This window comes from Mauremys reevesii, linkage group 6 (genome assembly GCF_016161935.1).
Source record: "Mauremys reevesii isolate NIE-2019 linkage group 6, ASM1616193v1, whole genome shotgun sequence".
In the NCBI taxonomy this organism is placed as follows: Eukaryota; Metazoa; Chordata; order Testudines; family Geoemydidae; genus Mauremys; species Mauremys reevesii.
In genome coordinates, this window is record NC_052628.1 from 92,865,657 (window position 1) to 93,009,835 (window position 144,179).

Genomic DNA, 144,179 nt, shown 5'->3' on the forward strand with positions numbered 1-144,179 from the left:
CAAACAGATGGAGCATAGACCATCCCCTCACCATACTCAATTGATGCACCCACAATATGGGGTAGTATTAGATTCTCATCACCTACGAGGCACCAAAGTGATGGTTTTAGCCAAGACTGCCCTTTTTCCATCCACATTTGATGAACACGGTGAAATGGTTTCTCTCAGATGTAGACTGGATTATAGTAACACACACCTTTGTTATCTGCAATGCACTCCTCTGGGACTACACATCGTAACTTTGAAAGGATTAATATTCCTCCATAATCAGGGCTAGACTGTGACATTTAGCCACTGCCTTCATAGGGGGAAGACTTCTTTCAGGACCTAGCCAAAGACCCACCCCGGTAACACTCAATCTGAAGAGGCCACGTCCCTTTGGAATTTGCCATTATGATGATGATCCAAACCCTGCATAGAATATCAAACTGTTCATTTTCTCATAGCTTTTCTTTGGTCCTTGTCAGTATATTATCTGAGTGATTCACACACAACAATCAATTTATTTTCACAACAACCCTGTGGTGAGGGAGTATTATCCCCATTTTACAGATGGAGAACTGAGGTACAGAGATATTCAGGTCAAAAGTGTTCACTAATTTTAGTGCTCAACCTGAGACACCTAGGACCTGATTTATCTGAGTACTTAGCATTTTTATAGCACTACATATGTTCAGAACTCCCATTTTCTTTCTCCTTGAGCACCATCTGTCTTGATTTAGAGAGTATTCCTGTGGGGAAAAAAGGTAGTCTGTGATCATATAATTGAAGGCTTTATCATAATGCATATACACAAGAAGGGCAAATTACGGTTGAATAGGCACTCTTAAATCGGGCATTTACTAACTTTTGAATGGTTGACTTGGCAACTTCAACATTCTTTTAATGTAGATTTTTTAAAATGATTTTCCTAGCAAACTCAAAAGCAGAAATTCCATCTTGCTGAAGCATATTAACTCTATAGATGGTTCAACAGCAGAGTTAGAATATTTAGATACACGGTGCAGCCCTCTGCCACTTGAGGTAATGGAGTAACTGACAGAAGTAGTAGGTTTTCATCCTACGTGAACCAGTCATTAGAGTATATGAGGGATATGTTTAGTCAGTGAGTTTCGCAACTCTTTGCTGACAATAGTGGAATGTTGGAAATATTCAGCTTCAGGTTCTGGAGAGGAATGTTACCTAGGAGTATAGACCCTTCTTTCCCTGCCTTCTTCCTCTGCCCCATCCATAAAATGAAGTCCCTGCATCCTGTCTCTTCCCTCCCCCTCACCTCCTTCCAAGGCCCTATTTCCCTCAACTGCATTTTGTGTCCATTTGATCTCCTGTTCCTCACTCCTCTGAATTCCAGTAAGGCAGCTATCTCCTTCTTTTGGGTACCTGCAAAGTATGGGGGGATTGAGAGGAAAGAACAAACAGTCTCCCTGCTTTCAGTGCCTGTGCACAGCACTACTGTTGCCCCTGGTTGCTGGGAAAGTCCTGCTCAGCTCCTGTAGCTGTGGGTTGGGAGCATGCCCAGAACAGATGACTGGAGAATTTAGCTGCCCAACTCGAACAAGTTTCTACTGAGAATATGCTAAATTGATTTTCTGAGAGGCTAATGATTTGGCTAAATCTGGGTACATTTTCATGGTGACAGCAAAAGGTAAATCCCTGATACCCTGAACTTAGAACGATCTCCTGCCAAAATTAAGTCCCTGCTCCAAATCAAGGAGACATGATAGCCACTCAGTTAAATAATTATACGATTGTTTTAACATGGGTAAAACAAGGTATATTTTACTAATCTCATTCTGAGAAATGGCCAAACCATTCTTGCTGAAATGTTAACATATCAGCCTTAGGCAGACAGTTGACATGAAAAATTTCAGCCCAAATGCTTGAAGCTTGATAAAAGATATATGCAACTGAAAAAGGATGTTATAATAGAAAAGTGATAGGCAACTTTAGCCATAGGCAACACACCCAGCTTTGATTATAATATAAATGTGATGACCCCTTACCTGTAAAGCATACAGTTTTGGAAAGGGCTTCTAGATTGACATGTAGATTAATAGCCCTGAAAAAAAAAACATTCAAAATGGGAGTTAATCCATTCGTCAGTGCTGGTTATGCTTTGAAATTCCATGTTGTCAATATGAGCATTTTCACTGCAAAAGTCTCTTTCATACTCAATACCAGAGTGTCCTAGTAATAAATAAACTATTTCAAACATGGTTAGAAGATGGATGGTTTCCCTTTAAAAATGCTGTTGCAGTAAATTAAATGGAAAAATTAAATGCTAATGAAAAGAAAAACAAATGACACTTGATTTGATGCTTAACATTTCTGTCAGAGGAAGAGATGATTCAATTAATGTGCTTTATTAAATGATGTAAAATGCAGTTGGGCTTGTATATTGGGAATGCACTAGGAAGATGTGCACTGCATAAGCACAAAGATTTAAGGATAGAGGTTAGATTATCTTTCTGCCAAAGTAATACATTAGTGATCAAAGTTGACATTGACAGCTATGGGAAAGAGATAATGTACCTAGATATCTTACAGCAAGAGAAGTGAGCTCTCTTCCACTTTCTTCTGTCCATTTCTGCTGAAAGGCATTGATAGTCTTTTCCCCTGTTGTTAAATTTGCCAGTAGAAATAAATTCCAAACATAGACACTGCTGTCTACAGTTAGGGAATGCTCCATTCATTCTGTATCTTTTCATTCATTGTAGGTTTACCATTAGCCAGAGCACTAATCTACTATCAGGTGTAATTCCTACAGGATTTCTTTGGTTAGGCTGGTCATTGAATTTGAAAGTGGGAAATTAGACTGGAGGAAATCAGTCGCACAAATACAAGTGCATCTCTTGGCAGCACCTTTATACAATATCAGAATAGAAAGTGATGGCTAAGGAATTTGACAAGCAGGGTATAATTACAACTAAGGTAATCAAGCCAGCATCCACAGTGAAAGGAAGAGGAAACATACATGCTTGTGTATATATATGCATTTAGATATATAATGCGCACACACACACACACACACACACACATGTATGTATGTATATATATAAAAAATCATAATTTTTGAAAACTGCAATATTTTCTTTTCAGTACAACACATGAAGCACTACCACAGGCGTGTTCATTTTTACTTGTGCTTGTTATAAGTAGGGATGGGTACACTCATTTTACTTAATTTTGGAAACAATTTAAATATCATGGGTTCAAAAGTTTGATTTAAACACAGATGGTTTTGAATTTTGTTTAAGATAATAATGAAAAAGAGACGGATGAAAAGAATCAATGAAGCTAAGGGAAGGCAGAGTAAAAAAAAATTGGGGAATATTAAAAAAAAGGAACAGTGAGAAGTAATGTTTTTGGAAGAATTAGATAACATAAAATATATACTTTTCCTCTTGTAAAATCCTTTTGGTACTTCTTGGTTTATTGTAAGTATCCCAAAATGCCTCGCTGTGTGGCAACACAGATTAGCCTGGACTGTAATGAGACTTCAAAATATGACATCACAGCTTTTTAAAAGACTCAGTGCAATGCGTGATATCTTTGATCTCAAGCAGTAGTGCATTTTAGGGTTATTTTCGGTGAATCAGGAAGTAGAAAATAGTTTTCACTATGAAGAAAAATAAAATAAATTTAAAACTGTTTTCTGTGTTGAATGTTATTCAACAACTGGATAGCAGAGACACTTAGCACAGAAGTCTGTGCCTAACTCTGTTTTCATTTTTGATTTACTCTTCACTTTTAAACATCTCTGTTGACGACATTACAAATGGTACTCTACTCTAGTAACAGGTGTCACAATTTCAGGGTAACTGCATCTTTCCCCGCCACGTGGTTCATTCCAGAAGTGCCCATCCAGGTCTCAGGTCTTCAGTGGTCAACTGTGTCTGGGCAGGGACACTTGTCTCACTCCTTCCTGACTAGGGGTTTTAAGGCTGCACAGCTCTCTGCCTTACACTGTGATATCCCCACAAGCCTAACAGCCAGCACCCATACATTGCTTTCTCTCCAAGGCTTCTGAACATTGTATTGTCAGCAGTTACAAGTTACGACACAGCTCTTTCTAAGCAAGCACAATCATTCTTAAGGTAAAAGCATTACAGAAAAAAAACATAAAAAAGCAATAAAGAAATGTAAACACACACTGAACATACCAGGAGTCACTATCTTATGGCCTTAGTATCCCAAAATAATTCCAATCCTTCTACAAATTTACTGTAGGTAAATTAGACTTTCCTGTATGAAGGTATTTTCCTAACTTAACAGGGGGCTGCTGGAAAAACAAGCAGGAAAGCAACACAATGGCTAGGGATAAGCAGCCTCCCAACAAACACTTGAGAGGCAATTCCAAGACAATAGCCTATCTCCAGGTTCCAGCCTGAAGTTACACTGTTTTGTCAAGGCTGGGAGCTTAGAGATCAAAGGGACACTAAATGATTAAAAGGACTTTCTGGAAAGAGAGGAAGGGGAAGTGGCACATACTGTTCCTGCTGAGAACAGACTGAGATACACCAAAGATACAGTTCCTGTGGGAGTGTCTGAAAGCAACTGAAGCCTTTCCCGGGTGCCTCAGAAATGGTAGTAAGCTTTAAGGAGAGACAAGCAATAGTATAGAGTATTTATTGTTTTAAGGTCAGTTTTATCTAAAATACTTTTTTTCTAAATAAACAATACTTTGCTTTAAGAAGGCTGTCTGGTGACTGGATAGTACTGGGTCCTGAAATGGAGGTACTGAAAGTAAGTGAGGCCTGCTGAGTAATCACTCTTAGCATCTGGGTACTGCAGCCCAAGGCATGGTCAAGACTGTGATTCCATCCCAACAGAGGTTGAGGCCTGAAAGCAAGTGCACTAGAAGAGACAACAGGCGTAAGACATGAAGTTAGCCATTTAGTAGAGGCACACACATATTTGAACAAGCACCCTTCCATGGGCAAACATCTATGTCCAGACCCAAAATTACTAAAAATAAGCATAGCTCCTTTGGTGTCATAGTTACTAGAGCGACTGCAGATACCATCACCAATGGCTTTCTAGTCTAGTCTAGTTTATATGGAGTTTTACATGGTGCTCATCACCATAGTATAAGAGTGCCTTCCTGTACTGCATTAAGCAATGTGACTACATATCTGTCACATGTTTGTTTTCTCATCCTCACCTCAAGGGATGAAGCATGTGCAGTGAAGTGTCTTGTTTTGGTAGGGTGTTTTGAGTTTTCAGGGGAAATTTTTTTAAATATAAATATCCATGTTGCTATATATTTATGTTAGAGAAGGCAAGGTAAAAAAAAAAGTGCTTTGCCTTTGCAATGCAAGGTGGGGAGCTTTGTGATAGCCCTCAGTTTCTGCAGGAGTTCATTCCGTAGTCTCGAGGAAGTTCGGTCTCCCGCACAGATAAACTTTACCGTTAATGTAGATAATTCTGTTGTGCCCAAGGAGTGAAGTTATTGACTATCGTCTTTATCCTGAAGCTTTAGGTGGTCTTTTAGATGTCCCGGGTCCAGGACATGGAGTGACTTGGAGGTAAGGACTGAGACCTTGAACTTGATTTGAAATTCTTATGAGAAGCCAGGATAGAGAGTGCAGGACGGGTCTGGTATCCTTGTGCTCATGGTATCCTGTGTTCCTGAGGAGAGGTGCTGCAATGTCCTATGATAGTTTGAGTTTTCTAAGCACTGAAGGCTTCATGCCCACTTATGTTGCATAACTGTTGAAATATCTAGAAATATCACACATAAATCACTGCATTGTTTGAGTTAGCAATAAAGTTAGCTGCAATATATTTCTGCTTAGATTTCATATACTGTGAAGAAAGCTGGGAGAGGTTGTCCCATATTGTTCCATATAAATACCAGATGATCTGTGTGAAATATGAATGTATCACAACCACAATAACAGAAAAAGCTGCAACTGCTTAAGCACTCCCCTTTCCTTTTGGATATGTGATAAATGTTCTCCTCTAGAAAAGAGACCCTGGAAGATTGCTCGGAATGTCCCTGAAGAATAACCTTTAGAGATTGGTGTAAGTGGCCACTAGGTGCCGCAATTATACCACAGATGGACTTGTCAACCTATATTTATCTAGCAGGTAAAAAATGTATGATACTGAAGAAGGTAGTTTGTATACGAACCTTTCAAAAAGCTCATGACATTGATCCATTCACTTATAAACCTAAAGTTATCATGTTATGTTGCAAAATGGAAATGATACATATAGTATTTACTGGGGAGTGTATAGATAATAACTCTGTTCTGTGTTTTGTAGATTGCATTATTTAACATTTAGCTACTTCCCTTCTCCACCATTATGAGAGAATGTGAAGATGGAAGTTAGCAATGCAACAGCTTGATTCTATCGCGTAGTTCTCTTATTCTGAATTATTTTCAGAAGCATGTGCTTTTAAAGTATTAGAACAGAAGACTTTTTAAAGAGACTTGACTGACATAGCTAAAAAAAGATAGACATATAAATGACAGCTTAATATAAACTACTTGTGCTATCTTTTTATTGTAAAACAAAGTCTAAAAGAACAAATGAAACCCTCAAGGTAACAGGTGAAACTTTTTAATGGATTAGCAAGAATTAAAGAAGATTCTTTGTCCACGAAAATAACATAATTACTACTTCCACCACACTGTAAGATATGTTATAAATTTAGCTTGCCCTCCCCCCAAGCAAAAAGAAAATAAACTGATTTTATTTTGTGAACAGTAGAGAGAAGCTAATGAAAGCTAATGATGATTTTCACCATTGCAGTCTCTCAGGAGTGTATTTTCAAAATAAGTTAGTCAAATATTGCAACAGGAAGTGAGAATTGAGAACTTCTCCAGTAGAGCTCAGGCTCATGTGAAAGCACCCCCAGAACAAATACAATTAAAAATGATAGGATAACCTTGACAGTGGTGCAGTCCAATTTGCACCCCAGTCAGTTGTTATTGTTAGGTGAGGATTTTTTTAACCCTTTTCTTTTCATCACTGTGCTTCTCAGAAGAGTTTGAAGCTAACAATTCTTGATGGATGGTAGTAACTTCCCTTTCCAACAGCCACATTCTTCATGTAGAAACAACATGCTTTGTTTAAGGAGGTTGAAGTGCAAATGAAGAAATGCTATTCCCAGACAATGCTGAGCCTGCAACTCTAAACTGCAATATTGAGCTTTCTCTAGTACAGTGTAGACAGAAATCCTTTTTTTGTTTTTAAACTGAAAGTTTGCATCCATTAGCTTCAAGGTTCGTAATTAGTGTTTGGGCCAAACAAAGAGACAATATGATGTCATGTCTAGACAACATGTAAATTAATATGAAAGCAATTGAGTTACAAATTCTATACTAATACAAATTAATCTGAATTAAGTTTAATCCACAGTTATTAACTGATTAAATGTGGCTGTTGGTAGCTACAGGGTGCTGACTTCCATCTGTGATTATTAGGGGCACAGCTTAATCACTGATTCTGTACTGAAAAATATTTAAAGCAAATGTCATATACACTGACTGTTCATGCTTGTTCACTGAATGGAACATCTACGGATGCAAATCTGAAATCTACATTTTTAAGATATGTAGAAAGCTTTTCTTGAATTTCATAATTAGCTTTTGGTTAGAGGGCTGCTTAGGTCTTCTTGTGTTGACTGGCTCATTTGCCATCCTCCTTTTGAGATGCATATATCTGTGCTAGAGAAATTCTCTGCTGTTGTGAACATTCAAAAATAGTAACATAAAATCCATATCTTTCCATTTATTATTGTTATTCAAAATACATGAAACCTGTTGCCAGAAATAAGCAGGTATGTGTGTGACATAGATCCCACTCAGCTAAAGCTGCTTACATTTCAGAGCTGGATATTCACTAATGTAAACAACACACTGACAGACTTGTCCACTAAAATTATGAAAATGTTGATAGTAGCTGACAGAGCAAAATATATTCAGCCATGATTTTTTTAAAATATATATATATTGGCAGAAAAATAAAATTTTCCTTTCCCAAGCCACATAATATTAATAATATTTACTATTCCTGGTAGGTTTTTAGTCCAAATAATAAATAGAATTAAAGTTTTTTGAAAATTGAAAATAAAGATATAGACCTTGGTTTTCTTGCATATAGATAATTCCCGTGATATACCAACAAGCCCAAACTGCTAACAACTACCAGATTGGGGTTTTGTTGTTTTTTTTTAAAGCCACTAAAAATGTTATGGAAAGTATTCTATCCTCCCTTTTTGTCTGTGAACAGCTAACTAACTCATAAGAAAACTCTCAACGTTTTTTCAAAGCTTTGGAATCTATTATGAATCTATCAGATAGTAGATATAGCTGATAATTACATACTATGTGATATCAAAACCAGGGTCATTGTATTGTATAGACTCTTTAATAGACAACCTACTCATTGCCATAATAACAGAAGCTGTCATGACCGTGGTCTGTGCCTAGCATGAAGCCCTAAACAATTCTGACAAGCTGCAGCTCATTAAGGGACAGTCATTTTGTTGAAATGTCTATCAGCTCTCAGGGATGTACCAAGATGAATAGACCCAAAACAATAGCCCCATTTGTTAGAGCAGTAGCTTCTCTAATACATGATGAGACAATCAAGCCAAGCTGCCTTCAGCACAAAGACATAATTAATCAAATGGACAAATGGTTCAAAAATTGCTCTAGTACATTCTGTAGTGGACAGAGGTTTCCATGGAAACATTGGCGTTTGCATCACACTTAATGACCATTCTGTACAATGAAGTTAAAAAAAAAAAAAGCATGGAAAAAAAAAGTCTAAATAAATAAATAAAGAGCAAGTGGTAGCTTTAAGGAAGATGCTTCGGGCATAGCTCCCTGATACCAGAGAAATTAATGACTGCATTTCCATAGATTCATAGATTTTAATGCTAGCCTGCACTCCTGCACAATGCAGGGCAAAGAACTTCATCTAGTAAACTCTGCATCAAGCTCATATCTTCTGTTTGAGCTAGGTCATATCTTTCAGAAAGACATCCAGTCTTATAGACTTTAAGGTCATGGAATCACCATCATTTGAAGTTTTTAAATCATATCCCTTGGAATTTGTTTCAAGTGGTTAATTATAGTCACTGTTAAAAATTGGTACCTTATTTCTAGTCTGAATATTCCCAGCATTAGCTTGCAACCATTGGATTTTGTTATGCTTAACTCTTGCTCTAATCCCTAGGCATGACTGCCCACGTCCTGACCTCTGACATGGCTAATCTGCTTACAGCCACTGTAGATGAGAGTCCTGCAGTGTTCCTCAAATGATTCCAAATTAAAATGTAAGGAAATAGAAACTCTTGACTGTGGAGAATTCCAGTGTTTAGTGAATGTTTACCCCAAATTTTTCAGAGCTATTCACTAAAGTTGGGCACCCAACTTGAGATACCTGCATATGTTTCTGCCTCCACACTACAGTTGGGTCATTCTTTATGATTTAACCTGGCTGATATACATTTAATTTTCTGGATAATTTTCCCAATGTTTTCCTTTTTCACTTCCTCTTCTGTCAACGAGCCCAATTTGTGGCAGCTTATCCTTCAGCGGGACTTGGCTCCTACTTTAGCTCATCACAACTACAAATAGCTGTTACCACAACCCTCAGAGGCTGTGCGTGTTGTCTCCATGATACTCCCAGTCCCTTGTGGTCTCTGGAACTTGGGACCTGAATCTCCATGATCCTATTGATTTCATGATGCAATATTAGGTTCCAACTGAGTATTAGGTACTAGTATGAACAAAAGAAGCACAAGGGTTGGTCAGGTAGATTTTGTATGGAATATCGTAAGCACTGAGCTCTCTGAATGGAAATAAAGACTATAAGTTGTAAGGGTGCTGTTGTTTGTGTTATGGCAACAAAAGTATGTCCACTGGGGAGGAAAAACGATACAACACTTCTTGGGCCAAACCCTGAAGTCCTTAGTCAATACATCCCTGCCCATTATTGAAGTTGTTATCTGAAATCATAACCAGATTTTGATGTTAATCTGCACTCATGGAACTCTTTCTAGAATTAAATAAATGTATGCTTGCTTTTAGTTAACTAGAATCACTGCAAATTCATCTTTATTAGGAGGAGGCCTCTACTACTTAGTTTACTTTAGTGACTTCAACTTCACGGGACTGTCTCATCTCAGTGTGTGCCAAATGGAAATCACACACAAATTCTCCTGGACTGAGATAATATAGCCTTACCAGGGCTAGGATTTTCTTTCAAATAAATGACAAAATTGGACATTCTCTTCCTCTGTCTTTTCAAAGAGCTCTCATAAAGGCTGATTCAATTTTTTTAAAATGGTCTAGATTTCTGCTTTGCAGAAGCCAGGTATCTGAAAATAAACTGTCTGAAGCATCTATATATTTTTATAACACACAAAATGTGTGTGCGTATGCATGTGTAAATTATATATGCAATAATGCACTGAAGGTTCATTATTTAACCTGGATTATTACTTTTGCTCTCCAGTCATCATATTTTTGTATGCTTAGTTAGGTGGTATTCTTTAATAGGACTATTTTTCACTTTCTTTCAAGTGAAGAAAACAGTATACTGCTCTGAGTAGTCAAAATTCAGCAATCTCTGCCTACATATTTAACTTTGAACTACCTTTCACCCTTCCCTTGCAGAAGTCCTTATTTATCATGTCTTTATCATGTCCCATGTCAGCCATTACAATTTCATCTTTTATGGTCTTCCTAATTCCCTGCTCACTAAACTTCAGGGGGTCCAGAATTCTGTGACCAGACTACTCCTACGCTCCAGGAGATCTGACATTCTCACCCCCATCCTTCATCACCTGGACTGGATTTTTATTCATTTCAGAAGCCAATTCAAAATTGTCCTCCTGCTTCAAAACTCTCTATGAATTTACTGCACCCTACTACACTTCTCTGACCTCTTCTCCTGCCAACTCTCTCCATTCTTCTAATCTTGATCTCCTTTTTTGTATTTTGTCTGTGACTCTCCATAGTTGTGTGTCACCCTTTTTCTTGTGCCTCCACATCTATCTGGAAGTATCTTATTTGGAGTCACTACCTTTCTTCAAAATTCATCTCAAATCCTCCGCAGTCTGGCTTTCTGATCACTTTTTCTGGTCATTTATTCCTCAGGCCAACGAAAGACTGATCTGTAAATGAAGCAACCTCCTTAGTTCCTGGTTGGAGGGAATATCTTAATGTGACCCTAACAACATCCCAATGCAAGAGGGCAAGGGACTCATGGTATCTAGTAGGGAGTTTAAGCTTCACCCCAATTCATTAATATTATAACCTGTATCTGATATGTGTCATGTAAGGTATCATTGGAAAACTAATAACACACTGATCATTAATATTATTGTGTGGTGTATGTGTGGTAAATACCAAAGAGACCATACAAATATGAAGTAAATATGGAACTAAAATGTGTTTTCCTGACAAGCCTGGGGAGTGGGTAAACCCTTTTTCTCTCAAAGGATAGGCTGATGCCTCCAGCCAGGTGTCATCAGAGTTGATTAGCAATCACATCAAGTGACCGTTCATTTGCATTGGAGAGGACTAGAACAGATCCATTTTCATTTTAGCTAACACCAGTGGGGGAAGAAACCAGCCTGGGACTTCATTCACCAACAGAATCCATGTCTCTTTCCTCACTATTTGAATGAACTTTACTTTGGGGAGGGAAGGTGGGTGGGATCTTCAGGAGAATCCATTTCAAAGCTTCACTGGACTATAAGGGAGACAGACAAAGAACTGCAAGTTATCTTTCACCTAAGAACACAAAAGAACTGAGCACTTTGGTTTTTGTGAAAGATCCTGACCAAAAGGGTGGTCAGCCATCTTGCTGGAAGATTATGTGGTAAGAATCTTACCTTGAACCAGGATTGTAGTTTTGTTAAGTGTTAGTCTCTAGAAAGTGTTCTTCACTTTTACTTGCTTTCCCAATGATCCCTGTATCCTTCATTGGGATGACTAGCATTTTACTGTTTCAATCTGACATCTCTCCATTCATCCCAGTACATTGTTAGCTTGCTCTCACTATTCAGTCAAAGCTCTTAGCTCACAGTGTATTATCCTATATACAGTTCTGTGGAGTATTTTGAGATATTTTCCATGCAAATATTTACAAAAAAATCCAATAAAACATTCCACAGCTTTCTCTCTTTCTCTGGCTATATTTCCTTGGTGATAAATAGATTGGGAGAAAAAATCTTTTAAACCTTTTAATTGTGACAGTATCTTGTTACATTTACTCACTCAATAAAACACTTATCTCATAAACTGTATAGAAAGGGAGAGTGAAAAAGTTTCTACAGAATCTAAGTCAGAGAAAGTAGGGAAATCTGTGCTGGAAAATGGAAAACATTGTAGGTAACCCTGGAAAAATGTCAATACAAATTAAATGCAAAAATGGAATATTTTCAGAAACTAAAAGGCTCTGATCTGGATGCAAAATCTTCAGGCCTGGTCTACTTAGTATAGCTATGTCAGTTAAGAGTGTATAAAAATAAATAAAAAATCAATCTCTGACCCACCTAGCTATGCTACCAAAAGCCCTAGAGTAGGTGCAGATATACCTGCAAAAAGTCCTTTTGCTGGCATAGCTAATTTTGTGGTGGGAATTGGTATAAACTGTGCAGGTAAAAACACCTTTTTGCTAGTATATTCTTGACTCCTTCAGAAGGGGTTGTTGGTATAGGTCTACTGGAAAATCCTTTATACTTTAGACCAGGCCTTAATATGAAACTTGTCCCATTCAGGGGCGGCTCCAGGCACCAGCACGCCAAGCGCGTGCCTGGGGCGGCAAGCCACTGGGGGCGCTCTGCCAGTTGCCGTGAGGGTGGTAGGCAGGTTGCTTTCGGCGGCATGCCTGCGGAGGGTCCACTGGTCCCGTGGCTTCGGCGGACCTCCTGCAGGCGTGCCTGCCGTGCTTGGGGCGGCAAAATACCTAGAGCCACCCCGGTCCCATTAACATCAATGTGAATGCTTACCTGCTTAAAATATTTTGCTAGATCAGTACCTTTAAGCCACTTATATATATATATATATATATATATATATATATATATTTGAAGTATATATAATTTTCTGGTAGTGGTATGGAGCATTATAGTAATGGGACTATTCAAATGCTTAAATTTATGCACATGCTTAAGTGGTTTACAGAGCTAAGACCATGGAGAACTGAGAGTTTCAATCACAATGATTTTTTTAAGGTTTTTTTTTAAGAAAGTGATTTTTTTTATAGGTAACCTTCAAATAGTCTGTAAAGTATTGTACAATTGTGCTGTAGCTCTGACATGTTTTCCCCTGTCTTTCACTGCACCTCTTTTTCAATAACTCAATACCTTTGGCATTTAATAGAATTTAAATGTATTAACAACAAGCATTACCTGTAGGCCATAAATAATGTTGTTTATTATATTAGGTGTTTAAAATTAGAGAAAGTCAAACACTTCCAAATTTTTAATATTTCTACAAAACATTTTTGCAATTTTTAAAAAATATTTTCATGAAAAATATGCTTGCTGTTTTTTGACCAGTTTATGGAAGGGTGGTAATTTTTCAAAATTTCTGTGAAAAAAATATAAAATAGCATGTTTCTTGTGAACATTTATATGGGTTTTTTAACTAACTTTATTTAAAATATGACACCTGGGAACTGGGATTTAATTATGAATATGTGCTGCTAATTTGGCATGATTTTGACTTCATTTGCTTTATTATCCTCTTAGCCTCTTACTGCCTGTGCTTGAATAGGGTAAAAAAAAAAAAAAAAGTGGTGATATTCCCAGTAAAAGGGATGGCAGCTCTATCTTTTTCTTCATCCTTAACTTCCAGTCCCCCCCAGCATATTTTACCTTTGTTCAGCTGAAGGCACTGGAAAAAATGAAGGGCATAACATAATATAAGAACATAAGAAAGGCCGTACCGGGTCAGACCAAAGGTCCATCTAGCCCAGTATCTGTCTACCGACAGTGGCCAATGCCAGGTGCCCCTGAGGGAGTGAACCTAACAGGCAATGATCAAGTGATCTCTCTCCTGCCATCCATCTCCATCCTCTGACGAACAGAGGCTAGGGACACCATTCTTACCCATCCTGGCTAATAGCCATTTATGGACTTAGCCACCATGAATTTATCCAGTCCCCTTTTAAACATTGTTATAGTCCTAGCCTTCACAACCTCCTCAGGTAAGGAGTTCCACAAGTTGACTGTGAGCTGCGTGAAGAAGAACTTCCTTTTATTTGTTTTAAACCTGCTGCCTACTAATTTCATTTGGTGACCCCTAGTTCTTGTATTATGGGAATAAGTAAATAACTTTTCCTTATCCACTTTCTCAACATCACTCATGATTTTATATACCTCTATCATGTCCCCCCTTAGTCTTCTCTTTTCCAAACTGAAGAGTCCTAGCCTCTTTAATCTTTCCTCATATGGGACCCTCTCTAAACCCCTAATCATTTTAGTTGCTCTTTTCTGAACCTTTTCTAGTGCTAGAATATCTTTTTTGAGGTGAGGAGACCACATCTGTACACAGTATTCGAGATGTGGGCATACCATGGATTTATATAAGGGCAATAATATAGTCTCAGTCTTATTCTCTATCCCCTTTTTAATGATTCCTAACATCCTGTTTGCTTTTTTGACCACCTCTGCACACTGCGTGGACATCTTTAGAGAACTATCCACGATAACTCCAAGATCTTTTTCCTGACTCGTTGTAGCTAAATTAGCCCCCATCATGTTGTATGTATAGTTGGGGTTATTTTTTCCAATGTGCATTACTTTACATTTATCCACATTAAATTTCATTTGCCATTTTGTTGCCCAATCACTTAGTTTTGTGAGATCTTTTTGAAGTTCTTCACAATCTGCTTTGGTCTTAACTATCTTGAGTAGTTTAGTATCATCTGCAAACTTTGCCACCTCACTGTTTACCCCTTTCTCCAGATCATTTATGAATAAATTGAATAGATTGCATAACTCCATGCTCCCCAATTTATAACTCAAACATGACCCAATAGGGTGTGGAATCTGAATTGTAAGTAATAGAAGATATAATGCTTCGTGGATTAATCCATGCAGAAACAATTAAAATTGCAAGTTTCTGCTTATGGAGCACCTTGTGGGTGGGATTGCTGCATGTGCAAGCCAAATTCAATACTGGTTCACCGATGTTGGTTTGTTAGTAAGGACCCCCACAAAAAGAATCTGTCATATAGAAGGTAGAAAGTAAAGAGGCAAATGCTATGGTGGGTCTAAAGGGATAAGAGAAGGCATGCAGCTCCTGGTGGGGTTGAGAAATGCTGCGTTTAAATTGGTAGTTTTCTCAGAGCCCTTGAAGGATGAGGGTGGTGTGGAAGCAGATAAAGAAGGGCAGCATTAAGGAACCATGTAAGTGGATACAGTCCTCTTTCTCTTTTGTGTATATATTTTTTAATCTCCAGCCTTTAAATCATGTTTGGTGATATGAAGCTTCACAACCTTATCAACAATAAACAGTGAACAAATGTAAAAAAAAATGTCTGCAATGATTATGCCATTGGTCACTTTTAGATTGTTGTAAAGTATAGAGTACTTGAGGCATCATGCTGGTGTACAGAGGGCTTAAGCTAATAAGCATAGAGGATGCATAGGATCAAAATGCTATCCTAGTAGGCAAAAACTCTTCCTTTTGAAGACAAAAAAGTGTCTAAGCCCAACAATTTTAGTAGCCCTCACTATGCCTTTTCTAAAGCATGGGTTAAAATATATGGCGCTGGATAAAGGAGGGCTTTGCAGATATACTTTTCTGAATCAAGAAAGTCACTATCAAACCACAAGTTAAATAACTGAAGAAATTTTGAAACAGCTAAAAGATGATGCAGTCATGAGAAATAAGTAATATGGACTGAACTTTGCTGTGGTAAAAGCTGGTGAAACTCCTATTGAATGGCATACTCCTATTAACCTCAGGGATTTTACACAGCTTTTTCCAGGTCTTATTTTGGTTTTATGTGTTCATAAATTCATGCTTGACAAAACAGATGGATTTAATGATAATGTTACTGTTACAGGGTCACTGGCCCCTTTAAGAGAGAGTGGTGGCCAGTGTGCCTGTGACTGCATATCTGCTGCCCAGTTGGGCATAAAGAAAGGCACCTGGGCCTTATAAAGGTAAATTGATGCAACTAGGTGGGGGAAACGTTCAGCTGGAGCTGCTGGAAAAGGCTCAGGAAAGAAACAGTTAGGGAAGCTCCTGTCTGAAAGTACAGGCCTAGGAAGAGTAACTTTGTAACAGGGCGTCTATATCCTGGGAAACTCCCCCAAATCTGGTAATTTTTGAGTAAAATATTTTGAATGGAAATTCCTAGTTTCCCAAGTTGAAATATTTTACTCACAAATTCCCAGGTTTTGGGAAATTTCCCAGGATATAGAAAAAAAAATAAAATATATGGAGATAATAATAGGAAATATACCAATCTTCTAGAACTAGAAGGGACCTTGAAAGGTCATTGAGTTCAGCCCCGTGTCTTCACTAGCAGGACCAATTTTTGGCCCAGATCCCTAAGTGGCCCTCTCAAAGATTGAACTCATAACCCTAGGTTTAGCAGGCCAATGCTCAAACCACTGAGCTATCCCTCCCTCAAAAGCACTGTAAAAACCTTCATCTGGGAATTTTTCACCAGATTTGGGACATTTTTAGCACTAGGTTGGGAAAAGTTGGCATCACGATATAGAAGCACTGCTTTGTAACTCCTCTGATCTCAAGGGGAGAAGGTGAATCAGCAGAGCCTAGAAAGGGCCAACAATTGTGCCTAGTGAAGAGGCTAGTAGCCAAGCAGACCTTAGGGAGGAGGTGCTGAGCTGAGTGGGGTGAGTAGGAAGAGACATTACTTGGGGTTGACTTGATGTTAATAAACCAGACCCCAAGAAGGGCTGTGTTACTAACTATAGAGAAGCCTCTGTGGTGTTACTGAGGAGCCTGAATAAATGGGAAACTGAGACAGACCTCTGCTGAGCCGCATGTGAGCGATGGGGTTATACAGGGCAGGTGTGTCCTTGGCATACAATATTGCACTTAACTTTTTGTGGTAAAATATTTGATAGAGGGCCACACAATGCTAAGTGGAAAATGTAACTCAAATTGGTTTGAATATGAACTGTCACATGGACTGAAAACTGTCTGCAGATTATAAGAAAGGCAATACCCAAAGCTGTATTTTTGTCATGGGTAAGACAGGAATCATGGCTTTTAACTCCCCCCCACACCTCCAATATCCATGACTCTGGACATTTTGGGCTATCGGTTTTGTGCATCAGTGAATGTGCTAATAAACAGATAACTGGAGGCGCTCAGTGATCTAGATTTGACAAAATAAGCATGATCCAAACCCCACTAAAGTCAATGGAAAGCTGCCTTCACACCCTGAATGCCTGGCCTATGGAAGAAGCGAAGAGAGAGATCTCGCCTCTAAACTGGACTGATTTGTTCTCCTAGTTTTGTCTGAATTCCAGAGGGTGGTCCCTGCAGTGGTAGGGCTGAATTAGCACTAGAATGGCAGTTTGAAATTATTTTTAAATGATTAGTTATATCGTTTTTAATACCATTTATATGGAAAAAATGAAGGATGTTTTGATGAATGAAGCATATCATAACTTCTGCTATTTTTGCTATCAATTAAGACTATTTGGGGGGGTCTTTGTTTTTTGGTGGCCATGACTTGTCAGAATATATTTATACAATTTATTAGACGTGGTAACAATGAAGAAGAGTGATATTTAGGAAACACTTATTTTATTATTATCTCTCTCTCTTTTTTTTAAAAACAAAAGCACCAATTCTAACATTCTCACTGCAGGTGTGTTACATCACTGTTGGGGCCACGGTTTTAGTTAGTACTATTAATGTTATTTGACAAAGGTAAATGATAGCACTACACATAGACACTGACTCCATGGGTGCTCAGGGGCTCAAGCACCCATGCAGAACAAATAGGGGGTGCTCAGCACCCATGGGGCTGGCCAGGGCTGCAGCTCTGGTGGTCTTAGGGCTAGCTGCCAATCAGCTATTCAGTGGCTGGCCCTATGCTCCCAGCAGCTCTTCAGTGGCTTCCCTGCTGGTCAGCTGTTGAGTGGGACTGCCTGCCACTCACTCTTCTTTCCCCCCTCCCCCACTCACTGCCCTTAAGGCAGGAGGGGGCAGAAAGTAGCAAGCAGTGGGTTGGAGGTGCTCAGGAGAGGGAGTATTGGGGGAGGGAGTGGGAGCAGGAAGAGGTGGAGTAGGGGCAGGGCCTTGGGAGAGGTGGTGGAGTGTGTGTAGGGCACCCACCAGAAAAACAAAGTCAGTGCCTATGGTGCCATGGAAAACATATATACAAAGAAACCTGTAACCCTGTCAAACTTGCTGGATTTTGTTACAAATTTGAAATTCTATCCAAATTCATATAGACTTTGAATTTTTTAGACTGAAGTGGGGCCCAATTTTAAGTAAATGTGGGCCAGCTTAGTTTGTTCACACAGTGCTAAATTCATGATTTTTGCATGTTTGAAATGTAAACCAAGGAAAACTCTGCAATTAACATTTTCCTTCCCCCTCCCCACACTGGCCAACCTTCAGGTTTTTAGTTAAACTGAGCTAGAGATCATACTAGTGTTATGCATCCTTGTTAGTCTATTAAAAATGCAACTTCCCTATTGCAAGTTCAGTTCAACAGTTATCACTATGATGGCATTTGCATTATAAGGGTATAATGCAAACCCCATCACTCAGAAAAGCCCATATTCAAGGACCCCACCCCCACAACAGAGTGTAGTTCAGGGTCAGATTCAGGTTTGCTCTATGTTGTTGTTAACTAAACCATATCTCCAGCTTTGCCAACACCTACATATGTAACTATTTATGTCTTTAAACGTTCCCGGTGTGACAGACTAGAGTCAAGCCTGGATTAAGACAATGGAGGGCTCTATGCACACCACAGTGTGGATTTCCCCCTGCCACAGATGTGCCCTGCTGTGGTAGTTTCAGGAGACCTTTACTCCCAGAGGCAAAGGTGTGAGATCCCCTTATTGACTTGATAAGAGCAGTATAGGTCTCCAGTCTTGCCCTCATCCTGAGAGGCAGGATTGTCAGTAGGGGAATCATTTACCGCACCAGTGAGGAGGCATATTCATGGATGTGTAGGCTGGGCTTTCTTCACTCATCTTCTGTCCAGAGCCCTCTGGAGGAGTGTGGTTGGCTAGTCCTCTCACAGCAGTGGGTCTTGGAGTTAATGCTCGATTTAAGTGATTGGAACAGGTCACATCTCTTAGAGCTGCTGTTTTAGGCAGTCAACAAACCCAAGGTGTGTTTATGCTGGAAGTGAAGGTGTGATTGTAGTACAGATAGGCATATCTATGGCAGCTTTAGTCTAACTAGCATAGGTAACATTAGTACTGTAGACATAGTGGTGCAGGCTTTGGCACAGACTAACAAACACAGTACATACCCAATGAGCTTGTACCTTGGATGCTATCTTTGTGCTGAAACCTGCGCTGTCTACGCTGCTATTGTTACTCATGCTAGTTAGACTAAAGCTAGGATAAATATGCCTACCTGTATTACACTCACATTATCAGCTGCAGTGTAGACATAGCCTCTGGCAGAGGTCATTGCCTCCATTACACATTTTCAAGCTTTTCTTCATAACCTGTAGGCTAGAAATCTACTCTTTAAAAAAAAAAAAAGAGAGAGAGAGAGAGATGAGATTCTGACTTCATCACATGACTCCAGCACCTGGGCTTTGAACACCAACCTATCACAGACTTGCCTTAGTCAAGCCCTGACTATAGGAACTCATATGGCATGACAGGAAGGATGGGATTTGGGTGTCACTATGAAATTTTTTACTTCTCTTTCCAAGGTAAACTTTTTCTGCATTGCTATCTTGTCTGCCTGGGTTTGACTGCCATATAAATGACTTAGAGTGTGTGTTTAATATCTGTCTATAAATGATTTTCAAGTGTATTTTACCTTTCATGCCATAATAGTTTGATAGTTCTTAATTGTTTTGAATAAATACTGTGGTTTTTAGTGTTGAACTATTTTCACATATCTTGTCTCTGTGAATGCATTAAACTCCAACCAGTGAGTGCTTTCTGTCTATATAAATGTCAGCTATTTGTAGCTTGAATGTCAAGGCTGAAACTCTCTGAATTTATTAGTACAATGGAGCTGAAGGGGGAATGAAACAGTTTTTTATGTAACCAGAAGAACTGTTATATAGCAGGTACATGGAATAAGTGTTTGATTTTGATTTTCTGCGTGATTAACTCTTTTTGTGATCTAAGTGATTAGCAGCCCAATACTACTCCCAAAAAAGTAGTCAGTTCTAAATGTTTTGGGAACAGTATACTAACCTGAGCAGGGCAAGGACCTTCCTTTAAAAGTGTGTTCTTCTCTTGCATTCAACTCTGACAACCCCCCTGCCGCCATCACATCACATCACCCAGGATAATGATCTATCATAGCATTCAACATCATTTGGCTTCAAGTTAGATGGGAAACAAGTTATGGGACTATACATTCACGACTGACCACTTGTAAAAATGTGCATGCAATCACTGTACTCACAAAAAGCTGGTTCTAGGGCTGCATTTTAAATAGTAATTGGGTGCCTTGTTATCCAATTTGGTCACACAAACTACCTACCACTATGTTGCCCCCATATAAAGGTTTATATATAATGTCCATTGCCTCCAACTATAATTATTACTTCAGGTTCTTCATCTCCATGACAATCTGTCCTATTAACTCACAGTTCCAAGGTATAATAACTAATGTTTTGTTTGCAGTAGTTACAACTTATACACAGCAAGGGCTCAATTCAAAGGCCGTTGGAGTTAAGGGAGAGTGTCCCAGCTGTGTCTGAAACCCAATAAATGTAGACTGAACCTAAATCAGAATATACATTACTGGTGATTGTGGTCAGCAGCATAAAACCTGCATCTCACTAACAATAAACATTTATTTCAAGAGCTCATTTTACTTGTACATTCAGACAAAAAACAAATACTATCTGTGTTACAATTTGGCAATTCTGAACAGTTACAATAATACATCTGAGCAGTTACATACTTTATTCTTCTCATTCACTAAGGTAGCTATTAAAATTGGAAGTGTCAGAAAATTCCAGTGGGAACAATTTTGACCAACAATAAAATAAAAAACCCTAACTTCAAAGAACTCTTACCTTCCAACTAGCCCTAGTGAATATCCTTCTACCCATTTATACATATGGGAAAACTAAGATGCAGAGGGGTAACATGACATCCCAAAAGTCTCTCATAAAGCCTGGAATACAAATAAAGGGTTTATTCTACTCTTGCATCCTCTTGATCTTGAACTGCTCCGGGGGCTGGAGCATAGCTTAATATATTTAAACCTCTCATAAGCTAAACTGGGTAAGGCACTCTTAGTTTACCTACACAGGGGAAAAAAAAGAGAAGTGAATAATTGTCACGTGAAAGCAATCCCCTCTTTGAGCCCGCTCTGATCAGACCAATATCCCTTGTTGTTGTTGTTGTCTAGATACCAGCTCTTCACTGCATCGCTTCCTAGGGCCTGTGTATCAAACTCCTGCATGCGGGTCATGTTGTTGTTGTTCAGATGTGCTAACATGATCTGAAGCAGGGAAATTCCTACTTTCCAAATCGGTTTTCCCCAATTACCTACACACCTTGAAGACTGGGAGTGGGGTGGGGAAAGGCTGCACCCTAAGTCCTTGTTTACATTTCAAATGATGGGTAGGGTACATGTAGCTAGAGGCAGCCTGCCTTTGACTGTAGCATCCACTTTTACAGTGATGTGCAGCTACGTTGGGGTGGGAAGCTATGGTAGGGGGGAGAGGGGAGAGAAGGAGCAGAGCACTACACTGCTAGCTTTAGCAGTGTACATGTGGCATGTAGAGAGAAGAGTTTGGTGTATATACCCCAGGGCTCAGGTGTGTAGGGCGCTCTACTCTACTCATCTACACAATGGTTCAATGTTCCTATGCGTACAGATGTTAGCTGGGCATGCAGAGTCTGTACTCTACTTCTGCTGCAAGTGTAGAATTACCATAAGAGATGGGGCTGTTGAGTATACAAAGCTATTAATCATCATTAAAAACTCTGTCTTTTTAAATGCTGTGATAAATGAAGGGGGAGGGGAGAGTAGCTCCCTTTTATGGACACCCAGCCAACCAGTTGGATATAGAGTCTCTCTTGGTGGCTGTTCTATGCTTGCTTTACCTGTAGAGGGTTAACAAGCCACCAGGTAAAAGGGAAAGGAATGGGCACCTGACCAAAAGAGCCAATGGGAGAGCTAGAACTTTTTAAAATTGGGGGAAAAAAACTTCCCTTTGTGTGTGTTGTTTTTCTCCAGGAAAGATGGGAACAGGGAACAATTATGTTGTGAAAAGCTTTAAGCCAGGTATGAAAAAGCATCAGATCATACCTGAAGACTGCTTATCTGAAACCCCAGCAATGTAAGTAAATTAGGGAATGTCTCAGAAGATGTGAGTAAGGTTATTTCTTTTATTTTTTTTATTGGCTTGTGGACTCCTCTGTGCTAACCCCACGTGCTTTTGTTTTGCTTGTAACTTTTAAGCTGAACCTCAGAGAATTATTTTGATGCTTAATTTTTGTAATTGTTTCCTTTTAAGATCTAGCAAAAAGCCTAAGTTCCAAATGTATTTCTTTTCTTTTTGGGTTTAATAAAATTTACCTTTTTTTTAAGAACAGGATTGGATATTTGTGTCCCTAAGAGTTTTGTGCATATATTGTTTAATTAGCTGGTGGCAACAGCTGATTTCCTTTGTTTTTTTTCTCAGATCTTCCTGGGAAGGGGGGTGAAAGGGCTCGAGGGTACCCCACAGGAAGGAATTCCCAAGTTTTCCTTCCTGGGTTCTTAAGGTCAGAGAGAAGCTGTGACCTTGGGAGTTTAATACCAGCCTGGAGTGGCCAGTATTAATTTTTAAAATCCTTACGGGCCCCCACCTTCTGCACTTGAAGTGCCAGAGTGTGGAATCAGCTCTAACAAATGCTTAAGCTACCCAACTCAGCAATAACTTAGTCTGTGAAATGCAGTTTAGCTATATGTACTTTTATTATTAAACTCCTCTGAACAATTTTATTCTTTTGCCACCAAATATGTGTTATGAGCAGGTCCTCAGACACTCTGATACAGTTATGTTTTTTTTGTACAAATTTAAAAAGTAAATGTCCATTTAACAAAGCTTTGAGAACACTGAGTTCTCTGAATGCATTCATGGAATTGAGTCTAGTGCAAAACCAAAACAATATAAATAAATGTTCAGAAATCTAATAATCAGTCTTCCAAGGTTATGCTAGAATTAAATTAGAATTTGTGGGATGTTTTGTGCACCACATACTTTCAATAAACAACTAATTGATAGTTTTTAGCATACAGGCAGAGGTTTTTACCAGGAGTAAATTAAGTAGATAATCTATTAACAATATTTATTTAATTGCCTTCTTTATTAAAAGTGAATTACAACTGGATGTAATTTTAATTTCTAAAACATTTTTTCTAAGGTTTAATATGCATCCCAAGGAGGTTTTAAAAAGGGTTTTTAAAAGTTACGTATAACTAAAGTGACACATTATCTGCAGCTTTTTCTCTTCTGGAATTCTTTTCCTGCATAGTGTGTGTTAGTGTGTGTCCTGCAGAGGACCTGGTTCTGTATTTGTTTACACTTGCTTTTTTTAAAAAAGCAAGCTTACAGAAAATTCTAGGATGCGCCTTCTCCTTGAGATCCCAAGGAAAGGCTAATTGGGACATGGCTTGTCTTGTGATAGTATTCACAATCGTAGCTTAATGATTACATTCAAAAACCATCAGTAGTGTAGGTATTAGCACGCAAAGATCTTCATCAATATATAATATCATGACTCTGTACTTTTTCTATACATGGTTTTGTTTCTATATAATTGTTACAGTGAGCATAAAACTTAGTTGATTTGTTTAAAATTGTTTCCAAATATCATTTTGGAGAGAGAATTCTAGAAATAAGGACACTTGCTGGGAGTCCTTTCCTTAACTATAAATTCTCATTTTGGTAGCGAAACTAAAAATATTGCCTTTTTTAACTTGGAGCTATCTTTTGTGAGTGGTGTTTGACAGAGATGAGATGTTAAAGGTGATCACGACATTTTCTGTTCTCAGATTTTCCCTGCAATAACATCTTTACCAAGCAAGTGGCAGCACAAAACTCAATTGAAGTATATGCTCTACTTAGGCTCAAAAGACGGCTCCTCCAGTTAAAAAAAAAATCCTTGTCAAGAAGGCAAGTAAAAAGGGGAAATAAAATCCCACTATATAACAAATGGAGAGTTAATAAATCGTGAACATTGGGAAAGTTTCAGAGAATGGCTCCACTCCCCAGCCCATGTCATTCTGTGAAGGAGTGTCCACCCCACACAGGATTGAATGGGGTTAAGGTGGCTGGGTAGGCCAATTAACTCCACAGGCTGGACCTGGAGCAGAAGTCAGGGAGGAGATTGATTAGGAACAGGCCCACCTGTGCAGGAGCAGGCAGGGTCTATAAAGACAGGTAGCGGGCTGCAGCTTGGGCTGCTGAGAAAGGGAAGTTTCCCCTGGGAAGGGGGAGGAGTGTTTTGGAGACCAAGAGAGAAGGAGAACCAGTCACAGGAATCAATCCAGGGAAGGAGCAGTGAGGGCTAGGAGAGGAAAGCCCAGGACTGCTGAGCTCATGGTCCCTGGAAGGGAACCCAGTGTTGAGGGCAGACCTGAGTTCTCCTATGAACCATTGGGGAGTGGCCAGGCCATGGGAGATATCAGACAGACGGCAGATCTGGAAAGACTCTGAATTCTCCAGAAGCAGAGAACCTTAGTGACCTGACCAGAGGGCCAAGCCACAAAGAGGAGGATGCAGACCTGGGAGTGAGCAGGCCTTCAGCCTGAGACCAGATGGGGGGCAGGGGGAGAAGATACCACTGGAGGGACAGTGCAAGCAGGCAGAGCTAATCCCCAGGATGGCCAGCAGGCAGTGCCATCCCTGTAGTGAGTGGAGCACCTTGTGACATGCCAGTATTTAAAAAAGGCACATAGGATGACCAAGACAATTGCAGACTACTTGGCTTGACATCAATCCTGGGCCAGATTATGAAACTACAGATATAGGTAGAGGTAGGTGAGAACTGAATGTTCTATATCACAGGAAATTCTGTGACTTTGAATTGAGGGGGAGGGGATGGGAGATGGGGAGCCAGAATTTTGAAATTTACCATGGAATTAAATTCTGGAAAAAATGTCTTAGTTGGTCAAAATCTTTTGACCGTTTTCAAACTTTTTTTAAATATAAACAATAAATTTCATTTTGAAAAATTGTTTTGAAATAATAATATTCCATTCTGAAAATATTTAAACAGGATATCAGCATTATCAACACTTTACTATGCTAATTTTTCTAAACAAAATATTGTAAATTTATTTTTAATTTGATTATCAAAAATATCTTTTAATTATGACAAATTTCCAGCCGGCGCTAGATATGGCATTATTTTGTAAAGAATTAAATGATGGTAGAATGATTAATGCCAATCACCCATGGTCTTCTGGAAAATAAACAGAGTGATGTATCTTTTTTGAGATTACAAGTTTGGTTTACAAAGACAACCATTAACAAAAATCTTGGTATATTATGTCAATAATTTGACTTAGTGCCACATGCCTTCTATTTTTTTTATTAGAATGTTGCACATATCAAATTATTTAAAATGGTTAGCTGATCTTAAAAAATAATTGTAAATGGGGAAATCCTAATAAAAGAGGTGTTTCTAGTAGTCCCACAGAAATTGGTTGTAGGTTGCATGGGCAGCCCTGATTCAGGCATTTCCTAACCTTTGGGTTCTTGATTTTTTGTAACCGTAAAATTCTTTTAACACAAGGTGGGGTTTTTTGTTTTTGTTTGTTATATATGTAAGCATCTCCTGGGATTGGCTGCCGAAGTGGAAGACTTATAACTATGTATTGTTGGTAGAGTTCAAAAAGTTTGATTTGCAATGAATGACATCTTCATTTTAATATTTTATTTATTAAATATTAATTGCAACTCTATGTAGTTCATTTCATGTTTGTAATAGGAAGAGACTGGATGTCAATGAGGCTTACTTAAACCTGAAATATTTAGGACAGCATTAATTGATAGTACAGTAGAACCTTAGAGTTATGAACACCAGAATTGCAAACTGACCAGTCGATTGTGCACTTCCATTTCCAAATAAGGTGTGTAATCAGGCAGCAGCAGAGGACCTCCACCCCGCCACCTCAAAAAAGGCAAATACAGTACAGTGTTGTGGTAAATGTAAACTACTTAAAAAAAAAAGCAGCATTTTTCTTCTGCATAGTAAAGTTTCAAAGCTGTATTAAGTCAATGTTCGGTTGTAAACTTTTGAAAGAACAACCTTAACATTTTGTTCAGAGTTACGAACATTTCAGATTGATGAACAACCTCCATTCCCGAGGTGTTCGTAACGCTGAGGTTCTACTGTAAATAGATAATTTGGTTTTAAAAAGTGCTTGGCATTATGCAAGACAAAAAGGAAGACTTAGTTCTGTCCTGAGTAACTGATATCATAAACAACCAAAAATCAGATACATAACACACTGCATCACTCACAGGATGACTATATGTTAGACAAGCATTTTATTTTTTTAATTTAATAGTTGTCTGCCAGTGGTCTTACTGGTGTGAATTAGCAATGTTGGGCTTTGTAGAAGAAATTAATAGCAAGGAAGGCTCTAAATTTTGTACTGCTGTTCTAACCAAAGTGTAAAACTTAATGCAACTTTACATATGGACTTGCAACCAGCTTCTTCATAATGAAGTGGCCATCTATAAAAAGGGAAATAAAAACAACTCAGGAAACTACAGACCAGTTAGTTTAACTTCTGTGCCAGGGAAGATAATGGAGCAAGTAATTAAGGAAATCATCTGCAAACACTTGGAAGGTGGTAAGGTGATAGGGAACAGCCAGCATGGATTTGTAAAGAACAAATCATGTCAAACTAATCTGATAGCTTTCTTTGATAGAATAATGAGTCTTGTGGATAAGGGAGCCGCGGTGGATGTGATATACCTAGACTTTAGTAAGGCATTTGATATGGTCTCGCATGATATTCTTATTAATAAACTAGGCAAATACAATTTAGATGGGGCTACTATAAGGTGGGTGCATAACTGGCTGGATAACCATACTCAGAGAGTTATTAAGGGTTCCCAATCCTGCTGGAAAGGTATAACAACTGGGGTTCCGCAGGGGTCTGTTTTGGGACTGGCTCTGTTCAATATCTTCATCAACAACTTAGATATTGGCATAGAAAGTACGCTTATTAAATTTGCAGATGATACCAAACTGGAAGGGACTGCAACTGTTTTGGAGGACAGGGTCATAATTCAAAATGATCTGGACAAATTGGAGAAATGGTCTGAGCTAAAAAGGATGAAGTTTAACAAAGACAAATGCAAAGTGCTCCACTTAGGAAGGAACAATCAGTTTCACACATACAAAATGGGAAGAGACTGTCTAGGAAGGAGTACAGCAGAAAGGGATCTAGGGGTTATAGTGGACCACAGCTAAATATGAGTCAACAGTGTGATGTTGTTGCAAAAAAAGCAAACATAATTCTGGGATGCATTAACAGGTGTGTTGTGAGCAAGACACAAGAAGTCATTCTTCCGCTCTACTCTGCGCTGGTTACGCCTCAACAGGAGTATTGTGTCCAGTTCTGGGCACCGCATTTCAAGAAAGATGTGGAGAAATTGGAGAGGGTCCAGAGAAGAGCAACAAGAATGATTAAAGGTCTTGAGAACATGACGTATGAAGGAAGGCTGAAAGAATTGGGTTTGTTCAGTTTGGAAAAGAGAAGACTGAGAGGGGACATGATAGCAGTTTTCAGGTATCTAAAAGGGTGTCATCAGGAGGAAGGAGAAAACTTGTTCACCTTAGCCTCTAAGGATAGAACAAGAAGCAATGGGCTTAAACTGCAGCAAGGGAGGTTTAGGTTGGACATTAGGAAAAAGTTCCTAAACTGTCAGGGTGGTTAAACACTGGAATAAATTGCCTAGGGAGGTTGTGGAATCTCCATCTCTGGAGATATTTAAGAGTAGGTTAGATAAATGTCTATCAGGGATGGTCTAGACAGTATTTGGTCCTGCCATGAGGGCAGGGGACTGGACTCGATGACCTCTCGAGGTCCCTTCCAGTCCTAGAATCTATGAATCTATGAATAAGTATTCTATCTTGCTCTGTCAGGTCAATGACACTGTACATACTTCTCTTAGCAGTTAAAAATGCTCCATATTTAACTGCTAAAATTATAATTAGTTATGGCAGTTATTAATGAAAGTAACTGCAATCATGAGTCTGTAAAAACATTATAGTTATATCATGTCCAAAATTCATCTAGGCATAGGCATTTTCTTAAGACTGGAACTCTCTGGTGTAGTTACACATTTTATAACCAGAATTTATAGGCCACAATGCTTCATTCACAAATGTTATAATCTAGCATGCTATTAATAGAGACCTGCAAATCTGCGGATATCCATAGACTATGTTTGTGGATGGATGCGGATCCAAATTTTCTATCTAGAACTCTGCAAATCTGTCGATATCTGCTTTTTATCCAGGGACCATGTCTGTGGATCTCTGATTGGGTACAGATGAGAGTTAGGTCTGAGTTCTGTTCCTCCTGCTTTATGGCTTTAGATAACTTGTTTCACTTCTGTGTCTTGATTTGCATGTTAGACAAGGCCCTGTAAAAGCTGTGTGTTGCTATGAACAAGTCTTTTCTCATAATGAGAGAAATGGAAAAAGCAAATAGAATTTTTATTCTGCATTTATTTTGTTTCAAATGTACTCAACTTAATATGCTAAGTTGCTACAATCAAACTGATATTTAAAAACAAACACTTGATTATCTTGACAGTGTTCCTTTAGCATATTAGGTGATGTCTCCGTGATGTCTCCATGAGTAGATAAGTGTAATCTAAGCACTTGACAAGTTTTATTACTTTTTTTAATAGTGAAATTACTTTTGTTGGATAAGTTTTTGTACTTGTACAAAGGCACTCGTTATTTTTTCAAATTATTGAAAGAGCTGTGAAATGCACTAGAAGTTTGATTCTAATGTGCATATGTATCATTTTAGACAGACAAGCTCTGCTTTGCTTTAGTCCAATTATGTGAGCTTTGGTATAAGGTTATGTAAAAGTTTTACATTTTGATTGCCTAAAGTGGCTTTGTGTTTGAATGCTGCATCTTTCTATTTAAAGGCTGTATAAGTTAGATGGCAGTGAATTAGAGAGCATTTTATATGCAGTATCAGGATGGAAGCAACCTAATGGGAAATTAGGAAAGGGACAAGAGAGAGACTCGACGTTACAAGCCAATGAGAATCACCAGATAAAGAGATCCCTTATTTATCTTCCAAACCATTCACAATTTGGTGTTAAGAGGAGGTCCTGGAACTTCTGGAGTCCAAACACAATCAGGTTGAGCTGATATGGAAATTGAAAAAACTCTTAAGTAAGGGAAAGCCTTGTGCATGTGTGACCCATACCTGCTTAGTGTGGTGCTCTGTCGCCCTCTAGCTGCATCTAGCCCAGCTAGAGAGGGATGAGTTTGCTACAGCCTTGTGCAAAAAGCATAATTTCTAGCAGCTCATGCAGCAGAGGCTCATACACTAAGCTTCACAGGTTCTAGGTTCAATCCCACCTGCTAATGACTGGGGTCTATCGGCATTACACGTACAGGAAAGTTTTTTGGGATGTAAAATTAACCTGATATGCTGGTATTCCAATATAAGTGTCCACACGGGATTGTACTGATATAATTATAGCTGTAAAATGTCTAGTATAGACAAGACTTAAGTGCATATTCTTGTCTAAGCACAAATTGTACCACTTTAATTAAACTGGTATCATTAAATCAGTACAAACCCAAATGTGGGTACAGTTTTACCATTATAAAGTTGCTTAGAACAGCATAGCTTATTCCTCTTTCCGTATGGGAATGCTGGTCTAAGGGAACAATCTGTATATCAGTATAAATGTCCACGCTAGGGGTTTGTAATGGTGTAATTATATTGCTTTCAAAAACAAACCCACACTTCTAACTGAAATAGTTCCACTGGCACCCAAATTATATGTTAGCCAAGTCTAACACTCAGACCATTAGCTGATATAAATGGGCAAAACTGAATTCAGTGAAGCTGCTCTGACTCATGCTAGGCTTAGGATCTGGCCAGAGCCTAGAATTGGAAGTGTATGTGTCACCCTCAAGGAGTTTAATATCAATACAACTGCTGATATTTCAAGATAAAAGGGTAAGAAGAGTGTTAGGTTTGATTATGAAAATCTTGGCTCCCACAGATCATATTTTGAAGCTACTGAAGTTTAAGATCAAGTTGCTCTAGTCTTCCTGTGGACATATGCTTTTAATTAACAAAGCTGAAAAGTTGTATACTAAACCTAATGGAAATAAGTGCCCTTAAACAAATCTCTAAACGGGGTAAAGATCAAATGTTGCAAACACCTCTTTCATCTTCATTTCTGATGTATTTATCATTCACTTTCTCCAAGCACACACTTATATTTCCACACACACATTCATATAAACACACACCACCAAGGAAGAGGTACGGACCATCTGACTCTGTGACATCACAAACCTTTTTGTGGAGCTGCTCATGTTTGTCGCCACACCCTCTTTTGAGGCAGTAGGATCATGAGGTAAAATTTGCCTTTGGCCTGTCTCCCTGCTTGCAATAAGTGTGGTGGTGACAGTGGGGTGGGATGGGGAAAATAGATGACCAGTTGCTGTGTCCTACTCACCAAAACATGAAAGGGTAGGGGTGACTGACTCCTGGCTCCACTGAAAGAAGGCTTCTTAGTTCATCCTTATCTGAAAATACAAGGACCTCCCTACCTTACAGTTTACTTGATTTCTCCTGAGCTATCTTGCTTCCTTCCATTACACAAAATGGAATGTGTTTTCCATCAGAAGCTGCATTTTGAAAGGAATCAAAGTAAACCTCGGTCTTCTTGATTTGACTCGTATTAGTCAAACTTTTGTCACTACTGCTTTTACTCTATCTGATTGTTTTGGAGGGTCTGTTCTTCTAGAAGGTAGAAGAACATCACCAGAGAAATCAATTATTATTAAGAACAAATGTATAAATAGCACTGCTGAGAACATAACAGAGGCTCTCTGTTTCATTTGTCATAAAGACTGAGTCTCTGTCTTTGTAGTGAACAAAATTAAGCTCTTGCAATCAATGAAGATTACATGGAAAGTGAATAACTGCAAGCTGCCTGAGGGGAAGTGGGAGACAGCCTTTTAAGTGCTTAATACAGCTGAGTTAACAGTGGTGAAAAAATTCTGCAAATGTTCATTTGAATTCAAAAGTTAATCTTGATTTGACTGTGCTCATGTTACATTCCATGGATGCTTGAATTCTTCAGCTATATACCAACAAAAATATTTGCCAAAGAATGGTTTTATCTTGAATGCCCAAATATTTACTAAAAGCAAATTTTGAATGGTGCACTGTCTAATTTACAACTGACAGTTTGCTGGTTGGTTGGTTAAACACATCATCCAATCAGGATTCATGAATCAGATACTAAGCAATATTGTGGATTTATTGGCAATTTGCAAATAAGAAACTGTTCATAGATAATCTGCAGATCAAGAATTATTCAAGGAAAGATTCCACCATCTTTATTCATGCTGAGCAGCAGTTGATTTCCATGAGATTACTGAGAGAGATGTTAGTGAACAAAGTGAAGGATTAACCTCAGGCTACTTGGCTTCCCATCTGATGCAAGTAAGGGGGGAAATAGTTTTTTGTTGTTGGTGGTTTTTGGTGGGTTTTTTTGGGGGGGAAAGGTGGATTGCAAAAGCTTTGCAGCATGTTGTCAAAAATGGCCTGTTGAAAACCTACTGATTCCCCTTTGATTAGTAAAAGTGAAATATCCCTAGTAGGAAGCACTGTTGTAGTTAAAGTCCTAGATCTGAGAGATCAAGAAAGGATTCTCAAGGGCATACATGAGATGTGACTTGTTTTTATTTAAAAAAAAAAGTCATCTTTCCCTTGACTGAAGCCTCTAATGCACCCTTAAAGGTCCCCCTCAGACAAAGATTTCAGTGTAAAGTAACTGCTGAGCAATGTGCATGTTTTCTAAAGGGAAGAACACATGTTTCTAAAGGAAAGTATTGACATAGCCACCAGGAAGTAGAAATATGATAGATCCTCAGGCAAGGCCTACAGGAGTTGATGGTAGCTCTTAAACACCACCATCAATAAAAGTACAATTTAAGGCTAGGCATTCCTTCATTTGAGTATCTTCATGGACATAGGAAAGAGTAAAAATCCTCCCGGGGGCACTACTGGGCCTTGGTTCCAGGTGCACAGGGGTAAGCACTAGGGCTGGATGGAAGACAACACTCTGTTCTGTGAAAAATGTCAAGGCATTGAAATTCTGGTTTTGTTCCATTGCAGAATGAAAATGATCAGATAGATTGGGGATTTGAGTATGAGTGCCCTAATCACCAGGCTATTGGCTATTCCTGTAGGGGGGATGGAGTTCTCTCATTTGCCTGCGGGGGTTGACCACAGAAAATGACCAGAAATTCCATCCTGCTCTGAGGAATCTTTTTATCAAAACTCATATGTTCCAGTGACACTTTTGGGCATTGCTGAAAGTGTTTGGTTTTTGGTTTTTTACTAGCTGTACTAAGCAAATGCTGTATGCCTACTATTGTCCCATGTGGCAGATGGGCAGGAAATTGTTAGTCTTGACTTTGCCCCCTCAAAACACTGGAGAACAGGAATGGTAGCAATTTGCTGCTGCTATGTTTGCAGTAAATGACTTGCTCTCAAAGTAAGGGGTGACCAGGAAGGGTAATGTACCTGCCTGGTCCACAATTTTGTCCTTGGGTTGCTGCCAGGGCTGTGCAACAATGTTCTACAATCTACTATGGGCAGTATCCTTGTGGCACAATCTAGCCCTTATTTACTAACCAAGGGATGTGAAACGGTAACTTCCCAGAAGATTGTGCCTTCATAAGCATGCTCATGTACTTGTAATTTTCTAGCTTGTTGATCAAAAATACTATTATTATGGTCAACAAAAATCTCTTTGAAACATGTGGCAAAACAGGCTATGCTGAACAAAGAGCTTTTTGGAATGGGAATAATGCAAAATAATTGTTCAGATAGTTTTCCAGCAATAACACGCAATTAATTTGCTAGTAAAAGTAATTGGTTTACGTTGAATATCCATCGTATTCAATTTAGCTGTTACTAACTTTCAACAAGATCAGTAAAAGTTATGCAAAAGAAACATATCCAGTTTAAGTTTGAATGTATTAATATCTATATACTGTGGCTGCCACACACGTTCAATAATCCCTATTGTGCACCAATTCTTTGTGATATCATTGCTTGCTATTTTATAAATGTGTGATAATTCACTAACAACTTAACGTGGATGGGTGATGTCAATATAATTTTACATGTCTTTCACCTTCCTGTGTTTACATTAGGAAATCACAGGTATATGATGATCTTCATAAAATAATTCTTAGCGGTAAAATGGAGGGAATTAGCTAAGAAGAAAAGAAAACCATGTTAGTATTGGGTATACATTTAAGCATCTGATTTTATATATAATTTTTTAAAATAGACATAGGTAATTACATCCACACACATGCTTGTGCAATTATGAAAATTCCATGTACAAGTGATTAGTTAGATGTGCAACTAGAAACGTGTGCGCAGTAAGTTTGGACATACAGTTGGAGAAATTGTGAACACAGATGTTCAGTCTCAAAAATATGCAGTGCACATGTGCAGTCTTAAAAACAAAATTTGACACTGATATACAATTACTGTTTTTAGGATTTTAGATCTGTGCTTGTGATATCAGATAACATATTAAGATAAATAATACTATGCATTAAATTTAAGCTCAAAGCTGCTCTCACATATTCTATTTAAACAGTTTAGCAAGCTCTGTAGCGATAAGGTAGATTCTGGGTTCAAGCTTCTCAGTAGTACTAAGACTTTGAAACAGAAATTGCAAGACGGAGTTCATTTGTTTGTTTTATAAACACCATTTCTGATAAGTAGTAATGTACACTTTTGCCTTATGATTTTCATTCATACAGAAACTTAATACTCGTTTCATAAGACCTTCTTTTGAATCTTTTGTTTTATCAGTGAACAATTTAAGAAAACTTGCAAGTTTACAAATAGGTTGGACTCAAGTTCTGGTTATATTGAAGAACTGATGTATAAAAGAAGACTACTATAGGTATTTTAATAAACAATCCTTGTGTTGGGCTGCAAACTTTTTCTGATACTATTAAGTACTAACATACTATTTGTTTACCTTGTCTATGAATAATCAATGCATTGATCTCATTTAGGAATTACAGAGCACTTTTCTGACATAACTTTCAAATTGTGACTCTGTTAAAGAAATAATTTTCCAATTCCTGTTTTTAGTGGACATTTTATATAGAGAGAGGTATTAAAATACTCAACTTGTTCATTAGGCTGCTGGTACTTTATAGCAGACTGTTCATAACACCAGGAGACCACTTTAACTTTATAATAATCCTTTGGGGCTTGATACTGCAAGTTTTCTGAGCACTGATTTCAATGGGAAATTAAAACAAACCGCATGTGGCCTTGGTGGTGCTTTCCATGGCATCAGCCAGTTAGCTACTTCTGTGGTGTTCCTGTATGTAATATCGTATTAGCTCTGAAGATCAATGCTATTCCAGAAGTTGTAACTTTCAAAAGTGAATTGAAGGTATGTTAAGATGGCGGTACAAGACTTGAAGACATTTTGCAATGCACTAAAATGGTTTGGCTCAACTCTTAATTTTGTATAGATGTTTCTCTCCCTTTGGTTTTACAGATACTTTAAAATGTAATTGCATTGGAGATGTGCAGCTAGCATAATTAACACAGACTTGCTTCAGTTTTTCACTATGTATTTATATGGTGCCCTGCAGAATGGCCTTGGCCTGAATGAGACCTTACTGAAGTAGAAATAACAACATTATCCTGTTTTTCACAAGTAGTTAGCATAATAAATATTCTTAGGAGATGTGGGGCCATATCCACAGCCGCACTGTGGGAAGATGGATAAAAAGTGGTAATAAGCCACTTTGGGGCTTTGCTGAGCTTGAGGTTGCTTAAGGCCAGAGTAACCCTGGCATGACTTAAAGAAGCCAATTCATGATGGATGTTAAAGCACAAAGAACATTCTTTAGAATAATGTTAAAGGTTTGACAAACTCACTGAGCAAGGAAATTCAGAACTAAGGCTGAAGGACTCTGTCTTATCTTGCTCAACTTCCCTTATATTTTCAAAGCAGTGCTCCAAGTGTTGGGTACACAGTTTAGCTACCCTGTTGCTACTTGCTGTTGCAAGGTCACAGAGCAGTGAACAATGTTACATCTCATACAGCATGATGAAATTCTTAGGCCGTTACAATTGCTTTAACATCGTCTTGCTGAGTTTCCCCCCTGCACCACCACCCCGTTGTTTTTTGTTGTTTCTTTAAATAAGGTGGCTTAATACAGCAAACAATTTAAAAAAATCCTCCCTGGAAATGCATGGTTTTTAAAAACCATAACTTTTGTCTGGCGGGAGAGAAGGGAAATTGGGAGGATCCATTACATCCCCCTAATTTTTTCTTTGTTCCTTAGAAAAATGGTGGGGGAAGTAATGTCACAGCCACTGCCCTCTGGCTTGATTGAATTAGACACAGTTTCTTCCACAGCCCATCCATGCTACTGAGTACAGCTGTCTGTGGACCTGTTTTGATCATAACATGGGCCTTTAATTAAATAACAATGGCTTATTAAAAGAGAGAGTATCCCCATTTCATTTACTGTTTTTGTCTAAATTATTTTTTGTGCCTGTCTAAATCAGTGCTGTTCTCATATACACACAGGAGCAGCAGAGTTCATGAAGCCCTGTTACTCTGAAAATTCTGAATGTTCTTATATGCTCTGCATCCCTTAGGCCCCACTGAGAAGGAGTGCAGAGCCTAGCACAGGGTCTTGGGGTAATATAGCAGATATAGCTCCTTCTGCGTGTATGCAGAAACTTAAAGATTGGCATCAAGCTTTATATGTAGACTTGAGTTTTGTTGTTGATTAAAAATATGGCCTGAATTCTTTGCTAGGCAAATTCCAAGTAATCTCAACAGTCAAACGCTACCAAATACATGGTGTTTTTTGTTGTTTTTAGTTTTGTTTGTTTAAAAAAAATAATTCCCAGTGCCTCGAATAGTTGTCTGAAATGTTATAAATGGAGTGGCCAGGATATTGCATTGTTCTTACAGTATATTTTCTCGCCATTTGCTGATGTCACACTGAGATGTCAATTAAAGATGATCTGTGCAAATCATTTAGGGTTATAAAGGGCTAAAAGAAAAGGTTACAATACACGAGGTCATGACTTGGCAATTGAAGAGGCAATAAAAGAAGATGATTTATGGAGGAAAATTAGAGCAGATAACAATGGAAGACACTGGCTATATTCATACATTTAAAACACATTCTGCTTAGATACTAGTTAAAGGCCCACAGCTGCCCATCTGTAGAATTTAACAATATACTACAGCACACATTACATGTGCTATATGAGCAATTCTTCAGATGGAAACATCTCATTTTGAGTTTGAAACCTATATTTAACTGCTAATAGGGACTTAGAACTCAGTTGTGAGTCAGTCTAGGTACCTGCACAGGGGAGTACCAGGGGGGTAAAATATACATGTCATGGGTCACAAAGGGGGGAGCAGCTGCCAATGGATCATTAGCCACCCTCCCCCACAGCTGGGGAGAAAATGGTAGGAAGCTGGAGGAGAAAGGAAGCAGTGAGAGGAAAAGGGTGCTCATTTCTTTTCCTCTCTTAGAGCAAGGAAGAATTCAGTAATGAATACAGTCACAAATTTGTTCCTGCTGTGTTCCTAGAGCAGCACAACTATATGCTGTCCCTCACTCAGGACAGATTGTAAAATGTCAGTCTAGCCCTTAGGACATTGTATCTGGGCTGTGCACCAGGATAGAGATAAGGGTCTACATACCAGTGAGGAATGTGGGAATTTAGTGGAGAAAGAAACTTCCTGCTAGACTGCACAGTTCTAGTTAACCTATTCTGCATCTGCCATTGCAGCTTGACACAGCCTTGTGCAGGGAAAATGACCATATGGATCTACATAACTTGCCCCTCCTTAAATCCCTCCCAACCTTCAAACCCTCAGCCACATTGCATGACAGGAAGCTTGTGCACAGATGTGTTCTGTGGGCTACACAGGGTTTATGGACTCCCTGCCCAGGCTCCAGGAATTCTAGCCCACCACGGAAATCTTAGTAGTGCCCTGCATTCAAGCCTTTCCTATTTGCACAGATGAGGGCTGGATTTGTTCTTCAATTGGTAGCCCTTAAATGCAATGACCAAGAACAACCTTCCTTTTAAAAGACAGACACTGTACGTGTTTGTAGTAAAGGCTTTTATTGATTGAAAATAGTCTGTAATGTATAGGTATTTACAGTGAAATAATTATAGCATAGACACAATTTTGGAACTTTCTCACAGATTAGGCAACATAAATGGTACTTGTATGACCTATTTTGCAAACTGTTAATATTGTTAACTCCTTTTCTTCCCGATTTTTAAGAGGGGCAGATGCCTTGCTCACGTTGGGTAATACCTTAGACCCCAGTGTGTTGTATTGCTTCCTTTGTGAAACCCCTCTGGCTTCAGTAGGGTTCCACATGAGCACAGCAGTCCCACTGATTTTTCAGCCAATGATTGAAACTTTTTTTGACACATTAGTGTGATTACAAATGAACGCCATAGATGGTGTCTCAAACAATGCATGCAAGTATTTCTTTCCAGGGTTCTTAGGGGACAGGAATAGGGCTCTGTCTTAAGAACTAACTCCAGGACAAAAAGTCACTTGCAATAAAACTCATACATACCATGTATAAACACTTACATAAATAGGAAATCTCTCTTCCCTTCGTAAAAATCCGATGTTTCTGATAATCAAAACAAAAAAAAGTGTGTGGTGATAAGGTGGTATGCCTAAGTATTGCATTTTTCCCCGTCCCTCTCCCATAGATGATATGAGCATATCTTTAAGAACTAGCACTAATAGCTTTCAGGCTTCTGTGTTTTATGTCCCGTGGTTGGTGTATGACTTAGCCTGCTTCCCTCATCACCTGAACACTGGTTTTGCTTCTTATCAACTTGTGAATAGGATGTTGCCCTTCTGAGATCTTCAAATCTGCTCACAGTAGTTAGAGGCACTGAGATACTATATTAGTGCATATTCTGTTCTGCACACTGAGCTGCCCTTTGGGTCAGGAATAAAACCTATTGCTTCTCTTTCATACAAAACTGTAACTTTTAAACTCTGTGCAGAAAAAAGTACCCATTTCTTTATGAACAGAATTGAAACATAGAATAATTAGGCTGACATGCATGTTCTGAGTTCAGTATTCCTGCATAATCAAAAGATGTACAGTGGCTACTAATCTAGCATATAGGATGTCTCTGCCATTCTGAAAGAATTCTTATTCTTAACAATAAGAATTGGGACATATATGTTCAGGGAACTTTGAGTCCACAGGATATGAGCACGGGAAGTTATACATGTCAACTAGTAACAGTAGTGTTTCTCACTGTGATTCCAAGACATGCAATTATATATATATTTGCCTTGCAGTGCATACAGTTTAAAAACCAGTGATTGATTCAGAGAAAATAATAAAGGGGATGCTGGGATACTCTTGGTGGTGTATGATTTGCTTGTTGTAGCCTGAGGTATCAGGATAAGAGAGTTTCTTTGGTCTATTCAGACCAGGATCATCGTTTGCATAGTCACTGAATGGTAGACAAAGGCCCAGATTGTGAGATTACTCACATTGACTGTGATGGGACTGCTTGCACGATCACTGGATTACTCATGTGAGTAATTGCTCCCTAGTGTGGGGAAGGGACTCTCAACCTGGCCTTTAGTAATTGACAAATAAGTAGTTCTTAGAGTCCATCAGCTTGAAGCTTTCACTGATGACCTCACAGTGCATGGCATTGTGACACTTCATGCAGAGAGAAGTTTTAGAGGCAATGTTTTTGGGAATTATGGTAAAACATAACATCTATTGGCATGTCACTACCTGGAGAATGAGGATAAGTAAACGTATGGAAGACTGTGCAGGACAGCTATATTTGGCAGAACTTAATTTTTATAATTTTGGTAGATATCAGTATTTTAAACACTTATTTTTATTTAAATGTTCATAGTTGTTGGAAATTATGGGGTGAGCAGATAATTTAATGACTGTAAATGCTGAAATTTGAAAGTTAATGTTCTATAATTGTTACAAAAAATATTAACATCAGATGAAAATATACAAATATCCTTACGTCAAACTAAGTTCTCAAGCAGCATTTTTCTCTGATCTATAAATTTTAATTAATTTCAGTGGAATTATTTTTTGTTGGTTTGTGTGTGTGGTGAAATTGACGTTTACCAGTCTTTACCAATAAACATCTAATCCTTCTAAGCCTAGGTATGCTGCATCTCAGATCATTTCTATTTGGAATAAGTGATTTAGAAGAAACAATTCTGACCATAACTTCATCTCCAAAAACTTTAGCTGAATTTTTCCGACTTAAAACCACCAGCTGAAGTGAAAACCTGATAAAAAGATAAGCAGAAGTTTTCTGTTCTCACAACTGCAGGTTTAAAAAACTCATGTGGATCAGTTGTTGCCTTGCATGATTGCATATCTGAGCAGCTACTTCTCACTTGGTATCAGAGACCGCTATGGTGTAGTGTCATTGGTGGATGAATTAACAGGATTCTTTTTGCCTGCAAAGGAAGAAAAGGGGGAGGGGAAAACAATCAAACTGTTATTACCATGGAAAAGGGGTAGTTGGTATCCCAAAGTTATCCATGCAGTTGGAGCAGAAATCTGTGGGGGCTGTATGATATTGTCCCACGTCTTGGGCTTGTAAATGACTATATACAAAGTTCAATAAAACAACAAATTAGGTCCTAAGGAACCAAACGGTGATCACCAAATTTACAGGACTTGTGACAGACTTTGCATCGTTGATTAGCTAAGAATGGTCTCTTGGGTAAACCACTGGATCGGGACCCAGGATATCTGGGTTCACTTCCTGGCTGTGCCACAGACTTCCTGTGTGACTGTGGGCAAGTCACTCACATCTCCTAGCCCATTAGTTGGAATTTTCAAAAGGGCCTAAGAGGTAGGGACTTTCTCTGGGAGCTGGGTGTCCATTTCCTTGAGGTTCCACTAAAAATCCCAAGCCTCCAGTTGTGAAATAGGGCAATAATACATCTCTATTTCACAGAAAGATACATTTAGTAATCTTTGATATTCTCAGATTTTATAGTTATGGGAGTCATATGTACATCTACCCTTAATGCAGATTATTCCATTTAAAAAAAATGGTTAAATCAAATAAGTATACAGTTAATTTTCCTAAATCTTTTATATGACCTGGGGGTAGTCTTGCAGATAAACAAATCTCCTCCTATCCAACCTATATTTCTAAACATGGCTCCTTTACATCTCCTGTGATAGTCTTCCCCTCACTGGAGGAATATTTACGCAAACTTGTGTTTATACCACAAATTTTATAGAGGGTAGAAAATAGAAGTTGTCATCCAAGGACCAAACCTTCACTTGCATTTCATATGAGTCATTTTCTATCAAGCTATACAAAGCAGTGCTGAACATCTACATTAAAGTACAGAGATGTTCATCTTGTTTTTACCAAAGGTGATCTTGATCTTTCCTTTAGCTTGTCCACATTTCTGATAAGACTGTCAGCAGGAGTTCTACTGTTTCTAGACTAATGGCAGAGGAAATAGAAATATTACAACAGCTGCTCTGCATGTGGTAGTCATTTTGAAATGCTGCATTTCAGAGTCTCACATTGAGCTTTCATTGCAGTTCCCACTGAATCAAACAATAAGAATATCCACAGGGCTGTACTAACTTTTTTTAAAAAATCAGTATAGCCAAAATTCTGGGGCAGATGGATGAAGTAGATTGATTTGTTGTTCATTTTTACTGAAATATGGGAAATTGTCTTTTTCTTTTTAACATGTATAAAAGGTTTTTCCTGCAGATGATGCCTTCCAACCTCTCTGCATTTCTCCAAAATCTTCTATTTTAGACTCCTTGGGCATTAGAAAATTCTGTCTCCCATCCATGAAGTCAGAAGAAGACTTCACACAAAGAACACTAGTAGAAAGAATGCTTTTTTATTTCAGTGGGCACTGAAGTACAGCTCAGCTCAGTGATGTGTTCCTGTAGCATCAGGCTGTCCAAAAGTTGGCAGCATTCTTTTAGGCTTTTTGTTTCTTTAAATGCTGTCACTATTACTCTACCTTAATCTGTAGCATCTTCATTATTAATATTCTCCTGCTGTGCATGTGCTACGTAATAGGATTACCGGACTGTTCAAAGTGTTCTTTCAATGTAGCTTTAAGCAGCTATACTGCATCTTGACACTGTGGCCTTTTAAATCCAGTTCGGTCTACTTGTAGGAACCACCTCTACACTAGATGGACTATATTTTTGTCCAATATAATAATGCTTGTACCATAGGCTTGTCCTGGGGGGGTGGGTAGTTCATGTACTCTGTCATCATGGGACTGATTTATGCATCATAGGATGCTTTAGTGTTCTGGTAGCTGGGCCTGATTTCACACTGATATTAAACAAGAATAATTCCATTGTAGTATAATTCAACTGACTTAAATTACACCAATACAGTTAGATGAACCCCTAAACAAATACTTATGTTATACCTATATCACCATTAGAGCTGGTTGGATCATTTCTGAGTAATTAAAATTTCATTGAATTGTGCTGTTTCATCAAAACCAAATTTTTTCATGGTGCTGTATCAATTTCAACCAAGTTTTCATAAGGAAGGGTGGAGAGCGGGCATGAGTCACTCAGGTTCTATAGCCTGGTGATTAGGGCACTGGCTTGTGATCTGAGAGATGAGATGCAGGGTCCAGTGTCTCTGTTCTGATGCAGTGACTAAGGACCAAAAAGTGCTCTGAATCAGACTAGGAACTTAACATAGGTTTCCCACATTCCAGGCCTGTCCCTTAAGAACCAGGTTATGGAGTGATACGTACCTTCCTGAATCAAAAAGCTCAGGTTTCAATATGAAAATGAAGGTTTTGACACAATTCTGTGAAATGAAAACAAAGTTCAAAACCTTTAAATAGTGCAAAACAAAATTGTCATCTTCCAGTCAGCTCTAATCATCGCTGAACTCTGGGCGGGGGGAAGAGAGAGGAGCAGTGATATCATAAGAAGCATTATGTAATAAACAGCTCTAATAAAAATAATTTAGTTTAATCATAGAATTGTAGAACCATAGGGTTAGAAGGGACTGCAAGGGTCATCTAGTCTAATCCCCTACCAAGAAGCCCTGTTTGAGAATGCTTTCCGCCATTAAATACACCTAAATCAGTCTTATCTCAGATTTTGACTCCTCCATAAATTCACCCCTATCTCTTTGTAACTTTGAATTTGTAGATAATGATTCAGTGGATATGGGATCATCTGTCCTTTTGCTTTCAGGATTAAAAATGTTTCCAGATAATCAGCTAAATAAATTTGTGGTGTCATTTAGTCACTAGTGAACGTATAACTTTGCACAGTTGGCAGTCCCTTTGCAGGAGAGGCCTAGGATTACATTTTACAAACCTCTCAAATTAGTGTACTCTATAATAATGATATAGTTTATAACCGTGTTTATACAAGATTTGGGAGAATTGTTGTAGAATACTTTATTTTAAAAGGGATAGTTTATTAATTGAAAGTCACTAGGGTTTTAAATAAGCTTTGTTTAAGAAACTGGATAAAATGTTAACTATTTTGGATTGGTTTAATGAACGAAATGAAGTGGTATGTTAAAGACAATCGCATACAATAATATGAGAGAGTCTGAGGATTCTGAGAAGACAGGATCTTTATTTCTGTGTCTTTATGATGAGTCCTAAGATGGTTACAATTCTATTCTCTCAATAATAGTTTGGGTGTGTATGGTTAATGCATATATTAGATGATGGTGTGGTAAAGGAGTTTTACCAAGATAAGTTTTGGAACGAGCACATCCAGCTAAGGAAGCTATGAATCAATAGTCCATTACCACATACATATTTTTAGAAAGGTTTTAGGGAATTTAACTTTTTTTTTAAAAATCTACTCTATACCCCTCTACTTGTAAAGCCAATTGCCTGGGGACAATGATAATTAACAAAGAAATATAGGGGATGAATGAAGTGGTTGAATTCTTTAACTGGTCATTTTTAGACTTTCACACCTGAGCTTTTTTGGGGTGAAAACTACTCTAAGGAAACTGTAATACATATCCTTTGTGTTAACGCTCCATTGATACATGCTTTCAACTTTAACAATTACTAATGAAGTTTTCATATATAAAACATAAACACTACATTAAAATATTGCTTTTTAAGTTGCGGCATCGAGAGCTCCGGGATTTAAGGTCTCACATGCAAATTTAATTCCGTCTCCACCTTTGTATGTATTACAATACAGTCTTTACTTACACGATCTCATGCTATTTTTTTCCTTAACTGAGACAAATCTAAGTGGATTTTCATGGAGACATAAAAGGCATCTTTGTTACCCCAGGACTGTTCCCTTGCCAAATATCTCTGTAGCTTGCAGCAGGAAGTTTAATGTCTTCAAAGAAGGCTACCTTAACAAAGAGGTCCCTACCACTCCCCATTTAATATATAGGTTATTCTGTATGTATTTATACCTACATGTGTACCAAAAATATAAGCATAAACACACACAAAAAAGACGTATTTCTCTACATATTTGTTTGCTTATTGAAAGCATTTTCACTTTTAAGAATAAGACTTCAGGCAACATGGACCTATGATATTAACGTGTTTGAGAGATAAAGGTGACATTGCTAGACCACTGTAGATTACTTTGATACAATCTGTACTGGTAGATATGAAGTCCCTTGTTGGCCATGGTGTTAGCATTGGTACTGTGGCAAATAACCGTGTCTTATCATACATATGTTTGGGGTTTTTTTCCCCCAACCAGCTGACTATATATATATATGAATAATATATTTTGAAGACAGTACACTGGTTTCTAAATGTTATCATGGCAGAAGCACAACTGCAGATTATCATGTAATCTATGCATAAAAGTAGAATGAAACATTTTTCAGCACAGTATTACGATAAAACGATCATTCTTGCTTGTCAGCACAGATGAGACCAACTATTATTCCAGCAAAGTTAATGGGAGATTTCCCTTTGACTTCAACTGGATCAAATTTGGCTTGCTGTGTATTCTTTCATGAATATAAATACTAGTCAAGAGAGTCCCTGGTAAATCACTGAAATGCTAGTATCCATTATGGTGGGTTTTCTCCCTCTTTATAACCTTTTAGTAGAGAGGTACATTAATTGAGATGGTGCTATTGAAATGTGCCCTCCATTTATTCCCCTACTGTTCCTTCTTTCTGGATGTTAATCAGTTTGAAAACAAGTTTTTGTTTGATTTGTTTAAGTAGAGGAAAAATAATTCAAGTATTTCCCCTCTTAGCAGTTTAAGCAACATATTGGAGATCTGGATGCATTTTTTTTCCCACTTGAAGTTCGGAATCCTGTGGTGCTAAGAGATGTGATGAGATCTAAATGTTCACTTACCTTAAAAGCTGCAACCACATTCTGCTATTCAAGAAGATTAACTGTGCAAGCATAATTTGACTATGATAGAGCCCCACAGACATGGTTTTAATATGTCGCCACACTCTGAAGATAACACTTTACTTATTTTTCTTATTTTAAATGAATTTTAGTGCTTGGGAAAGGGCCATCTCCAATTTAATTGTTGTTTATCTGATGGCTATTATGTTGCCTCTGTGTAATGATGAGATGGCCTCAATCTAGGGCTACACAAAAACTAGCCCTACATTTGACAGTAACTGGTATCCTTGCTCCCTGATTTTGCAAGAAGACCAAGGGTTGAATGGACATGTAGATTCCCATGAATTTCCCACTGCTTGCTAAAGGTGGTGTGTGTCTGTCTCCCTCCCTTCAACTGTGCTTCATTTCTAAGGCAAACTTCCAGAGCTGGCCTACTCTGAGAATAACTAATATGTACTTGCTTATTTGTATCCCATTATAAAAACATTGTGTAGATATCTGTACACATAGCATGGAACCCTTTGAAAATCTTGCCTAGTTTTTAACCATTATAAAAGGAAAATATGATTCTCAGATACTAACCCAGAAAACACAGCTGCAAGTATTTTCATCTTCATTCCTTGTTCAGGATTGAAGATGGACATATTAAATCAAATCTGGAGTATGAACCGCACAAAATGCAGAGGTGTGTGGGTGGATGTTTGGGGTTATGTCCACTTAAGAGTTTTTATTTTGATACTCTGTTTGCCTTTTAATAGTTGGTAGTTCATGGAATGAAATCAGGATCTTTTCCAAACAACTCAAAAGCTCTTTTGAACTGTTGTGATAAAAGTTCTATAAGGAGATGTTTCCCTGAGGGCACTGAGTGAAGTTCCTTTCAAGAGTAATGTTTACATCCCTGTTTTATTATTTATGGGATGCCTCACAAGAAGTACTCTGCAGGGAAAAAGCTGTTAAGTAGAATAATAATTAATAGTGATTTCATAATGAATATATTACATTTGGTACTGTAGGTACAATGAAGTAGTGTACCTATCAGAACAGTTGAAAAATTGTCCATGTTAAGATAATAGAAGAGAACACTTAATAACAGGATGTAGGTTAACAGTAGAATTCACTTATTAGAAGTGTTGTTTTTGTCCCAAACAATTATAATTTGTATCTGAGGAAGACTGGGAAGAAGACAGATTCTGATCTCTGTTACCCTAGTGTAAACCTAGAGTAATTTCATTGACTTTAATGCACTTACACTTCTGTATATCAAAGGAGGCTCTGGCCCACACTGCATCATGTTGTAATACAAATGTATAGTGCTTACTGCTTTTACTCATAGTGAGTATTCCTCCTTATGCTTAGTGTGTGTGTATAGGTACCCCTTGAGCTAAAAAAATTGTGGAATATGGCAACTGATGAGCAAATTACAAAGATGTAGTGCAATAAATCAGTAGCAGCAACAGGGACTGCTTCCATGTCAGTGGAAAGGGAGCAGTGACAGTGCCCTTACAACTTGAAATAAGTTTTTAAAAGTATAAATACATATCTTGAGCAAATGGGTTATGTGCTGAGACAAATGCATTCACAAGGTGCAAGACCAAGGAACAAAAAAAAATCTTGTTCTTAACCTGTATTAGCTACCATTCAGCTGGGAAATGTCAAGTGTGGGCTGGGGAGGGAAGGTTAGCAAACGTGGCATTCTGGTTTTCTCTTCATTAAGTTTTGGGAAAGTGGCATTTTTACGAGTGATTTTGGTTTTGTCCCTGCCACTCCTTTTGACTTTTCTCCATGATACAGCACAGACTGCAACTGAGCAACGTAGTTCCATGGCACGCACAACTTTTCTCTGTCTTTCTTTCTTTTTATTCAGCCAGATTGAGGAGCCAAGATTTGCTCCTAACAATGTATGCAAGGTATGCAAAGGGACACAATATGCTCCCTAACCTCTTTCTAAAACTACCATTTTCCCACCTTGCATGTATCCCTTCCATCCTCAGGCATTTTTAATCTCCTTTTCTGTAATATTAGGAGCTCCCATCTCCCTTGCAGATGCTGTTGAAAATCTCCTCATGCACTCGATGCAGAAAAGAAGACAAGCACAACTTATGTTCAATATGCAATTGAATACTTCACCCAATACACACAAATCAGAATGCCCACAGGCCAGACACTTTCTCCCCACATAATTCACACCCATAGCACCCTACCTCACACTGCAGTTCTTTTCTCTCACTCCTAATTGCTTACATACCTACCCACAATCATTGCAAGCTCTGTGTTCCACAGTAGGGAAATCTGGGTTTAAATTAGCAGCCACTTTGTGTTGGAGCTGGAGGACATGGCTTTGTTTTTATTTTATGTTTCCTCTCTGCTCAGACTTGTTGGAAATACTGAGTCAAACAACATTATTCAGATTAATTATTAGTAACAATCACAACTAGCTTGTAAAAATTTCCACTTAGCTCTTGATTTGGAGTAGCTCTGGAATAACAACCAAATAGAATCAATATTTGATACAGGTAGAAATGTTACTCAGCCAAAATCTCATTCTATCACATATCATTTTATTTATCAAGTGCAATCAGTATGCTTGTCACTGAAAAATCTTATGTAACAATTGTGTATATACCTAGAAACAACAACATTATACTTCTGAGGACAAGGAAGAGAATAAGAAACAATGTTACTACTTGTAAACAAAATTGTAAGACTACCACTGAGTATAACAATGGGAAAAAGGCCTAACTGATCAAATTGCGCAGTTCTCTATCAGTGACTACTTGATTTTTATTTGCAATGCAGTAATACCTACAGGCCCCATCTGAGAGAAGGAACCCATTGTACTGTATGTTGTACAAACATGTACCAAAAGACAGTCGCTATATAAGCTTACAGTCTTCATAGACAAATCAAACAAAAGGTAGGAAGGGAAATAGTGGCTTAGAGATGTAGTATGACAAGGAAGTAAGTGCACAGGTAAGTCATTAAAAGAACCTTAAATGAGCCCCACAGTGATGTGATGAAGGGAAAAAAAGTGTGTGTGTGTGTGTGTGTGTGTGTGTGTGTGTCTGGAATGTCTTCAGAAATCAGTTCCAACTAATCAAGGACAGCACTCTTATGTACTAACCATAACTGTATGGTTATTTCATGGCATCACACAGGGCAGAGTGAAGGCTGTTTGAATACCTTAACTGTGCATTCCATAACTGAGCATGTATGGATTTCTTTTATATTTAACCTTAACTCTGAACCTTAACTCTGGCTTAGTAATACTTGATTTGGGGATAATTACAACATTCCTATAATGTTTTTACTATGAAGTAACTGATATGTACTTGACCTGAACTAGTGTTTAACATACATATTTACTCCCTGATAAAAAACTATCTTCTAAATTTCTACTAAAACTGAGCAAAGTACTTGTAGGAAATAGTGTATCTGATTCCTACCTTTGGTGTCCTATACTGTGTCTCCTACTAGTCACCAGGCTTTTCTTGTATCTTATTGACTACAGTCAGAGTTTGGGAGGTAGCTGTCTTTTACCATGTGACTTTTGGCTGAGTGTCTGACAAATACTTTTCACTTCTTTCTGTCTCTGGCCAGAAATCAGACTTTCTGATTTCTGAGAATGGACTGCTGTGACACACTCCAAAATGGTCTGAGACACAAGTATTCTAAGGAAAGCCAAGTTTATTGGGACAAGTAAGGAAAAATCCTATAAAAACAAAAACAGATGGTATAAAACCACATCTGGTCTCACACAGGATAATATTCTCTAGGTAAGTCACTCTCCTTAGAGTCATAGGAAAGAGAAATCAGATAATAGAATAGGCCAAAGATGGGAACATTTGTGTCAGTTTCTCAGGGGCTTTTCCTCCTGCTAGCATTGCAGCCTGGCAAGTCTGTTAAGTGTCCCCCTGGTATCAGGCCTCCTTGGTCCAGAGATCTCCTTAGCATCAGGACAGGTTTCAGAGTAGCAGCCGTATTAGTCTGTATACACAAAAAGAACAGGAGTACTTGTGGCACCTTAGAGGCTAACATATTTATTTGAGCATAAGTTTTTGTGGGCCCGATGAAATGGGCTATAGCCCATGAAAACTTATGCTCAAATAAATGTGTTAGCCTCTAAGGTGCCACAAGTACTCCTGTTCTCGTAGCATCAGGATTCATTTGCATAAACAAAATTCCCTTCCAAGCTCCCTGACACATACAGACACATAGTCTGTTTAATGATATAATATATCCTTGAGAGTCCTCTAAGTTGGAGGTGTTAACTTGAGTTTGTCATTTAGCTATGGAATTCTTTGGTTGTGTTCATGTAGAAATAATTACTGCCTACAGAAGTGTGCTGTCTTCAGAATTGATCTCTATCCTTTCCCATACAGTAGCCATTCTAAATTGTCTTTGATAATCACCCACCCCCTTTCCTAGACCTGGAGTTATTTTTCTAATTTCCTCTCCTGAAATCTGACAGCTCAAATTCTCCTTTGATCTTGCCTGTACCTTGGTCCGGGGGAAAAAAAAGTGTTCAGGTGATTGGGATTCTTCATTTGCATGTTAATGGTCTCTTTTCCAGAGGGGTTTAGTAATGTTTCCCTGAAGTGGTACACAATAGAGCAATCATCGTTCAGTCATAGTTTTAAAACTACAGTGGTAACTTTTAAAAAAAATAATTCCAGTAGAACAATAATTCTAACTCTGCAAACATGATTTCTCAACAGCCACTTTTAGTCCATTGCTACATCAACTTTAGCTCTCTTTTTTCTGTTTATGAATTATCCACAAAGATTTTGATTTTTGTTAATATACCCTTTTTTCCTGTAATTGTTTTAACACTTTATTCAAGTACATCTCAGTTTGAGTTCACAAACCATTTCATTTGACTGTCTTTTACTATTCATTGTCTTTGTGGTGTGTGATTGAAGACATCTATATCAGATGGAATCATTGCTAATACTTGAGTGAATGACAAATGCTATGAACAGGGAGTCCATGACAAAATGTATTTTCTTGCAGATACCTTTTGTTTGCATGTGGTGATGGGAATTCAGATAAAGGACTGATATTCTGCAATACCTGTAACAGGTTTAACGGAAAAGCAAATAAAAAGGGATGCAAAAGGCAAGTCAAAATTTGTGAAAATGTGGATAATTGTTCATACTAATGATTTAATCTCTAGTTTATAAATCCCATCACAAAAATATAGACCCCACACTGATGAAGAAGGCACCAGAAAGGCCCTGTGTGGGGGGCTAGCCCCACCCCTCTGGCCCCATCAATCATGTATGGTAGAGAGACGGCCTTTAAAAAGCAGAAAATTGCTGTCAACTGGGGGAAGAAATCAGCCTGAGCAGGAGACTGCTGGAGTGACTCCTGAAGCCAGAGGTGGAACTCCCATCCAGGAGATCTCCATTCTGACCCTACAGGGAGTGCAGCTCACTGTAAGAGTAAGTCTGACACAGTGAGCCTAAGTTAGCTGTCCAGCCAGAAGGACTCCTCAAAAACCGCTATGCAGATGGCCCCGAAGTAAGAAAGTACCGCTTAGCATTTTTTCCTTTGAGTTGTCTCTGGGAAGAAGTTATTCTTGCACTGGGGCATATAATTTTTCTTTTGATCCCACATCAGAAAAGACTTAAGAAGGGCCACAAAGGTCAGGGTCCCAGTGTCACAAAATAAAAAACTGGGGCCTGCGTATAAGCCACCCAGAAATAACTGGGCATGGATGAGTCTCTCATTGTCTGGGAGAAAATGTAAGGGGTCTCTTTCATAACCTCTCTCTGGGTTTCTCTGGGTTGTCTAATTTGTATATGTCACTTTCACTGTAAGATTACTGGAATGAGGGCTACTGTCATTGCTGGTCTTCTGTAGGTCTGAGGAGCTTGCACTCAACACTCTAGGGATTTTTTGTTCAATGTTTGTACCGTGCCTACACAAATAGGGTCCTGGTCTGTGACTGGGGTTTCTAGGCACTACTGCAATAATAATAGTGAAGGGCGTACATACAGTAAGTAGTAATCAATAACACTTTCAGACTTAGTGATTTTTAGCCTATGTCCATTATAAGGCAGACCAAAACCTTGCAACTGAATTCTACCCAAATTTGAGGAAGTTCTGATTCAGAACTGAACTTTTCAATTTGGGCCCATCTGTAAATGCGATCGTATACAGTACCCACATTGACTGTATTGAGGGAACTTCTGAAGAAAGGGGCAAGATCAAACTAGCTAGAGACATAAAAGTAAAGCCAATTAATGGCTATTAGCCAGTATGTGTAAGGAATGGTGTCCCTAGCCTCTGCTTGTCAGAGGGTGGAGACGGATGGCAGGAGAGAGATCACTTGATCATTACCTGTTAGGTTCACTCCCTCTGGGGCACCTGGCATTGGTTACTGTTGGTAGACAGGATACTGGGCTGGACGGACCTTTGATCTGACCCAGTATGGCCATTCTTATGTTCTTGTTCACCAAGAAGATTGGTAGTGATTGAACATCTAACACAGTGAATGCCGGTGAAAATGAGGTAGGATCAGATGCTAAAATAGGGAAAGAACAAGTTAAAAATTACTTGGACAAGTTAGATGTCTTCAAGTCGCCAGGACCTGATGAAATTCATCCTAGAATACTCAAGGAGCTGGCTGAGGAGATATCTGAGCCATTAGTGATTTTTCTTTGAAAAGTCATGGAAGATGGGAGAGATTTCAGAACACTGGAAAAGGGCAAATATCATGCCTATCTATAAAAAGAGGAATAAAGATAACCCAGGGAATTAAAGACTAGTCAGCTTAACTTCTGTACCCAGACAGATAATGGACCAAATAATTAAGCAATCAGTTTGCAGAAATCTAGAAGATAATAAGGTGATAAATAACAGTCAGCATGGATTTGTCAGGAACAAATTTGTGTCAAACCAACCTGATAGCTTCTTTGACAGGGTAACAAGCCTTGTGGATGGGGTGGGGGGAGCAGTAGACATGGTATATCTTGACTTTAGTAAAGCTCTTAATATTGTGTGGCATGACCTTCTCATATACAAACTAGGGAAATACAACCTAGATGTAGCTACTATAAGATGGGTGCATAACTGAATGTAAAACTGTTCCCAAAGAGTAGATATCAGTGGTTCACAGTCATGCTGGAAGGGCATAACCACTGGGATCCTGCAGGGATAAGTATGGGTTCTGTTCTGTTCAATATCTTCATCAATGGTTTAGATCAGTGGTCACCAACCCATAGATTGCGATCGACTGGTCAATCCTGGAGCCTCTGCCAGGTGATCATGATCTCCAGTCATTAAAAGTCCGGAGGGAGGGGCATGTGACTCTGCGTGCTGCTCCTAGCTCCCTGGGGCTGCGACAAGCAGGGAGCCTGCCGTAGCCGTGCTGCACTGCCAACCGGAAGCCACCCGAGGTAAGTGCAGCCCGGTGGGAGCCCGCACCCCAACCCCCAGCACTGAGCCCCCTCCCGGAGCCAGCACCCCCTACCAACCTCCTGCACCCCAAACCCCATGCCCCAGCCCTGAGCCCTCTCCCAGTCAGTATCTCATACCCCGTCCTACATCCCAACACTCTGCCTCTGCCCAGAGCCCCCTCTTGCACTCAAACTCCCTCCCAGAACACGCCTTCCTGCACCCCAACCCTCTGCCCTAGGCTCATCCCGGAGCCCCCTCCCACACTGTGGACCCCTTGGCCCCAGCCCAGAGTCTGCAACCCCTTTGAAAACCCAACCCCCTATCCCAGTCCAGTGAAAGTGAGTGAGGGTGGGGGACAGTGAGTCATGGGGGTGGGACGGGATAGAGTGAGCAGGGTGGGGATTTGGGGAAGGAGTTGGGTAGATCCTGGGTTGCACTTAAATTCAAAAAGTGATCTTGTGAGTAAAAAGCTTGGAGACCACTTGTTTAGATAATGGCATTATAAAGTTTGTGGACCATACCAAGTTGGGAGGGGTTCAAGAGCTTCGAAGGATAGGATTATAATTCAAAATGGACAAACTGGAGAAATAGTCTGAAGTAAATAGGATGAAATTCAATAAAGACAAATGCCAAGTATTCCACTTAGGAAGGAACAATCAGTTGCACTCATGCAAAATTGGTAAATGACTGCCTAGGAAGGAGTACTACAGAAAGGGATCTGGGGGTCATAGTGGACCACAAGCTAAATATGACTCAACAGTGTAACACTGTTTGAAAAAAAGTGAACATCATTCTGGGATGTATTAGCAGGAATACTGTAAGCAAGACACAAGAAGTAATTCTTCCGCTCTACTCCGCTCTGATTAGGCCTCAGCTGGAGTATTGTGTCCAGTTCTGTGGGCCATTTTTCAGAAAAGATGTGGATAAATTGGAGAAAGTCCAGAGAAGAGCAACAAAATAATTAAAGGTCTAGCAAACATGACCTATGAGCGAAGATTGGAAAAAAATGGGTTTGTTTAGTCTGGAAAAGTTAAGACTGAGAGGAGACATGACAGTTTTTTCAAGTATGTAAAACGTTGTTACAAGGAGAAGGGAGAAAAATTGTTGTTCTTAACCTCTGAGGATAGGACAAGAAGCAATGGACTTAAATTGCAGAAAGGAAGGTTTAGATTGGACATTAGGAAAAACTTTCTAACTGTCAAGGTGGTTAAGCACTGGAATAAATTGCCTAAGTAGGTTGTGGAATCTCCATCACTGGGAATTTTTAAGAGCAGGCTGGACAAACACCTGTCAGGGATGGTCTATATAATACTTAGTCCTGCCTTGAGTGCAGGGAACTGGACTAGATGACCTCTCAAGGTCCCTTCCAGTCCTATGATTAAAGTGAGAGCTGGTGAGTTGTCTTGTCCCATTATTCTTTAATGGATTTGGAATTTCAGTAGATCATTTACCACTTATTACCATGACTATTCCTTGAACAATAAGTATTTTCACAGTAGGTGCAGACTTCCCAGTACTGCTCCTTTGAACAGTCCCTGTTCTTTTGCCATATGTGGGTTAAACAGACCATATAAGTCATAAGAACAGCCATACTGGGTCAGACCAAAGATCCATCAAGCCCAGTATCCTGTCCTCTGGCAGTGACCAATGCAAGGTGCCCCAAAAGGAATGAACAGACAGGTTATCATCGAGTGATCCATGCCCTGTTACCCAATCCCAGCTTCTGGCAAACAGAGGCTAGGGACACCATTCCTGCCCATCCTGGCTAATAGCCGTTGATCAGGGGTTCTCAAACTGTGGGTCAGGACCCCACAGGGGGTCGCAAGGTTATTAAATGGGGGGTTGCAAGCTGTCAGCCTCCACCCCAAACCCCACTTTGCCTCCAGCATTTATAATGGTGTTCAATATATAAAAACAGGTTTTTAATTTATAAGGGGGGGTCGCACTCAGAGGCTTTCTTTGTGAAAGGGGTCACCAGTACAAAAGTTTGAGAACCAATGCCATTGATGGACCTATCTTCCATGAATCTATCTAGCTCCCCCATTATAACATTGCCTTTCACAACATCTTCTGGCAAGGAGTTCCAGAGGCTGACAGTGCATTGCATGAAAAAATACTTTCTTGTGTTAGTCCACCACAAGAACTTTTGTACATATAATCAAGGTAAAAAGTGAGTCCATAATGGAGTGGTTAGGAAACAATTAATTTTTTGCAGAAAATTTTAACAAAAATGAAAAGAAAGTCAAATGAAAACTTCTTGGGTTTTCAGGTTTTACAAAAAGTGTACATCTTTGAAGGAAAGCATACACTTTCCACAGTATCTGTTTTGTCAAAAATCCAATTTTACAACAGAAATTTCAACCAGTTCTAGTTCATGAGACACATTTAATTTTGGGGGAGATAAACCTGCAGTGGTACTAACAGAACAAACTTTTTTTTTCCCCTGGGGATATTCCATCTCTTCCTCCTGACAATTTTCTGCAAGGGAAAAGATAAACATTGTACATTGTTAGTTGTTGCTAACAACCGTACTAACAGGAACACCTTTTATTTTTATTTCCAATTAAATATTCCATAAACATTCAGGCTATGGATTACTAAATGGGCAAAGATTTGCATTGACTTAAACTCTGTGTAGTTTCATTGACATCCATATGACGGCACATGCTCTAGGCGAGCAGTGAATTTGACTCATTGTTTGTAGATGGAAAGCATCATATGGATTTTAAGAATAATATAAAAAAAGAAAGATACCAAATGGGTTGTGGCAAGTGTAGTTATAGCCATGTCAGTCCCAGAATATTAGACAGACAAGGTGAGTGAAGTAATATCTTTTATTGGGCCAACTTCTGCTGTTTAGAGAGACAAGCTTTCAAGACACACAAGAGATCTTTAGGTCTAAAAGCAGCAGTAGTTTGAGGTGTTAATGTTAACTGTGTTAACAACTAACAATATTTATCTTTCCCCTTGCAGAAAATTATATTGGGGTCCAAAGTAAGACTTGAAGAAGAGCTCTCCCACCAACAGAAGTTGGTCCAATAAAAAATATTACCTCACCCACCTTCTCACCAAATGGGTTGTTAACCAACATGGAATCCCTTTACCTTTCAGAGAATGATATGGGTTTGACAGCCCAGGGACAGGGCAGGAGCAGAGAGAGAGAGAGAGAGAGAGTAACGTGAGTCTTGTACATGGCTTTGCTGCTTTTTTTTGTCAGCATCTGTTATTAGTAAGAATACATTACCACAGATCTCTCAAACCCAGACCAGACATTTGAACTGTCATTTTCACCTCTGATTTCCGACAAGATTCACAAACCTTTTTATAGGCGCTCAGTAACGTATTCAGTATATCAAGATCCAAAGAAAAGGCAGCGCTTCTGTTCTATGGTGGTGAGAGGCAGAGCGCTGGACTCTTTGTAGTCCACAACTAGTGAGTTCAAAAGCACCAACAAAGGATTTTTTTCTACAACTTTTATTCTGAGTAAAATGTATTCAGTTAACAAAGAATGAGAAATAGTGGTCTTAAAACAATTTTCATGTCAGAAACTGGATTTTCATTGATATAATGAACTAATGTACTGGAAAAGGATGAAAATAATTAGATCAGGGAGTGCATTTGATAGGAGAAATGTAATTGATCTGTATTTATACACGATTTTTCTATAATAAGACTTCCTGATTACTTTAATAATCAATAGAAAAAGCCAGTCCCATGATAAAATTCCAACTCTACCCATTTGTGTGCTGTGAACTGGCAGCTTACAATTTGGATGAGACCACTAGATTCCAAGAACTTGGAAATTATCAAAAAACTGGTGCATTTAGGTCCAAATTTAGTCAATGGAAAAACTCAAGTGCTTAAAGTTTGGCAGATGCTGAAGTTCTTTGCTGAACTGGGGCCTTATTTTCCACTTCAGGGAGTGGAACTGATTGATGCCTTATATTAAAAATATAGAAGAATCAGGAGAGTGGCTTCATCTCTCCCGCACCTCTTAATGGGAAAATATATTTGTTCCCTAACTTTAAAATACAAAAGTTGTTGTTAAGTCAAAGATACTTAACATTAAAGAATAAAGCAAAAAACAATTAAAGAATAAGAACTTATTGGCAAATGCATCATCACATCTTCCCCAGGTTCTGTAGGAACTACAGAGGAAGTCATCTTTAGTGGTCAGAACAGGACTGGAAGCATTGTGGATTCTGTTTTTAACTATGCCATTGCCTTGATACTTGGTCAAGTCACATTGCAACACTGAGAATCACAATGCCTAACTTCTAGGGGCCTAGAAAAAATATAGGAACTACACTGCAATCCACAAAGCTGAGTTAGGTGCTTAGGCTCCTTGTACAATGAATGGGAGGGGTAGGTTCCTACAAATGTGATCCACGTAGACCAGCATGCTAGGCAGGGAGCCATCTAAGGTAGCCAATGAGAAGTGCTGGGCACTGACCTCTCTGAGAGAGGCATCTATGGCTGGGTTGGAGAGAGGCACCTATCTCCTCTTAGTGATCCATGAACAGGAATCAGCCTCCTGGAGTCAGGCGACTTAGGCGCCTAAGGTGATTTTTGAGGAAATGAGTTAGACACCTACCTTAGATCACACAAAACAGCCTAAGGAAGAAGTGGTGGTGTCACTGCCCACCTTGTAACTTTCAGCCCAATGGTTAGAGCAGTTCCCTGGGATGTAGGAGACCCAGGTTCTATACCCCTCTCCCTGGCAGAGCAGAGGAGAGGACTGGAACTAGGGTCTTCCATGTCTCAGGGTTGTTCTCTAAATACTGGGCTAAAAGTTATAAGGTGGTACCACTACCACCATCACCTGGATATTTGAATGGGACCCAATCCAGTAAGAGGCCTCTGAGCACACCCACCAGGTTGGGCCCCACATGCAACATCAGCAACTGAATGCCTATCTTGCCTGGGTTTGTTAATCACTCTGGGGCCTAGGTGGGAGATAGGTATCTGGATGCCCAGATGCAGACAGCAATGCTCATTTTTAAAGGCAAAACATGGGTGCCTAGGGAAATTTTTTCCTGAAAACTTAGGTGCTGAGTGAGTTAAGTGTCTCTTGAGTTCACCAAGAATTTTGTGGATTGCAATGAAGCCAAAATTGGGACTTTGGCACCTAAAGCACAAACTTTGTTGCCTAAGTACCTCTGTGGATCTGGGCCTTAGCTTCTCTCTGCATCCATCTCCCTATTTGTAAAATGAATATAATAATGCTTACTTAATTTACAAGGGTGTTGTGAGGTATAGTGTAATGTCTGTAAAGCAGTGTGAGAACCGAGGATGCAAGTCATTACATACTATATGTACAAAGCGGAATTATAATTCCTTAGACTTTCCTATTTGCTTATGAAAGTAGTCTGGTGCTAGGATTGGGAAGGGACTATCCTGCTGCCTCACATTACCTCACGCCGGCACCCTTCCCAGGTGTGTCTCATTACTGGTAGTTGAAGTCCAGGTTTTAAAGGGTTTTTGTGGATCTTTATATTGAAAAGGAGAGACTGGGGAGGGATGAAATGAGGGGCCTTGGATGGAAAATGCTTAGAAACACCGAGCTCAGGATTAAACTCAGCCCATGGTTTGTTTTGTTATTGGCCATTGCTAAAGGCCACCTTTAGAAAGTGTTAGTGTGTTGAGAGTAAGGTGGGGACACTTCCCAAGTACTCTGCTACTGCTATAACTACTGAGGCAAAGTCTACATTACAAATGTGATGCACTATACTTATGTCACTGTTGTGTAGACACTTCCTACGTTGATGGAGGGTTTTTTCCAGCAATTTATTAAATCCACGTCTCAGAGAGGTGGTAGCTAGCATGACAGAAGAATTTTTCCATTGATCTAGCTGTGTCTACACTGTGGGTTAAGTCAACCTAGTTAAAGTGCTCAGTATGCAAATTTTTTACGGCCCTGAGTGATATCGCTAGGTTGATCTAATTTAAGTATAGACGAGGGCTGAGAAACGGCTTTTATGGCTTGTGAAACAGAGCAAGAGAGAGAATAGCTCCACTGGCTTCTTATCTTGAGGCAGGACACACATCTGGACTATAACTATTAGTAACCAGACTTTTAAAAGCTGTAAACCTTTTGGTTATTCATCAAATATTTAACTTTTCTATGGCCACTCTGAGCCCTTGGAGACCTTCTTTCATGAGTGTTTTGGAACCAGCATCGAAGAACAGTACTTTCAAGGATATCACAAGTATTAGCAGTAAGAACTTATTGACCTTTGATGTCATTCTAGGAACTATTGCTTTCAGGTCAAGGCTTCCAAAGATGGTGAAAGCTACATGGCAGTACTCATCTGATCAGAGACAGAAAAAGTCATGAACTGTGCTCCTAAAGCATAGATTTTTTGAAAGACTCTGCATTTAAAAATCTGGTCCTGCGAAATATGTCCATCTCTCTATTGCAAACTAGACAAAACAATATAGAAAATGTGATGCTGTCATCATACTAGTTAATAAGAGCCTTAGGGATATCTTAAATGTATACTGTCAAACTATTTTTGAATCATTTATTTACTCATTTCTATTCATATTCAGACCTTGGTAGTTTCATACAGTGACTTTTCTTCTTTAATCATATTTTTTTCTTCCACTGCATGTACTTTTTATTATGATAGGGTTGCTGGTGAGGTCAGAGCTGCAACAAATGACTTTAAAAAACAAACACATTCAGTGCTGAAACAATTGTTTTGAAGGAATAAAACTGCACGTACAAAGAACTACACTGACTTCACACACAAATAAAAAGAAAAAAAGCTCTAAAGTGAAAATAATAATTAAAAAATAGAAATTGTTCTGGTTGTTAGTATACAAATTACAGGTAACAGTAGAATAAAATCCATGAAAACAATTAGTGATCAAACATCAGCTATGACTTTTGTCTCTCTTCTTTTCCTTAAAAAAAAAAATCACATGGAATTAAATAGTCAGACTATACTAGAAAATGATGTTTATTAAATTAATAAACAGGCATTCTAATTCTCTTCAATGTGGAAAGAAATAAGATATTTTGTATTGGAATTTAGACAGAATTGTTTTTACTTAATTTATCAATTTACCATGATGATCTAAACTTAACAGGTAGCTTTTTATACAACTTTCATAGCGCTTGTTTGGTCTTTACCAGTTTTGAATGGTCTTATTATCCCTTTTATCCTACCATTCCAATTTTTAGAAATAGGAGGGAAATATCAAAGTTTTGCTACTTTTCCCTTGACTGAAAGTAAAAGTGCAAATAGACAGTCAATGCAATTTGTAGACTATTTAATGTTGATAATTTCTACTAAAACTTCAGCATGTAACTTAATCTGCAAAAAGATGTTTAGAATGCACTTATTAAAGGTGTGGTTCCTGTTCATTTTTGGTGAGAGGTTGTCATGTCTTCCTTTTCTGATCTCTTTGAGCAACTCCTCAGCCTCTTTCATATAAATTCTGGTGGTCTGTTAGGGACTGATCCAGTACCCACTGAAGTCAATGGAAACAATCTATGAGAACAATGGATCCTGAACACTTCTGAAAATCTTACTGTTTCATTGTGGTGCCTTAATGGGAGCTAAGCTCTTTGGGAAATCTGGCCATATGAGCCCCATCTTATTCTCTTTAAAAGTTAATGGAAATATTTCAACTCACTTAATTAGTTGAGGGTCAAATCCATCTCTTATTTATCTAAGTAGTTCTGAGGCTTGGGTCCATTAAGCTTGTGATGGTTAAACCCCCACTCCAGAGTGCCACCTGATGTACTGGGGTACCACTGAGCCTGCCTGTTCCACCAGCCTGGGCTCCCTTACACTGTCTTGTGGAGTCAGGCCCTCAAGCCTCCCCCCAGCACAAACACAGGTAGGGACACACCCAGCTGCAGAAAGACACAGACACTGAAATTATCTCTCCAGGGGAAGACAGCTAGGGAATTGCTCAGCCCTCAAGTGCACTCCCCCTCTGGACTGTAAACTTAAAATTGTATTGTCTTGCAGTTCACAGAAAACTGTACAGCGTAAGCGCATAAAATTCACTCCCTCTCTCAATGTGGAGGAAGATATGCACAGCTTTTTGCCACCCCGTCATGAATTTCACAACTGGTTTTAGAGCAAAAAAAAAAAAAACAAGTTTAACTACAAAAGATAGATTTTTAAGTGATAGCAAAGAGATCAAAGCAGATAACCTTAGTAAATAAACAAGAACTGTAAACTGAGCTCAGAGCACTAGATAGGTAGGATATAAGTCAGCAAATTCTCATCCTGAGTGATAAAGAGCTGGCAGATTCTTAAGGCACAAGTTGCCTTGGCTTTCCTAGGTTTCCATACACAGGCTAAAGATCCTTCTAGACTGGGACCGTCACTTCCCACTGTTCAGTCTTTGCTCCTCAGGTGTTTTCAGATGTGTTGTTGCAGGGAGAGTGAGGTCCCATCATGATGTCATTGTTCCCCTTTTATATCTTCTTCCCATTTGCTGAAAAACTCTTTTGCTGGGACCTGGGTCAAACAGTTCCCATTGTGCGGTGCTATCTCTGAGAGATTGCTATTGTACACAGTTCCTGGAGTAATCCTTGTGCTTGTGTGCATTTCCTCAATAAGCCATTAACGTTGTTTGGCCTTTTTACTGTTGTATCTGAAATGCTGCTTGTGGGTGTTTTCAACCTTTCAACATGTTTCAGTAACACATACATAGCCTAACTTCACATATGACAGTAGTACATACAATCCAATGAGATATTAATGTCTAGCACATCAAGACTTTTAGAATGATACCTCACAATACATGCGTTGTATAAAACATATCCTAATTACATGACAGTAGTGAATATTGGGGCATCATAAGGCTCATTTCATTTACTTTGTCATCATGTCACCAATTTTATGAGACCCTTCTCCTTTGAAACCAATGGACAGTAATGAAAAAGATAGTCACAATGGCAAGTGGTGAAGCAGGTACTGTAGACGACAAAGACATCACTTCTTAACGCTAAACAGTGTTCTATATTTTGGTTTAATTGTTTATAACTTATTTGGCAGACTTTATTACTGCAGTAGAGGTTAAAGTTTATACGTATTTTACAGTGAAACAGAAATTCTATATTTCTCAGGTCTTTCTTTTGTGTGTCTCTTTTTTTTCTTATATTTTAGCAGTGAGCTTCAAGTCTGTAAGAAACTCCTATCCTTGTCTCTGATAATCTGTGAGATTTTTCCTTTATGGAAATAACCCGTAATTTCCTGATATGATGCATCATATTAGGGTCTCCTGCCTCTTTCAAAATTCTTCCAGCGCACAGCTTGTTGCTATCTGCAGGTCCTTGCAATGAGATCTAGACATTACATGTATAATTATAAAATCAGGGACAAAATCAGATCAATATGGGATGGGAGAAAATTTGTGTCCAAAGTGTGTGATTCTCCTGCCTTGTGATAACTAATAGTGTGTATATAAAATATTTCAGATGTATTAATTCTGCTGGTAAAATTCTGCTGCCATTAAATTATTTCGGATTGTACCAATTTGGTGAAGTATGTCATAGGGGTACATTGCGTTGTATGGCACTTACACAAGAAGCTACACTGGTTTCAGTGCTACTATTTGCATGAGTCTGTATGTGTACATTGCAGTTAGGCACCTGCAGCTGGCCCATTCCAGGTGACTGGGGCTCGGGCTAAGGGGCTGTTTAATTACTGTATAGCTGTTTGGGCTCAGGCTGGAACCTGAGCTCTGGGACCCTCCGCACCTCATGGGGTCTCCGGGCTTGGGCTCCAGCTCAAGCCCAAACAACTACATTGTAATTAAGCAGCCCCTTTGCCTTACCCCTGCAAGACCGAGTCAGCTGGTATGGGCCAGCCGCAGGTTTTTAATTGCAGCATAGATATACCCAGTAAGTATTATCCAATGAGATAGAAATGGATAAGACATAAAAGGCTCTACCGGTGAATAGTTGTTCCCCAAAAGAACATTTTCTACAACGTTGTCCAGTCCAGTTTTAAAAATTTCAATATGCATTGTTGCACATTTAATATAATACAATAATGCCCTTCAACATCATCTTTAGTCTCCAAGTGAAAATGCATCTGGGATTCCTATATCTTGTTTTGATTGTGGAATATCCTATAGAATTAGTCACACTTAGGTGAAATATGGAGATAATTTATTCATTTAATCCATTACCAAATTAGTTTTATTTTTTCTAGCTAACTCTTTCTCTCCCCTGCACTTCTTACTTGTTCCCAATGCTGTTAAACAGTTCAAGATCGTTATGGGTAGAGCCTTAGAAAACAAGATTGCACAGTATTTCAGAACCCATAATTTCATCTGTTTTTGTACTCTTATGTAAAGTTTTTGCCAGTGTCTTGCACAGCAAGATGACAATTATTAACAATATATTTCTTTAAACTGTTTGTGCAAAGCTGTTATTCATGCAGGGTTACAACAGAGTTAACTTTCAGAAAGAGTGGCTTGGGCTGGACTGTTTATGAACATGGCCTTTTCTCTTATTTCTAATTAGTGTGAAATGGTTCCAAACAGGAGTCAGCACTGCAGAAGTCTGTGCTGGACAAAGCCAGCCTTGTTAACGGACACAGGGAGCAGTTTGTTTTGCTGAATAAACAACTGCGTCATAGTGCCTTTTCAAAAGGAATACAATCCAGTTTACCAGCTGCCCTCTAAGTGTTGAATGTTGTTGATGTGCATCTGGATATCTTTCCTGGGGATTACATATCCTTATTCTTGCTTAGAATACCCTAGATTAATTTAGTGACAGATTTATGCCTAAATATGTTTTAATAAGTCATCTTTTTCAGACCTTTGTTTGGCAGGGTTGAATTCATATATGGTCGGTTACTCTCCCTTCTAAATCTCATCTTTTGAGCTAATAAATTTAGTTTGGCTCAGATAATTCTTAATCTGTATGGAATATTGGTGCACCCTGATTCTGAGTTGGTGTGTAAAACATATTAGCTTAAGTCATGGCATAAATCTTATGCTACTAAGTTTTATTTCATATAAAAAGTATTGACCTGCGCTGCTTCAAAATGTGAATTAGGGTAGATTCTTGCAGTGCAGCTAAAAGAAACAAGGATCTACATTTTTAAAATGATAAATATTTTTCACAGTTAGACCAGAACCTTTTAAGGGAGTGCATTAATGAACATTACAAAATAGGAATAAGTGGATTTAATAGCAAACTGCTCTTCCCCCCCTCCCCCCCTGCACGCTTTTTTGTGTCTGACTCTCTGAGCTGATGTCGGAATCAGTGTAAAGAAGTGTAGTGTCATTATTATACATTTGTGCAATTTTTTTTAATCTATATCTGGTGAGGGCAGTCACAAATTAATCCTTGCAAGCCTTAATGTAGATTTGTATTGGTAAATATCAGTAGATGTCAATTTCACAATCCACACACAAACCAAGGAAAAATATTTCCACTGATGAATGATAAAAACAAAAAAAACTTTACAGCTAGGCAAAGTAAAAACAAACAAACAAAAGATACTTGAGAACTTATTAGCGTTTGATTTAAAGATATTTATTTTGTATATTCTGAAGTGTGATATTGACAATTTGTGTTTAACAGTTTATAAACCTTTAATTTTTTTAATCTCAATATCTGTCATAAAATTGACTGACTACCCATAATCCCATAATTTTTCATGACTGAAAATTTAAAATTTATTTTCAAGCATTTTTTATTTTTGTCAAAATTATAAAAAAATAAAAATCAAATTCAGCCAAGCTTAACTATATTGTGTATGTTTTAGTTATCAAATTTGCTCAGTAATGTGGGATAATCATTCAGTATAAAATGGGGACCATACCCAGAGACAGGGCCTAATGGGAGCCCAAAGCCCATACTGTGTAATGAAAACCCCTCTCTTCCCTAATCTTGAAAGTGGATATTGGTCAGGAAGTGAAGTAGAAAAGCGAGGGCTGCACCAGTGCCAATAGTGTTGATGGCTAGAATTTTTGTGTGCTCTTAAACGTGCCTCACTTAGGGCTCAGTTTTGCTTCTATTAATATCATTGGGAGTTTCTCCATTAAGTTACATGGAAGCAGGAGTGGGCCCATAGACGCATGATTATGCAAAACACAACCCTTCAGGGTTGTGTCAGTTGAGAAGTTGATTTCAGAACAAGAAAAGGGAGTGGCTTTTGGGTGACCTTGTATCCTAGGAATATTTTAACTCCTGGGTTTTGTACTCCAGCAATGGGATTAGAAGAGAAAGAAAAAGCCCACTGTCAAATCCATCCTTTCTTTACCAGCAGGATAAAAAAGAGGAGCTAATTGATGGCCTGACTCCCCATCTACGGCATCTTGTGATCCTGCAATTTGTAAAGCCCTCCTTCTATCCCTTACAATTACTGTCCCACTTATAACAGTAAAGCGAAATAAAACCAATACCTGGGTGAGGGTCTATGGCCTGGGTATGCCAGTGGTCAGACTAGATGATCATAATGTTTCTTTCTGGACTTGAAATCTAGGCTGCTGTCAGCATTTCTAATAAAAGAAGTATTGAGAACCGATTTTCTACTATCAGATAAAATTAAAATAAAGGATTCTTCACTTTCCTTTCCCTGCTGACAACTTCTTGGTGCCCCCACAACAGTCCATGTTTTCTTTTGTGGAAAACAATCAGACCGAGTGATAGAAAATATTGAAATGAAAAATTTAAAATTCAAACCAAATATGATATTTTAAAACAAGGAGTATCTGTCCCTTCTGGCATAGATGGCCTGAGTGAGTATGAAAACAGTTGTACAGTGGGGACCAGAGAGGGTACAGCTTCCTAGACCCTTCCTCAATGCTGTCCCCACTTCCACCTCCAGCAACAATAGTGGAGGCTACTGTGATGTCTATGGAATAATTGTGGCACTGAGCCATTGTCTTTAGAGGGCACATCTCATCACTAATTTGAAGTGAATTCTAGTTTTTGGATGATGATTTTTCATATTCATTGAATTAGTCATAGCTACACACAGTGCTACTAATGTAATAGACCAAGTGTTGAGAAAAATGTTGATATATGTGTGCATGTGAAAGTGGTGTGGACTCAGACAGGAAGGATAATCCAGCGGTTAGGGTGCTAGCCTGGGATTTGGGAGGCCCAGATTCAACTCCCTTCTTTTCTACAGGCTTCCTGTGTGACCTTGGGCAAGCCACTTAGTCTCACTTAGTGCCTCAGTTCCTGAACTGTAAAATGGGGATATTAGTACAATCCAAACTCACATGCATGTTGTGAGGATAAATACATTTAAAAAGATTGAGACAGTCAGGTATTATGGTAACAGGAGCCATATAAATATCAAAGATGCACAACATTTTCTCTCAGTTTATGTTATCTAAATAACCAAACATGATCATCTTGCTTTGGCCTGCACAAGTGCAAGTTGTATAGTTTAAAAGTACCTACAGAGATTTATATATTTCTGCTCCCCCACCACCCCGATTTCCTTTAAATTTTGCATTCATGAATGTTCTCTTTCTTATATATGATGATTTTCTGCCCCCCCTCCCGCAACGTGGATTTGCCCATTTCTCTATTGCACCAGCTGAGCTTCGATGTGTACAGCTACACCAGCCAAATGGGGAGAGATGGGAGTGTCCGAGAACTCTAATTGTCCATTAAATAGAGAGAAGGTTAGAGCTATGTAAAATGCAACTTGTAAGACCACTGAAAGGAAAATGTTGCTGCTTTCAGCTTTGCATTTCTTCTTAGAATCTTGGTATTTTCAGTATTCTATCATGTAACATCTAGAATGCAGTTCAAATGACATAAAATTTGCTTTTCTGGTCACTTTAAAAGATATATTTTACATAAATCTGTGTGGCTAAGTTTACAGAGAAATTGGAATTAAGATTTAGACATAACTTGTCTCTTGTTCAGTTGGAAAAAAAATACATCAATTGCTTCCCTTCCATTCGTTCCAGCATCAGGGTATAGTATGCCTGGAGCTGACAATTTCAAAGTCTTGCTAATGTAAAGTGTGATTCATTTACTTTTAGCATTAAAAGAGTGAAAGTCAAGCACTAGAAATCTTTAACACTGTCACAGTGGAGGGGTCAGAGATGAGAGATACCTCCACCTAATGCTCCTCCCTATACCATATGATTCCCTTACCTGTAGTTAGCCTAATTAAATTGAACAGAGGACTGTTCTTAATTGGTTCCCTGCTCTATTAAGTAATGCAGATTACACAATTTAAGAAATCTGCATTTCTTAGAATCTAAGCCATCAACTCAGTTCTCTTTTTCTTTCCCTTTAAATACCTGTGAGTTTAGGGCTCCTGAAAGTTGTCATGCTGACAGCCCTGGAGATTGTTGTTCCTTTGCAGTATTTATAGGGGCAGCTGCCCCACTGATGTATTTTACAGGCCAGAGCTGAAGTAACCAACCAAAGTGGTGAGAACGCTGTCTTCATGACCACTCTGGTCTTGAGACAAGGGTAAAATTTAGCACCAATTGTGGTGTTGGATTCTGTGGTTTGGGCTCATGTGTACTGGTAACTGGAGTGGAAATCACTAAACTATAGGCCATCAAGCAGTCATCAGATAGTAAGAACTTTTGGTCACTACTCTCATTATGCTTAGAACAACTGACCACCTTAGTCGTCAATGTAATAAATTATAGAATCATAGATTATGATAATAGAATCTGGAAATGGAGAAGACTTATTGGCATTAGATAACTTAGTCCAACAGCTGCTAATGCAGTAGTGTCCCTGTGATGGGGCAGAGTGGCCCCGCACTGGTACAGCAGGGGTTAACCCTTCCTTCCTAGTAGAGGAGGCCATGCCCTGGAAGCTCTGCTGGGCATGCTCCAACTGGAGAACAGATATAAAAGCCTGCAGATCAGCTCAGTCTGGGCTCACCACCGGAGGGGAAGGATGCACGGCACTAGCTCCTGCAGAGGGAGGGCCTGTGAGTCAGGATCCGGGAGTCAGCCAAGCCGAGGCACTACCTGGGACCCCGCCAGAGGATGCTACAAGGGAGGAACAGACCGAAAGATTCCCCGCCGCAAATGGCCAAGTATTCATGGTAGGAAGTGACCCACGGGAACTCTAGAGACAAACGGTGTTACAGCTGTATTGACGCTCGGCATGTTGTGGGCAGATCCCCACCGAGTGAGTGGCAAGGGGAGCTTGCCACTACCAGGGCCCGGGGTCGGGGCTCGGTGGAAAGGGTGGGCCCGAGTCCCCCTCCCCCCCCACCCCTGAACCATGAAGGGGGTTTATATGGATTCTGGCCACTAGGCCGCGCTACCCCGCTGGGCCAGGGTGATAGTAGGAAGGAAGGCCAAGAGGCCGTCAAAGACCGCCCGCAGTGAGGCGAACATAAGGACTTTAGAGTGGTGAGGCGCTGGAACCCCATCCTACCCCTGACACAAAGGGGCGCTGGGGTGCTCGCTCTGCCACAGTCCCCTGTAGAATATTTTCCAGTGCCTTGGTCAATCTGGTTGTAAATATCTCAAACGGTGTAATTTCCTCCATTTCTCACTGTGAGAATGGATGTTTGTATTAGCTTTCACTGAATAGAACAAGTTAAAAATCCAAAGGCTTTTTGTTTGGCATTTGTTGTAATTATTGAGTGGAGAACCAGCATTTTGGCCAAGGTCTCGAGGAAAAAGTCTTCTCAAAGGCTTCTACCTCACTGCCTGCCATCATTTCCCAAAGTTGTGTTGCATGCAGGACCAGCTCTAGGCATTCTGCCACCAATGTGCACCTTCTTCCTTGCACCATTCTGACCTCTTCCTCTCCTGCATTCTAGGAACTTTATTTCTTTCCTCCGTCTACTCACCTGTCTCTTGTGCTCTAATCTCTCACTCATTTAACTTCCATTCTTTCCCCTCCTCTTCCTCTGAGCTTTCTTTCTCTTCCCTTCAGAGGGTTGTGGCTCTTCTACCATCTGTCTCCCACCATCAAATCCTGCTGTCTTCTTTGTCTTTGAAATGCATTGTTTCCCCTTCCTTCCTCCCAAATTATTACCTCTCCCCAAATAGATTGGGCTTCCCATTGCATCCATTTTCTCTCTCCTGCCACTTTGTTTACAGAATTGTGTAAATGAGTGCATGCTTCCTGGTTCATATTTGCACCCGCATTTCTAAAACGCAGCACCCATTTGCATGTGTTAAAAATGGGGCCCATGGAGTGTACCAAAAGCGCAGTGTGCTATTCCACTTTATATCTTTTATAACTATTTATTTTACAGTAGAGAAACCTCAGGCATCTCCTGTGTATAAAAGACCTTAAAATGATGTAAATTGTAAAAGTACCATATTCCCTTTTGTGTCCCTGTTAGTGATTTGAGTTCTTGCCATTATTTCAGGAGAGAAATGTCTTTAAAAACATCCAATTATTAGGATTAGTTTCTGAGTTTCTTCGCTAAGTTAACAAACTTTGAAGAGATTTCTGAAGGAAAGGTTTCTAAATCTGATAACATCATTACGTACAATGGCTTTTATTTCATCTGGCATTACTGAATTGCTAATGATATAACTCTGAATAGGTATGGTATCTTAAATCTTATTTCAGTGGAGTGTGAGTTAAAACACACATCTTCATGCAGTTTTAAGAAAGAAAGAAAGTATTGGGATTGGCAAAAGGAAGACATTTATTTTTGTTACAGACAAAAGGATTCTCTTCTGCTAATAAAATTACCCATTAAATTCACATTTGAATTGTATTATTACAAAAATGTGTAGTCAATTCAGTAACATCACCCCAGAAAGAAATTTGACAGCATTAGAGCTGGGAAGAACTCATCAGTTACTCCAGACATGTAGTGCACCCTTATGTTAAAGAATGACTTAATAATGCCCAGATTTAAATAGCTTCTCCAGGATGATTAATAAGTTTTAAATACTCAGTATCTTGACTGAAATTAGTATGTATACTGAACAAAAAGATGGAAATGTGAACTCATAAGAGCAGGTCTAGGAATGTGTTTTACATTGTTAATTAGGAATCAAAACCTGCAAATACTTTAACATGGTTAAAATGAACATCCCAATCTTTTGCTCTAACTATCTGCTTCCTCTTTTCAGTCACTGCTGTTACAACCATTCCTCTCATCACCTCAACTGACAACTTTGTGGGCATCTTTGTCTCTTTTCCTTCTTCCCTCATATTGAGGCCCTTTGCAAATCCTGCTACTACTGTTATACAAACATCAGCAGAACTAATCTCTCCCTCTCAACAATGACCTCTGATGACACAACCATCACGTTCACATACTTATCTTCTCTTTCTTTTAACTTCCTTCTGTCTTCACTCAACACCCAACACTCCTCCAGTTAAAACAAAAACTATATCACTATCCTATTCCTTTGGATTGATCGTGTCTTTCCTGAGGACCACAACCCCATAATGTATGTGTGAAAATGGAAAAAAAAAGAAAAAAAAAAGAAAAATACTTGAGTACTTCTAGTTGTCTGTCTACTCTAGTTTCTTTTATTATATTACTTTTATTACAACTACAAGTAAACTATTTCAAGTTCTATTTTCCAAACTATCCTCACTTTGCTTTTTCTGTGGTGTTTGTAGCTGTCTAGGATTCAGTTTGAATTGTTCTGACTCTTGAAGTGTCAGAATTCGCCTGTCTTCCAATGGAGACCTATTTTTCCCTGTCTTCCTTACCCTAAAATAAAAGTAGACAGAAAGTACATGGTTTGCTATTTCTATATGGAAATGCTTTCTTGTTGACATGTTTTTCCCCAGCATTTGTCTAAGTTGCATTATATGCAGGAATACTGAATGGAATAGTACAAGAATTCATACAAAGGATAGAAGTAAAAGGACCTAACAGCTAAACCGGGACAAGACTAAAATAAATGCCAAGTGAAAAATCAGGCCCCTAGGGTGCTATCCAAAAACCATTTGCTAGAAAACTAATTTGGTAACCTTGCGCCATATGAATTATAGTCCTGATTTACACAAGTCCTGTCTAACAAACTCAAATTGCTTATTACGCAAATTGTTCTGCTCACAACAGAGAATGTGTTTTCCGTTTGTCCCACCATCATTAAAGGATAGAAATGTCTCTGTTTTCTTTGCTGAAGAGCAAGTGAAATGCATGTTTTAGTGAATGACTACATTATCCAAGCATTATTTGGTATATATGGAGGATCTACATAATTTAGTATAGAACATTTTCTATTCTTAACATTTGATGGATATTTTAAGAAATAGAGTTTGTTCCTCTCATGAATATTTATTTTTAGAGTGGACACTATGCCTCAGTCATTGGAAACTGTGAGCCTGATTAATCACTGTACTGGCACTAGAGCTGTGATACAAGGACTGAGATCAGGCAGCTTGCACCTCCCCTACCCTGCTGATGCCATAGAGCTGCTTTAACTTGTGACACTACTTCTATAGTCCCTAAATCTGGGGAGTAAGGACACCTGATCACTTTCTCCTCCAACTTCCGTCATACCCCAGACATGCCCTGGAACATATTTTTTGCTAGGGACTTTTTTGTGTGAGTTTGCACAGAGCTAGTGGAACTGGCTCAGTGACTGGCAGGGAAAGGGCATGTTCTATACCAGGGGGATTCATCATATGCTATACCAGGGGCCCTGTACAATGGCTTGGAAGCCCCTCTACATCCATGTAACTGGTGTATATAGATTATAGAGCATCCATGACTTGGGCCCTATGGATGTCACACTGGTGTAACTCCATTGAATGCAGCGGAGTTACCACTGATTTACATCAGTGAAAGTGAGAGGATGTTCAGGCCCAATTTCCCAATGTTGGCCTTTATTGCTTGTCTGTGGGCTTGTCCCTTTCCATCATAGGGGTGTATGCTGTATGCCTTTGCCAAGCTTTCTTCATTTTCTCTTTTGTCCCCCCTAGTCCCAGTTATTTGGTGAATGTCAGTAAAAACAGAAGGATTAGAAACAGAGATTAGAGGATTTTTTTGTTTATCTGAAGGCCACATGAGGATTAGGCAGGTGCTCCTTTGCCCCGTGGAGCTGGCTGGCTATAACTATCGTAAAGTGACAAGAAATCCTTATTTGTTATCCTGATTCTTGTCTATTACAGACTTGGTGTCTCATTACAGATTTCTTCTAGTCTGTTCTGTCTTCCTTCAGTTCTGCCGTTTTCTTGTAAAACAGAACAGCTCCAAGTCCAACAACTACTATAACTTATTTGCAAACTTGGACTTCCACTTGAAACCCTTACAACACCCATGACCTCATCCCTGTCTCTCTGCAAGATTTGGTTGGGTTCTTTTTTTTCTAAATAGAACAAATTGATCCAGAGTGATCAGAGAAATCCTCCTCTTTTTGCTCTCTCTCCTTTCCTCATACTCTCTAATGCCCCATCCTCTTCCTTCCCTCTCACAAACACACATTGCTTTCTACCTCTGACCCCTCCAAAGTCCCATTGCCTCTGCCTTCCTGTGTCCTCGTTCTTACATTCTTTCTCCTTCATTCATAACCTTTCACAGTCTTCTAACTCATTCCTCTCAAAATACAAGCATACTTTGGTTCCTCCCAACTTCTGAAAACCCAGTCCACTGAACTGCTCTTACTGAGGTCTCCAATCTCTTCATGGACAAACCAGGGCTTCTACTCCCTCCTCCATCCATCTGCTCTGCTGCTTTTGAGACTGTTGATCATAATCCACCTTCATGAAATCAAGTCCTTCTGGCTTTCACCATTATGTCCACTCTTTGTTCTCCTCCAAGTTCTCAGGCATTTCTTTTGGAGGGTCCTCACTCTGTCCTCTCCCAATTCTCATAAGGGTCCATGACCCCTCCACTGTTTCCTTCACATACACTTTCTGGGGGGTCTTATCTACTCACATGGCTTCAATTACAGTCTCCATGCTGACAACTCACAAATCTACCATTCAGTTCCTGACCTGATTCCCTTAATACAGATGCCTTTTTGACACTTCCTGTGAGGTGTCTTACTGCCAGACTAAACAACATGGTCAAAACCAGGCTCCTCATCACTCCCCTTTAAGTCAATGCTGATAACACTAGCTCCACTCTGTTACTCAGACCCTTAACTTGGGGGGTCAGCTGTGATTCCTTCATCTCTCTTGTGCCACAAATCTGGAGTGTGTCCAAAACTCACTCCCTCTTTACTGGCCATGTCTTCCTTCAGCTGTTTCCCCTTTTTCCTTTAATAAAGTTTGAGTTTCTTGTACTCACCTTCAGGGTTCTTCTCAACTCTGCTCTTTGTACTTTTTTCTACTCTTATCTCTTACTGCATCACCTCCATCCAAATCCTATACTCTGTCAATGGAGACAACCTCAGTATTTTGTCTGTTTCTCATGCAATACTCTCTCTGCTTTATTCCATACCATCATCTCACCATAGAATGCCCTCCTATAGCTGGTCTTTAAGGCAGGTACTCAGGATTCATTCAAATTTTCTCAAACACCCACTTGTACCACAACACCTACAAGAAACCAGCCACCTAATAAAAATTAGGTAAAGTGGAAATGGGGGCCAGGTGATACTTCTCTAAACTGACATGGTAAAAAAAAAAAGAGAGACTTTTATGCTAAAAACCATCCTGACCACTTTGGGTATGTGTAGAGCTGATCCACAGAGAGAGAAATTTTCACAAAGAATTTGTTTTCAAAATCATTCTCATTTGGAAATAGGTTTCATGATTTTTTAAGCTCTTTCTTTTTTGGGGGGGAGGGGGCTTTCACCCCCATTTGGAGTGGCAAATAGAAAAATGCAATAAATTAATTCATGAATGCTAGAAACGTAGGACTAGAAGGGACCTCTCTAGGTCATCTAGTTCAGCACCCTGCACTGAGGCAGGATTAAGGATTCTCTAGATCATCCCCGACAGGTAGCTGTCTAACCTGTTCTTAGACACCTCCAGTGACTGAGATCCCACAACCTCCCTAGACAATTTATTCCAGTGCTTAGCCACCCTGACAGTTAGGAAGCTTTTCCTAAGGTTTATCCTAAGTCTCTCTTGTTGCAATTTAAGCCCATTGCTTCTTGTCCTGCCCTTAGTGGTTAAGGAAAACAATTTATAACCCTCTTCTTTATAAAAACCTTTTATGTATTTGAATAATATGTCCCCCATAATTCTTTCCTTCTCCAAACTAAGCAAACCCAGTTTTTTTTCAGTCTTTCCTCAAAAAGGTTATGTTTTCTAGACCTTTCATAAATTTTGTTGCTCTTCTCTGGACTTTCTCCTATTTGCCCACATCTTTCCTGAAGTGGGGTGTCCAGAACTGGACACAACACTCCAGTTGAGGTCATATCAGTGCTGAGCACAATGGAAGAATTCCTTTTTGTGTCTTGCTTACAACACTTCTGCTAATACATATGAGAATGATGTTTGCAGGTTGTTGTTTTTTTTTTCAACAGTATTACATTGTTGACCCATATTCAATTTGTGATGCTTTATAACCCCTAGATCCTGCTCTACAGTACTCCTTACTAGGCAGTCATTTCCCATTTTGTATCTGTGCAGTGTAGTGCAGTGTAGTATTTTGCATGTATCCTTATTGAATTTTATCCTGTTTAATTCAGATCATTATTCTAGTTTTTCAAGATCATTTATTTGAATTTAAAAGCACTTGCAACCCCTCCCAGCTTGGTATTGTCCACAAACCTTATAACTGTACTCTCTATGCCATTGTCCAAATCATTTATGAAGCTAGTGAATAGAACTGCAACCAGGACAGATCCCTGCAGGACCCCACTTGATATGCCCTTCTAGCTTGGTTGAGAGCCATTGATAACTACTCCCTGAGTATAGTTTTCCAGCCAGTTGTGCACTCACCTTAGAGTAGGTTTGTCTAGGCTAAGTTTGTCTAATTTGTTTATGAGAAGGTCACGTGAGACAGTATCAAAAGCCTTACTAAGGTTGAGATATGAGACATACTGTTTTCTCCCCATTCACAAAGCTTGTTACCCTGTCAGAGAAGGATATTAGGTTATTTTGACATGATTGATTTTTTTTTCTTGACAAATCCATGCCGACAGTTACTTATTTCTTTATTTTCTTCTAGGTGCTTACAAATTCATTGTTTTGAATATTTGCTCGATTTTTCTTTCCAGGTAGCAAAGTTAAACTAACTGTTTTATAATTCCCTAGGTTGTCCTTATTCCCTTTTTTACTATATTTTCCCTTTTTCTAGTCCTCAGGCATCTCTCCTGTCCTCCATGAGTTCTCCAAGATAATCACTAATGGCTCAAAGATCTCTTCAGCCAGTTCCTTACGTAATCTAGAATGTATTTCATCAGGCCTTGCTGACTTGAAGACATCTACAACTTTTTCCTTTTCCTATTTTAGTCTTGGTTCTTACCCCAGTTAGACCACTAACAGAGAACATCAGAGTGATAACTGTTAACCTTTTTTGGTCTTCCTTTTGCTTCCCATGTAATTTAAAAAATGCTTTCTTGTTACCCTTTATATCCCTACCTAGTTTAGTCTCATTTAGTGCCTTGGGCTTTCTAATTGTGTCCCTATGTATTTGTGTGATTTTGAGTTTCAGGTTGTTGAAGATCTCTTGGTTAAGATAGGGTGGCCTCCTATTTGCTATTTTTTCTAAGCATTGGTATAGTTTGCTCTTGTCCTTAATAATGTTTCTTGGGGGAGGGGGGGGGGAATCTGTTAACTTTCCCGAACTCTCTTTTTCCCCTTAAACTTCCTTTCCATGGCATCTTACCTCCAATTCTCTGACTTTGCTAAAGTCTACCTTCTTGAAGTCCACTGTCTTCATTCCCTCTTACCATTGCTTAGAATCAGGAACTTATCATTTTATGATCATTTTCACCCAAGCTGCCTTCCTGCTTCAGAGTTCCTGTTTGTCAAATCTAGAATAGCCTCTCCACTTTCTGTAATAAAAAGTTGTCTTCAATGTATTCCAAGAACTTGTTGGATAATCTGTTCCCTGCTATGTTATTTTCCCAACAGATGGCTGGTTAGTTGAAGTCCCCCTCAGCACCAATTCCTGTATTTTGGATGGTTTTGTTAGTTTAAAAAGTCTCACCCACCTCTTCTTTCTGGTTAGGGGGTCTTTAGTAGACCCCTGCCATGACATCCCCCTTGTTTTTTACCCCTTTTATCCTTACCAAGAGATTTTCAACAGGTCTTCATCCCACTTCTATGTCAACCTCAGTGCAAGTGCACGTGTCTTTAATATACAAGGCAATACCTCCTCCCTTTTTCCCATTGCCTGTCCTTCCTGATCAAGCTGTACCCTTCTATACCAATATTCCAGTCATGTGAATTATCCCACCAAATATCTGTGGTGCCCGTTATGTTGTAATTGTGATTATTCATTAGTATTTCTAGTTCTTCCTGTTTATTTTGCACACTTCATTCATTAGCATGAAGACATCTAAGATGTTTGTTAGATTTCCCCTCTATATTCTCTCTTGTCTCACCTTTGTATCTACTGGATTTCCCATGTTGCCACCCCCCCCCCCCCCCCGATTTCAGTCCTTCACCTAGATCTCCATGTTTTGGACTTACCTGTGGGTTTTTGTATCCTGCCCCCATCAAATCTAGTTTAAAGCCCACCTCACTAGGTTAGCCAGTCTGTATCTGAAGATGAGTTTATTTTATTTATTTTTAAGAGTAACATTAAATAAAATAAAGTCCCCCCCACCTATGTCATTGAGGGGTGGGAGGATGAAAAAAATAGCTTTCTGAAATATAAATAATCTGAAATTTCAAAGTTAGCAAAAAATTAGAAAAAATATAAGCTTTTCATGAAAATTTCAGGTTTACAAGAACAGTACATTTTCCTTGGAAACTTCAAATGAAATATTGCATCAATTTTTAACTGTGCATTTTCTTTTTTTAACCTCCCTTTCCGTTGTCCTGAATGTCTGGGTTTTTTTGTTTGTTTTTGTTTTTTTACAGTACCTAGGATGTTTTATGTACAGCTGTAATATACATAATACATCAATATCCTCTTTGAACCAAATTTTCAGGAAACATCAGAACTAGTAAGAATAATGTAACCTTGTAAAGGTTTTAGGGCAATGGGAGCTGTTAGGTGCTTTTTGCAAAGCACCGTGGTGTCTAAAGAAAGACCTTAGATTTCCAATTTTGAAAAATTTCTCCCCACACTATAAATAAATGTTATTTTCTAATTTGGTATTTTATTTGCTAAATAAAGCAGCAGGCATAGGAGTGGAGAGATGAAGGAGGGAGGTTTAAGTTTTGTAGCTGAAGTGCTATTCAAACTGCATTCACCTTCTTGTACTGTGTGTGTGTATATATCAACTTTTTAAAAAAATAGTACTATAATTACCAACTAAATAAAGGTAAATATTGTTTCTTTGAAAAATGTGTAAAACAAACAGTCAGACAACTAACTGTGGAAGAGAACAAAAGATTTTTTAAATACTGACAATAGTGAAGCAGATTATTTAACATGTGCAAAAGTATTTGTTGCTGTTGTCAGTGCCATTAACTGTCAGTTTATAAAATGGGTCAAAAGTCCACCTCTTTCCTTTACAAGTGAAATCTACAGTGATTAGATGGTTTAGGGAAATGTTTCCATTAAAAGTAATATAACAACATTTCAATAGCTCTCTGAATAAGTTAATTAATAATCATATAATAAGAAAGTCAGCACAATAAATCAGTTTTGTAAATAGTTAAAGTAGGATTCTGGTGTGTGTGTGTGTGAATGTGCGTACAAAACATTCTAATTTCTGGATAGCAACCTACAAAAGATGCCCCTATCCGTTTCCAGAGGAATAAGGTTGAAGTAATTCTAACAACCATGATCTTAGCCTCCCTCTCCCATCCCATTTGTTTCAAGACCACTAAACATAAATCAAAAAACCCTTTTTGTGTATAATATTGTTGCTAAATAGGAATTATGAGTGCTGTCTTTTCAGATAGTAGTATTCTACAGGAAGATAGAGATTTGATTTAATTTTTATTAACTTTTTTCCACAGTTTATGAAAATGAAGGCGATCTTCTTTGGTAGCTCATAAGAACAAGGAACCACTTGATCTGTAAAATGAATGAACTAGTAATGAAGCATAATCTGACAGATGATGACGGGAGGTGGGACTAAGGAAGCTGATTCTTAGAATTAAAAACCACACAATCCAGCTTCAATAACAGAGTAATTAATCAACTGGGCCTCACATTTAATCTGATTTAAACCCTTCTTTTATGAAATGGCATGAAGGAAACTCCAAAATGAAATCTGAATGGCAATGAAAAGTGGAAGGTCTAGATACCCTAGGAGCTCCCTTCCAAACCTAATGTTCAAATAATGCTCTCACTGGCTTCAGGAAAGTTTACTCTGAATTTGCACCACTGTAGAAATTGGTCCTATGATTCCAAGACTAGTGTAGCTTTCCAAAGGTCAAATAGATGTGACTGACCTAAATAAAGGCTGTATCAAGATTCTGAACTCTGTCTAATCATTAGATGTGTTTTTATATTTATATAACGCCATGGTTAAAATTTAAAACATGTCCTTCTGAGTGATTTTGTATTGTTTCATGAAAGCATTTTGCTTCATATATTATAGCACAGAAACACATTTTACTCTTTCATCTTAGTGCCTATTACAAGTGCTGTGTAAAACTGCTGCACACAGCAAAATATGTGGACGTGCATAATATGAACCCCATGACAAAATGAGTTGGGATTAGCAATTTCCATTAGTGCTTAGCGTTGGAAAATCTCAGCCGCCAGTGCCCAAGATATAATTCCACTTCATAATGTGTACAGATAATCATAAATTAATCAGTAGCTCACAACAGGGCATGTGCTACTAAGCAGTGTAAGGTGAACGTTAGATGGCTGGAATTTACGATCACCCAAAAGTTCAGGTACTTAGGTGAAAAATCTGAACCTCTCTTTGTCTGTACAATAGGGCTGAAAATCTCACAAAAGAGGCTTTCTTGTGATTATTTCAAGGAAAGGAGAGCAAAAATAAAGTAACGGGGGAGGAGGTGAAATAACTTCACTTTTGTGAACTAAAAAACCCGCAAAAAACTGAAGGGCGGTGGGTTCAAAACTTGGGTGAAGACATGGGAACTCCCATTTTTTTTCCACGCTGTTTCACCCATCTGTATTACCAGACTACTTTGATGTGTTACAAAATATAAGGCAAAACATTCAGAGCCAAATTCTAATCTCATTTACCCCCATGCAATCCCATTTCAGCCAGTCGGGTTGGCAGATGTGTATAGTATAAAATGTGTCCTTATGTTTGCACATCTGAAAACTATACAATGGCTCCCGTCCTGTGCTGTCTTAAACAGTGCTGCAAGTTCACGGTCTGGTATAAGTTGGTCCAAAAATAGGTGCAAGTAGCACAGTAGAATTAATTGCAACAATTTGTCATACAAATAGACTTGCAAGGGAGGGAAAAGTCCCTAGCAGAAGAAGGGGGCATTGTCAGCCAAAAAAGGGAAGTGTGGAGAGAAAAGTGACACTTCAGAGGAAAGCTAATAACAAGGTGTAAATAGGTCACCTGATCCCCTTAATTTAAACAATATTAAACATTGCTAGCTCTCCTGGCAGCTGACACACAGCCTCACAGACCCCTTCCAGGGAAGTCTTCTGTTAGAACAAACAGTATGTCAATGCCAATCGTATGCTGTAAATAGTGTTAAATTCTATAGTGCTTATGAGTGATTCTCTGCAAATGTCTGGAGAGTTCAGAGTTGACTCATTAATCATTTCCAATTTAAATGTGCTCAGTTAACAAGTAAGAAGTTGTTTTTGTTTTGGCAGTTAGAAAAACAAAACTGTAAATTCACCAAGACTCTGACAGCCAAGGTGGATTCTCCTAGGCCATGATCTTCTCTAACACAGGTTCTGCCGGTCACATTAGGCCCTCGATCAATGATACCTGTGCAGCCCTATTGTCTTCAAATTATGCATTAGTGACATCTGTGGAATCCTATAGTTTCCAATGAGTTTCCACAGGTATTAATGTACAGCAGCACGTGAACAGCATTTTTTTCTTGCTAAAATAAATGTGCTTAAATAAACGGCTGTACGGTATTTCAAATATATGATGCTAACCTGTATAGTTCCATAGATATTTTGTGAAATATATAATGTTAGGCAGACATATGCCTGAAGCAATGATACATTATCTTTATTTTATTTTTCTTTTCATATACTGATAACATATTACACCCAATATCAGTTATACCTAATCCTATAATAAAACGTATTATACATACATATTCCAAAACATAGAAAATGGCTATCTAAGTGAGAGGGAGTGTGTTCTGGTGTACTGAATACAAGACTAGGGGCCTAACAATGTGCCTATTGAAGTCAATGGTGAAACTCCTGTTTCCTTTCATGTGCAGTATCAGGCCCTGCTCTACCACTGACTCTCTCCATGGTCTTGGATAAGATACTTAAGCTAAAATTTTCAAAATATTAAGTGATGGATCCTAGCCAGTAAAAGATGGAAAAGGAGACTCTGGGTGAGAGAAACCATCTTGAACAAAGACTGTCTTGCTAGTCATTTGAGACGCATGTTTTCACTTCTATTTGCTTGTAACCATTTTTACCTTTATCCCTTTTACTTGGTCTCGGCTAATCCATGTTCTTTTGTTGCTAAACTTGTTTTGCTTTCATTATAAATCATCAGTGCTGGGTAAGTTCAGTGAAATGTGTTCTTCTAGAAGGCTGACAGGATGGAGTGTTTCACTGCCTCTGTAAAGGCATCAACCTAACAATTTTCTCTGTGACGATCCAGTAAGAGGGATTGGTCCCCACACTAGGATGATTTTGGGGCAGGATTTGCAGCTGGAAGGGTACTATGGTCAGTCTGGAAGTAGAAACCTGTTTGAGTGAAGCCATGGTGAGCCTTGTGGCAGGGTCAGAGCTCTGGACCAAAGCAGTACAGTCACAGGACAGCCCTGGTTACAAAGCAGATGGTGACCAAACCCCTTACTGATTTGGGAGAATCCCAAAATTTCACAGTTAGGCACTTAAATCTGAATTTACACCCTAACATAAGAGGTCAGATTTTTCATTGCGTAGGAAACACATCGTTCCCACTGAATTCTGGCCTATCTCTTACTGTTTCTGGGTCTTACATTATTCTTATGTCTCAGTTCTGCAAATACTTATGCATGTGTAGAACTTTACTCATGTGAGTAGTCCCAGTGACATCAACAGACAGATCACATGAATAATGCCAAGCATTACTTGTAAGTTTTTGTAGGATCAGGGTTTTAGTCTGCACAACAGAATCTCTACTTGAATAATACAACTTTGAAAATGGCTGATTTACACTTATGGACTTAGACCCAGATCCTCAGAAGTATTCAACTGCTTAACTACCATTGATTTCAATAGGAGTTAGGCGACTATATACCTTCGAGGATCTGGGGCTTAATCCAAAGTCATTTGCCCATTTGTGAAGAATTTGGCCCCAGGCACTTTATCAATAAATGGCCATGGAAAAACAACTGAAAAAAAGAAAATGTGATGGCATCCAAGACGGAGGTATTCATGTGAACTAGTGGTCTTTGTAATTTTACTTCCCCTCCTACTTGCTCAATTAATGGGAAAGATAAAAAGGGAAGAAGATCTTCTCTAGGCGAACGCACTCTGTTACACCAGCATGTATTATTCTGGAATTACCATGGTGTCACTCAGCCAGATCCCAAATCCTGAGGTCCTTACCCAGGTTTTACTCCGCCTTTAATCAGGAAAAATGTTCTATATGTTCATCATTGATGCCAAGATTTGCATAAGTATTTGCAGGATCAGTTTTTACTTTACTTTATTCAAGCAAAATTTCCCATTGAAACCTGTGGGAGTTTCCTGAAGCAAGGAATGAATATAAATTGAGAATATCCTCAGAATTTGGACCCAAATGATTCAACACCTCTACCTTAGACCATACATATAAAAAGGTCATGGAGACAATTTCCCCATATTGTCTCAAATGGGGGGAGCTACACGAGCAAGTGTTAGTGTTTCAAATTTGCTCTTTTAGTCAGTTAAGAAGATCTGAAATGGGCTCAAGTAAAAACAATTTTTTTTCGAGAGATTCAACATAGAGTATTAGCATCCCCACATACAGTAAGTGATATTTTACCATAGCAGAACAGTCTTCTGTCTTGTTTTCCCTAATATGATGAGAAAATTGAATCATGACAAGTAGTTCGGGGTTTCTTCAGTATTCATGAAAACATTTTTGTTCTAATTAGTGAGATGTAGAGGATTATTCATCAGCTATGACTTTCAGATATCGTGTAGCTGAGCATTATTTCCTAGCCATTCTAGCTTACTTTTCACCATACATGTGAGCATATAAATGATGTAAATATTATATACTCATATCAGCGCAAGAAGCAAGTTTTGTCCTAGTGTGGTACAAAAAGAGAGCTCCCCAACTCACTGTTACTGTATATTTGTTTCCTCCAGTTTAATCAAAAGGCGTAGCCATAAATAGGCTCAATTCTAAGACACCCAAGTACCGGGCGTCGAAGGTATAGAATCTGGCAGGTGAGAGGTGACTGTCCTTCTTTTCCTCACATGTTAAATTGAGGAACCATGTCATAAATAAAATTCATCACATGGTTCAGCATTTAACATTTACCATCTCACTTACCTTTTCCCCATTATCCAAATATCCATAGATATTCAAAATTACACCCCAAAATTACCCTGGCCTGCAGCCTAGAACAGGCAACATTAAGTCCTGAAGCAGTGAGAGTATTATGGTCTGATTATTTGGGACTCTATAGGGCTAGAAACAGGAGTTTTATACTATTGCAGTGGGGAGATTCCTAGCTTCCCAGTGAAACTCAATTCTTTTCTGAATTATTGGACCTTAAATCTGTGACATTTTGAGGCACAAAAAAGCTATTTTAGGACATTTTAAGAGGTTTTATTAAGGCTCATTTTGAGCATTGGACTAAAGAGAACTAAATGGCATTAAAATGGAGGGACACAAAAATAATCCCAATAATGTTTTAAAAAATTCTTTAACTCTCTCTCTCTTTTTAAACACATGTGGAATACACTAAATCCAAGGTTGTGTTCTGTGGCTGGAAGATTTCATCAGCAGGATCCTGTGTGACTTTTTCTTTCACACGTATATAACATGAAAGGCAATTTCATACTTTCTCAAAATACAGAGGTATAGTATGAACGAAATGAAATTTCTGGATTGCTTTCAAAATACATAGCATATGTTCATCATAATACAGCAGTAGATCACCTCCAATGCCATATTTCAGCATTGCACTAAACAGTGTTTATATCTGAATAAATACAATGGCTATGTGAATAGTGAGTGTTTTTTACACACACACATGCTCCCCCATTGACTGCAAGGAAAGTTTTAATTCCCACCACATAATGGTCCATTTGCCTCGAGTGTTTCAGAATGGTTCAATAATCACTAGCCATGTGTGCAGTTTGTTGAATTATTTAAGCTTATTTCCAGGGGGAAAAAAGACAGGGAGGAAGGCAACTGATTCAATGCAAATGAAAAGCTTTTGAAGCTCCCTATGGTGAAGATGTGATTACAGTCAGACAGTTAATAACCTAGACTTAGAAAAATCTGAAGGTTTTAAAACTGTCTGGCCAGTCAGTAAATGAGGTTTTTCCACACTATCAACCAACTGCCTTGCGTTGTAATAGTTTCAGATTTGTTTGGAGTGTGAGTGGACCCATAAATGAGGAAAGGACCCCCTGCTTCATGTTTGAGAAAAGTATTTGGTAAAGGGTTTCTTTTCTTTTTTTGTTTTTTGGCTTTGTGATCAAGCCTTTAGCCTATGATACAGTGTTCCTTATATTAAAGACTTCAGGCTTGGTAACAGAGCATCCGGTTCTAGATTTTTGTAGAATGAAGTTGTTTTATTTTACATTTTCTTTCATGCTTTGACAAATACCCACCTCTCCATCCTCCACCCCTCCACAATGTCCCACATACATGCACTCGCTCACCCTTGCTTTCCTGGCGCATACACATGTTGTTGGCTAAAATCCTGCAGACTAAATAGATCTTGGATAATTGGGAGGGGAAAAATTGCAGAGCTAACTCTCTTAATGGGTGCAAAGCCAGGGCTCCAAAGTCTCATAAACAGCAATGGGAGATGTGTCTTATTCCCAGTGTGCCACACTGAGTCTGCCCCACATGGAGGCTTCCCCAGACGGCCTTCCTAAAGAAATGCTGTTATCTAGCATCCCCTGTCTATTGGGCTCCTAATGAAACTAGGCGACAGTGGTCTGAGTCTCATCTCCATTGAGCTCTTGTATAAACTGCCTGTCCTGATCATCCTGCCTAGCATGCAGCAGTGTGGAAAGGCATAAATATGTGCCAGCTGTGCAAAATGGCAGGAAGCAGTACAAATGAATACCCACCTTTATGCTTACACTGGTACAGAGCTGCCTGCCCGGAAGGATGCTGCAGATGGCACAGGTGGTGTGCTATCATGGAAGAGGGTGGGGGGAAGGCATGTATATCCTTTGATAAAGTGGGTGTGCTAACAAGGGCCCAACCAGTGCAGTATTCTACATCTATGCCACATGTGTAACAAAGGGCGCAAGCAGCCACAGGTATCTTTAAATTGGCTTCCAGCTGTCTGGCACATAATGAGCAATAGCAAGAAATCCAATGTATAATATCATTGGTCTATATAATACAATATCACCATCCACATATCTGCAGGGAATATTTTCTACATTCCCATTCACTGAGTGGATAGCATTTTGCAGAGCTCTCCCATGAGGCTACTGATCTATGTAATCTTTATTTTTGTCAAATATGATTCTGATGTTCCTATACTCCTTTTTATTTCTGTGTTCCACTATACCCACTCAAGGACAGAGGCATCCAGTCCGGTCTAACCCTGGCTACTAATCTGACAGCATGGTTTTTATGCTGACAATGCTGTTTCTCAATGGTATGTCTGTAATGGTTCTCTTTTAAGAATTTCCCCCTTTCTGCCCAGTTTTGGCTGATTTCACAACAATATTAAGACTTAATTGGTAATGCAATGCTTTTTGATACCATGAATGCTGTGTGTGCCTGTATAAATGTGCAACTTGTTGCAGTGTTTGCACTAAGACACTTTTGAGCAAGAGGGGACAAACTCCCTTGTCCCTCCCCTTTTTTTTTTAATATACATGCTGCCTGACATAAAAAAACCAGCATTGGAATCAAGATGAAAATACACATAAATTCTTCATCCTAAATGGATTATTACGCCTTAAATAATATGTGTAAAGATAAGCCTGACCTCTTATTTTATATACCTTAATTCTTTACCTTTCTACTGTTAATGAAATAATTATAATATCTTTGCGATGTCATAAGCAGAGCTGTGCAAACAAGTGATTTTGTGTGTTTGTTTGTTTTGGCAGAACTGCAAAACCGGAAGAAAAAAAATTGGGCCATCCTGAAACTAACTAACAAACAAATTCAAACTTTTTGGTAAACCAAAAAAGCCTTTAAAAACATTTTCACGTTGAATTAAAAAAAATCAACCCAAACTAAATGTTTTGTTTAACATTTAACTTTTAAAACAAATTTACTGAAATGTTTGTTTCAAATAAAAATATTTTCAGTTTTTGAAAAAAAATTTCTGACCAGAACAATTCTGTAAATTCAACACAAAGTTTTTTAAATGGTTTGCTTCACTCTAATCTGTATTTCTCAGCAAAAACAAAGCTTTGTTCCAAATATTTCATCCAGCCCTAGTCACAAGTAGTTGTGAGCCAAACATGAGCTATTTATGATTACCTGGAATTTTGTCAGCTCAGTTAAAAGAGCTTAATTTTGCAAATAATCCTCACTGAACTGGTTTTTCAAATCCAGAACTATTTTTTGTTGTTGTCTCTGTTTGAAAGGGCTCAAAACTGGAACCGCTTATCTGAACCAATGCGGTATGTGTGTACTGAAATCAGATCTGAATCATCACTGATTCAGATGTTTGCAAAACCAATACCAAAATCAACCCAATTTAGCCAATCACTAATCACAAATATACCTTACCAATTAGTAGTTTGCTTATGTACAACATGCAGGATAAAACTTAATAGGGCCAGAATTTCAGGAAGTGTGAATTCTTGTATTTTGTTATAGATGAGGATCTGACAACAGAATGAAGAAGAAGTGGAGGAAAAGAGATTATCTTCTTTCCAAACACTTATCTTCATACCATTTAAAGAACAAAGCAGCTATAGATACACTTGATTAAGTAAACAGTGCTGAATGGACCATACATATAAAAAATATACTCATGGTTAGTTCACATTGTTTCTGAAAATTTATACATAGGTGAATTGAAAAGGAAAAATACTCAAATTGGTGTAGCTTTCTTATATCCTGTGTCATGTGGGAGTTTATACAATGCATCATAAAATATACAGCAAGAAAAACTGCCTTTTTGCAACTCCAATGCGGAGGTCTAAGGAATATCCATATTGTGAAGTTACATTATACTTTTACTTTGCAAATATTCAATAGTGAACATTTGTCAGATTTGAATGTAGGTGGGTTAATGTCATGTTCAAATTAGAAGTCAGGCATGAAACCTTTCCTCTCTGGCATAAAATATTAATGTGTTTTGTAAATTGAAGCTTTTTAAAAATTAAGAAAATGTGCAAAATAAATGCTTTCTAAACAGAAATGATCTTAAGTGTGAAATATAGTAGAAGATAATATAGGAACCAATGAAACATACCACTACTCACAAGTAGAGGCAGCATGGGTTGGAGGACTGAGAGTAGCGTTAGACGTAAGGAAATCTTGAGTTCTTGACCAGCTGTGTGACGTTGGGGAAATAATTGAATCTTTCTGCCTCAGTTTCTACATGAGTAAAAAGAAGTTAATAATACTTCCTTACCTATATATTAGGGCATTGATGAGAATTAATTGTTCATTTTCTGTGCAGTGCTTCAATATGTGAAATGCTAATCATTGTAGTTCTGTATTTAGAAATAAAACTATCCCCCCTTTATTTGCCACCTGCAATATGTACAGAAGCTTATGTGATCTGTGGTTGCATGTTCCTTTTATGAACAATACCATAGTTAACTCTCATATGATGATGATTTCACTGAAGTTATATTTTAAGTGCATAGGGTAGATAATGAAAATAATTTCCAACACGTAAACTCCTCTATATTATTTATGTAGCAGTGTCTTTGAATAAGGGTCATTTTGGTCTGAAATTGTGTGGGTCTCCTCCAATAAAAAGGTGTTAAAAATTCTGTATTCCTTCTTTTTCTTGGGGATGAATATCCTACTTGCAAAGTCTTACTCGTATGTGGAATATGCTGACTGTGTTAATTTTAGTGGTATTTCTCGTATGCGTTAGACTTGCAGAACTGAGGTCTAAGAGCTCAAGACATGTTCTTCCTCCTATGTGCTAAGTACAGTAAATTGCACGTAAACCCAAGGGGCTAAATCCTGAAAGGTACTGAATGCTTGCATCTGCCTCTGAAACCTTTCTGAGTTGCTGATTGCTGAGCACCTTTCAGTGTTTAGCCGTTTGTGTTTTTGGGCTGCACATATTACATTGATGATCACCCTATTTTTCCTTTTAAAACCATGATTATTTATGTTTTTTAGTTGTATTTCCTGTGTTGACGCTAGGAATGTTCCTTTAACACCACCATTTGTTTTAGCTGTGCACACATTGAGGGTATCCCAGAGATATGTCAGCTAAAGCTCAAGGTCACACTCCTTGCTTTCCACAGAAACAATGACAACAACAAAATCAGTCTCCAGTTGAGTATCTGCCATAAATTTCAGTTTCAGAGAGAAATGGGCCTGATGGGCGCATGTCTGACTGATCCAAAATATTAATGTATAAATAGAGAGAAGATGGAGAGTCACTCTGAGCAGTAATAGAGCTTTCCCAGTGACTGAATAAACAACCCCCAAATCTTGAACAAAAAGAAAGTGGTCACTGAATGTGGAATTATTACTGCAGACCATGTAGGAGGAGCAGTAATCTTTTAAGAAGGATAAAACAAAGATTTCTAAATTCAAGAAGACAGGATAAAGCTACATAAACAATTGTGGGTTTTTTAATATAAGAAAGAAATATGCATACTGCATCTTTTAGCAAGCATTCCAGCTGTAGCTAACAGTACAGCATTAAAAGCCCAGATTGTTCTTTATTAAAAGAAAGGAAGAAGTAATTCTGTAAACCAACAAGGGATTCCAAGGGAGTTTTATATTAGCCAGTAATTAAATAATAGTTCATGTTGCCTTCTTTCACTGGGAATTACATCCTTTTCACCTCTCCTCTGCTAAAGCAGAGACATCCATTACGATGAGTAGCTACAACACTTGTCAGATCCAATCAGCTCTAAACGACTGAAGGCCAACTGACGTGTGCTCTCTTAAAGCATGGCTTCTTCTCCCCCAAAAGCCCACTGTCCTTTCACGTGCGTGTAACAGTCAGAAGAGATCACATCACATAATGAAGAAAAACAGAAGCATATGGTACTAAGGGGCCTCTGCAGGAGATGGCTAAAATGCCAAGGCTCGCACATAAACAAAACGTATGCAAAAATGTGTTCATATAGAATGCCAGATACAGCCAGATGACAAAAGAGCAAAGGAAGGCAGAGTTTTACTATTTCTACAGTTGCCTAGAAGTCTGTATTTTCACTTTAAATTTTATTGCTGTATAAAAGACGTGCACAAGAGTTAGCTAGTCTCAAGCACTTAATTATGCATAAGCAGTTGCAAAGTTCACTTTTGCTGTATAATACAGAGGCACATATTCTTCATAGTAAATTTTGCTCATACCTATTTCAGGCTTTTGCATGATAAATGAATTGCAAACTCTAAGTGACGTTCTTTTCTTTATCCTGTTGCTTCTAAATAGTGTATGTAAAAGCAAGGTCCATAAATTCACTGCATATTCTTAACAGGCATGCAATTCTCTGTGTGTCTCTCTCTCAGGACATATTTCATACTGCATCTTCTAAGCCAGAGCACATAATATTCCATACAAAGCAATCTACTAAAGTGTTTTGTAAAAACATTAATGTGATGAGGCTAATAGGGCTTTGACAGAGCTTGTCCTCTCCCAATTGTTACGTATTTAAAGATGCTATTGTCATGCTGCAATAGCTCTGCTTTAGACAACAGATACAGGTACAGTTTTAGCATGCTACTGTAAACTGAGGCAGCACTTGTATATGAAGCATGTGAACTGTACAAGCTGACGGTTTGCAGTGCTTGTTCAGATCATAACTTGACTAGAAGCTTTAAAATGTTATTTTCTCAAGAAGAGACTGTTTTTGTTTGTAATTCTGTAACGTAACATGGTTACAGGAACTAGGGAATTTGTGAAGACAAGACTTGCCAGCAGAGATGCTCTTTGATCCATAAATTCTAACTGAAAGCAATTTTGGTGTGAGTGTTAGGTGATGCCATTGTTTAATTCCTAGATGGAAGCATAGAAATTACCAACCAAATGTTGCAATGGAGCATTTAATTTCAGCTGTACCTATGTTTGTAAAGCTTCTAGTTTATAAATCTCTGTACCTGCTCAATATACTTATCAAAGCAAAAGTGATTAAAATCCTAATGGAATAAATTCTGTAAATACCATGTTTCACTTATAGTTGTTTACTACAAGATTTAGTGATGCATTTTTCCCTTCATAAAAAAATATTGAGCCTGTCTATAGCAGTAATGATCCCTTTTCTAATTCAGGATCTTTTAAAAAAAATCTGTTATCATTTGCAGCCATCTGAGTCGATTTGCACAGACTACATTTCTTTCATTTATAAAATGAAGTTGAACTGTGTATCTTTAAAGGGAGTTGTCACATCAGCTAATTTTAATTCCCCTTCTTGCAAAGATGCATGTGATTGTGTAGGGTTGCCTTCAATTTTTTTCCTCCTCAAAACTGTCAGTGAAACCAGGCTGCTAGAAAACAGCTGGCAGAAAGATACAGCTTATTCCAAGGAAAAATAAACAAGGAAAATAAATGGCTAATCCCACTTCAAAATGCTCTGTGCCTAATTATCAATCTTGTTGCCTCATTTTGTTAAAATATAAATTAGGATGGGGAACACAAGGAATTGTAGGCGGCTAAAGTAAAACCCTAGTGATGTCATGAATAAATCTAAGATTTGGATGCTTGCAAAAATCTAATTGTCTTTGAAGTCTATGGAACTATACCAGGGATGAATTTGACTCCAATGACATTACTCAAGAAGTAAATTGGACTCAAAATGTCTAATTTGGAGTTAGGACAGGTACTTTTCCATCTGCTTCTTTCAACCTGGGATGGGTGGATGTGTATGTGAGTGGGTGAGATAGAGCGTATGTGAGTTTGAGAGGTAAATTTTGGGCTAAAATATGCTCTCAGTGTACAGGTGTAACCATTACCTAAATACAAGGTTCAAATTACGAACATTTTTTCCACTGAGAATTTCTTATTTTCCATTTCCTTTCCCTAACTTTGTCCCACTCATTATTTGACTATTTTAACAAAAAGAAGAAGGGTTTCCATGAATTCTATTACTGGCCATGTCTGGAAAAATCATACCTGCTCTGGAGATGGAGTAATGAAATGTAATGTATCAGCTGACTGGAAATGGTGATTCTTTCACAATGAATTTTTTATTTTTATTTTTTAAGAAACCTTGCCATTCAGAGACCTCCATTTGGATGAGGAAATGACTTGAAGAGAATTTCATTAGTAATAAGAAAATCTGCAAAGATTCACAGGGTATGTTGATTTGTTCTGATGTTAGTGTAGGGAGTGTCCTGAGTAGATGGTGCAGTTTCTTAGTGTATTCCTCAGTGGGATCTGAGGGAAGTAGCCTGTAAAATTTGGTATTGGAGAGTTGTCTGGTGGCCTCCTTCTGGTAGTCAGACCTGTTCATGATGATAACAGCACCTCCTTTATCAGCCTCTGATATTTTATACTGAATTTTACAGGCTACTTCCCTCATCTACTCAGGACACTCCCTACACTAACACCAGAACAAATCAACATACCCTTAGAGCCCCGACCAGGGTTATTCTATCTACTACCCAAGATCCACAAACCCGGAAATCCTGGACGCCCCATCATCTCGGGCATTGGAACTCTCACTGAAGGACTGTCTGGATATGTGGACTCTCTGCTCAGACCCTATGCCACCTGCACTCCCAGCTATCTCCGTGACACTACTGATTTCCTGAGGAAACTACAATGCATTGGTGACCTTCCAGAAAACACCATCCTAGCCACCATGGATGTAGAGGCTCTCTACACAAACATCCCACACACTGATGGAATACAAGCTGTCAGGAACAGTATCCCTGATGATGCCACAGCACAACTGGTTGCTGAGCTCTGTGCCTTTATCCTCACACACAACTATTTCAAATTTGATGACAATATATATCTCCAGATCAGTGGCACCGCTATGGGCACCCGCATGGCCCCACAATATGCCAATATTTTTATGGCCGACCTGGAACAACGCTTCCTCAGCTCCCGTCCACTCACACCCCTTCTCTACCTACGCTACATTGATGACATCTTCATCATCTGGACCCATGGGAAAGAGACTCTGGAAAAATTCCACCACTATTTCAACAGCTTCCACCCCTCCATCAACCTCAGCCTGGACCAATCTACACGGGAGGTCCACTTCCTAGACACCACGGTGCTAATAAGTGATGGTCACATTAACACCACCCTATATCGAAAACCTACCGACCGCTATGCCTACCTTCATGCCTCCAGCTTCCATCCTGGACACACCACAAGATCCATTGTCTACAGCCAAGCACTGAGGTACAACCGTATCTGCTCTAACCCCGCAGACAGAGACCAACACCTAGAAAATCTCCACCAAGCATTCTCAAAACTACAGTACCCACACGAGGAAGTAAGGAAACAGATCAACAGAGCCAGACGTGTACCCAGAAGCCTCCTACTGCAAGACAAACCCAAGAAAGAAACCAACAGGACTCCACTGGCCATCACATACAGTCCCCAGCTAAAGCCCCTCCAACGCATCATCAGGGATCTACAACCCATCCTGGACAATGATCCCACACTTTTACAGACCTTGGGTGGCAGGCCAGTCCTCACCCACAGACAACCTGCCAACCTGAAGCATATTCTCACCAGCAACTGCACACCGCACCATAGTAACTCTAGCTCAGGAACCAATCCATGCAACAAACCTCGATGCCAACTCTGCCCACATATCTACACCAGCAACACCATCACAGAACCTAACCAGATCAGCCACACCATCACCGGTTCATTCACCTGCACATCCACCAATGTAATATATGCCGTCATATGCCAGCAATGCCCCTCTGCTATGTACATTGGCCAAACTGGACAGTCTCTAAGGAAAAGGATAAATGGACACAAATCAGATATTAGGAATGGCAATATACAAAAACCTGTAGGAGAACACTTCAACCTCCCTGGCCACACAATAGCAGATCTTAAGGTGGCCATCCTCCAGCAAAAAAACTTTAGGACCAGACTTCTAAGAGAAACTGCTGAGCTTCAGTTCATTTGCAAATTTGACACCATCAGTTTAGGATTAAACAAAGACTGTGAATGGCTTGCCAACTACAGAACCAGTTTCTCCTCCCTTGGTTTTCACACCTCAACTGCTAGAACAGGGCCTCATCCTCCCTGATTGATCTAACCTCATTATCTCTAGCTTGCTTCTTGCTTGCTTATATTTACCTGCCCCTGGAAATTTCCACTCTTGCATCTGACGAAGTGGGCATTCACCCACGAAAGCTCATGCTGCAAAACGTCTGTTAGTCTATAAGGTGCCACAGGATTCTTTGCTGCTTTTACAGAACCAGACTAACACGGCTACCTCTCTGATACCTGATGGGACAAGAGTATTTTGCTCTCTTATTTGGTCTGATGGCTTAGTGGGAGAACAAGCACAACTATCCAATGTAACAGATTCTTCATGCCACTTCCAGACCCAGTTTCCATTTCTTTCCCTTGTCGTCTCCTGCTCTGGGTCACTTTATGACAGTGCTGTCCCATGTCTTGTCCTCAGCTTGGGACTTAATTTAGTTCTAGCCTGGTTTCATAAAACAATAAAGCTGAATACAAAAAAGTAGCAATTTTGAACTTTACATGGACAAACTACATTTTTATATCCTATTGCTGATTTCCAGTAGTTACTAAATAAAAAGAGCCCAGGTTTCACTCTGGGATATTTTTTGGTTGTAGCAATACATTCTGTTTTTAAATTGAGTATTTTGTAGCCTACTGTGAAATTTTTTGAGTAGGAAAAAAATATTCATGCGTCTTAAGAAGCAGTTCTCGCATTAAGAAAACAAAACCCATTTTTTCCAAGCAACAAGAGGCTTAAGGCAGCTGAAAATTAAATCTGTCTTTCTATTTTCCTGTATGCACCTTGTGCTATTAATCCAGGGAATTGGAAAATACTGTAACTATTTTTCAAATATTATTTGATCTCCTAGAAGTGACAAAGAATTCCAAAAGTTGGCTATGGGCAAGTGACAGGGAGTTGCTGCATGCATTTCATGGAACTTCATGATATTACCTTTTGCCATCAGCCAGATCATAAGCTCAGAAGCATAGCTCTAAGCATAATTGTATTCTTCTCTAGTAATGTGACTTTACTGAGAACAAAACTGAACATGCCATTCTGTGCAGACAAGATCTTATTTAGCAAAAAGGTGCATACAAAGGAGAAATACTGAAACACCACTGTTACAGTTGTGAAATGAGACTGTATTCAGCTTTGTAATGGTGAAAATTGGCATACTAGGTCTCGAATGTTTCGGGGTTAATGGAAAATAATAAAATAAATTATATTGATTTTTTTTCACCTGAAATTAAGCAGTAAGAAATAACAAGGCACGTGTTATTATGAGATAACACATATTGTACCTCAGGGGCTTGATGGGGGCAAATGACAAGCTAAGCAAAACTGAGACCACTTAGAGTGTAGGCTATCAGGCAAACAAAACAAAAATCAACATTTTTCATAACATTAGTACTTTTTCTCATTAAATCAAGGGAGTTCTCTTTAGTTATGGCATCCTAATCAAAATTAATTAAGCTTTTTCAACAGATTCTCCTTGTCTCTTGAATTCTAATGGGGGACAGGCTCTAGCAATAGCAGAGATGGTTGAAACTTCCCTAACAAAGCATTTTGTTAAGATTCATTTACCTGGAAAGTGGCTCAGCTGACTCTTGTCAAGTTCTGCAGAGGAGTCTATGGTTTTATGGCGTGACTTGGGCTTAGTCTCTCTTTGAGGTTTTTAATTATTTTGAATTCAGAACTCAAAGTAACACATGGGTGCAAATCAAGGGGAAAACAGCCCCGCCCCCTTGGGGATCACTTTATACTTTGCAAAATAATACTGCCAAGTTCCACGTGGTCCTGACTACACATGTCCCCAAACTGGGGACAACTCCAGATCTGCATTCCCATACAGATCCAGATTCAGATTCTTTAACTCAAATCTATCTCTGTATTGAGGTGACCTGTAAACCTCACAGACTGTAGGGAAAATCAGATGCAGAAATTATTCTGGATCTTAACTTGGCTACTCATGTTTTTGCCTGGTTCTCTCTGAGAGCACAAGTCTAGAGAAGCCACATGGCCAATGGATAAGACTCTAAAGTAGGAGTCAGGATACTTTGATTCTGTTTCTGACTCTGACCTGCTGTGTGACAAGTCACTTCAGCGCTATCTCCCATCCATCCTTTGTCTTATTTGGTTAGACAGTACATTCTTTGGAGCAGGGACTGTCTCTTAATATATGTATAGATAGCACCTAGATTAAGGGGGGTCCTACCTTAGCAGAAACCTCTAGATACTCCTGCAATACAACAAAATCAAATACAGAGAATACCTTTGTCACTTTGACCCCACTGTAGCATAATTCCAGAATTCTAGCATAATTCCGGAAGCTGGTGCATTGTGATGAAGAATATTTACCCAGTGACTATATAGTTTATGTGCATCCTTACTATCAACAAAGTATTTTTTCTGCAGCTCTCAGAACAAAGAGCTATTAAAAAGTGACCTTACATTAAAAATTGGTACAGAAAAAAATTAAAATATGGACATAAGATTATGTTGAATTTGTTCTACATAATAGCTAGGTAATTGTTTCTTTTTACTACAAATTCAGATTAAAATGTCCTATGTTTAGTCTGAAATAAAGTGTCAAAATTTTGCTATTTTGAAATATTGAAGTCCCAGGACTTAATTTAATTTGTTACTGTAGGAAAGTATATGGATCGTGTGATAGAGCTGCTAAACAGGATGCAAACATGGTACTTGACGTTTTAGCCTGATAATAACAAAACAATTGTGGTGGGAAATCCTGATTTCAGTATGAGATACCTAGAAAACTCCCACAAATCACAGTGTCAAATTAGAAGTAAATTGTATAAATCATGTATGATCTATATCTGCAAGCTGTCCAGCATGAAGATGATTACATTTAAATAGACAATACATTGTCTACACTAATCTAATCTATCTGTGTGATTATCAGGTATGATAGTCCAGTGGTTAGGGTTTAGATCTATTAGTCAAGAGATCCAGATACTGTTTCTGTCTGAGCCACTGACCACAATGGGCTCCATTCTGCAAGGCGCTGAATATGTTAGTCCCAATTCTGGAAAGCATGTTAAGCAAATGAGAAATCCCAGAGTTACATGCTTCAAGTTAAGCATGTGCTGAAATGCTTTGCTGGATTGGGGCCACAGTGCTCAGCATGTTGCAAGATTAAACCCTATCTGACCTTGGGCAGGTCATTTATCTTCTATACAGCTCTTTCAGCATCTGTAAAATGGGGTAATACAATCCTTTGCGAAGCACTTTGAGATCCATGAATGTACAGCATGATTTACATGCTCAATATTATATATATATATATATATATGTTTCCAAATGGTTAAGAAATGTTTGGACTGTTTGTATTTTTAAAGTAAAATAAAGCAGAATAGATCTATTCTAATTAATTATGTATAGTTATTGTAGTTTCACAACCCCTACTGTTGTCACTTGACAGGTAAATGGTTGAAGACAGAAGACTTATTATAGATTTTACATCCAGCCCATGAGGATTTGGACCGATTCCATTGAGCAGGTTCAGGTCAGCTAACTCCTTTCCTTCAAAGCATCCTGGGTGTCTCTGAGCATCATTGCAAGCTTGTTCTGGCAGTAAGCCAGGCTTCAAAAGCCTTTCCCTGTGCAGTCACTGACTCACTAATGGGCAACTGCAGGCTTTCTGATTTTCCTTTCGTTTCATGTGTTCATTTGACATAAATTTAATTAAACCAAATCTGGTGTTAAAGCAAGAAGAGATAAAAGTGATATGTCGCAAATTAAAGAACTGTGAAAGATACAGGAAACATGACTTTTTCTGTTTCTGTAAAATATTGTCAATTTTAGTAAGCTCACTACTTAAAGTCTGCAAAAACTGTATGGGTATGCATTATTAAGAATAATGTGCATCCAGGGTTAGATGAAGGTCTCGGCCCCATATTCTCTGTAGTAAAACCTTTCAGAGAATTCTTATTCTTTCTTTCATACCCACACTTCAGGTAGTCACCTCTTCACAGGATATGAGACAAGTTTGCCCTTCTGCCGGCTACATATCCATAGTTGTTAGACAGCTCAAAAGCATACAACAGCAGAAACATGAAAAGATCACATATTAAATATAAAAAATCATCATTTTTCAAAGGTCTCTTTTAGTTTTTACTTAAGGCTAAAGAGGTGATAGTGAAAATGAAAAAGATCATGCTGTTAAAAAGGTTTCATTTAATTGCTTTGAATGTTGCTTTAGGAAACATCCAACTTTCTTCTTATTCTTTTAAAAGTCTTTTTTATTATTAAAAGAAATCTCAGACTGGAAATATACGAATGCAAACTGAAAGATATTTGCAAGCTGCCCAGAGATGTTCTGAACCAGTTGTGTTCAAGGGGGCTCCAATACAGTCACTTCATAAGAACTATATTTCTGTTGCTAGTACTAAACCATTAGCACCATGGGCAAATACATGAGAATTGGAAAAAGCCTCCAATGGACAAAACCAGGCAAAGGCTCCCAGTTTGCTTGCACATTACGTATGTGTCCCATATAGAATGGATGAGTTGTTTCTCATAGGGTACAATTGCTTGGGGGTAGGAATGGATGCTCAATATATAAAAAATCTTTAGTTTTTCTTCACTTTGCCAGATTTCTCTCCTCCTTTTTGTTTTGACAGAATTGTAAAGGTGTTGTTTAAAATCAACCATGCTTCTTGCCTAGAAGCTGCCCTCCTTTACATAATGTAGAGGACCCAGGTTGCCAGTTTTCTAATTCCCCAAACCGAACACCCTTACCTGCCCCCCACTCACTCCATCCCACCTCCCTCTATTGCTCATTCTCTCCCACCCTCACTCACTTTCACAAGGCTAGGACAGGGGTTGGGTGTGCGTGTGTGCGGGGGAGGGCTCCAGCTGGGGGTAGGCCAAAAATGTGGTGTTCAAGGTGCAGAAGGGGGCTCTGGGCTAGGGCAGGGGGTTGGGGTGTGGGAGGGAGGGAGAGCTCTGGCTGGTGGTGTGGACTCTGGGGTGAGGCTGAGGATGAGGGGTTTGGGGTGCAGGAGGAGTGGCCAGGGAGGCTCTGCGTGATGTCCATGACTGCAGGCACCACCCGCGCAGCTCCCATTGGCACGGTTCCTGGCCAATGGGAGCTGCGGAGCTGGCTCTCAGGGCGTGGCAGCACGTGGAGCCCCCACAGCCACCTGTGCGCCTAGGAGCCAGACATGCCGGCCACTTCCAGGGAGCTGCATGGAGTGAGGCCAAGCAGCGAGCCTGCCTTAGACCTGTTGTGCTGCCGACTGGGCTTTTAACAGCTGGGAGAGCCGCCAGGGTCCCTTTTCAACCAAGCATTCTGATTGAAAACCCTATAGAGGACAGACCTTTTGGAAACTGGTTTGGAAGCTCTTGCTGAGGGTAATTATGGTATGATTAGCACTATCTGGTCTTCCCCATCTCTGTTCCAAAAATCAGATAAAGTTGGACTTCCACACTGAAAAGGGAACGTGACTTGAAAGTCTAGAAAGGAGTCAGAAATAGCTGCTCTACATCCACTCCATCCATGGCAAAAACGATGCCAGTAAAAGACACAGGAAGTAATGTCATCTGAGCAATATTAACTCTTTGCACTGCCTGTGAATTCCAGCTAGAGAGTTCCATGTTCCTCGGCCAGTGAGACAGTGATACCATAACCAGCACAAACAGAGTTCATTCCCAGTCCTGAATTGCACACACTTCCAAACTGTTGTTTACAGGCTAAAAATGTTCATGCTTACAATAGTTTTAGCTCAATGATAAATATTTTAGTAAGCAATATGTCAGCTGACTTATGTGAACATGAACACTTACACATAAGAGAGACATTTTTAACTTGTCTAACTCAAAAAGAAGTTAGTCTTAACCAATTTGCCACACACCTAGTCCTCAGTGACGATACGTGTAGCATTTGACATTATTGAGTTAAGATATTTAGGGTGGGGTTTTCAAAAGCATCTAATGGAGTTGGTGGCAAACTCCTGTTAACTTGCTATGTCACTAGGAGTTCAGTTCCTAACTCTTAGGCATTTTTGAAAATCCTATCCTTCATTTACAAATAAAAGTTTACAAGTGATTGAAAATGAGGACAAGATTGAAAACAAAGTACTGTCCATTACTTAATCCCATTTGGACTCATCACAAAATCACCAGACAGTTTGGCATTAGTGATAGTCCTTGCTCAAAAGATTGGCAGTGTTGTTCTAGTTATGTTGGTCCCAGGATATGAGAAAGATAAGATAGGTGAGGTAATATCTTTTAAGCCAAGACTGCAACATTAGACGTCTGTATTGAAGTGTATTGGGAAAGCAATTCTGTTACTCTTCCTTCAAGCTGCTTGTGTGAGAACCCCTGCACCCATGCAGAGCTATGTTGTGAATTAAGTCAATGGGGGTGTGTGTGAACATAGAAATTGATCCAGGTGAAGCAAGTTGCAGGACTAGGGCCTTATTCTTTCTCTTTCATCAACATTAAATTCACTGACAACTGGGGAAAAAATCTACGGATAGTTGCATGTTCTAAGTGCATTTTTTTTTCTTGCTTAGATCACTGAGTTCAGCTAGGCATATGCATGTAAAAGCTTCAGTTAAGCCAGAGTGCAGCTGCCTAGTTCTTCAGAAACACTCGCTACCCAGGGCACATCACCCCAGTGTGCTACTCACTGCACTGGCTCCACACAGGTTATCAGCTCAAATTCAAAGCCTCAGTGATAATCCTCAAGACTTTACAAGGCCCAGGATACCTCAGAGACCAACTCTCACTGTGAGATGCCAACCTCCCACCATCGCTAAGTTCCTCAGGAACTACAACACTATCATCCTCCATGGTGAAACTTGTTAGATGGGAAACAGCAATTCCTCAGCAATTGAGTGCAGACTGTGGAACTCTCTGCCTTCAGGGGCAAGTGTAAAACTCGCATCTTTAACTTAACTTTCCTACAGTTACAGCTAAAACTGGCAAAGTAGGAGGAGGAATAGGAAAAAGGAGAAGAGAAGAAATAGTAGGAGACGGGGTGGGGGAGAGCAGACAGGAATTAATTAACAAAATAAAATAAAAACATGTGGAAACTTTCTTTGCTAGTGGTAAAAGTGCAAAAAATCTACACCTGCATGCAGCATGAGGTGCTGTTCAGGACTAACCATCAAGTTTCAAACATACACAATTGTGGAATAGCTAAACTTCCTGGAGCCATGGATTCAAATCTTGGTAGAATGAACTCAGCCCATCATCTTTCTAAGATAAAATGCCTATCATACTATTAACTCTGTGTAGGTCTTCCAGGGTCCCTTCTGCTCTCTGTGAACATTTAAAATCCTGCAGGACATTTCATAGGAGTCAGAGTTTGAACAGTGTGTTCTGCAGCATGCTGTATACAGAGTCATTGCACTTTCAGGTGTTTTCTCTCTCTTTTTGCATTTTGAAGACACCTATCAACTTTGTATCTTAGACTCATACAAAATTAAGGAGAATATTAGTCTATAATAAAAACACTACTATTTTTCTGGACTCTTTGTGTGTTTGCTACACGATTTGGGATCTTTGAGGATGAAACTGTGACAATCAGGGTTCAGGCAGCCCAAGGGGAGAACAGAGGCTCTGAACCCCTAAGAATAAGCAATTGAATCAGCTGGTTGTATACAACATTATTTTGTATAAATATGTCAAGTAAGATCTTTTATGAAAGCTTGTAAAGTTCTGAACTTGATGGCCATTAAGAGATATGTATGCAAGTTATGGTTGTGTGCGTATAGTAAATGTGGTGCAACTACAGTATTACCTCATAACAAGGGTGAAGAAGCAATCAGACAGGTAGGGGGTGAGTCCCAAGGTGGTACTTTACATGAAACAAGCTTTAAATACCCATCCATGGTCCAGCTAGGAAGAGACAATGGTGGACCATTAAAGTTAATGGGAAAACACTGAAACAATTTGAAACTGAAAAGAGAGCCTTAGTCTTGGAAAACTAATATAGAAGTGTAGAGCCTGAGCTTGTCTTTGTGTTTATTTTCTGTGTAACGTATGTGTTTACTTTTCCTTACTCTTTCATCTTTGATTCTATGCTTTTCTATTAAATATATTTTTGTTTATTTTTACCCTAAGCACATGGGTGGTGGGTGGAACCCCACTCTGGGGAGGCTATCCCCCAGCTCTGCCCCTTCTGCCCATGCCCTCCCCATGGCCCTAGCCAAGATACCCCTCCCTACCTCCCCCCCCCCCCCCAGAGCCACAAGCCGCCCTCACCTGGAGAGGTCCTCTCCCCCCGCCAAGAGGAGCCCCCCAGGCCAGCTGCAGCCCAGAGTACCCCTCCCCCATCTGGGCTGGCAGAAGCCCTGAGCTGTACCTCCCCTCCCCTGACCCAACCCGCCTACCACCCAGGGGGAAAGTGTCTGTAGAAGATGCTTTTTTTAATATGCCCTATGCAGGGTCTGGGGCTGCTGAGGAGGTGGTATGTGCCTCCTCAGCCACCCCAAAATCTGCATGGGGCATAATAAAGCAAAAATGTTGCTGCTAAACCCAGCAACCAGGGGTCCAGCAGCTGCAGGAGCACTGTGGGAGGCAGAGCCTCCCTGGCCTATTATACCTGCTGCCTATGCCCCAAGAAGTTCTGTTTGCAAACTGTGTGGAACATGTCCCCAGAGTGAACTGATATCTGGGGGCAGGCTTCACACCTTCAGGGGTGATGAACCAGTGTGGGGAAAGCCTGGTACTTAAGAACTTGTGGCAGATGGATTTGGGGAGACTCTAGACTGGAAGGAATGTTCGGTGTCACTCTGCAAGGAGTAACTAGGTTGCTGGAAGCCAGGGTGGGACCTTTATGTTTCTAGGCTTGCTAATGGACATTAGATCTCAGAGACATAGAAGCATACTATTAAGGCACCCGAGGTTGCAGGGCAGATGGTGACAGAACCTCATATTGGTTTGACTAATTCCCAAAAGGTCACAAAGACATGATGTATCCCATAGCAAGTGTAGAATATTAGTGTTGTAAAACAGACATTCCTGCAAATGTTTCCCTTAGCACTGCCATCAAAGATAAATGCATATTCTCCTACAGCTGAACCACGCAGCTGCTCTGTCTTGTCGCCGTGTGAAATTTGAGCCAACTGAGCTTGGAAGACAAAAAAAAAGGATAACAGAAACTGTTTGATTACATATACACAAAGAAGAAAGAACTTGTCTGAACTTTTGCCCACCCTCTGACCTTAACACAAAACTCAAATAATTTTTGGATGAAAATCTCTCCTCCTTGTTCCTGACTTTCCATATGCTCATGATTTTTCTCTCCTCCTACTTGACCTCTGATACTGCAGTCAGTCTCTACCATCCCATTTATATAGGCACAGCCCTTACATATGACCTTCTGACTATATGCCTCTTCTCCCCAGAAGAAAGGGTCTATTTTAAGATTGGGTGGAGGTTGGTACCAGGGAGCTGCTGTTGCCTGTGACTGGTGGAAGGGGAAGCTAATGTGCTATGATAAAATCATACAGGATGTGCAGAGGAATCTCAGAGTCTGGAGAATTCAGATAAGCTTGGTCCAAGAGGCACATACTCTAGGAATTGACCCTCAAAGGAGATTCTCCCTTGCCAAGATAAGATATGATAAAATGTATATAGAAGGGCTGCCAGGGTTAAATCAGAAAGAATCTGAGAGAATATTTTTTAAGTGTAAAGAGAAATGGACTGAAAAGGCAGAGAGAATTCCATGTCACAGAAGTCACCAAATTAAATAAAAGTTTAGGGTCTGATCCAAAACTCACTGAAATTCATTGATTTCAGTGGGTTTTAGATCAAGGATTCAGTCTTCTGCTGGCCTAAGGCAGGTAGTAGAATGCCAGAAATGCAGTTGTCATAACTCAAATTTCCCCCAGGATGAGGCTCAAGGAGGTCTCAAAAACATATAGTCTGATTACACAACACATAATTTAAAGGCCAAATTGATTTAAAGGCCAAAATCTGTCTGCCACCTCAGAGGCAGCCAATGTAAAATATATAAGAAAGGTTCAATATCAACAGAACTGCTCAATATAATGAACAAGCATAAGATCGATGCACTAATCTGATAAAATGGTCTGCCTTGCCCATCTTTCACTCCTTTTCTTTGAATCTTTCCATGGCCTCCCTGGGTTCCACGTCATCAGATTCAAACCTCTTGTCATTTTTTAAGGCTCTTCACAATTTTTTCCCTTTCCTCTTCCACAAATCTCTTGATGCTTTCTTGCAAGCTACCTTTTACACATGGATTGCCCACCCTGAATTAAACTGTAAGGCCACAGCCCTATGTCCCTTCAAAGGGCTCATGAATGCTAAAGTGTTTTCTGTGATACCAATATGAAATGAGCTAAAAAAATGATGGCTCAGGTGTGGGATATTAGGTAGAATAGACATTATTTATAAAAGTAAATTCATTTTAAGTGGTTTGGAACTATTAAATTTTGCATGTGGCTAATCTATGAAATTTCACAACCTTACTACCATCAACCTTGTCCTCCTACTGCATGCCATATTCATTTGTTGTGTCTTGTCTTTGAGCCAGGGACCATATTTTCCCCTACTACACCTACCACAAGAGGGCCCTGATCCTGATTGCACCATTTAGGCACTACTGTTTGAGAATAGAGAAATAATAAATTATTCACAGAATATTATAAAACCATCCACAAAGCTGGTCAAATGAATATTTCTGAATAATTTATTCAATGAAAAATGTCCCAGTTCATCAGATAAATCACCACCAATTAATAATTTAACCAACTGTAACTGCAGGAATCAATCCTTCATGTGCAGGGGAACAGACTAGGTGACCTGAGCTCTTTTCCATTTCTAATCCACATTGGTTTGACATTGCCAAAGATAACAAGGAGTACTTGTGGCACCTTAGAGACTAACACATTTATCTGAGCATAAGCTTTCGGGGGCTAAAACCCACTTCATCGGATGCATGCAGTGGAAAATACAGTAGGAAGATATATACATACACACAGAGAACATGAAAAAATGGGTGTTGCCATACTAACTGTAATGAGAGTAATCTATTAAGGTGGTCTATTATCAGCAGGAGGGAAAAAAACTTTTTATAGTGATAATCAGGATGGCCCATTTCCTACTCAGCCCACATGATAACAGAATTAATGCCATGTGATTTATCTGACCAATCTCAGCTAAAGAGCACACCTTGAATTTCATCTATTGCTTGATCCATATAATATATTCTGAAAGACCGGCTTTGAGTAAATGTGAATAATGAATTTGAGGAAATCTTGATCTGCTCATGGGAAATTCTGTGAGAAGAGTAGTAGGCTAATTTTTTAAAAAATAAATTATTTGTTGAAAAATTATTCATTCAGGTCTGTTCATCGCTATCATCGTCTCAAACTGCTGAGCCTCTCTGAAGCTGGACTTGGGGCAGAACCCATCTGACAGATAAAGCCGTTGAACTGTGCTGATGAGCTCTGAAGAGAGCCAAACATCTGCCCAGATTTTGCTTTTGCTTGCTCCCTGCAGACATTTATGCATTAAGTCTATTTATGAGACAACACTTTGTCTAAGCCAAGATATAGTCAGCCATCATAATAGTGATATATCCTAATATGGGAATATGAATGATTGCTACTTTGATGAGACTTTTATATCAGAATACAAGCGTTGCCATTTGACTTATCTTCAATACTGCCAGACATTTTTCATCATTTACAAACAAGATCCCTCACAAGAATAATGTACTTGCAGATATACAGAATGCACATTCCCCCCCTCCTTTTTTTTTAAAGAATGCATTCCCATGTTCTAGTCCCAGACTACTTGAATCCTAAGAGATCGGTGGATAACTATTTCTTTGTGAACTAAAGTGTTCAGAAATCCAGGCTCCCTTGGCAGAGTAACAATTGCAGAATCAGAATATACTTTACTTAGAACTGAAGATATTTTTTAAAATTTTATTTCTTAATAAAGTAGAAAGAGGTCACATCAGAATGTTTTTAACCCTGATTCCATTATGCATGCATGTTTTTATTTAGACTGTTAAAGAAAAGTGTTGATCTTTGACCCCTTACATAATGTTTTGTAACCGATTATTATTTTTTCCTCTTTGTTAAGCCACCAAATCAGTGTTGTGTAGGAGCAATATATGTACATTTCAGGAGGGAAGAAGGTTATGGATGAAATACCAGCTAGTACAAGAAGTTCTGAGGCAAATTTCACCTATAACCCTCTTTTCAGCTAGAAATAACTATACTCGATTGAGCTGAAGAGGAAAGGAATTGAAGGAAAAGACTGTATTTTGGCAATAATAAAAGATGGGAACTAATTGTCAGGAATGAAAATGTAAAAAGGTAGTAGTTTAGGTGGTAAAGAAGGACAGTTGCAAGCACTAAATAGGCAGCAAAAAGAGAAATTTTGTACTTGAATATGGAGTCTAATCCAATTTTGCAGTCAGAACACACGTACTCAAAATTAAATGCCTGGCCCTATGAAAACAAAACAAAACTAGAAAGTTATTTTGATATGTTCTTAGCAAGAACAGATGAAAGTGAAGCAAATCACCTTGTATGATATTAAAAATAAATAAACTAAAAATCATTTAATTGACATCAATAGATTATGAATATTTCTATACAGAAATTTGGTTAAATGAATAGTCATGTCCTACATTACAGCAAAATTCCAGTGTGATTGGAAATAGCATTATAATGGTGTCATCGGAAATGTTCTATGCTGTGACCTTTATTTATCTTTATTTCTTATAAATAAGAAATGTCATAGATGTCACTGAAAATATTCCAAATACTATATTGTAGGAATATTTAGCTCAGGATAGGAAACTTGCCAAACAGCATTACAGGACTACACGAGAATAATAACTGAAAAAGATTTAAATGTATCCAAAGAGTATGTTTCAGAGCATTAATTTTATGTTCTTGTGTAGTTTGTAAGGATTTTTTAAATTGTTATAAATATGATGTCCTTGGACAAAGAGTCTTACAATTAATTCTGTAAACTATGAGAAATTTTGTAAGCGATAGAAGGAATAAAAACCTTTTTTTTATTTTTATTTTGAATCAATGCATGCATCCCTTATATTATTAACTCAGTGTTAAAACTGTTACAAAAATATATTAAGAGAAATTATTGGGACATGATACATAAAAATTGCTGACAGAGGTAGAGTACAAAAATGTGCATAAATGATAACAATTTTCCTATATTTTACAAACTCCAAAGAATAGTTCAGATATAACATTCTAAATATTGGAGTGCCCAGATGCTTTTTCAAATCAGTTTTGACTGCATGTCTCTGTTGCAAATACTATACCTATATTTGGTGGGGGGGTGGAATCCAGAGGGAAAAAATACTCTCACAAATACAGTATTCCTGCAGAAATTATAGCGGAACATCAGGCATTACACCTCCAGGGCAATCTATGCATCTTTTTAACACAAACTCTCTCAGATGGGCTTGTCTGGAAACACTAAAAGCACTTGGGCCAAGAATGTCAGCATTAAAAATACAGAAGTGGCTGGAAATGCTGTTGTGTGTCAACCTTTATTTGTCCTTTAAACCAAGAAGAAAGAACAAATGTATGCCTGTAGGCCAAATGAAGAACGTTTTTTTTCCTCTCCAACTTATATGAGATTTGTACAATGAATTGTAATAGAAGGTTCAGATGACAAAAATTACAGTGGTGTGGCCAAGAAAAATACCCATGGGGCTTTTAGTTTCCCTTGTGCCAGGCCTGAACTATCAGATCAGCCTTCTGGACTCAAATGCAATACTGTCAATAGGAATATATCATCTTTTTTGTAGTGTAGAAGAGCTGTCGGTTGTAATTCCCATTATTCCAAAGCCAGGATTTTCCATTAGTGTAGCCACCTGCTGGGTTTCTCTACTCAGGTTTAATGGAGTCTGAATTTGAATTTATCACCATCTGTGGGAAGACAGGAAATGAGAGGAGCATCACTAATTCCTTTCTTCATTTAGTAGCATAAGCATAATCTTTATAAGGAGACAGGCAGAAGCAGCAGCGATCAGGGAGAGGGAGAGAATATTTTAACTCATATTGACATCAGAGTTCCAGACCAAGAAAAATGCTGTCTGTTCCTCGGCCAATTCCAGCAACAACAAGAATGTTTTAATTTCCTATGTAATGTTGTACCAAAACACTTAGAAATGGGATACTATTTCTGTTTTGCTTCCAAGAAATTCTCTAAAGATTTAATAATTTATACTGTAAGAAGAGAAGGTTTAGAAGCCTAACAAGCTCTCAGGAAGAGTTAAGGACACTAATAGCAACATTAGAATGTAAAAGGAGTAATGCAAAAGTGTGCTTGTCCATTTTTGTCCTTTCTCTCCCCAAAAAGGGACAGGGAAACCAAAGACTGAGGAAGAGAGAGAAGAAATTTTCAATACAAAGCTCTGGAAACCAACATGAAGAATTCCTGAAACAAAATATGTAACAAAAAATATTATCTTTAGGGTTAACATTAAAGGAACATTTTTAACTTTAGAATACCCAGAAGCATAATCTCATATTCACTTTCTATTGGAATATAACAGTGGTGACTGTGTGCAATGTTTGTTTAGAGCTCTATAGCTCAATTATAATGAATTAGGAACCTCCACAGTGAGCTCTGAAACCGAAATGTCTTTCAATATGATTGCTGCCCTCTAGAGGATGGTATTTGCATACTTATTTTGCACCATGATTATGAGGGAAAGTCAGCAGTGATCAGGCTTCCTAACATTCCTGAGTGTTGCTTAGCCTAAAATCATTGCCCTTGACTTAGTGGTTAGGAGTGAGAAGAAAAGGAGTAAGAAGTTTAACAACTTATTTTAAAAGTCTTACACATCATCCATCTGCTTTCGTAGAAGTGTGCCGTGAGTTCAAGACTTTCTCATGAATTTTGCTGCATGTTTGTAATATTTGGATTTATGATCCTGAACTGTGAGGCTTCACTTTCATCATGTGGGTCAGCAAAGGTAGCTTGAGGAACTTAGATAATTAGAAGGAATGTTATTTATTACAGTGAGGCAACAATTTCAAGAGGGGGAAAAATAGCTTTTTTTTTTCTAGTTTCTTTTTTTCTTTTTTAAATCGACCAAGAGAATTAACTCTCCTATCGGGGAGGCATTACATACTGTATTGTGACAAAGCAAGTAGCCCCTTGGGTGCCTATTTCTAGTGGAACTCATTTGATGTTTAGTGCATAATGAGACAGGGGAGAAAACAGCTTTCCTGATTATCTAATGAGTATGTGCACAAATTTAAATAGTTCTATTTCAGTTCTGGAAGATACCATCAATTTGTTATTTATTGGACACTACAAGTGTCTCTTGTACAAGTAAACATCACACACTTCTTATGGTACAAGTAAACTGTTGCCACTAATGCATTTGTGCTTTACCTACTATTTATCTACTTTGGTAATAACGAGTAATAGAAATGGGATAGGGCTGCATTTTTATATTTACTGTTTTGAGATATGTTTGCATAACTATTGCAGTGGAGCAGCTGCATTTTCTTATACTTAAACAACAGTGAAATGCTAGAATATCTATTTTGAACACATGGTAGTTATCTAATGACATTTGTTGGATTTCCTTATTGCCTTTGACCAGATTCATCTTGGATATCCGGGGCCTATTTCTCATTTACACTACTCCATTATGTAGCTGTGGGTGTATAAGGGAGCCCTTGGGGTCACTGTAAATGACATTTAAACCCATCTTTAAGGCCCTTTTACACATCCAGAGTAGTGTAAAGGGGCTGTAGTTTAACTGAGAATTGGACCCTAGAGACCCTGTTTTCATGCAAGAGTGTAAGGTACCTAGCATACTCTTAGCATTAATAATAACTCAATAAGTTTACCTTAGCTGCCACAAGAATAAGCCCTGGTGCAGGTCCCTGACATCAAAAAACCTATTTGGCTCCTAATCTTGCACCACTTAAGTCAATTTGAGTTTTGCCCTTGACTCCAGTAGGTGTAGGAACAATGCTCTAGGTGCTTTCTCTCAATGATTCCCACCAGGAAAGTGCTTAATGGAGAAATTAAAAAATTCCTCCCTCTGCATCAGAAAATCCAATGAGGGTGGTGACAGGAACAGCGTGGGGTGAATGATCCCTTAGGTCCACGGGATTTGGTAGGAGCAACAAGGTAAAATTTATGATCTGCACCGGGTTTCTTGAACCTGACCAATAAAACACAAACATGCAAATTAGCTATCAGTCCAATCCAAACCTCACAGTCTGAACCACTTAGACTTTTATGAAGGGAGATGGGGAGAGGCAGGCTAGATCTGAACCCAGGCCTGAACGTTATAGTATCTAATATAAATGATGCAGAAAGATAGAGATCCCTTGTATCCCAGGAGAATAAAATCAAATGAAAAGGAACAAAGCAAAATAAAAGAGTAGTTAATTGTGGCCTGCCTGTTGTGTGTGATGTCACACATATGGTTATGGTTATTCATACCAAGGGTGGCGACTTCAGTGATTCAAGACAAACACAAGAAAATCTGTCAGTTCTTGTTAAAGGAACATTGTTATTACCTCAGGTCAAGCAGATGGAGGGCAAACTTCTCTGCTGGATTCTGCTGCTCTTTAATTAATGTCCACATTTGTTATGTCAACATGATGCATCACATTTGGTTTAAAGGTTTGTTTTATTCTCTAATACAAATGCCTATCTAATTGAATGTTCTACATTCTAACAGTTGTGCTGGGAACCAGTGACCTAAGATGGATGTAGATTCCTGCAGCTATATTTTGATCAGTTGTCGGAAGAAAACTGTTGAAATATCCGGCAACAGATTTTGCATATTCTGCTCTTTAACATAGGTATTCAGTCAATCATTAATGATGGTTTGCACATAAAAGAGCCTCTTCAATGAGGAGCTAGCAAGGGATGTGTATTTAACTGCATATCTACATATCTGGGAGGGTAAAATAAATGAAAATAGTAGAATTTTTGCACACAGTAATACAATTTTATTCCACTGTATGGCAGAAATCAAATAAGTTGGAGCCTGCTGAGTCCTCCCTTAGACCAGGCCTACATTGTGTGGGAATTAGGAGAATAACAAAAGAAAAGAAGGACATGTAATTACATCATTTTGTGAGTTTATCCTTTTTCACAATATACAGAAAGTAAGTGGGCCTAACAGACATCACATTTTTAGCCTGCAAAGCCTGGGTGGTAAAACAAATCTATTTGCAGCTGCCAAAATAATAAATGAATAAGCCTGTTTTTTAATGGCAACAGCAAAAAAAAAATCTACACTGTGTTAGTCAATGCTCTTTCTTAAATAGTTGGCAGACTCACATTTTCCTCAACAAATCATTTTTTTACAGTGGTAGGCTGAGCTTGTAACTATATCATTTTTAAAGATATCTGTATTTGTAAAAGCAGAAATGATATGGCAGTTGTTTGATGAGGGCTAAAAATTAGTGGTCTCAATAAGGGCTCTGGCCCTTAGTAGTCAGGTGCCCAAAGCACAAAAACCATCATCACAACGGGGTTCTCTTGTTGGTAGTGTAAGCAGAGAGGCTAAAAAATTGGGTCCTGGAGATTGAGCTAGATTCTCATTCCTCTGGATGGCCCCTCTAAGCAGAGCATATTGTGGAGTCAAGGAGTTAACGCTTACACTATCACTTCTCCTTCTCTTGTACTTGTTCACTGTCACTGAACACATAGAGGATTTCACTCTCTTTGGGGATGCTAGTTGAGCACCTTTCACAACTGAGCACTAAATTAACTCAATTCTTTCTCTTTCCCTCTTCCCAAATGAAAAAAGAGTGGAGAATTCCAGAGGGGGGTTGTTTATCTGTTTAAAATGGAGGCTAAAGGATGAATCTGTACTGTGGGTTTGTTTAGCAATGGGCTATGTATATCATGAGTGCATTATGCAACTGGATCTATACATTCAGCCACCAATTACATAAAATCTATTTATTTCATTATATATAAGTACAAATAAGTGACTTTTGAAATTAATAAGTAATTCTACTGTCCTTTATCCATGTAAATTAATACGTCTTAGCACATGTAAAATAATTACTTTGTTTACCTGGCTATAGTCTGGCTGGAGATTCTTTATCAATGATTCACTTGGATTTGACCTATGTCCATGAGTCCATTGGCTAAATCTAAAATATTTTTGCAAATCTAGTGAAATTACTTTTCAGATGTCATGTGACATAACTTACTTTCTAATGTCCCAGCCTATAGCTTGCTCCCCATTGGCAGATCCTTGCCACCTACCAAGCCCAACTGATTTCAAAGGAGCTTCTCCAGCACAGAGCCATTTGCAGTATTGGGGCTTAAATAAATAAATATTAGCAAATATATCCCAAGCCCTGATCTTGCATCCACTGAAAACAATGGAAAAACTTTAACTGAATTCAGTGAGAGGAGAATCAAACGCCAAACCATCCTTTTGTTTGCACCTATCTTACCTCATCAATGTCTCTAACACCACAGTTGTAGGGTAGATGAAAACTGAGTCCTTATTGCAAATTAGGGAAAATTGCCTTCCCAGTAACATACTGTATGTCACAACATTCAATTCCTGATACAAGTCTGACCAATCATTCTTTCTGAATTCCCTTATTACATTCACTGTAAAATATGAGTATAAAATAAAAAAAATATTTTGATTAACTTTTTAATAAAGATGTCATTTATTGAAAATTTACTGACATGTGGCAATGTTTTTAATGTAAATCTTCAGCGCTTCACAAGATCCCCACAGCTTCTGGAATTCAAAACAAATAGGTGAATTATTATATACATTAACACTTTGGATTTTATACTTGAATTTATCATTCGTACTTTTCAATAACTTTGTATATATAAAAATTAGAACAGATGAATACTTGATTAAAATAGAATTTAAAAACAGAATTAAGCATGTGGAGTAACATTTCTATTTACTTGCCTAAGTGAATTTCAAAAATCACAAATGATTCATTTAAGTCAGTATACATGTGATTATAAAAGGAACAAATATTTGATTTTTTACATCTTTGAGGAACAAGGAATTATATTTTTCTCACAGGCTACTACAAACTCTGTAGTAAATTTACATAAGGGTTTTCATTATAACATCCTTTTTTCATTCTTTCTTCACTATCTGAAATATTCTCCATTGGAACGAAATGTTCAGCAGCTGGGTTGAGATCAGAAGCAATTGCTGTTTTCGTTGGAAAGACTGAGAAAAATCATTTCATTTATTTTGGAGTGATGGGAAAATGAACAAAAATATACATTATAATTCATTCATTAATTCTCCTGTTTGTGGAGTGTAGAGTGCACACTTTGGATCACCCATTTCCAGAGAGCACAGTCTCATGCCAGTGTTGTGGCCTGCTCTATATTAAAGCTGAGGCAGGCAAGGTCAGAAGCCATGCCATCCCCCCAGCATGTTCAAGACCATACACAAGGGCTTCTCCATCTAGCTTATGCTGGATCAAATGCATAAAGCTGGCGGGCTGGTATGGACTCTGGTATACACAGTGGATGGCCAAGCCCCTGAGTTGGTGTTGAGTCACTTGGCAATACATTGGAGGCTGGTTGGTCTGTTTCCTGATCTCATTTGTAAAGTGATGAAATCACCATATGCCTTCAATATTTCATTGCTGTTTCATGTCAAATGCTCCAACTGGTGCATTTGTCTCTGTGGTGGCCTAGATTTCAGTGATCACACTGCTGGTATTTGTGGTATAGCTGTGGGGATTCCATCTTGGGTGGCTGACCCATATTATCAATAAAGTATATACTTTAAAAGAAACATCAGACTTTGAGTCATATCATTTCCTCTCGTAAGAATCTGCAGGATGGAGAGAATGAGCTAATAAGTTATATGCGGCTCACAGATTTCCTTCTAGTGCTCACCTCAACTGAAAGGGATTGAGGGCTTTGGATATGGGTCTCCAAGTATAAAGAAGCCGGGGTTCTGTGGATACCTCTTAGTACCTGTATGGAGGTCTGAGATAATCTGCATTTCCCCCATCCTTGCATGGCAACATAACTCCTAGGAAATGTTGCTGTCTTTGGCTGCTTTCTCCTACATCAGTGTGGTATGATCTATTGATGGAATTAATGTTACATTCATGCTCAAATGGATATTCACTAGGATACTTACAGGGTTTGGAACTAGCCCCTCAGCAGAGATCTCTTTCCAGTTGTGGCAGATGGGCTTCTGTGAGCTTGGGGACATGGGACAGAGAGCCTCATGGAAATGTTTGTCTCCCTTACCTGTGTCCCCTTATGCAAATCTGAACACATCTGGTGATGGTGTGAAAATCCCAGACTATAGTCCTATACTTTTACAGGTGTATAAGATGGAAAAAAAGATTTCTCAGAATATTTTCCTAAAGCTCACTGAACTATTCTTGAGTTCAAAAATATGCTATAACTATTTTAAAAGTTAGTAAATATATCAATAAGCAGCCTTGTGTCTGAAGGCAGGATCTGAGATAAGTGCATTATTCAGACCCTGAGGAGGAAGCTCTTGGCTTAAAGAAGGAAGGTAAGAACATGTGGAACAAAAATTGTTAGGGAAAGAAATCAGAGCCTGAAGATAAAGGAGACTACGAAAGGAAAATATCAGAGTATCTTAAAAGGACATGACAATGGAAAAAAGATATTCTGTGCCTGGAGAGACATACTGGACTCTAAGAAGGACATTATCTCAACAGTGTTTGATGGCAATAGATTACACAAGGTTAAAATGTAGGACGTTAAGCAAAAAATAATCAAAGTAAATAGTTTTATATCCACAATGCACTCTGAACGTGTGTTTGGAATCTGCATTTAAAATATACCTCTACCCCGATATAACTCTGTCCTTGGGAGCCAAAAAATCTTAGTATAAGAGGGGTAGCTGTGTTAGTCTGGGTCTGTAAAAGCAGCAGAGAGTCCTGTGGCACCTTATAGACTAACAGACATATAGGAGCATGAGCTTTCATGGGTGAAGCTCATGCTCCTATATGTCTGTTAGTCTATAAGGTGCCACAGGACTCTTTGCTGCTTTTAAAGAATCTTACCGTGTTATAGGTGAAACCGTGTTATATCAAACTTGCTTTGATCTGCCAGAGTGTGCAGCCCTAAGCACTGCTTTACCATGTTATATCTGAATTCGTGTTATGGTGGGTCGCGTTATATCAGGGTAGAGGTGTAATTTGTGAAAAATATAGTTAACATGACAGGTAATAGCCCAGCAGACAAAAGGCCGAGTGTAGAGAAACTTGGGAAGTACAACAAATTGGAGGGGGTGGGGGGCGGCGCAGAGGGAGGGGACTCAAAACCTCCCCTTATTAAATGCAAAGAAATCAAAAGGACAATTAGGCAGAAGTATCAAGTTGAGAACAAAACTGAAAACTGCAGCTATAAATTATCTTTGAGTGGGTAACTCCTCTACACAAGATGCCTCAGGCTAAGCTAGGTGAATCCATGCGGGCTCCCTGCTTGCTGAGAACTACATTCTCCAGCAGTAAGGTTGTCAGTCACAACAAAGGAATTTCAGTTTTGAGCCTTTTTGTGCATTTAATTTCTGGCAAAGTGGGATATGCTGAGGAGAGACAGCACTGCTCATGCATTTGTAACCACTGTTTTTGGCAACAGTGTTGCCCCCAGCAAATATTTATTCAAATCATAATCAAGGTCCTGCCTGTAAACCTTTTGCAAAATTTGATGCTACACATGTTCCACTTGACCAGTAATTTTCCAGACATAATCCTTTCTTCTCATAATATGGATTAATTAAAATTGCTAGTTCACATGAAAAAAAATTGAAATAAATGGCTGCACTGATACTCTGAACTTTCTTCATAATTGTCTGAATTATATGTGAACAATGGAAGAAAGCTCAGAATACAAGTTATTTGGTATCTGAGATTGGCAACACACATTTTAAAACACAGATTGTCATAAATTGTTCTGTTGATTGAATTATTTTCTCAGCATGAATTACTCTAAGAGGGCTATGCTGAAAATCTAAAATTGTTTACAATTCTCGTACTGTGAAGCAGAATGAATATAGTATGAAATAGCCCAAGTTGCTGTGATCTAAACATAGGCAAGGAGAAACTTTCAAATACAGCATATTTCAAAGTTACAGTATTAAAACCAATCTGAATGAAGTATGCCAATGCAATTCTTTATTCCGGTACAACTGTATCCACACTAGGGGTACAGTGTCTTTACCTATATGGGTGTCTAAGCCAATATAGTTCTAGAGCAGAGGTTGCCAAACCGCGGCTCACAAGCTGCAGGCAGCTCTTTTACAGTTAAAGTGCGTGGGGGAGTGGGACTGTGCGCTTCAGAGATGACTAGTGCCTGCTGAGGGAGGAGAGGGGGAACAATTTAACGTTTTGCACCCTGACAGCTTGCGTCATGCCCACCCAGGCACGCCCCCCCATTACCCTCAGTAGCCCCCCTGCAGCTCCGAGGTGCTAGCTCCACGTGGAGAGGCAGCAGCAAACAGCTGGGAGCTGCAGGGAAGAGGCCACTGCTTTAGCTCTACAGGGAGAGATGACAATAAAAGCACCAGCTTTCCCTGCAGCTCCCAGCAGTTTGCTGTGCAGGACAGGGGCCCAGCAGCACCATGTGACCAAGCAGAGCCAGCAAACCATGGCAAAAATCTGGGGGGGAGGGCACACAACCCCAGATGACACCCCCACATCACCTCTGTCTTCTGCTTGGAGCTTCAGCCCCACAGAGTGCACCTGTGTGTAAACTAGCCCTCAGATCCAAACCTGCTCTCACTAAAGTCAACACGAGTTTTGTGATTTACTACAATAGGAGCAGGATAAGGCCCTTGGACAAAATATTCAAAAGTCCCTAAGTCACTTAGGACCCCCAAGTCCTATCCACTTTCAATGGACCTTGGGCTCCTAAGTGACTTAGGAATTTTGAAAAGTTTGCTTCTTTTCTTTTTACATGTTCAGAATTGGGGTTTTTCATCATCTATCAAATATATTTATAAAGGATTTTTTTTCTCTTGCAATCCATCTTTCCCCTTGATCTTGGAATGAAGTCTCAGAGCTGAAATCAGCCCTTTGGAAGAACTGCTCCTATACAAATGTCATTTTTTGTGGGCACCTGGCACAGCACAAGGGAATCAGCAGCTAGAGCTGACTGAAGGTTTGCAATTCCATTATATGACAACTTCTGAGGTTTTGAAATTTGTTTTCATTCTGCATTGGGAAACCTGCCCACAAAACCTTATGAACTTTTTGCAAAAATGGAATTGGATTGAAATATCCGTTTCAGACACAAACGCAGTGTGGGGAGATGGTTGTGAAGGTTGGTGTGTATGTGTATCCTGGTGATTACGATACTGGATGTGGGAGACTCAGGATCAGTCACTGCTCTGCCTGGCTCAGTGCAGAGGTTTTCCTCCCAGATCACTCTGAATCAAGCAAAGCACAGACTCAAACCTGGGTCTCTCATACCAGTGCCCTAACCACCATGCTATAGAGTGTGAGAGTCCCTCTTTCAGTGTATCTCAAACGTAATCAAAACCATTAGATCTCTGTGAAATGTTTCGGCTTTGACAAAACACCATATTTCAACAAAAATTCATTTGTCAAATATTTTCTGACAAGTTCTACCAGCAACTTATTAGATATCCCATTCTTCTATTTTAGAAAATCATGGCTTTGGCTGTGGGCAGGATTTCTGTCTTTATGTTCTTTTTTGTTACCCCATAGTTTTACCATTATGCAGTGTATTATTGCTTTATTTATCCTCTATAAACAGCACTGTCAGATGGGAAAAATCATTTGTTTGGGTAGAATTAATCCAAACGACTGTCACTTGCCTTAGAATCCTAGAAAATAGCCTGAGACACTTCTTAAATGGGGCCTGGAAGCCAAGAAGGGGTAAAACACTAATATTTGCTTGCAGAATTGCCACAATTTCATGTTCAAAATTAGGTAAACATACCCACTTAGGGAGTTAATTAGTCTATTTATTTATTTCTATTCCAAATTACAACAAGCCCCTCTGCACTAGAGCTTTAAGTGCCCTGATATCAATTAAAAGATAACAATCACACAAAGTCCAAACAATAATAAAATAATAATAATAATACAGAAAGACTTTTGGATCATGTAATCAACACATAAAATCAGAGCAACCAAGCAAATACATTTCCCCACTGAACTTCAGAGCACCATTGTTCTGCTGCTATTGCCCTCCCCTGAGAAACAGAAGGGGTTTGAAAGGTCTTGACCATAACTTTGTTTTTTGCTAGAGTCAAGGACCTCTCATGGAATATGCTTTATGAGGAGAACTCTTCTGTTTAAACCAAGGAGACTTCTGACAAGGTTAGGGTGCTCTTTAAGGATAGTAATGTCTAGGGATCAGCCCGTCCATCCTCCTCGCCCCGGTCCCATAATCTTGGCCATTTAAGTGTTGGGGAAGTGTGATCTGGGAAATAGGGGATATGGATAGACAGGAAGCAGTTCTGAGAGTAAGTAGTACTTTTCCTTTAAGGGTCTCAGACCAGGGGCACTGCAGAGTGGGTGGGAGTGACCCTAAGAGCATCCCTATGCCAGAAGACAAGGGGCTCCCTGGTATCTAGTGATGAGTTTCAGCTGGCCTATCACAATGGATCCCAACTTGCTATTGGTACAGTCTGTATCTAAAAGGTGCCATGTGATATGTCATTAGAAAATTAATAGCTCAATGATCATTATTATTCATGTGTGATGTATGTACAGTCAACCCAATCAGGATTATATACAAGTGGTGGAATTATGAGTAAAATGTGTTTAAACCAGGCAAGTCAGGGGGAGCTGATAAAAAGCTGATTTCCAGACAAAGGATTGAAGTTCCACCAGCTTGAATGTGTCTCCCATGTAAGTTGAGAAAGGTGTGACCAAAGACAAAGAAAAGCACATTTGCACACCAGGCAAACAAAACCATCAGGAGACCACATGGAGAAAAGGTGATCACTTAACAATCTTAATGCAGGATAGAGATGCCACCTCCAAGAAGCCTTTCTGTCTCTTGAAGCAGGGTCAATGAACTTTTCAAACTTTCACTGGCCTATAAAAGGGAAGGGTGGAGAACACCTAAATTATTCTTCATCTGAGGAGACAAGAAAACCAGTGTCCTGGACTGGGGGGTGGATCCTGACTAAGAGATAGTTAGCTATTGTTGGAAAGGGAGATTGGGGAGGAAGCTACCTCAAATGGAGAGTGTAGCTTGTTAAGTTAGATTTTAGCCATTAGAAAGCATATTGCTTACTTTTATTTGTTTGTACCTCTTTCCATCATTATTCCTTACACTTAATGTCACTTAAAACCTCTCTTTTTTTGGTTGAATAAACTTTTTACTTTTTATCTAAGCCAACCCAGTTCACTTGAAGTGATTGTGAACTCCAGTCAAGAAAACAAGTTTCTGTGCCTGTCTGTTTAAAGGAGCAGAGAACTGTGTTTATTCCAAGATAGGACTGGACACTACAGGGCAGACAGTGTTGGGAACATTCGGGAATGGGGAGGTGTTGGGGTCATTCTTCAAAAAGTAACTGGGTGGGGGAAGCAAGGGTGTGACCTGCGTGCTTTTATACTAGCTGCTGGTGTCAGGTCCCTGAGCCACAACAGCATAATTTTTAAACCACTCAAAGTTGCAGGGCAGGCAGTGACCCAACTTCTTACTGATCTGGGTTGAGCCTCAAAATGAGCCGCAAAGCTCCCCTCTCAAGATGGGAAAATCTGGGTAAGGCAACCAGCATATATATGCTACCTTTTCCTGCATAGTGAGTCTATACAGCATCAGGAGAAGGTTTGCCTGCTCAATTCTCTAAGTATAAATGTAAAAGGGCTGATTGGGGAGAAACTGGCTAAGGGTCTGCAGCTGGCCTGAATGAGAACCCAGCTGCAGATGAGGAGCTGGGGGAACTACTGTCTCCAGCAGACATGGAGTAACTGATAGAGATGCAGCATAGCCCTAGGAGAAAGCACTGAAAACTCCTGCTGAAAGGAGAGACGGGATAGCTCCATGAGGTAACTGAACCACAGAGTAGCAGGAGGAATCTGCTGTCCAGGGAGAGATGCTAAAGAACAAGACAAGGTAGGAGCAGCCCAGGAAAGTGGCAAGAGATAGGAAGAGCAGTCCTTAACTGTCTAACACAAGGTCCCTAGATTGGAACCCAGAGGAGAGGGTGGGTGGGCAGACAGGCTTGGGTTTGCCTAACATTTCCTCTGCACGGCAGGAAGGTGCTCAGATATTGCAGTGATGAAGATACAGGAATAAGAACTTTCACTAAACTGTGTAGAGAAAATTAAGCATGTATTTAAGTATTTTTCTGTATTGGAGCCCAAAACGTGGGCCCCGATGTTAACAATATCAGAGTCCTTTGCTACAGAAGTGGTTGACAAATAGTTCAGTTCAACTCTGCTATTAAAAGTCTGTCAGGAGATCAGCACTTTAAGCATATCTGTGAAACAGTACAGATCTTATTGTCATGAGATTTTAAGTGAAAAATTTCTGCATTCCACTTATAGGTTCTTCATGACTTAGAAAGTTTTCTTTTTTATGACAAGTTAGGGTAATGGATTTTTATTTCCAGTTGGGCCCAGTGTGAAAGTCACTCCTTAAGATTCTTCTTCCCTGCCCCCTCCCTGTCCCATTAAATATTTTTTCCTTTTGAGTACTCCCTGTAAAGTGCTACTGTATCTTCCTCTCAGTGTCTCTTGTAATTCTCCATACATCTTTTTTTTTCTTCATCATGCATTTCAATTCCATTTGGACAATGTTTTGTGTCTGTATACTTTCTGTAAGTATTTTATTGACAGAAAGACGTTTAGCTCATCAATCATCAGAGACTCCCCATCTGACTTGTTTTCAATTGCAAAGTGGTGGTGTTTATTTTCAACAAATGTGAGAAGCAATGTAGTGTTTCAGTCCGTATATAATATATATTCATTCTGTGTCCCCTGCCTGATAGAGGCTGCTTTACTTGCTTGACATTTTCACACTTAACATTTATTTTACCTTGTAATAAATAGCTGGCAAACTATGTGTACAGTACCTTACTATTTTAGTGCTCAATCCTGACAAGTTTCATCTCCCATTGAAGGCTAGATTATCCAAGGGTTCGCAGCACTCCATAGGAGTGAGCTCTTGATCACTTGTGTTAATGGATCTTTACTACTTTTAGTCATTTTTGTCCTCAGTGGGGTTTATGAACACTCTTCCTTTGAAGATGTTTGGTAGCCATGAGAAATATATGTTCTCAGTCTGATTACAAAAAATGACACCTACACATCCACACTGTTAATTTCCTCAGTACATCAAGGATTCTAGCAAATTACTTTCCGAAACAGGGTGAGTGAAAGCAAGGATAACTCTTCCTAGTTCTTCATCCGCTAGAATGGAGCTGAGATTAGGAGACTTGATCCACAGAAATGGTTGTAAAGTGTCACTTTCTTGAACTACTCAAGATAGTTAAGTCCTAAGCAGACTGCAAAGAGCTACAAAAGGATCTCACAAAACTGGGTGACTGGGCAACAAAATTGCATTTATCAACATTGAATTTCATCTGCCAAGTAATGCACATTGGAAAACATAATCCCAACTATACATATAAAATGATGGGGTCTAAATTAGCTGTTCCCACTCAAGAAAGAGATCTTGGAGTCATTGTGGGTAGTTCTCTGAAAACTTTCGCTCAATGTGCAGTGACAGTTCAAAAAGCGAACAGAATGTTGGGAATAATTAAGAAAGGGATAGATAATAAGACAGAAAATATCATATTGTTTCTATATAAATCCATGGTACACCCACATCTTGAATACTGCGTGCAGATGTGGTTGCCCCATCTCAAAAAAGATATTGGAAAAGGTTCAGAAAAGGGCAACAAAAATGATTAGGGGTATGGAACAGCTGCCATATGAGGAGAGATTAATAAGACTGTGACTTTTCAGTTTGGAAAAAGGGAGGGGAGGATTGATAGATGTCTATAAAATCATAACTGGTGTGGAAAAAGTAAATAAGGAAGTGTTATTTACTCCTTCTCATAACACAGGAACTAGCAGCCACCAAATAAAATTAATAGGCATCAGGTTTAAAACAAACAAAAATAAGTATTTCTTCACACAACGTGCAGTCAACCTGTGGACCTCCTTGCCAGAGGATATTGTGAAGGCCAAGACTATAACAAGGTTAAAAAAGGAACTAGATTAGTTCATGGAGAATAGGTCCATCAATGGCTATTAGCCAGGATGGTCAGGGATGGTGTCCCTAGCCTCTGTTTGCCAGAAGCTGGGAATGACTAACAGGGGATGGATCACTTGATAATTACCTGTTCTGTTCATTCCCTCTGAGGCATCTGGCATTGGCCACTGTCTAAAGACAGGATACTGGACTAGATGGACCTTTGGTCTGACCCAGTATGGGCATTCTTATGCTCTTTCAAATGAGTCCTGTTACGTAGTAGTTCCAGTTCAACGAATTAAGACTCCATTCCATAGCTTATGCAACTCCAGTCCAGTGAATCACATTTCCACCCCAGAGTTAGCTTAGAAGAGCTGAGCCAACAGAGTGTAAGACTGTGGTTGGTTGGATTCATGCAGGAAAACAGTTCTGTGCAGTGTCTTTGTGAACTTTTAATAAAGTAACTTTTTTGGGGCAGGGGGAAACTGGGGGGTTAACAGCTAGACTTTCCGCTCTGCCTAACAACCAAGTGAGAGCAGGAGCAGGGAAGTGAGACTGTATTCTCCTTCTCCCACACACCTCACAAATGTAAACTTAAAATCTTTGTACAGACTTTAAACAAACAAGTTCATTATTAGCTGTACCCAATCTGATTTGAAATGCAACTCTTGCTCTACAAAGACCAGGGAAAAGAAATCTTGTAGGCAGTAATCAAATTAGATTGTTAAATTTAAAATAGAAAGTGGTTTGGTAACACAGCTAGTCTGTTTTGTTTGTTTTTGTTTTTTAGTAGGAAAGATAGTCCCTGGTCATTTTTTCTGTCAGGTTTTCATATTAATTTAAATAAATACATATAATAAATAGACTATATAAACTTTCTGTTTTCCTCTTACTATTTGGCACTGTTTGCTAAGGGAAAGACAGATGGATACTTAGCTAAATGGGCAGACAAAGTGACATTCCCAGCCAGCCTGAATAGAATGAAGTCTAGTTGGAATGCTGCCAGTGTGACGCTGAGTACATCATCTTTATGCAAGTGAAGTTTTTGTGAACTGAGCATAGAAATAGCAACAGCATTTGTATGTAAAGCTTCTTCGGCAGGACAGTGAAGCATCTGAATTTAGGGTTTGGGAAAATTCATCTTATTTACAAATGGCTCACCCGCCCTTAAAAATAACGTTCAGAAAACAAGGACTAGATCAGAATGTAAATGAATATTCTAGCAATCTATTAATTTTATTGCCATTCTTACCTGGGTCACATCCTGAAACTTGATTCTTTGTGATGTATAATAGTTCCTCAAAAACAGACTCTGTGCTCCAGCTTCTGCTTAGAGAAAAGGAGTGGCTTGTAGCTGAACATATACAAATAATTAAATAATCTATTTTTTTTATTTCATTATGAAAATGAATATCTACCTATTGGCTAACCCTCCTAACACAGGTGGCTCTAGTGCCTCATTTAGAAATTGAATGTTTTGCCCAACTCAGGAAAAAAAACCAGCATTCAGTTCCTCTGTAATGTGAATGTGTCACTTAGAAAATTCTAATGTGGAAGTATCACTTAGAATTCTGTGCTGTATTAAAGTTATCATGGGTATCCTTCCCAAGGTCTTCTACTCTCATTTTAAATTCCCTACCTTCAGTTCTTGCTTTAATTACATGACTGGCTCATCTTCATAGTGCTAGTGCAGTGGGTACCTTTGTGCATTTATTACTGTTTTGCATGCTATCCTTTAACCCTATATTTGGGGCTCTATCCGCTCATGTGAAATATCAGCAGAATTGTACAGTGTATGCAATGAGGAAGAAAACAAGAAAAATTCCATTTATAATCCCACAGAATTAACAATCTTCTCCACATAATCTTCTGCTGTTGCTGATTATGTTCACTGTTTCAAACCAACCTAAATGTCATTAGGTTAGACTTTTTTCTAACTAGCTGTCAAGCAGAATAAAGTTCTCTTATCTGGACTGTTGCATTGTTACACAATAGTTAAATCTTTCTCCCCTTCCCTACTGCCAATATAATTTTGTTTTAGGTAACTACACACAGCACTAATATCCTTCACTTAGCACCAGGACAGCAGATTTCTGTGCCTTTTTTAAGAACATGCACAGACAAGAACATTAGCAACAAGAAGAAGTCTTTGTCTACCTTATCAAAACTTTTGCATTCCTTTTCCTGAAATTATGCTTCCTTCACTTAAGTTACGCATCAAAAAAGGGCAGCCAATTTAAGTAATTTTGTCTTTTTCTCTCGGCATACAAGGTCATTAATTGCTATTGGGACCTTCATAAACCCTAGTCTGCTGATGGGGTGAGAACTCTATTGTTAAATGTATTATGGCAGGGCTGTCTTTGGAGATTGCCTGCTTGATTGCTTTGTAAAGGCCCAATGGCACACAGCAATTAAAATCCATAGACCTTTATAACCCTACTGATGTTTTATGGGCCTTTTTGTGTCCTTTGGTATGGTTTACCATTTGTGTCTCTCCCAATGGGTCGTCTTTTCAGAACTCAAAGTGGATTTTTTTTTCCAGCATGATAAAGCTAGTTATACATCATGTGAAAGGTTAATGACTATTTTCAAAAAAAGAGCATATGTTTAAAGTCATAGGGTGAAAGTTATAGTAAAGAACAATTAAGTAAAATCAGACCATTTTCCCATTCTCACAATAGCTGGATTCTACTACATATAGTGTGCACTATGAGTGGTTTATAAATCAAAGGACTATTTAAAACTATCAAACTCCTACATATTTTTTAAGTGAATTTGACTTAATAATTGATGGAATTGCATGGGAACATTACTCTTTGTCTGCTGACTTCCCCCATTTTACCCAGAAAGCAGGGATGCCATCTGGAGCGTACAATTCCCCCTATATCTGGCACCATGTAGATGCCTCAATAGAAGAGTCACATACAGTGAGAACTCTACATGATCCACAGTGTCAGGGTTGGAGCAACGGAGGTGCTACGTTCTGTGGCATCATCCCAGGCCCCTGCTTTTGACTTTCATGCTGAGAGTCAATGTGGGAATTAATATGGTTTCAAGCTGCATTGCCCCTCTTAGGGTTCGTCTGTGGCTTCTACTGAGTAGCCACCAGGGGAACCAACCAATGACAGTATAGCTTCTTTCCCTATTGGGGGATGGCTCTTTCAACATGGATTCCTGAAATCTTTGGAGTTGAAATGGATAGCAGCCTTACAAATCCACAGGCCCCCAAATCCTTACCATTACTGGTTTTCAAAATTCAAACATTAAGTAAATTTAAATGTTCTCTTATCAGATATTTGCAATGTATTTCCATGGGGGAAATTTCGCTTCTGAAAGTAATGTGAAACAACTATCAGCTAAGATAACAGTTCATTTGATGGAATGGTGGATGTTTGCTATTAGAAAACTTAAACATTCCCTGGGGATCTCCCATAATTTTTAGATTATGACTCAACTTCCTTATGTGGGTGTATAAAGCCTTGTATCAATAAATTCTAGAGAATTAAAGTAGTCAACAATATTGCAGCGTCAAAGGAAGGACAAATTTAAAGTGAAGGGATTGTAATGCTACATAGTACTCCACAAAGTGATATTGCATAGAGAAAGCAATGTAGAAAAACAAAGCCCATCTCTGAATTGTACTTGAAAAGAGACCCTTTGAGAATATAGGTAGTATTTAATAATTGTAAGCCACCTAGAGGCAAATAAGTTATTGCAAATAAACTTTTTTTTGTTTGTTTTTTGATTTGGTTTTTTTTATGTGTGGTTCTATCCTGGAGTGACTTTAAAAAATGGTATCACAGGGTTCCATGGTTGATGTGTCTCACTGATTTCCATGTCAGATTTGTTCAATTTGCAAATGCAAAGACTAGTTTTCTTTTCCTTAACTGCCAGTCATGCTAACTCACCCTGTGCTCTCACAGTCAAGGTGGGCTCTATCTATTTTTAATCATCATAACCAGTAACAGAAGTTCTTATAACCAGATTAGGCTCTCAGAGACACCTGCGCAACCCAAGTCTGGTCAGTGAATTTTCACAGGTGTAACTGAAGGCATAATCTGAACACATGGATGTTGCACAGGTGTAGCTGAAGGTTTAATTTGGCCTTCAAAACTTGATGGTGGTATGCAAGATAGAACCCAGCTTGATTGCTAGAGCCTAGAGTGGGTTAGCATGACTGGCAGTTAAGAAAACAAACATGTTTTTGTTTGCAAACTGGGCACAGTTGAGACAGAAATCAGGGAGACACAATGGATGAGGAACCCCACTATATCATTCTTACAAAGACACTTTGTGACATGAAGATCACACTGTTAAGGTCCTCAGACAAACCAATAGCCAATCATTCAGACCCAGTTTACCTAGGTAGCTATTTGATCCTTTAGTGTCATAAGCCTCAGCATGTAGTTGTGTCCAAGTCTCCTTGACTTTTTAGATGCTGCTATTCAGAATTGTTTGGTTGCTGAAGATGCTGCCTAGAATAGGTATGTTTGATGGCCCTGGATTACTCTCAGTTAAGCAAGTATATCACTGTGGCCGCTACACCTTTTGTGCAGGAAGGCTTTATTTACAGACTTTTGTTCTCAGTCCTTTGCATATGATAACTGGAGCAACATATGGGAAGAGAATCTGTTACCACTCCAGTACAATATCTGTCTTGTCATTGGCAGCTTTCACTGTTCTGTCTTTATCTCTGAGGTTTGAGACAGAGACTGGAGTCTCTAGTTCAGTTTCTGATGAGGAAGGCTTAGTAGGGATCCAACAGTAGTTTTCATCTCAGAAAGTATCCTAATCTCTGTCTGAAATGAGCAGATTGAGGACTGTGTTAAGCACAAAATTAATTGGATCTGTGTCCTCCCACTCTACGTGAGCCTTAATTAACCATTATTTTGCGTGTTTGATTCTGTGCTGATTACATTGGCCGGCACGGTGAGATAAATAACCCACTGTCTGTATGAACTTGGATCTTTTCCTCCCGCTACAGGCTGCAACTTCATCTTTTTTAGACTGATTTTGTGGGTGACAATTGGAAAACAGTGACAGAACTTCTGTTAGTAGTGTAAGAAGGGAATGCTATGTTTGCAACACTGTGCGTAATTCCGGTGTGTTACTAGGTCCTTGGCTGCTCCTGGAAGCCCAGATTGCTGCCATGACCAAGAATTTATCTGTACTTGGCAGATAGGCAGTAATGTTCTCTCTGAAACAGACTGAGACAGTTATTTGTGCTTTTGTCACCTCTAGATTAGATCCCTGTAATGAATAGAGCAGGTCAAAAATTTTCCAATGAAACAGCGTTTTGTCAGAAAATGCCAGTTGAATCTGAGATGTCTCATGAAAGTGAGTTGGGTTTGCTGAATCAGAGGCAGGATTCCAAGGGAACCCTGTCTGACATGAAGTTTTCTGTTTAAAAATTTGCTGTGTTGCAGGGGAGCTCTACCAAGCAGATTGCCCTAGGCCCAGGGACCTCACACTTCCAGGGTATGTGGTTCTGGAGAAGCCTTGCAATGTCAGAGCTCCCAGTATTAATGCCACAGAGCTTGGAGCCTGGAGGCCCTAAAATGGGCTTCCAGATTATGTGACTCTGGGGTAGCCCTGCCATACAGACCTCCCTGGAGCCCCATGGCTTCCAGATTTCCAGGCCAGCTGGCTTCTCAGCAGTCTGCATGGTGGGGCTGCTCCAGAAATACAGTCCTTGAGGAACCCAGCAGCTGCTGAGTGAAATTGAGTTGAAATCTTTCAACTAAAAAATTTAGGGCCATGTTCATAATTGGTGTAGATCTGTTGAAGTCAGTGGTACTGTCCTGATTTGCACAGCTAAGAATTTGGCCCTAAATGTCAGAAATAGACTTATTTTTTTCTGTTTGCAACTGAAAGGTCCAATAGCAAACCTAAGTGACATTTCTATATTATTCATGTATTTTTCAGTTTCTCAAATATGCTCATCACAATGTCTATGGGCAGTACATATATAACAATACAAAATCTAATAATATTGGCTAGATGCATTCTGGATAAACCTATCAAACTCTAGAAATTCTTCACCCACCCATTTAGGCCAAAATGTGGCTAATCAGAAAGACTTTCCACCATGTTGTGTAGTTTAAAAAATGTGGGTTATGTCAGACCAATGGAGGAAGTGAATTCTGGAGTCAAGCGTTCCCAACTGCTATACAGACATTCAGATCTAGAGACCGTTGGCAAGAGCTCATCATCTGATCCCAGGAAATGGTGGCCTTAACAGTGTCCTCAATGGACCCAGTCCTACACCACCACTGCCCCCACTGGATTTCACTAATTAAATAGGTTCTTAGATCCAACTTGAAGACAGCTAGGCAAAGCTCTCAGCATGTCTAGCACCTTAGTGACTGACACTGACCAAAAATCAGGCAGGGATGACATGGACGCATCTCTTTATGTGTGGATCTGTACCTAACAGATGATTACTGCAGAAAGGACACCAGTGTGGCAGATCATAGGGAGCAGCACTCTCCTGTACGCCTTTAGTCATAGTCACTTTCTTAACTAGTCCAGAGCCAAATGGAACCTTTCCAGGACAGCATTCCCTGAAAACATCACAACTTTGTGTTTTTCAGCACTGGTTCTACAGACCGTCAGATGTAGCATAGACTAGCTTCAGGAACACTTAGACATTGTGTCATCTAACTCTGCTTTGAGCAAACTAGCCTTGCAGGCATATGCTGTAATGTTCCTACTGTAGACACATCCTTAGATTCTTTCTGTAGGAAGACAAAGCTAATTCATTGCATTAGAGAAACTAACCCCAAGTGAGGAAAAAGAAAAGCTATTATACACCACTGAGGAGAACGGAGAGGAGCAAGGTACAGTTCCGAACGGAAGAGACAAGAAATAGTCAGTAATCCCACAGCTAGCAACAGAAACGTAGAGATGAACAGTCTGAAAGTGGCCAGAATCAATGTCACCAATATGATTTTTTTCATTGTTCCCAAAGTCCAGATTACATGAATGGCAAAAACCTTATCTGAGGTATCTGATGCCATATCAAGTGAGATATATATCAGAACTGAGAGCCATTGCTGTACACACATACAAAGTCTCAGAGCCCAAATATGTTCTTAGTTACCCAAACTGTATTAAAGAGCACCCCCAAATGGTCTGACTATTTGTGAAAATAGGGCAATAAATAGTCAACACAGCATCCTATTTTTGTGGGCAACAAAATCCAGAGACTCTTATCTGGTACTTTTGGTCAAAAGCAGGAGGTTTTGTTCTGTTCTAGATGTACCTTTTGACACTCTTCAGATGAGATCTCTTTCATAAATTCACTACCTATCCCACAAAAGAAGCATCTGAGAAGAAGCCAGTGCCCTCTGCTTTTTGTTCATTCAGGAATGGGAAAACAATGCAACCACAGAAAGAAGACAATTGAAGTAGATGTTCTGATGTCTGTTTCTGGTAGTGAGGTGAAACTGGCTGATCTAGTCTTTGGGTGGACTAGCTGAATTCAAAACTGAAGTAAGTCAGTCTGACACATATGGTCTGTGATTGCAAGCCAAAGTGCTGAAAATTAGTTGACATCTCATAAGGTAGAGAAAATCAATCAAGCCACTGGGTTGTCCATTGAGGCCCTCTTCATCATGAAATTCATTCAAGAGAAGTAACTAATTGGACCACATTTTGATGAGATCAGTTAGGACACTGTGGGAAAGTTTCATTTTTTTTGGAGATGAAGAGGATCCGAAAGATTTGGAAAGTGAAGTTGCAGAGAGATTCTAAAGATAATGGAAATCTGGTTTTCAAAAGAGAAATGTTCTTGATAGCTGAGGTCTTAGAGAGGAGAATTTTCCTTTTTTTTTTTTTTTTAAAGGAGAAATCCCACTCCACAGTCATACTTGTCGGGAACACAAACTGGTGGAAAACATCCCCCTTCTGGAATGCCATGCTGACAAATACAATAAATGTGGAGTACCAGTGGAAATTGTTACAGACAAGTAAAAGTAAAGAGTAGAATTTGTGAAAGGATTTCATGCAGGGAGAGGGAGGGGGAGTTTTAAGTAATCTAGTGATATCAAATGGATTTCCAGGTAACAGAATACTAAGCCGGTGATAATAAGGTTTTTAATTTTTTGTGGAGGGAGGAGGTGTTAGTTTTATAAGTGTAAAACTTTTTAAATAAAATTTTACACTTGGATTTGTCAGACTATTAGCCCAGCTAAGGCTCCAGTCTCGCAAACCCACCCATGGGTTGAGTGCAATCCCTCTTAAGTGAACAGTTAAGTGTGTGTGTGTTCTCAAGATCAGGACTTAATTTCATATTGCCATTTTGGACTGACCGCTAATGTGTATCTGATAAATCCCTGTATAATGCGGTTTGGTGCCTTGTTTCTACAGAAACCTAAAACAAATTAGGCTTTTGTTATCACCAATATATTTACTTTGTGGGTTGGATTGTATTTGGGTATAAACTGGCATACCTCCATTAGCCTTAATGGAGCTAATTCAGTTTACACTAGCTGAAAATCTGCCCCTAAGTATTTAAATTTCAAGCTTAGTGTAGCTTTATTTTCCTTTTTAATAATTATTTCCCCCTACCTTTTCCCTTCATTTTTCTTAGGAAAAACAAATAAAAAGAAACCCAGGGAAATTCAGAATAAAATACTAGAACTAGAACTAATGCAACATGCAAATTGGGAAATGAAGGACTCAAAAGTCAAGACATTCCAAACATTCTACCAGAGCATGGAGTTGGGCCCATTGCACGCGCGCGTGCATAACTTTCTATTTCTGTGTTCCACATTAAATGTTACTGTATTTCAGCTGATGTAACTGAATCTATACTAGAGCTGATCAGAAATAATTAAAACATTTGAAAAAAAGTCTATTAGAAATATTGAGACAATTTTTTTGTGATTTTCCCCATCGGGAAATCATGAGCTAATTTGAACCATTTTTAAAAAAAAAATTCAAATAAATTGAAATGAGACATCGTGTTTCATTTCAACTTGACATATTGACTGAATGTTGCGTCTTTTTAATTAAAAAAAAAAGACCAAATGAAACATTTGAGTCAATATGAAACTATAATTTTCATATTGAAATGTCACACAGGAAAACATTTTTGTTTGTTGGAATTCATGTTTTTGAAAAATTCTGTTTCAAAGAAATTATATTGTTTGGCAGGGAGAAGAGATAAAAAAATTGCCTGTTTTTAATTTTATATAACATGTGGTTTAATCTTTTCCCCTTGTTCCCACTTTCACTCCTTGTCTTTTCCCAGAGCTGAAGAAATGAGTTAAATCTACATCTACAACCTTAGTATTCTTACCATGTCTCTGTTAGAGTAGCAGCTTCTCTCAATGCCTCCCTGTCCCATTCCTTACCCACAAACAATAGAATGAAATGCATTTTGGTTTTCAAAACACCCCCATCACCATAGCTTTCTTTCCAGTGGAAGATCACTAGAGCTGCTGAGCTGAACAGTAGAGGGCCCTATACCATAGTGCTTGTCCCGTCAGGAAACCTCGTGACAGTTCTCTACTTCCTAGTGGCCTGGGTACCAAACCACAGCCCAGATCTCTGTTACCTAGGTGATACAGAGTACTTGGATTTGAGAGAGAGAGACTTTTGTTACAAGTCACAATTAATTAAAATAACAAAACTATTCTGGTCCTGAATATTTCAAATGCTGTGAATTGTGCTTGGCTAACAGAACAGACAGTAGTTACAAAGAGCTCATTGGGGTGTTAAGAGAAATTGTTATAAGGCTGCTCCATTGATTCATGGTGGCTTTAGTTTCATAAATTCACTAATGTAAAGTTTTACATTCATAATAGGTGTACACTCCAACAGATGACAATCTCCATTGGGCATTCAATTATTGGAATTACTTCCTCCAGCATAGGCTCATTCATTTGCAAATGCAGAAAAAACCAAAACAACTTTGGTTCTTATTTTCAACACTCGGCAATGAATATAGAAAATGATCTGTACCTAGAAAGTGAATACTTTGCGCATTAACCACTTTTAAGTACTTCTGAGGTATTTTGGACTGAGATCAGAAACAGTGCCAGTGTTTCTTATCCTAATTTGGAGGACATTTTTGACAAGTGTGATACTATCTGACCATGGGGGACATCAATCTTAGTAACAAAGATGTTTCCAGAATAAAATAAAGTTAGGAAAGAGTTTCAATCTATAGTCTAACAACAAGAATCTAAACAAAATTTAAAAAAATACTTGACACCATTTATTTGGGAATTATACAATTCACAGTCAATGAGCAAGTAAAAACACCCAGGTATTAAATGCAGGGGTGCTGCTGGAATACTCTGTAAGTAATTCAGGTTTGTGGCATAATGGACTGATACATGAAGGAGCTGAGTGCTTCAACTGTGAAGGCTAACAGCATATGAAACTTCCTATCATATAAACAGAACTACACTCAAGGGTCCAATTCAGTGTACTGTATTGTAAAATAGTTTGACATATTAAATAAACAGTTTATAAACATTATCTAGTATTGACAGATCTCAGTATAAAATACATACATATAAATCATAATAAACAATATATAATAATTATTAATAGAAGGAAGGATGGTCTTGTGGTCAAGACACTAGTCTAGAATTTAAGAGATTTGGGACTACCGACCTTAAAGGGGGATCGTGGGGATTGGGACTATATATTCATAAACAACAGATGCATATATATTTACATTTATATGTGGGCATATAAATAGATAATGATTATGGAAATACCTGTAGCAAGTCCATGGTTAAGACTGTGTTGAGAGTTATCCCTGATGTACCATATGTTTTACATATTAATTATTGAATGTAGTCTCTAATTTTGGTGAAATAATTCTTTGAAGGACAATTGAATTTGCTGGGTTTATTTTAAAATAAAGACTTCATTAATCATTTTAAAATATTCCTTTTTAGAAATGTTGTTTTCTTCACATTTCTTTGGGTTTCTCTAAGCCACTGAAGTACTCAAAAAGCTCCAAATATCACACGTGCACTCACACACATGCTGATAATATCTTGGGCATAGGTCACTTTTGTTTTGTTTTTAAAAAAAAAAAACACACCTGAACCTATGAAAAGCTATTCCCACCATTATAACATAACTCAATTAAGCCAAGTTGCATCAAATGGTCAATATGCTTCTCAGACTATCAGCTGCTTTTGCTTCCTGATTCTACCAACTTGCCCCTTTGCTTATCAGCTTTGCTGAGTTACGAAACTTTGGGAGAGCAGGCGCCATGTTGAGCAGGAGAAGTTGTGGGAGGTGGTTTCTGAGAGATGAAACCATAGGTCCTTGTCTTGATGGGCTAAAGATGGGCCTTGTCTTGATGGGCTAAAGCCTCTGTGTGTGTGTGTGTGTGTGTTTTAAAGTGTGCTAGCTTAACACAATTGACAAGCCCCATCAAAACTCAGGCTAACGGGTTTGAAGTCATATTAACAGGCTATAGCTTAGCTTAGGCTCCACCTAATGTTAGTCAGCATCTTGATAGGGCTTTTCAATTGTTTTAAGTTAAGATGATTTAAAAATGCAACCCTTTTCGTCCACTAACAGGACAAAGGTTGTGGAGATGAAGAATATATGATAGGTCGGTTGGGGATGGCAAGGTGGCTTGACAGGTTGAATGGAGCTGGAGAAAGAGGGTCAAGTACGACCCAGGTATGGCAGCAGAGGCTCAGGAATGAAAACGGGGGCCAGGCTGCTTCCACACACTTTGAAATTTGACATGTTCAAAGTTATCTCCTTCAGCCATTTTTTTGAATAATTTGCCAGGAATAGAAGGTTAATTCAGGTGGGTTTGTTTGTTTGTTTTTTGTTTTGTTTTTCAATTTCCTATAGCTCAAAAATGGTTGAATGTAGTTTAAACTTTAACACCTAGGTTCAGACCAAACATGGAGAGCGTCCGCCAAAAAGGAGAATGTTGGTGATAGTTATGAATGAAGGGAGGCGGGGGGTGTCCTTAAATAGCCAGTGTCTCTCCAGTGCAGGACCATTTTATTTTATTTTATTTTATTTTTTTAAATCCTGCTCCCATCCGGCCCTGCTATACCCACTCACATCCTCTTCTGCACCATTTCTTTCATTTTTATTCTGCTCCCACCTACAAAAACCTTAGATCCGACCAATCCCGCAAGAAAGGCAGAGTCCCATATGCTACTAAAAAAAAGTTGATTATATAGAAAAGGAATGCAGATACAATTTTTACCACTAAAAGAATACTGGTAAATCAAATCTTGCTTAAACTATGTTAAAATACTTTAAGTCCTGTTATAATAGGCACTAAATCTCTTTCTATCCCTCACTTGAATTTAAGTATTAAAACCTTTTATTTAAAAACAAAAACTTGTTTTACATTGCTGGAATTCTATTTATGACAAACTGATGAGTGATTTAGTGTTTTCCTGGAAATTACCACGGTCTGTATGGTATATGTTTTTGCCCACCCAATCCCACTTGCTACAAAGTACATTTTACACACTCACGCTATTGTGGTAGTGAGTCCTGCAGGACCCCTGAGATTCCAGTCCTCCTGCAGGTCTCTGTCTCAGTGGTGTTCACTGCTACAAATATAGTGGGAGTTGGGAGCACATAAGCTCACATAAGTGTCCCTCTTGGGTTTACAGTTAGTGACTGGCAGATGTGTAGGTCAGTAACAACACAGTTTATTCTTTTGGCCTGGTCTGTGACCAGGTCTGTATTACACTATAGTTAGGACTCCTTTAAAAATATGTTGCTGTGGCATTTTGTCAGACACTGACTGACACTTCAACTAGGCAAAGGGGCTCTAGGGTGACCAGACAGCAAATGTGAAAAATCAGGACGGGGTGGGGCTAATAAGAGCCTATATGAGAAAAATACCCAAAAATCAGGACTGTCCCTATTAAATCAGGACATCTGGTCCCTAAGGGGCTCCCATTTTAATTTATTTCCTCAGGACACTGATAACCAGGTAGATTGACCCATAACATCTGGCTTTCAATTTAAGCCTTTTGTTTAGAAGAAAATAGCCACTAAATAAAAGTGGGATGTGACAGCAGACCTCCTTCTCATACTGTATGTGTTCCTTCAGAGCCTTTATCTGCCTCTCTTTACTCTCTGTCCTGGCTAACTGGAGCCCATTCTTGGTAAGAGTCTTACAAGGGAACAACAGCAGCAGGCTCTGTGAATAGGAAGATTGGACTCTGCAGCTTTCTTGGTTAGCCAAAGCAGCAGCAGGCCTAGTAAGTTACTGGCAGTAATTTTATGTAAAACCTTTCCTTAGAGATTCTGGCAACAGATTCTTTCCTTTCACAGTTTGGCAGTTCCTAGCTGATGGACCGTTTCCCTGTGAGTAGGTTATCTCTAACCAGAGTCTAACTTTCTATGTGTGGGCGGTAGCTCCACTCATTGACCTGCTCCCTGCCTCTTCCATTTGACTAATTCTAAGCAGTGATATCTTGTGGGTTTCACTAGTTGTAGTTGCCATCATAATCATTATCAACATTTAATTGAGCTTGTTAGACCGTGAAAAGATCTTGAGTCCTAGATCAAAGAGAAATGAAAGGAAGAGTAGGGAATTTCCCACTGTTTAAAAAAAAAATCTTTGTTGCTTCACAAACTGGAGTTATGCATGAGGAAAACACTTATTTGTTGTTTTCACATGGGTGGTGTATGGCAGACAACCCGCCTGCCAAATTTATAAAGGGCCGCAAGATTATGTGGTTAAACTTTCTGCCTAAGCAGCCATAAGGTCTCTCTCCAGAGATCCCAAAAGGGAAATTCTGTAGGCCTCCAGGGCTGAGGAAACTAATCGTGGTTCTCTAGCAAGGCCTTGAGCAATTTTAAACCTCTTAGGAGACCACCAAAAGCCTTGTTAAGCATTCCATGCTCCCTTGATGTCTGTAGCATTCAGCCTATACCTCTGGAGGGGTAACTATCAGTGATGATCACGGGAGTCTCCTTGACATGCTCATGCTGGGTTAGGCTCTTCAGTGATTGACTGACAAACCTAGGTCTAACACCAGTCAAACAGGAAGTATATCCTGGTACTACAGGGAAGGTCAAGTCCTATCTCTAGGATACATGGTTCAACTGGGCTGATTCCAGAACTACAAACAGATCTGTTACTCTGCCTAACTGGTTGAAACAATGCTCTGACCTAAAACATTGAGTTAAAATTCTTAGATCAGTGTATGAGTTATTGATAGGAGTCATGCAGCTTTCTTAGATGCATCACCAAATATATGGCTTTGGGTGGAGATGTAAAACAGAGAACCACCTACTGTCAATCACAGAAAGGAGAATTCATTTCCTTTGTGTCATTTAAATGAGTTTTCCCAGCTTGGCTTATTTCCATCTAAATCATCCTACTGGGTATCAGGAAACAATTTCAGTGGCTATTTTCCACTGAAGAAGCCATGAAATGTTTTTATTTAATACGTTCCATATAATACATTCATCACTTTCCCCCATTTTTTACTAGTGAGTAGCAATAGCTTCTATAAACACAAACATGTACATAATATTTGGCAAATATTCTCTCTCTCTCTTTTTTTTAATAATATGGTTTAAAACTTGTAGAATGATAAGCATTCCTCCCACCACTGTGTGCAGTGAACGCGCTGAATACATTCAGCATCATGTCAGTAATTGATTTAAGGAATGATAATTCCAACTCTGTGGGTTAGCACACAGAGGGCAGAGCCATGGCTCTGCCTAATCCTCATCACCATTACAGCCAGTTTATCCCAGTGTGGGAGGAGGGGTGAGAAGAGCATTTAGGGTAGAAATTCCTGCACTTCCCCAAGCAATTAGGCAGCATTTCTGTCTCCTTAATCCCTCCCCGCAATTTGCACAGCCGCACAAAAACCAGCTACAATGTAGCATTGCAGGGCATTTTACAAAATTTCTCACTCATAGAAATTAGGGGGATATTTTCAAAGACACAGAATAGTTCAGCGCACAACCTTAATTGACTTTCAGTTGGTTGAGCACCTAATTGCCTGTTATGCCTTGAAAATCTCCCTCTGAAAATCTAAAGTCTCAGGCCTGCAAAGTGGCCCCGTCATCAGAACTCAGTCACTTCATTGCATCGGATAGGCAACAATATGAAGGTGAAAAATAGATAAGAGAGTGCATCCCCTCCCCAAACAAGCTGATGGAGCATACATTTTGCTGTTTTTTAAAATAACAGTTTACATGTGAGAATGACACTAATACAACTTCTTTGATAACTCTTCACTGGACTTAAATCCTCAACACAATTTAATGCCCTCCACAGTGCCTCAGATATTTACATATTGTAGTCTTGCGGGTGGGTTGGTTTATTTGTTTTTTTTGTTTTTCTGTGGGATCTGCCAGTCCTGAGTGTTCTCTTCCCAACAAAAAGAGAGAATGGGAAAGAGAAGAAGAAAGACAGTTCTCATGTCAGCGGGTTTCCTAGAATATAAAAATTAAAAATGAAAGAAATAAATTTTTCATGAACAGCTTTTCAGAATTCAGCTTCTTAAATCTTACAGCCTGTTTATTACACTGAGGACTGCAGTTGCTTTCTGTGGAGGGGTGAATTACTGATTGATGTTGGAAACCAAGTACTAATTAATACCTTGTCCTGTGGGGTGGGATTTGTTGTGAAACCAATACTCTTAAGGTAGCATTTCATAAATCTTCATCTCCACCTTTTGGCTGATGCTTCCTCTCTGCCATCAGTGATGGTTTTTTTCATAGCAAAAAAGATCATGGTTTTTGTGACTCATGTGAATGCTGCCTGTATTCACTGATAATCGTAGTTTTTACCATAGACACAATTACTCCAGATCTTTGCATTTAAAGTCATTTGAGTCAGAAGTGCTAATAAAAGACAAACAGTAGCTACAAAGAAAGCTATTATTGGAAGCTTAAAGACACAAGACTAACCCTCTGATGGCAAAATATTACAGTTGTGGCTTTTAGAAAACTGGCTGGTAAAAATGTGTAATTTATTTATGCTGGTAAGTTAAAATATAAATAATTAAAACTGAAAAGTCTTGTTCATGGAAACTATTTGCACAAATGCAAGTCAGTATATAGGAAAGTGGTTACAATACGTACAAGTAAAACTGGTGTGTAAATCAACATGTTCCATGGCAGTGTCATTAGATTATATTATGTTACTCTCTATTTCAAAAGCAGAATATTGTATAAATGCAGGCAGCAATGTATTCTACAGACACATGTTCACTGCCACATTTGGGTGAAATTGTCCCAGGCTGCATATGGCTGAAAACACAACTTACCTGCCCAGGGAGCCCTATGCAGACAGATGTTACAGTCCCATATATGCTGTGGGACCAAGCTTTATTATGGCTTTATCGGTGGGGTTTGTGTCTTAGTAACAGAGGAATGACAGAAGCATGCTAAATGGGTTCTCAAATTTGAACATAGCTGCTAACTGCAAACTGATAGAGGAGTTTCTAGAGCTGTAGAATGTAGTACCTGGAATGATATGGTTACACAGGTGCCCTATACCTGACCTCTAGGTCAGGGTGGAGGATTTTGTCCCCATCCACATTCTTCATTGTGGTCTCCCAAATGAAAAAAATGAATTGTTGTTATGCAGGAGAATATGATTTCACCCATGTAACAGTACACTCTATGATTTGTTCATAGTCTTTGGCTATAGTGTGTGAGCAGATACATTCCATTTAAAGACCATGTTAAAACTGCCTAGGTAAGCACTCAGAAATAACTAAATGATGATGCTGAAGTTGACTTTCACACCTTCCCTCTTCCCCATAGTGCATAGGTACTACAACAGACCAGCTCTGCATGTGATACTCTTTGAATGCTGTCTCTTGACTCCATGGACCCCACTCAATGGAATTAAATACAAGGGTTTTTTTAAAAGGTCAATTTCCCTTAGTAATTCTTTATGGATGAAACTCACCCTTGTGCAGCCCATAGAGATGAATTTCCTCTTTTATTTAAATTGCAGTGAATTTTTCTTAAAAAATACAAAGTAGAACATTTATTAGTTGTTTGATTTCTTTACTGTTTCTACTACAATTTTTTTCCCCTCTAGTTTATGCTTTAATTTGTCTGCTGACAATCATGTGTTATCACTAAGCACCACTTGAAGGGACATTTTTTGGAAAGAAAATGATAAAAATGGCACAGTACAAGTGTTTACTTGGTGACTGTACATAAGTCACGAATACTTCCTGTTCTGCAGACACTGGGATATGATATTTAATATACAGCTACAGCTAAGTCCTAAAGAATTTTGTAAGTCAGCAGTTTTTCAAAGTAATGTATAAGAGCGCTGGTAATTAATACGAATCTATTATCTGCACATTTAAAACTTACTCTAGCTTGTTCTCTAGGGATATTTTTCTTTTAAAATCTGGTGGATCTGTTCAGAAATATTTCATGTGGATGGAAATTCTTTTGAATTTAAAGTAGTGGCAATGCTGTCTATAACCACACAAAGTATAGCCAGGCATTAAGGGAGCTTCTCCATGCAATGGTACCAGTGAAAGTAATTCAACCTTTATTTAGTGACAACCCTGCAGTTACTGCCATGATCCTCCCTTGAATATAGGCTGCCAATTGTGCCAAACTGTATGTTGGTTTTATGAAGCAGATAATCTCAAATAGAGAGAGAGATGTTATTAGGTTGCAGCCAGAGTGGTGATTGTGCACATTCCCAAAGTGCATTGCAGTTGTTCTTTGTGTTATCCAGAATTAAGAATGTTCATCAATTTCATGCAAAAATACCCATGTTTTATCTTCATTGGCATGAGTGGGATTGCCAATCTCCTCTTAAGGTGGGGTGGCTGGGCAAATGTAGAGCATGTGTTCAACGGAAGGATAGTTGCTTGCAAATGGCCTGGGTAGTAGGTATGAATTTGGGTAGTGGTAGTGAAAGCCTCTTTTTAGAATTGTGCAGAGACTGACTATGTTGTTTTAGGCATGCACAAGCTAGTCATAGTCAAGAAGTCAGGAAAATGAGGTTTTCTAGCATCCCCCCACTGACCTCTGAGCCATCCAAAGGAAGCAGCAGCTTGGTTACATTGGTACTTACATTTCTTAGTTACTTTTTATTGCTTTAGGCTGCTAATCAAACCTGGGGTTGACTAAACAGGTCTCTTGCCACAAAAAGATAAATATTCCCGGACCTCAAAACACTCAATAATGGTCAGTCTGTGGCACTGATCTAATTAATAACTTTCAATTCTAGCCCAAACATTAAATCCAGACTGTACTAATTTTATATGGGTTGAGTCCCTTGTATGGGGACTGTTGTTTTCAAGTTATTGAGTCAGGTGGTCTCTCCTTAGTTATAAAAAGAAAGAATCAGCAGTTACCAATAGTTACTGCCACAGTATATGAGATACCACAGATATTGCCTGTTCTAAATACAGTACCACATGTATGTCATGTATGGTCGTTCTTACTAAATGCTGAGGTTTCAATGTGATGTCTTCAGTTGCTTTTATAACTTTAGTTTCTGCCTTCCCTAGAGGTCTGGCTGTACTTTCCATTTTTCTGTTAATCCCTGACTCTTGAACTGAAACTAATATTTTATGTATTAAATGCACTTTGTCGTAGCATTTGGAAGCATAGTTATACTCAGCCAGATTCTGCCCTCACTTACTCCAGTGTAACTCCATAAAAAATGGATGGGTTTCCCTGGTGTAACTGAGAGCAGAATTTGGCCCACTACCTTTTCACACTGCTTAGAGTGCATTAGTTTGGGTACAACAGTTGGAATATTGCCATTCTGGGGGAAAAATAGGAGTCTGAGCTTAGAAATGGCTTCAGCAGAAATATATTTTCTTTTCTCTTTCTCTTGATCCATTCCCTGTACTTTCGTGACAGTCTATCAAATTCTGTAACTTCCACAACATTTCCTTAGTTTAAATCTGTCAACGTTTTTTGGGCCTCCAGGCCGTCGACAAAAAAAAATAAAAAATATTTTGTTCACTGTCTCTCTTGTGCCCATTACCCTAGTATCTGAGCGCCTCACAATCTTTAAGATATATGGCTCTCATTCCTTGTCACAATTTTTATTGTTTGTGGATCTTTCAAGATTTGTACTGATCCTACATAGTCTCTCTTTCTAACGTATTCTTCTGATCATCCAGGGGATATAATCTTTACTCTATGCATTTAATGTCCTGAATTTCTTTAGGTAGCAAAAAAAAGCCAGTGAGAATGAAAACATTAATATATGTTTAGCATTTTAGACATGTGCCCATTTTATGCCTTTAAGGGGCAAAACTGGCAAATTTATTTGACACTTACACTATACAAATGTGAAAAGAGCCACCATTACTTGTAGGTTAAATGCCAGGCAGGTTTTCTTTTCACAGATAACATTTAAGGGAGCAAAATATGAGACATCTTTCACTAACTGAAGAAGAAATAGGGGAGGCTAAAGACTGGAATTATTGCCATTTTTCCATCCTGAAACAGTAGATTCTGTGTTTGTGCAACAAAACTCTGGGTATAGCCAAGAGACAGTTCTGGCTCAGAAACGAACATTTCAGCATTTCTAGTGCCAATTACATTCATTTGCTTTCAGTTTTCAGGATGGAAAAAAAGCCCTGGCAGCTGTGTTCTTGCTATCCTACAATGTTCTTTTTAAGATCTAAATAAGGTTGTGCTCAGATCTCCATATTCTTTTGTCAAGGAAATGCTCCTGCTGTTGGGAATACTAGTACTGAAATGGTTATTACCACTTTGCTAAAGGCGGCTATTACTCTACTTATCTAAAGACAAGGAAAGACAAGACCCTGCAAAAATGAGATTTTAATCACTATGTTTTATTTGATACCGATTTTAATCATTTCCCCCCCCGAGCCTTATTTTTATTAAATTACAAAATATGAAAAGAGTTGTAAGTCCTGCTAGGGGGTTCTGTTTTAAATCTCAACTTTTGAAGTTCGACATTCTAGGAGTGGATACATTGAAGAACTCCAAATTGTTAACTTGAGTTTATTGCTCCATTTTTTTACCCCAAGTTCTTACAGATGTGCAATTTTTACAGAACTGTATGTGTTGAAGATGCAAGCACTCAAAATCTGTCAAGTATCGGTTTGCAGTCCTGAGACTGATGGATGGGAGATAGGAATTTTTAGTTAAAACGAAGTATAGCTACACTTCTACCATGATGTCTTTCAACTAATAATGGCAAGGTAGGGATTTTTGAAGTTTAGTTTGTTTATTTGGTCTATTTAAACATATATTGGTTTCCTTGTCTTCCTTCCCCTGTTTCTTCTGGTTTGTTTGTTACAGTCACTTGTTGGGCTTTGTCTGAATTAGATTGTAAACTCTTTGGGCAGGGGCCATGTTTCCCCTTGTGTTTGTACAGCACAATGGGTCCCCAAGCCTCCAGCCTCAAGGGCCAGGCATTAGTATAATACAAACAAATAATAATAATTATAGATACAAACCACACTGAATATATTTACTTTTTAAAATATGAGTATAGGCGTAGACAGGAATTAGAAGCAAACAATTCACTTTTATGGGGTATTAAAAAAAATTCACAGCAAATAATTTATACAATGAATCCATCTTATCTTTCTGTTTGAATAATGACCATAAGCAGACTGCAATTTCCTCAACATTATTAATTACTTTAATTTACTTAACGTTTTTGTCATTTTTGTTGTGTGAATTGATGACCCTTTGCTCACTTCAGATATTTAATATTATGCTAACTTTCAGTGGATGGGTTAGTTGAGTCTGGTCACATGATATTGTTTCTAATCCCTGACTGAATGAGCACTGCTCTCTGAATCAGAGGACCCATTTGCATGGCTTGTAGAGGCAAGTGTGGATGAATTTTGGTGTGTCATACCTATGTCTCTGTATGTTGCATTAAAAGTGAAGTTTGTAATTGCTTTTAAAAATAGAACTGGGTAGGTCATAAAACGTAAAAGATTCGTGTCCCAATTGCCAATTATTAGACCAACTTGCCTTTCCCAAATTAATAATTTAAACAATATCATGGTCCATACTGTATATGTAATGCTGAGCCTGCTCAGTGACCTATTGCATGTTCAGTTGAAGAATAAAACTGTCTCCTGGGAAATAAGCAAAAGGAAGAGGTCATCAATATTATTATCAGTAATGCAATATACTCCAAAGGGGGAAGAGTCTAATGTTAAAAGAACCACTAGAGACCTTGAATGACATTCTGACACCATTGAAGTCAATTGCAATCTCCCACTGACGTCAATAGTACCAAGATTTAACACCATGCTTTCCTTAAATATTCATGAGATATAGATTTCTGGTAAACAGTGGCAACAGTTCCTTATAACATTGACTCCAAACCTGTCATTTCAGGAGAATCTGCCCCAATGGATAACAAAACAACTTCCATTCCCATCAGCTATGTCGATTTGTGTTGGGCAGTTACATTCTTGGAGCAATTTTTCCATGTGTGGTCCATTGATACAATGGGTCCAATGATGATAGCGCACCATTATTTACATCCCTTTACATTATTTACATATGCTAGACCACGCTTAGTACTGTCAAGATGAAAGCTGAGCAAAACTATCCCTTTTCAATACTTTACCCTTATAGGCATGAAAATGGAAATTCTTTCTTGTTGTGGAGAGATAATGTTGCTATGGTTATAATTCTATAAAGGTAAAAGTAGACTTATCAAAATAATTGGAGGCATGATTCTCCATTAAGGTCAGTGATTGCAGAGACAGGGTGACATGAAATGACTGAACTTTTAATTTATTTTTTTCCCTTACTCTCCTGTGAATGGATATTCAGCCTCAATGTGCTGACAGAAGCCTATCCCAAGAATGACACTTTAAACCATGTCTGAAATGTTAATGCATCAATTAATGTGACAATTTGATACTTTTGAAGGAAACTTAGCTTACTTTTTCACAGAACTATTTTGAGCTGGGCAAGTAAAGAGGAGTAGACTCACAAAAGTAAGGGGATGCCGGGGAAGGTTTCAGGTCTCTGTATGCAATGTAATCTGTGAGGATCTAAATTTAATTCATCAGCTGGTCTCCAATAGAGATCTACTCCATAGTGTCAGAGTGTGTAACTAACAAAAGAATGTCCAAAATCCCATCCGATGCTGGCTGCTCTTTCCATCTGCAGTGCTGCCTTATCAACACATCATCTTAAAGATCTATGAAACTGTGACACATGTAACCACTATAGGCAGAGCAACCAGCCCTCTTGTTAAGGTTGCCTAACACTTCCCAGTTATAAGACCTTATTTTTTAGCTGCTTATGACTTTTTTTTTTCCAAACTAACTGCTTAGGTGTCTGCCTCAGGTTGATTTCTCATGGGTGGAGGTGGGTTGAAATTTCAGCCAAAACAGTTTCACCTACCCTCATTTTCAGAAATGGCTAAACTATATAGTTTAGCCATGTTAAAAAATTCTGGTGACCTTTTCTTGAAAAAGCTTTAGTGACCTTTGCTTTGGAGCAGGAACTTGAAATTTGGCAGGGGGTGGCCTTTGTGTCACAGATGTGCCTTTTTTTCTATCCTTAGGAAAATCCCTAAATTAGGCCAAGTTATAAATCTTCGAAAAAATTATATTGCACACAAGCTCAGCAGGGAGCTCTTAGATTTTAGCAGCTCAATTCCCACTGTGCATGCTCCAACCTGTAGCTGAACAGGACTGTGATGTGATAAGGTTTGTTCCCATCACCTGTTAGTCAAGGGGGTTAAGAGCCAATCAATGCTCCTGTGATTTACTGCCTCCTAGCTAGAGAGGGTAAACATAGGTAAGGCCCATTAGGCACCTGGCCTTTAGAAGGAAGGTGAGGGAACTCAGCAGGGGGAGATTGCAGATGGGGCAGGATTCTCTTGTGGAGAGAAACTCACAGAGAGTAGTTCAAGCTCCTGGGGGTGGGGCTTAAACAAGCAAAGAAGCCAGGTGGGAGGATCCACAGGGAACATGTTAGGCTCCTGTGCGGGGGGCCTGAGGCAGTCAGGTAAAAACACTTCAGTGGAGATTGTGTGGGCAGAAGAGAAAGGAGAAGCCAGAGGCTTTAGAATTGAAGGGAGGCTATGTTAAGCGCAGGCTGTGGGGAAGCAGCACAAAAACAAATATTTTTGCATAAAAGTTCTGCTTGGATGAAAACTCATTTTCTGTTGAGCAAATGTTTGGACAGAAATGTTTTGACCAGCTCTAATAAATATACACATTAGATTTTTCAACAGAATGATTACTATTTTGGGAGTCTCATACTGAACTAGTATCTGTCTTGTCTCTGGTAGGATATTACTGCAGGGAACAATTATGCATTAGCAGAGGGATGGCCAAGGTGACCTACTCTAATAGGTCTATTTCCCCCCCAACCATAATTTCTGATTCTTTGAAAAGCAGCAGTTCCTTCAGTAACTTCTATGTCACTCATACGCTATAGCAGAAATTATTCACAATGTTACAGGAGTCTCAGGGCTCAGAAGGGGAAATTTATCTAAACTTCCCTAATTTTAAGGGTTGAAGCCTGGCCTTTTTGTAACTTTTATTTCAGGATAGTGCTATGTGGTTTTTCTTTCCTGCTCAGGTGAACTGGCACCAATTTGGCATTCAGTGAGTGTGTGACGCAAAAGAAAACTTATTTTGACTTTTGTGTTCAAAAGTTCCATGTTTAGCCTTGCCACAATTCAGCTATTGAATTTATAGTTGTGCCCGCTGACAACCAGAGTGTTGTGAATGATGCAGGAATAAGTTAAACTTGCAGAAAAGTGGCTGTTTTATCTTCTGCGATGCTGTTAATTGCTTTTCTTGCTAAATACTCATTTTCATTCTCTTGGGGTATGTTTCACTTGTTTTGCACACCCACTAAATGCCAAATTAATTTAAGTTACTTTTACATCAATTTGCCACTTGCACCTTTTTATTATAAGTTTATATCGACTGTGTAACTTATGTCATTTTATCAGTAGTAAATTTGGCCCAGATATATGTATGGGAGTTGCATTCATTTCCTCCAGGCTGAATTTGGCCTGTAGATTAGAGCTAGAAAAGACTATTGTTATCTAGTTCATATGCCTGCAGGTGTAGGATAGTTGCCTCCTATGCAGGAGTAGCACTGTAGTGAAAGCCTAGTAACAGTAGAACGCATTCTCTAATATGGATCCATAATGCAGAATGTGTATATTACTTCCACAGTATACACCAAGTGGCATACCTACTAAGCATCCAAGTCCATGATGTTGTGTATAGCACCAACTGCAGTAGGTCAACCAACAGTGGGGGTTTTGATAGAAATCCAAGAATCATGACATTTTCATGG

General features: G+C 38.9%; 2 long non-coding RNA genes across 10 annotated transcripts; one reads left to right on the forward strand and one right to left on the reverse strand.

Moving 5' to 3' along the window:
- Positions 1-582: 582 nt before the first annotated feature.
- On the reverse strand, positions 583-94,058 carry LOC120407442. Of its 9 annotated transcripts, none has more exons than XR_005599969.1 (9): positions 93,976-94,058; positions 85,871-85,995; positions 58,791-58,901; positions 54,659-54,714; positions 40,884-40,961; positions 39,711-39,951; positions 38,071-38,113; positions 2,004-2,059; positions 583-731 (listed from the first exon to the last, which is right to left on the reverse strand). It is a non-coding gene; the product is annotated as an uncharacterized LOC120407442 (long non-coding RNA). The 9 variants fall into 9 exon arrangements; XR_005599968.1 differs by having other exon boundaries at positions 38,054-38,113; XR_005599975.1 differs by lacking the exons at positions 583-731; positions 2,004-2,059; positions 38,071-38,113 and having other exon boundaries at positions 39,717-39,951; positions 85,881-85,995.
- A 95-nt stretch (positions 94,059-94,153) lies between these two features.
- Positions 94,154-95,545, forward strand: LOC120408718. The gene is made up of 2 exons (XR_005600912.1): positions 94,154-94,285; positions 95,203-95,545. It is a non-coding gene; the product is annotated as an uncharacterized LOC120408718 (long non-coding RNA).
- The last annotated feature ends 48,634 nt before the right edge of the window (positions 95,546-144,179 follow it).